The sequence below is a fragment of the Oncorhynchus nerka genome, linkage group LG6 (assembly GCF_034236695.1).
Source record: "Oncorhynchus nerka isolate Pitt River linkage group LG6, Oner_Uvic_2.0, whole genome shotgun sequence".
In the NCBI taxonomy this organism is placed as follows: domain Eukaryota; kingdom Metazoa; phylum Chordata; class Actinopteri; order Salmoniformes; family Salmonidae; genus Oncorhynchus; species Oncorhynchus nerka.
In genome coordinates this window covers 44,074,414-44,210,111 of record NC_088401.1, presented here as the reverse complement: position 1 = coordinate 44,210,111, position 135,698 = coordinate 44,074,414, and the positions used below count along the sequence as shown (strand labels likewise).

Below are 135,698 nucleotides of genomic sequence, written 5' to 3'. Positions count from 1 at the left end.
CATTTGTTTTCAATATAAAAAGTGCATCTCGTTATTGGTGGGTGGGGTTTTCCCTATACATTTCCAGTGTTTCCCAGTGGCCAGAAGATTACCATTATTTGTAAAGGTTGGCCTGCCTTGAGAGGACAAGAGAAGTGAAGGTGACTTACACCAAACTTCCAGTAATGGCAGTCTGGCAGTTGAAATGTAAGTATGACAAAAGTATTACCTCCAGCCAGGATCAGCTCTCCTTCTCCCTGGGTACGACTCCCTAAACCTTTGTATATTTTGCTGTTTCTAATTTAAAGTGAAGCTAAAAAGTATATAGTTGAAGTCGGAAGTTTACATACACTTAGGTTGGAGTCATTAAAACTAGTTTTTCAACCACTCCACAAATTGTTAACAAACTATAGTTTTGGCAAGTCAGTTAGGGTATCTACTTAGTGCATGACAAGTAATTTTTCCAACAATTATTTACAGACAGATTATTTCACTTTTCACTGTATCAGAATTCCAGTGGGTCAGAAGTTTACATTCACTAAATTGACTATGCCTTTAAAGAGCTTGGAAAATTCCAGAAAATGATGTCATGGCTTTAGAAGCTTCTGATAGGCTAATTGACATCATTTGGCGGTGTACCTGTGGATGTATTTCAAAGCCTACCTTCAAACTCATTGCCTCTGCTTGACATCATGGGGAAATCAAACGAAATCAGCCAAGACCTCAGAAATATAATTGTAGACCTCCACAAGTCTGGTTCATCCTTGGGAGCAATTTCCAAATGCCTGAAGGTGCCACGTTCATCTGTACAAACAATAGTATGCAAGTATAAACACCATGGGACCACGCAGCCGTCATACCACTCAGGATGGAGATGCGTTCTGTCTCCTAGAGATGAACGCACTTTGATGGACCTTGTGAAGATGCTGGAGGAAACAGGTACAAAAGTATCTATATCCACAGTAAAATGAGTCCTATATTGACACAACCTGAAAGGCGGCTCAGCAAGGAAGAAGCCACTGCTTCAAAACCGCCATTAAAAAGTCAGACTACGGTTTGCAACTGCACATGGGGACAAAGATTATACTTTTTGTGGAAAAGTTCTCTGGTCTGATGAAACAAAAATATAACTGTTTGGCCATAATGGCCATCGTTATCTTTGGAGAAAAAAGGGGGAAGCTTGCCAGTCAAAGAACACCATCCCAACCGTGAAGCATGGGGGTGACAGCATCATGTTGTGGGGGTGCTTTGCTGCTGGATGGACTGGTGCACTTCACAAAATAGATGGCATCATGAGGCAGAAAAATTATGTGGATATATTGAAGCAACATGTCAAGACATCAGTCAGGAAGTTAAAACTTGGTCGCAAATGGGTCTTCCAAATGGACAATGACCCCAAGCATACTTCCAAAGTTGTGGCAAAATGGCTTAAGGACAACAAAGTCAAGGTAGCTCTGTCAGGAGGAATGGGCCAGAATTCACCCAACTTATTGTTGGCATCTTGTGGAAGGCTACCCAAAACATTTGACCCAAGTTAAACAATTTAAAATGCAATGATACCAAATACTAATTGAGTGTATGTAAACTTCTGACCCACTGGGAATGTGATGAAAGAAATAAAAGCTGAAATAAATCAAATCAATTTGTCCACCCAATCCCTCTTTCCACTAACCCCTCAAAATCTACCAACCCTGTGGTCACATGTCCCTAATTCCACCTCCCTCTCACCCCCAACCACACCTTTCCTCCATTTCATACCTTAACTACAGACACAGTTAGTTCTGTAGTCGCAGCAGCCTCAGTTACCAGGGCTGAGGACCTCTTTTTCAAACCCCGTTCATGATAAAACACAAGGGTACCCCTTATGTGTTTCATGGTGCCGGAGAAGATGGCTAACGTTTTACGTGCTCCAAACTAACTGTGTTTTGTTTTTTTGCATTATTTGTAACTTGTGTTTTTACTTATTTTGTACATAATTTTGCTGCCACCTCCTCTTATGACCGAAAATATCTTCTGGGCATCAGAACAGCGATTATTCACCACGAACTGGCAGAATATTTATTTCCTTTAATGAGTCCGACGAGCCCAGGAACAGGCCCAAATCCCTGTCATTTGTGTGAAGAGAAGACGGAGAAAGAGAGGGCAGAGGTTGGGCTGCCTTCTGAGAATTCGTAGGCGATTGAATAAAACCTCACTGCCTTCCTTTCTACTAGCTCACGTGCAATCATTGGAAAATAAAATTGACGACCTACGAGGAAGATTAAACTACCAACGGGACATTAAAAACTGTAATATCTTATGCTTCACGGAGTTGTGGCTGAATGACGACATTATCAACATACAGCTGGCTGGTTATATGCTGTATAGGCAGGATAGAACAGCAAGGGGTGGCGGACTATGTATATTTGTAAACAACAGCTGGTGCACGATATCTAAGGAAGTCTTGAGGTTTTGCTCACCTGAGGTAGAGTATCTCATGATAAGCTGTAGACCACACTATCTACCTAAAGAGTTTATCTGTATTTTTCGTAGTTGTCTACATACCGCCACAGACCGATGCTGGCACTAAGACCGCATTCAATGAGCTGTATTCTGCAATATGCAAACAGGAAAACACTCATCCAGAGGTGGTGCTCCTAGTGGCTGGGAACATTAATGCAGGGAAACTTAAATCCGTTTGATCAAATTTCTATCAGCATGTTAAATGTGCAAACAGAGGGGGAAAATCTCTAGACCACCTTTACTCCACACACAGAGACGTGTACAAAGCTCTCCCTTGCCCTCCATTTGGTAAATATGACCATAATGCTATCCTCCTGATTCCTGCTTACAAGCAAAAATTAAAGCAGGAAGCAGCAGTGACTCGGTCTATAAAAAAAGTTTTCAGATGAAGCAGATGCTAAGCTACAGGACTGTTTTGCTAGCACAGACTGGAATATGTTCTGGGATTCTTCTGATGGCATTGAGGAGTACACCACATCAGTCACTGGCTTCATTAATAAGTGCATCAATGACGTCATCCCCACAGTGACCATACGTACATACCCCAACCAGAAGCCATGGATTACAGGCAACATCCGCACTGAGCTAAAGGCTAGAGCTGCCACTTTCAAGGAGAGGGACTCTAACCCGGAAGCTTATAAGAAATCCCACTATGCCCTCTGATGAACCATCAAACAGGCAAAGCGTCAATAGAGGATTAAGATCGAATCGTACTACACCAGCTTTGAAGCTCTTCGGATGTGGCAGGGCTTGGAAACCATTAGACTACAAACAACCGAGAGCTGCCCAGTGACACGAGCCTACCAGACAAGCTAAACTATTTCTATGCTCGCTTTGAGGCAAATAACACTGAAACATGAATGAGAGCACCAGCTGTTCCAGACGACTGTGTGATCACGCTCTCCGCAGCCGATGTGAGTAAGACCTTTAAACAGGTCAACATTCACAAGGCCGCAGGGCCAGATGGATTACCAGGACATGTCCTGCGAGCATGCACTGACCACGTGTCTCTAATACCAATATGTTTTAAGCAGACCACTATAGTTCCTGTGCCTAAGAACACTAAGGTAACCCGCCTAAATTACTACTGACCTGTAGCACTCACGTCTGTAGCCATGAAGGTCTTTGACAGGCTGGTCATGGCTCACATCAACACCATTATCCCAGAAACCCTAAACCCACTCCAATTTGCATACTGCCCTAATAGATCCACAGATGATGCAATCTCTATTGCACTCCACACTGCCCTTTCCCCCCTGGACAAAAGGAACACCTATGTGAGAATGCTATTCATTGACTATAGCTCAGCGCTCAACACCATAGTTCTCTCAAAGCTCATCAATAAGCTAAGGACCCTTGGACCAAACACCTCTCTCTACAACTGGATCCTGAACTTCCTGACGGGCCTCGCCCAGGTGGTAAGGGTAGGAAACAACACATCCACCACGCTGATCCTCAACACAGGGGCGCCCTCAAGAGTGCGTGCTCAGTCCCCTCCTGTACTCCCTGTTCACTCATGACTGCACGGCCAGGCATGACTCCAACACCATAATTAAGTTTGCAGATGACACAATAGTGGTAGGCCTGATCACTGACAATGATGAGACAGCCTATTGGGAGGAGGTCAGAGACCTGGCCGTGTGGTACAAGGACAACAACCTCTCCCTCAACGTGATCAAGACAAAGTAGATAATTGTGGACTACAGGAAATGGAGGGCCGAGCACGCCCCCATTCTCATCGACTGGGCTGTAGTGGAGCAGGTTGAGAGCTTCAAGTTCCTTGGTGTCCACATCACCAACAAACTAACAGGGTCCAAGGACACAACGCCAGTCGTGAAGAGGGCATGACAAAACCTATTCCCCTTCAGGAGACTGAAAAGATTTGGCATGGGTCCTCAGATCCTCAAAAGGTTCTACAGCTGCACCATCGAGAGCATGGTTGCATCACTGCTTGGTATGGCAACTGCTCGGCCTCTGACCGCAAGGCAACACAGAGGGTAGTGCGTACGGCCCAGTACATCACTGGGGCCAAGCTTCCTGCCATCTAGGACCTCTGTACCAGGCGGTGTCAGAGGAAGGCCCTAAAATTGTCAACGTCTCCAGCCACCCTAGTCATAAACCGTTACTGCACGGTAAGCGGTACCGGAGTGCCAGCTCAAGGTCCAAGAGGCTTCTAAACAGCTTCTACCCCCAAGCCATAAGACTAATGAACATCTAATCAAATGGCTACCCAGACTATTTCCATTGCCCTCCCCCCTCTTTTATGCCACTGCCACTCTCTTATCTATGCATAGTCACTTTTAATAACTCTACCTACATGTACTTATTTCCTCAATTACCTCGACTAACCACATATTGACTCTGTACCGGTACCGCCTGTATATAGTCTCGCTATTGTTATTTTACTGCTGCTCTTTAATTACTTGTTCCTTTCATTTCTTATTATTCGTATTTTTTAAACTGCATTGTTGGTTAATGGACTTGTAAGTAAGCATTTCACTGCAAGGTGAATTCCAGGGCGGCAGGGTAGCCTAGTGGTTAGAGTGGTGGACTGCCCCTGAACAAGTTCAAACCCCTGAGCTGACAAGTTACAAATCTGTTGCTCTGCCCCTGAACAGGCAGTTAACCCACTGTTCCTCATTGAAAATAAGAATTTGTTCTTAACTGACTCGGTGCATGTGATTAATACAATTTGATTTGTTAGTGAAGTGCTTATGAGGTGTCTTCCTACAAGAACAAAGATATTAAATTGTAACATGGGTGTATTTCCTAGGTAGGTTGCAAGTTCAAACCCCTGAGCTGACAAGTTACAAATCTGTTGCTCTGCCCCTGAACAGGCAGTTAACCCACTGTTCCTCATTGAAAATAAGAATTTGTTCTTAACTGACTCGGTGCATGTGATTAATACAATTTGATTTGTTAGTGAAGTGCTTATGAGGTGTCTTCCTACAACAACAAATATATTAAATTGTAACATGGGTGTATTTCCTAGTCTATGAACAAGGGCCTTTTGGTCTAAGCAAGACCCAAAGCTCTTGGTCATGGTAGTCTTTTCATTATACTGCCTACTGCAGGTTACAATATGAAGCAAATGAAAAGCACTTAAAGCAGCAATCAGCAGTAGGAACAATAAAGCATCTTCCATGTTCCTGGTTGGGAAAAAGCTATGGGACGGAGCTGGAGAAATGTTACCACTCTCAAATTCATAGCCAGAGCTATGGATGCAAGGACTGACCATCCATGCTGTAGCTTGAGGCTATACCGTGTTTGTTTACATTTAATTTGTTTACAAACATTCGAGTACAACAAGCTTTTATTTGGGGTTCTGGTGGGGTATGTTGAACTAAGCTCATAAGGCATGTATAAGTTATATCTTCAAGAATCAATGGGTATATATCATTAATTTAAAAATAACAAAGATGGATCTAGAAACTGCTTATTTCCCCTTCAAAAGCCTAATGACATGTAGCTAACAAAATATTTAACCTATTGTAGTGTTTAAATGGCTTTGAGGATAATAAAGTGCCACCGTCGCGGCCCGCTAACAAGGTCTGCCCCCCCCCCCCCCCCTCATTGAGTCCTGAGGAAAACATTTAAACATGTTAACTCTTGCAAGGCTGCTGGCCCGGACGGCTTCCTAGCCGCGTCCTCAGAGCATGCGCAGACCAGCTGGCTGGTGTGTTTACGGACATATTCAATCGCTCCCTATCCCAGTCTGTTGTCCCCACATGCTTCAAGATGGCTACCATTGTTCCTGTACTCAAGAAGGCAAAGATAACTGAACTAAATGACTACCGCCCCGTAGCACTCACTTCTGTCATCATGAAGTGCTTTGAGAGACTAGTCAAGGATCATATCACCTCCACCTTACCGGCCACCCTAGACCCACTTCAGTTTGCATACTGCCCCAACAGGTCCCTGTTCACCCACAACTGAGTGGCCATGCACGCCTCCAACTCAATCATCAACTTTGCAGATGACACAACAGTAGTGGGCTTGATTACCAACAACGACGAGACAGCCTACAGGGAGGAGGTGAGGGCACTCGGAGTGTGGTGTTAGAAAAACAACGATGTGGATAGGGAGCACCCCCCTATCCACATCGAAGGGACAGCAGTGGAAAGGTAGAAAGTTTGAAGTTCCTCAGCGTTCCTGTGTACACATCACAGACTAACTGAAATGGTACACTCACACAGACAGAGTGGTGAAGAAGGCGGAACAGCGCCTCTTCAACCTTAGGAGGACCTGACAAACTTTTACAGATGCACAATCCAGAGCATCCTGTCGGGCTGTACGGCAACTGCACTGCCCTTTAAATGATTATGTTTCAGTCAAACATATATGTTTGGGTTTCTTGCAGCCAATAGTATACAAATTATTTGTAATTATAAACTGATTGATTGGCTGACAGCTGTGGTATATCAGTCCGTATACCACGGGTATGACAAAACGTTTATTTTACTGCTCTAATTACGTTGGTAACCAGTTTATAAAAGCAATAAGGTACCTTGGGGGTTTGTGGTATAAGGCCAATACACCACGGCTAAGGACTGTATCCAGGCACTTCGCGTTGCATCATGCTAAGAACCGTGCATAAGAACAACCCTTAGCCGTGGTATATTGGCCATATACCACACCCCCTCAGGCCTTATTGCTGAATTATGTTCCAGCCCCCGACCATCCGCTCTTGTGCGATCCAGAACGGCTCATAGCAGCAGCAGGAAAATGTCTTTCACCAAGTAGTAGAAGCAGAATATTCAGTCAACTTTCATACCGGTCCTAGACTATGGAAACATCATCCACATAAGCAAGTGTGTGTGAATTATTTTGCTGTATAAAAACATTTTTGCCCATTGCAACACTGTACAACAACACCTTTTTAAGATGCGACTTTCCTAATCTAACACTTGTAAGGTCTATCCAACCGTTTCACTCCAATTGAGTGGAATGTTACCCAACATATACATTTAAGCAGTGTATTATAAGTACACTACACCACAATTTCTAATGGTAGGACATAAAGTAGGTACTCTTCCCATTTGTCCTATTGAAACACAGAAAACTATAGTATTTAGCCTAAAGCAGTATATGTAGACTATAGATGTAGGCTACTGTATAGTCAGTCACATAGCACGATGTTAAAATGTTAGAGCAGAACATTTGCCTGAACAACTTATATCCTCTTAGTATCTTAATGAGAAAAAATCATCAAAATGTATGAGAATATTGCATTTTGAAGTGCAAATACTGTTGAATCTGTAGGCAAATCATCAACAGTTGGACTTGGAATAGCACCTGTAGGGACAGCTCTCACAACAATGTGATACTCCTCAGGAGTGAATGTAACATTGTGTGTTCTCATAAATTCTGGATAATTGTATAGTTGTCCATCATTATTCAATAATTGTTTAACCCAAATAATGTTGTTGTCAAACCAGTTCTGGAAAAATGAATACTTGTTTTTGTATTTTATGTCTTTATTATTCCAGATTGTATACCTATGTGGGGAAAAATCGTGTTTGTACATGAGGTTCCAAGTTAGAAGTACTTGTTTATGAAAGTTTGCAAGCTTAATAGGGATTTTACCCATATCAAAGTTGCATTTGAGTAAGAATTCTAGACCACCAATCTGTTGGAATATATTCTAAATGTAATTCTTATTTCTTAAATAGTTTTGTATCCATCTAATCTTAAATATTATATTAGAGGTTTTAAAATCCAGAGCATTTAGGCAGGTAGGCCTAGTGGTTAGAGTGTTGGACTAGTAACCGAAAGGTTGCAAGATCAAATACCCTAGCTGACAAGGTAAAAACCCTTGACCCTCTAGCCAGAATTGTGTTTGTACATGAGGTTGCAAGTTAGAAGTAGTTGTTTATGAAAGTTTGCAAGCTTAATAGGGATTTTACCAATATCAAAGTTGCATTTGAGTAAGAATTCTAGACCACCAATCTGTTGGAATATTAAATCAGGGATGATATTCCAAATGCAATGCTTATTTCTTAAATAGTTTTGTATTTTGATAAAAGATTTTGATAAAAGTATACGTCCAAATAAAGAAAGATCTCTTAATAACCAGGAGTTAAATCTATTTCCAGTATTCAAAATACATCAACTGAACCTGAAAAATTACTCAACATCACACTCTTGTGGCGAAGAAATATTGTAATGAAACAGCAGGGTGCTGGTCTCGAACCCTCGACCTTCTAGCCGAAGTCCAGTGCGCTATCAACCGTCCCGCAAAAGCATGCACGAGCATGGGTCGTTACAATATAATACACCTAGAATGTCCCACATATTTTCCTAAACTAACAAAACCAGGCTAATACACTGCTAGCTGGCGCTTCAAAATGTATAAACATATACTTTATACAATTGTCATAAATTACCTGCAATCGTGGGGGACACACCGTATGGATGAATGATGAGTAGTCGACGGGATGTAAATAGCACTCCTAAAGAAGATGCATTTTCGAGTTAGCTCCCAACTTCAAAGAGGGAATTTTAGCTAGCATAAAATCCACATGGCAAACTGAGATTCGGCAAATAACATATAAAGTGGCTTATTTGACACCAAACCAACAACAGTAGTTATTAACAACATAAATTGCTAATGTACGATGTAAAAGGTGGATTTTATGATGTGATGCCAACTTCATACAATTCTATCCCGGGACCACAATTTTCAACTCACCAACAGCAATTCTCCATAAATTTGCTGTGGATTATCCAGAATCCCAACCTTTATCACTGTGTGTATTAGACAATGTAAACAAACTAATCCACCAGGAGGTGAGATAATATCCATTTCATGCAGGAATTTAATTACACTGTTACATAAGCAACGTCAAAAAAGGACGATAAAGACTAATTATCGGCCTATCATTCAAAACATGCAGCTGCACTACAGTATGAACCACTGGTAGTCCACTTTCCATTGCATTAGCCTACTGGAGAAACTGTAATCTACGTAAAGCCAATTTGTTAAATCGATTCGTAACAGGGAACAACAGTCTTATATGGCCGACTTTCCTTCAAATAGCCTACCGGCCTATGCGATAATAAGCACATCTTTATAGTGGGTGTTTATTATAGACGCAATGATGCGATAGGTGCGTCTATCTGCTTGGGCTCTATAGGCATTGACCTTGTCAACATTGCCTATATTAAAACCATGCAAATAAATGTATGTTCTAACATGTATGGTGTTAGGCTGCTTCCATCATATGGCGCTGCAGCATTTAAAAAAAAATATATATATTTAACTAGGCAAGTCAGTTACGAACAAATTCTTATTTACAATGATAGGCTACCGGGGAACAACCGAGGTAAAAACAGTTTCAGGATGGATATTCGACGGATATTCGCCTGTAGTTATCCTTACATCCACCAACAGCAGTTAGGGACTGTCAACATAGTGACAAATCAAATTTGTCAAATTTCAATAGCTCTTTAACCATTACTCCAAACACTTTCAAAACTGATTGCAGCCAACCCGATGGCATAGACACACATTGCACACCCTTTAGTTTGTCCATTTTCATCTCACATGATTTTACATGAAATTTTCAAAATGTAGAATTTCAATGGCTCCTTGGTCATGTGACCTGGGGACTTCAAAAACAAGGTTCAGAATGTCCACTCAGTAGACCTACACATTGCACACCCTTTAATTTGCCCATTTTCATCTCATATGGTTTTACATCAATTGTTCTAAATTTAGAATTTCAATAGCTCCTTGGTCATGTGATCTAATGACTTCAAACAAGGTTCAGAATGCCCACTGACTACCTTTCTATATTGCACACCCTTTCGTCTGTCCATTTTCATCTCACACGATGTTACATTACTTTTTCTAAATGTAAAATTTCAATAGCTCCTTGGTCATGTGACCTCATGTCCGCTGACTACCCTTGTATATTGCACACTCTTGTTTGTGTACTGTAAAATCGCACGGTGTAACGTACATTTTTCATTGTTTCAAATTTGCAATAGCTCCTTGGTCATGTCAATTACACACCTAAGAAGCATGCAGTGGATATACACCCATATTGCATAACCTCTAGTCATGTATCTTCTATATTGTTGTACATTAATATTAGTTTGACAATCCAGTGTTGTGTTTACCCTTTTCTTTAATATTTAGCTACACTAATTGGTAGTTCTAAGTACCTATTTCCCTGTTTTTTATTTTTCCACAGTACTTAACAGTGGTACACAACAGGAGAGAGACAGATAATATCTCCTTTCGTCGTTAATATCAACCATAAACAAAAAGGGCAAAGTTCTTGAGTCATGCTATTAATTGTCCAAAGCTGGTAAATACATATACTGAACATGTAACCACAGTAATGGTGGCCAGTAAATCAATGACTAAAAATGTAATATTGACAAATTAAGCAGAAATTGTAGACCTTTAATCTTTTCCAACATGTCAGACACTTAACTTCAATTAAGTATGGAACATTTCACAGTGTTAACTTTCTCTATATCCCTGGTTGATGTACATTTCATAGCCTCTTCAGTGTGGATGGGGTATAGCATACATTTTCAACAACAAAGACTGCACTTCCAGTTTGTGTTCTTTACTCTGTTGAACTCTTATGTCTTCAATCCTAGGCACAGCGCATGGAACCACTGTTGGCATGCAAAACATTAAATCAAATCAAAGCGTAACACATTATAAATAATATCAAATATCAATGTAGTATGATGAATCAGCCATCCATTGTGTTATATCATAAATCCTACACAGCTGTTTCTGTTTCAGTTAATGATTGTTTTTCAACCTACATATTGAATTGATGATCATTAGCACATGTATGGTTAAACAATTATACCAAACACCTGACTATATGCCCACAAAATCCCTGACTTTGTGAAAATGTACCTACAAGAATTGATGCTGTTTTGAAGGCAAAGGGTGGTCACACCAAATTTGGATTTGATGTAGGTTTTTCTTCTGTTCACTCACTTTGCATTTAGTTCATTGATAAATATAATCTATTAACATGTCTATTTTTGAAAGCATTCTTTACAGCATTTTTTCATACCTGCCGAAAAATTTTGCACAGTACTGTATGTGCATATATTCTCATCAGGCCACAGAGAAACCTCTGTTCTAGCACCAGACTGAAGGTTCCCTCCAGATTGGTCCTCAATCTGTTACTCTGCAGTCTGTGGAGTGGAGTCTGAAAGCGACTGCTGGTAGGGGACCATCGATGGAGGATGCTGTTTTTCCTCTCCATCGTCTTGAGTGTTATGTAATCAGAAAGGTTCTAAATACTTTGACCAGGGAGATCAATTATATTAATTGATCTAACAATTGCACTGTTAAAAACTGAGGAAGTACCCCTCGATCTGCACAAGCTGAAAAACAGCTGTTCCGTCTCCACTTTCCTGCTGTGCCCTGAAAACAATAATGCATGCCGAAAAGTAACAACTTTGTTTTGTCATTTGAAATTAATTACATACATTGCAATTGTATGTTGCTGGAGCATTGCAACATATTGCTCCTCCCAGCAAAGACCAGGTTTTTGCCTCTCAAGGGTGACACCTACATTCCTGCCCCAATCCCTAATGGTGTCCAGTGTTGTTCCTAAAACATAACAGTGACAGATGTGACAACATTTCTAATCAATACTGAAATGCTATGCTTAGATTATTGATACAATGGTTTACCTGAAAGAGACTGTGCAATTTCTGCCATTTCCCTTTCTGCCTCTGTTGCAACTTCTGTTGCTCGGGAAAACCTCTGTGGCAGAGAATCCACTAAAACAAAACAAAAACAGGAAATGTTAAGAACATCACTAGAGTCAACCAGCAACAAGTAAATTAATAAAAATTCCAAGTGTTTTTTATTTTATTTTTTATTTCACCTTTATTTAACCAGGTAGGCTAGTTGAGAACAAGTTCTCATTTGCAACTGCGACCTGGCCAAGATAAAGCATAGCAGTGTGAACAGACAACACAGAGTTACACATGGAGTAAGCAATTAACAAGTCAATAACACAGTAGAAATAAAATGGGCAGTCTATATACAATGTGTGCAAAAGGCATGAGGAGGTAGGCGAATAATACAATTTTGCAGATTAACACTGGGGTGATAAAAGATCAGATGGTCATGTACAGGTAGAGATATTGGTGTGCAAAAGAGCAGAAAAGTAAATAAATAAATAAAAAAAATAAAAAAACAGTATAAAAACAGTATGGGGATGAGGTAGGTGAAAATGGGTGGGCTATTTACCAATAGACTATGTACAGCTGCAGCGATCGGTTAGCTGCTCGGATAGCTGATGTTTGAAGTTGGTGAGGGAGATAAAAGTCTCCAACTTCAGCGATTTTGCAGTTCATTCCAGTCACAGGCAGCAGAGTACTGGAACGAAAGGCGGCCAAATGAGGTGTTGGCTTTAGGGATGATCAGTGAGATACACCTGCTGGAGCGTGTGCTACGGATGGGTGTTGCCATCGTGACCAGTGAACTGAGATAAGGCGGAGCTTTACCTAGCATGGACTTGTAGATGACCTGGAGCCAGTGGGTCTGGCGACGAATATGTAGCGAGGGCCAGCCGACTAGAGCATACAAGTCGCAGTGGTGGGTGGTATAAGGTGCTTTGGTGACAAAACGGATGGCACTATGATAGACTGCATCCAGTTTGCTGAGTAGAGTGTTGGAAGCCATTTTGTAGATGACATCGCCGAAATCGAGGATCGGTAGGATAGTCAGTTTTACTAGGGTAAGCTTGGCGGCGTGAGTGAAGGAGGCTTTGTTGCGGAATAGAAAGCCGACTCTTGATTTGATTTTCGATTGGAGATGTTTGATGTGAGTCTGGAAGGAGAGTTTGCAGTCTAGCCAGACACCTAGGTACTTATAGATGTCCACATATTCAAGGTCGGAACCATCCAGGGTGGTGATGCTAGTCGGGCATGCGGGTGCAGGCAGCGATCGGTTGAAAAGCATGCATTTGGTTTTACTCGCGTTTAAGAGCAGTTGGAGGCCACGGAAGGAGTGCTGTATGGCATTGAAGCTCGTTTGGAGGTTAGATAGCACAGTGTCCAATGACGGGCCGAAAGTATATAGAATGGTGTCGTCTGCGTAGAGGTGGATCAGGGAATCGCCCGCAGCAAGAGCAACATCATTGATATATACAGAGAAAAGAGTCGGCCCGAGAATTGAACCCTGTGGCACCCCATAGAGACTGCCAGAGGACCGGACAGCATGCCCTCCGATTTGACACACTGAACTCTGTCTGCAAAGTAATTGGTGAACCAGGCAAGGCAGTCATCCGAGAAACCGAGGCTACTGAGTCTGCCGATAAGAATATGGTGATTGACAGAGTCGAAAGCCTTGGCGAGGTCGATGAAGACGGCTGCACAGTACTGTCTTTTATCGATAGCGGTTATGATATCGTTTAGTACCTTGAGCGTGGCTGAGGTGCACCCATGACCGGCTCGGAAACCAGATTGCACAGCGGAGAAGGTACGGTGGGATTCGAGATGGTCAGTGACCTGTTTGTTGACTTGGCTTTCGAAGACCTTAGATAGGCAGGGCAGGATGGATATAGGTCTATAGCAGTTTGGGTCCAGGGTGTCTCCCCTTTGAAGAGGGGGATGACTGCGGCAGCTTTCAATCCTTGGGGATCTCAGACGATATGAAAGAGAGGTTGAACAGGCTGGTAATAGGGGTGGCGACAATGGCGGCAGATAGTTTCAGAAATAGAGGGTCCAGATTGTCAAGCCCAGCTGATTTGTACGGGTCTAGGTTTTGCAGCTCTTTCAGAACATCTGCTATCTGGATTTGGGTAAAGGAGAACCTGGAGAGGCTTGGGCGAGGAGCTGCGGGGGGCGGAGCTGTTGGCCGAGGTTGGAGTAGCCAGGCGGAAGGCATGGCCAGCCGTTGAGAAGTGCTTATTGAAGCTTTCGATAATCGTGGATTTATCGGTGGAGACCGTGTTACCTAGCCTCAGTGCAGTGGGCAGCTGGGAGGAGGTACTCTTGTTCTCCATGGACTTCACAGTGTCCCAGAACTTTTGGAGTTGGAGCTACAGGATGCAAACTTCTGCCTGAAGAAGCTGGCCTTAGCTTTCCTGACTGACTGCGTGTATTGGTTCCTGACTTCCCTGAACAGTTGCATATCACGGGGCTATTCGATGCTATTGCAGTCCGCCACAGGATGTTTTTGTGCTGGTCGAGGGCAGTCAGGTCTGGAGTGAACCAAGGGCTGTATCTGTTCTTGGTTCTGCATTTTTTGAACGGAGCATGCTTATCTAAAATGGTGAGGAAGTTACTTTTAAAGAATGACCAGGCATCCTCAACTGACGGGATGAGGTCAATGTCCTTCCAGGATACCCGGGCCAGGTCGATTAGAAAGGCCTGCTCACAGAAGTGTTTTAGGGAGCGTTTGACAGTGATGAGGGTGGTCGTTTGACTGCGGCTCCGTGGCGGATACAGGCAATGAGGCAGTGATCGCTGAGATCCTGGTTGAAGACAGCGGAGGTGTATTTGGAGGGCCAGTTGGTCAGGATGACGTCTATGAGGGTGCCCTTGTTTACAGAGTTAAGGTTGTACCTGGTGGGTTCCTTGATGATTTGAGTGAGATTGAGGGCATCTAGCTTACATTGTAGGACTGCCGGGGTGTTAAGCATATCCCAGTTTAGGTCACCTAACAGAACAAACTCTGAAGCTAGATGGGGCGATCAATTCACAAATGGTGTCCAGGGCACAGCTGGGAGCTGAGGGTGGCCGGTAGCAGGCGGCAACAGTGAGAGACTTATTTCTGGAGAGAGTAATTTTCAAAATTAGTAGTTCGAACTGTTTGGGTATGGACCTGGAAAGTATGACATTACTTTGCAGGCTATCTCTGCAGTAGACTGCAACTCCGCCCCCTTTGGTAGTTCTATCTTGACGGAAGATGTTATAGTTGGGTATGGAAATCTCTGAATTTTTGGTGGCCTTCCTGAGCCAGGATTCAGACACGGCAAGGACATCAGGGTTAGCAGAGTGTGCTAAAGCAGTGAGTAAAACAAACTTAGGGAGGAGGCTTCTGATGTTGACATGCATAAAACCAAGGCTTTTTCGATCACAGAAGTCAACAAATGAGGGTACCTGGGGACATGCAGGGCCTGGGTTTACCTCCACATCACCCGCGGAACAGAGAAGGAGTAGTATGAGGGTGCGGCTAAAGGCTATCAAAACTGGTCGCCTAGAGCGTTGGGGGCAGAGGATAAGAGGAGCAGGTTTCTGGGCATGGTAGAATATATTCAGGGCATAATGCACAGACAGGGGTATGGTGGGGTGCGGGTACAGCGGAGGTAAGCCCAGGCACTGGGTGATGATGAGACAGGTTGAATCTCTGGACATGCTGGTTGTAATGGGTGAGGTCACCGCATGTGTGGGAGGTGGGACAAAGGAGGTAACAGGGGTATGCAGAGTGGGTCTAGGGGCTCCATTGTGAACTAAAACAATTATAACTAACCTGAACAACAGTATACAAGGCATATTGACATCTGAGAGAGACATACAGCGAGGCATACAGTAATCACAGGTGTTGAATTTGGAAAGCTAGCTAAAAACAGTAGGCGAGGCTAATCCGCTAGCACAACAAACAGCAGGTAAAATGGCGTTGACTAGGCAACGGGGCCGACAGGTAAGACAAACAAGCAGAAAGGAGTACCGTGATTAATGGACAGTCCAGCGTGCGTCAGCTATGTAGCCAAGAGATCAGTGTCCAGGGGGCAGCGGTGGATGGGCAGGGGGCTGGCGAGTGTTATCCAGGTTTTTTTTTTTTTTTTTTTCACCAAGTGTACTAACGTTGCCTCTGGCATATCATTACTTCCGGCGCCGACAGAGATGGCCGCCTCGCTTCGCGTTCCTAGGAAACTATGCAGTTTTTTGTTTTTTTACGTGTTATTTCTTACATTGGTACCCCAGGTCATCTTAGGTTTCATTACATACAGTCGAGAAGAACTACTGAATATAAGAGCAGCGTCAACTCACCATCAGTACGACCAAGAATATGAAGCGGATCCTGTGTTCTGCCTTTCACCCAGGACAACGGAATGGATCCCAGCCGGCGACCCCAAAAAATGACTTCATAAAAGAGGGAAACGAAGCGGTCTTCTGGTCAGACTCACGAGACGGGCACATTGTGCACCACTCCCTAGCATTCTTCTCGCCAATGTCCAGTCTCTTGACAACAAGGTTGATGAAATCCGAGCAAGGGTAGCATTCCAGAGGGACATCAGAGACTGTAACGTTCTTTGCTTCACGGAAACATGGCTCACTGGAGAGACGCTATCGGAGTCGGTGCAGCCAGCTGGTTTCTCCACGCATCGCGCCGACAGAAACAAACATCTTTCTGGTAAGAAGAGGGGCGGGGGCGTATGCTTCATGGTTAACGAGACGTGGTGTGGTCACAACAACATACAGGAACTCAAGTCCTTCTGTTCACCTGATTTAGAATTCCTCACAATCAAATGTCGCCCGCATTATCTACCAAGGGAATTCTCTTCGATTATAATCACAGCCGTATATATTCCCACCCAAGCAGACACATCGATGGCTCTGAACGAACTTTATTAGACTCTTTGCAAACTGGAATCCATATATCCTGATGCTGCATTCATTGTAATTGGCTCTCCATCTGCTCCCCATCTGCCAGTCCAGCACTTTCGACATATCGGGTGTTGAATTTCATCTAGAAATATGAAATCATGTCATACCATGGTAAAAAAGGTTATTTGGTTAAACCTTATAAAATATGAATAAATACCTACTGAATATTAATGATCATGTTCAAGTACGTGACATGGCAAATCATGGGGCGGCAGGGTACCCTGTGGTTAGAGCGTTGGACTAGTAACCGGAAGGTTGCGAGTTCAAACCCCTGAGCTGACAAGGTACAAATCTGTTGTTCTGCCCCTGAACAGGCAGTTAACCCACTGTTCCCAGGCCGTCATTGAAAATAAGAATGTGTTCTTAACTGACTTGCCTGGTTAAATAAAGGTAACATTTTTAAAAAAATCCATAAGCATGGAAACCTGGCACAGCGAATTGGTCCCATGCTTTAGTTCAGGAAAGTTTCTCTGAAAAGTTATGGACAAAATGCATTTAAAACAATTTTTGGAGAAAAATGCTATTCAAGTGTTAAAGTCTTGATCTTGAATAAAAAAGGTTAATTACTTGCACATGTGCATACAAATGTCACACATGAAGATGAGATTTATGTTCTTGCCTCATCTCTCACAGCAGGTACACTGCATTTGATAAACTACAGAAGAGACACATAATGATTTCATCTCATACATAATTATTTGCAAACTAGGTTAATCAAACACTGAAAAAGAAAATGAAAGAAAATGAATTACTGCATCCCACCATACACCCTTTTTCATGTTCAAGAAGTGAAGTGAGTGCTCATGCTTGCAGGAAACCAAACCACGCCGGTCTCATCCAAATTTGTTGTTTTGGCTTTGGACCTGATGGTGTTGCCCTCTTCTAATCCATGGCAACCCCAAAAATAAATAAAAATAATATCAAGTACAGTACAGGTATAATGTACGGAGATGTTGCCTGAAGCAGATCACACACAGTGGTGCAGGTTCAGTGCCTAAATGGATGTTGCATGAGACAACCAGTAATATTACATTCAACATACACAATACCAACATACCGTCACCAACCATAAGACCACTAAGTCAAACAGATGAAGTGGAGGGACAACTGCATCATTTAAATATGAATTAGTGGCAAAGTTCGATGTCATGAGTTCAAGATCTTGTTCACATTCCCTTCCAGTAGTGCATAAGGTAATAATGAAATGTATCCTTAAACCTCTAGTGACTCCCCATCCCGCGTTTTGGAGCGTAATCATTGACTGACACTAATTAGCATAACGCAACGGACATAAATATTCCTAGAAAATATTCCTATTCATGAAAATCACAAGTGAAATATATTGAGACACAGCTTAGCCTTTTGTTAATCACCCTGTCATCTCAGATTTTCAAAATATGCTTTACAGCCAAAGCTAGACAAGCATTTGTGTAAGTTTATCATAGACTAGCATAGCATTTTGTCCAGCTAACAGCAGGTAACTTGGTCACGGAAATCAGAAAAGCAATCAAATTAAATCGTTTACCTTTGATGAGCTTCGGATGTTTTCACTCACGAGACTCCCAGTTAGACAGCCAATGTTCCTTTTTTCCAAAAATATTATTTTTGTAGGCGAAATAGCTCCATTTGTTCTTCACGTTTGGCTGAGAAATCGCCCAGAAATTGCAGTCACGAAAACGCCAAAAAATATTCCAAATTAGCTCCATAATATCGACAGAAACATGGCAATCGTTGTTTATAATCAATCCTCAAGGTGTTTTTCAAATATCTATTCGATAATATATCCACCGGGACAATTGGTTTTTCAGTAGGACCGATTGGAATAATGGCTACCTCTGTATTTTACGAGAGAATCTCTCTCGGAGCCATCAGGTGACCAGTTGCGCAATGTAGCCGCTTACGGGTATTCTTCAACATAAATGCGTAAAACTAGGTCACAATGCTGTAGACACGTTGGGGAATACGGAGAAAAAGTAATCTGGTTGATAGCCCATTCACTGCTCAATAGGGACGCATTGGAACGCAGCGCTTTCAAAACATGAGGCACTTCCGGATTGGATTTTTCTCAGTCTTTCGCCTGCAATATCAGTTCTGTTATACTCACAGACAATGTTTTTACAGTTTTGGAAACGTTAGAGGGTTTTCTATCCTAAGCTGTCAATTATATGCATATTCTAGCATCTTGTCCTGACAAAATATCCCGTTTACTACGGGAATGTTATTTTTCCAAAAATTAAAATACTGCCCCCTAGTCACAAAAGGTTTTAAAATGCAGTGCATATTACATTCAGGCATTACCCAAGTTGGTGATATGGGCTAACAAACGAATCGATTCACATCAGCTTGTTTTGCAAAGTACTTTTCCCCATGTTTTGGTGGCTCATAACTTGATCCAGATGACTTTTTCCTAGGCAAACCAAAAAGCCTATCCTCTGCTACCACCACTATTCCATTGTCCTGTAAAGAGATGTCAAATATAATTGGATACAACTTTATAGTTTATGGACCCCAGGAATAGTAGCTGCTCAGTTGTAAGAGATCATGGGGATCCCAATAAACAAATCAAATGAAAGACTATAAGTCTATTAGTCTGCACAATTGTTTGACAAAAATGGAACGGATGTTACTAACAGATCATTTGTGTTTATAAAAGAGGGAGACATCACAAATCCTATCTTATGCTTTGATGTGTTTTGTGGGGGTGACAAAACATTTAATAGGCCAAAAAAATACAGTTTCTGGGGCCAGGCGGCGCAACATATCGTTTCGACATAGCATGTCGGAACTCCTCCTAGGCCTCATTTGTCAGGGCAGTATACAAGTCTCTTCCCTGACATGAATGAACAGAGTCACTTAAAGGACCTCTGATTCATTACTGCATTCCATCAGAGTAGGCCATCAACACATACAGCAAATGCATCTTCACATACAAGTAGCACATGGTTTCTGTGACAGATCAGTTTATCAAAACAGGAATTTGGTTTTGAACTTTTGCAGACAAAGTAGACATAGTATAGAATCAGATTATAAAAGTGATTACTTACTGTCCTATGAGAAAAATGTTATGACAGGAATATGGCCCTCAGTGAAACACCACTCTCAAGCTGCAGGCTGGTTATCCGCTTGAGTAGTGAGCAGACCACTGCGGTCTGAGGCTGGCGGGTTGTGCAAGGTCAGAGCCTGTACCTGACACTGCTTCTGGCTCACATTGGCAGAGCGCTACTCGCACATCATGCACGCGGCCTGAATGAAGAAAACTAGTTAGTCATGAAAAGTTCCATTAAAAATATATAATTTTTTTTGCAATGCAAATATAACTTGTTTTCTTTGACATATCTGTGATGCACAATACACAGTCAGGAATTCAGTTTCACCATCATTCAGGGTCAACACCGTAGAAAACGTTGTATTTCACATAGTAAACATAACCAACAAGAGCAAGAAGTTAAGGTTTGCTGAAAAATGTATGGGCAATAACGTTGCATCTGGGTGCTTAATAATTAGCCTTGTCCCAGCCATGACAGCCGATAGGGCAGAAGCCTATCTCCTGTTTCAGTGGTGTGAGGCAACTTGATATACAAGTATACTACCCCTTGGACAGGATGCTAGTCTATCGCAATACCTTACCACAAATCCATCTGCTTAATGTGGAGTGCTAAGCAGAGCATCAGGTCACACTTTCGTATGACTGAACTGAGGATGGCACCCAACCTTCCAATCTCAGGGCCGACAATAACCCCAACCCCACTGAGTTGATTGGTGCAATCTGCTTTAAATAAACAACATCCGCTGCAGATTGTCAGCTGCTGTAACCTAAAACCTCGGTTTTGAGTTCTCCTTCAATGATTTAAGAGAAATCACTTACCGAAACTGTCTTGGTCACTTTTAATATCGGCAAAACCATGCCTTCCGAGTTGTAAAGGGGTGGCCAGCCAGTTACAAGTCTCCCATGACATCAAGAACCATCCCGTTGGCTATATCCAGAAATAGTTTCTGATTGCTCTATTTATGATATCATAACAGTTACGCTACTACAATGAAGGCACAAGCCATAATCAAGGGGTATTCCCGAGTGGCGCAGCAGTCAAAGGCACTGCATCTCAGTGCAAGAGGCATCACTACAGTACCTGGTTTGAATCCAGGCTGTATCACATTCAGGCCTAGATTCGGAGTCCCATAGGGCGGAGCACAATTGGCTCAGCGATGTCCGGGTTTGGCCGGGGTAGGCAGTCATTGTAAATAATAATTTTTCTTAAAACTGACTTGCCTAGTTAAATAAAGGTTAAATAAAAATGTAAAATAAGATTTTTAAAAATCACTAAGTAAAACAAACATTAGGAACACCTTCCTAATATTGATTTGCGCACCCCACCCCCTCAGAACAGCCTCAATTCGTCGGGGCATGGACTCTACAAGGTGTCGAAAGCGTTCCACAGGGATGCTTGATTCCAATGCTTCCCACAGTTGTGTAAAGTTGGCTGGATGTCCTTTGGGTGCTGGACAATTCTTGATACACACGGGAAACTGTTGAGCGTGAAAAACAGCGTTGCAGATCAAGACACAAACCGGTCCGCCTGGCACCTACTACCATACCCCGTTCAAAGGCATTTACATTTTTTGTCTTGCCCATTCACACTCTGATTGGCACACATACACAATCAATGTCTCAATTAACCCAAGGCTTAAAAATCCTTCTTTAACCTGTCTCCTCCCCTTCATCTACACTGATTGAAGTGGATTTAACAAGTGACATCAATAAGGGATAATATACAGTTAGAAGTTTACATACACCTTAGCCAAATACATTTAAACTCAGTTTCTCACAATTCCTGACATTTAAACCTAGTAAAAATTCCCTGTCTTAGGTCAGTTAGGAACACCACTTTATTTTAAGAATGTGAAATATCAGAATGATAGTCGAAAGAATAATTTATTTCAGCTTTAATTTCTTTCATCACATTCCATGTGGATCAGAAGTTTACATACACTCAATTAGTATTTGGTAGCATTGCCTTTAAATTGATTACCTTGGGTGAAACGTTTCGGGGTGCCTTCCACAAGCTTCCCACAATAGGTTGGGTGAATTTTGGCCCATTCCTCCTGATAGAGCTGGTGTAACTGAGTCAGGTTTGTAGGCCTGCTTGCTCGCACATGCTTTTTCAGTTCTGCCCACACATTTCTATAGGATTGAGGTCCTGGCTTTGTGATGGCCACACCAAAACCTTGACTTTGTTGTCCTTAAGCCATTTTTCCACAACTTTGGAAGTATGCGTGGGGGTCATTGTCCATTTGGAAGACCCATTTGCGACCAAACTTTAACTTCCTGACTGATGTCTTGAGTTGTTGCTTCAATATATCCACATAATTTTCCTCCCTCATGATGCCATCTTTTTGTGAATTGCACAAGTCCCTCCTGCAGCAAAGCACCCCCACAACATGATGCTTCCACCCCCGTGATTCACGGTTGGGATGGTGCTCTTCGACTTGCAAGCCTCCCCCTTTTTCCCTACAAATATAACGATAGTCATTATGGCCAAACAGTTATATTTTTGTTTCATCAGACCAGAGGACATTTCTCCAAAAAGTATGATCTTTGTCCCCATGTGCAGTTGCAAACCGTAGTCTGGCTTTTTTTATGGCGGTTTTGGAGCAGTGGCTTCTTCCTTGCTGAGCGGCCTTTCAGGTTATGTCGATAAAGAACTAATTTTACCGTGGATATTGTCATGCCCTGGCCATAGAGAGGCTTTTATTCTCTATTTTGGTTAGGCCAGGGTGTGACTAGGGTGGCCATTCTAGTTTCTTTATTTCTATGTTTTCTATTTCTTTGGTTTTTGCCAAGTGTGGTTCCCAATCAGAGGCAGGTGTTTATCATCGTTGTCTCTGATTGGGGATCACATATAAGTTGTCATTCTCCTTTTGGTGTTTGTGGGATCTTGTTTTCTGTATAGTTTATTTGCCTTACAGAACTGTTCGTTTTTTTCACATTGTTATTTTGTTCGAGTGTTTTGATAAATAAAAATCATGAACACTTACCACGTTGCGCTTTGGTCTGATCCTCATTCTGACGAGAGACGTTTCAGATATAGATACTTTTGTACCTGTACCTTATTCAAATTATGACAATTAGCCTATCAGAAGCTTCTAAAGCCATGACATCATTTTCTGGAATTTTCCAAGCTGTTTAAAGGCACAGTCAACTTAACGTATCTAAACGTCTGACCCACTATAATTGTGATACAGTGAATTATAAGTCTAATAATCTGTCAAACAATTGTTGGCAAAATTACTTGTCATGCACAAAGTAGATGTCCTAACGGACTTGCAAACACTATTGTTTGTTAACAAGAAATTTGTGGAGTTTTAATGAGTCCAACCTAAGTGTAGGTTAACTTCCGACTTCAACTGTAGGTAACCTAACGTTAGCTAGCGTGCTAGCCTAGCTGGACCCAGCTAACGTTTGAGTCCTGTATTGAACTCTGAAAGCCTTCCTGTCAAGGCAAGGGCTGATTTCAAGGTTTTACTGCTAACCTACAAAGCATTACATAGGCTTTCTCCTACCTATCTTTCCGATTTGGTCCTGCCGTACATACCTACACGTACACTACGGTCACAAGACGCAGGCCTCCTAATTGTCCCTAGAATTTCTAAGCAAACAGCTGGAGGCAGGGCTTTCTCCTATAGAGCTCCATTTTTATGAAATGGTCTGCCTACCCATGTGAGAGACGCAGACTCAGTCTCAAACTTTAAGTCTTTATTGAAGACTCATCTCTTCAGTAGGTCCTATGATTGAGTGTAGTCTGGCCCAGGAGTGTGAAGGTGAACGGTAAGACACTGGAGCAACGAACAGCCCTTGCTGTCTCTGCTGGCCGGTTCCCTTCTCTCCACTGGGATTCTCTGCCTCTAACCCTATTACAGAGACTGAGTCACTGGCTTCCTGGTCCTCTTCCATGCCGTCCCTAGGAGGGGTGCGTCACTTGAGTGGGTTGAGTCACTGATGTTGTTTTCCTGTCTGGGTTGGCGCCCCCCCCCTTGGGTTGTGCCATGGCAGAGATCTTTGTTGGTGGTTGAAGATATCCCTCTAGTGGTGTGGGGGCTGTGCTTTGGCAAAATGGGTGCGGTTATATCCTGCCTGTTTGGCCCCTGTGGATGGGGCCACAGTGTCTCCTGATCCCTCCTGTCTCAGCCTCCAGTATTTATTCTGCAGTAGTTTATGTGTCTGGGGGCTAGGGTCAGTCTGTTATATCTGGAGTATTTCTCCTGTCTTATCCAGTGTCCTGTGTGAATTTAAGTATGCTCTCTCTAATTCTCTCTTTCTTTCTCTCTCTCTCTCTCGGAGGACCTGAGCCCTAGGACCATGCCTCAGGACTACCTAGCATGATGACTCCTTGCTGTCCCCAGTCCATCTGGCCATGCTGCTGCTCCAGTTTCAACTGTTCTGCCTGCGGCTATGGAACCCTGACTTTTTCACTGTGATTACTATTATTTGACCATGCTTGTCATTTATGAACATTTGAACATCTTGGCCATGTTCTGTTATAATCTCCACCCAGCACAGCCAGAAGAGGACTGGCCACCCCTCACATCCTGGTTCTTCTCTAGGTTTCTTCCTAGGTGTTGGCCTTTCTAGGGAGTTTTTCCTAGCCACCGTGCTTCTACACCTGCATTGCTTGCTGTTTGGGGTTTTAGGCTGGGTTTCTGTACAGCACTTTGATATATCAGCTGATGTAAGAAGGGCTAAATAAATACATTTGATTTGATATGTATTCAAACCCTTTGCTCTGAGACTTGTTTACATGTATCATCCTTGAGATGTTTCTACAACTTGATTGGAGTCCACCTGGTAAATTCACAGGATTTCACAGTGCATGTCAGTGCAAAGACCAATCCATGAGGTTGTAGTAATTATCCGTAGAGCTCCGAGACAGAATTATGTCGAGGCACAGATCTGGGGAACGGTAATAAAACATGTCTACAGCATTGAAGGTCCCCAAAAACACAGTATCCTCCATCATTCTTATATGGAAGAAGTTTGGAACCACCAAGACTCTTCCTAGAGCTTGCCTCTCGGTCAAACTGAGCAATCGGGGGAGAATGGCCTTGGTCAGGGAGGTGACCAAGAAACCAATGGTCACTCTGACAGAGCTACAGAGTTCCTCTGTGGAATGGGAGAACCTTCCAGAAGTACAACCATCTCTGCAGCATTCCACCAATCAGGCCTTTATGGTAGAGTGGCCAGATGGAAGCCACTCCTCAGTAAAATGGACATGACAGCCCGCTTGGAGTTTGCCAAAAGCCACCTAAAGGACTCTCAGACCATGAGAAACACGATTCTCTGGTCTGATGAATTTAAGATGGAACTCTTTGGACTGAATGCCAAGCGCCACGTCTGGGGGAAGCCTGGCACCATCGCTATGGTGAAGCATTGTGGTTGCAGCATCATGCTGTGGGGATGTTTTCAGTGGTAGGGACTGGGAGACTAGTCAGGAATGAGGGAAAGATGAACAGAGCAAAGTACAGAGAGATCCTTGATGAAAACCAGCTCCCGAGCACTCAGGACCTTAGACTGGGGCGAAGGTTCACCTTCCAACTGAACAACGACCCTAAGCCCACAGCCAAGACAACTCAGGAGTGGCTTCGGGACAAGTCTCTGAATGTCTTTGAGTGGCCCAGGCAGAGCCCTGACTTGAACCCAATCGAGCATCTCTGGAGAGACCTGAAAATAGCTGTGCAGCGATGCTCCCCATCCAACCTGACAGAGCTTGTGAGGATCTGCAGAAAAGAATGAGAGAAACTCCTCAAATACAGGTGTGCCAAGCTTGTAACGTCACATTCAGTAATACTTGAGGCTGTAATCGCTGCCAAAGGTGCTTCAACAAATGTCATATTTATGTTTTTTTTACATTTTTAATACATTTTCCAAAAATTTTATAGACCTGTTTTTGCTTTGTCATTATTGGGTAATTGTGTGTAGATTGATGGTAGGGGGAACTATTTCATCCATTTTAGAATAAGGCTGTAACATAACAAATGTGGAAAAAGTCAAGGGGTCTGAATACTTTCTAAATGCACTGTATACACTGTCAATTAATTTGTATTTCGGTTATGCCATGGTAGTCACTGCTAGACTGGTAACTACTTATAGCAGAGCAAACATGTTTGTTTGTTCGTTGTATCTTTGACTGACTTTAGCTAAAGTAAGCTAGCTAATGTTAGCAAATAAGAGTAGCTCAATCTGGTAGCCTTCTATTCCACCCTTGTCTGGAAAACACTGTTATTATAGAATTGGCGATATAGCTAATTCACTATTTGTTTGTGTGTTGGTAACGTTAGCAATGATGAATGTGTATAAATCTTCTATGGTTGGTTAGTAGCCAGTCTCAGCTGAATAGCAATCATGACGCCAAATTTAGTGACGCTAGTTAGCTAACAGCAAGCAGACAATATTGAAATGTCCATGTTTGGTATGGTAAGCTAGCCAGTCTAATATAGATCAATACAATTAGTGGGTGAGGTGGTTAAATTGTGCATTGTTGTGTACTCTGTTGTAGGTGGTACAGAGTGTGATTCCAAGTTGAAGGTTAGTTTGGCAAAAATATTTACAAGCTGACGGCTAAGATAGCTCAATTTACAGTAAGCATGGTATTAACATGAATTGGGTAGTGTTTGTGTTATGGGGTTACAGGTGGTTACATGTAGCCTGAGGACCACAGAGTCTCTTCCAGACCATGTAATCAATTTAGTCTACCCCTCTTATTTATCTTAGTAAAACTCGTATCTAGAGTCATTTCACAGTGCACTGCTGAAAAATACCCCAAAGCATTTTGGGTACACAACTATGAGGGAGCAGACACACCTTGAGGTTATGGAGCACAACAAGATTGTGGGACAGAAACCAGCAAGGGACGCTGAAAGTTATAACATCAAGACTACAACAGTAATGACACAACCACCTCGTTATTCTCTCTGCAGATTCTCAAAACACAATACAAATCCATGTCTACAAAAAGCCCCTGCAAAAGGCTGCTATTGACAAGAAGGATCTGGCAAAGTCAATGGGCTGGGGGTGATTTACAGACAATACTTTGAGATGAGGAATGGGGTTTTGGTTGTTAAGGGTTGTGCTTAGACCAGCGTTTCCCAAACTCTGTCCTAGGGACCCCAAGGAGTGCACGTTTTGGGTTTTGCCCTAGCACTACACAGCTGATTAAATTTATAAACTCCTTATCAACATTTGGTTATTTGAATCAGCTCCTGTGTAGTCCTCCACAGTTAATGTGCCACCAACCTCCTGTGTTCAGAACGACACCTGTTGAGATATTGCAGGTGGATAGTGGGAAACTGTCACTGAGGATAAGGTGGGACAAACCTGCATTAGCATAATGGACGAGGTTGAAAGGGTGATCAGAAGGACATCCTGTGGTCACGGCAATTGGGAAATGCAGGGAGCGAGGAGTGGGAAAGCAGAGGGTGTATGGGTGGACAATTGGGCAGAAGGTGGTAGAATATGGACTGGGGGAGAGAGAGATGCATTGGGGATCTTTCCTCTGTGGCTGTTTTGTAGATGTGGACATGATTGAGGGCAGGAGATAATGGGGTGAGGACGTGAGATGGTGTTTGGAGAGATATATAGATAATTGGTTTTATTTGTTTTTAAGGATATATACAGATGGTTCAAAGGACCCAGTCAGTAGTAGGGTGGGGGCAGGGGTGTATATCCCATATTTCAATGTTAGAATATGTAAGCGGTTAACTAATTCTGCATCAGTTTATGCGGCTGAGTTGATGGCCATGATAGCTTTGAGATGGGTGGAGGAGGTGAAACCACTCAGAGTGGTGAGCTGCTTTGATTTGCCTGCAATGTTGGGTAGTGTGAAGATGGGCAGGTCAGAAAAGGGAGACTTGTTTGTGGAGATGATGGGATTGGAGAGGATGGGAGTGGTAGTAAGCTTTTACTGGGTTCCCATCGGGTTGTGGGTAATGAGAAGGCCGATGTGGTGGCTAAGAGTGCTGTGAGGAGAGAGGGGCTATTTTGCTGAGGTCCCGCTGGGCCGTAGAGAAGTCAAGTCCTTGATCCGGGCAAAAGGGTTTGGTCTTTGGCAAATGAAATGGGATGCTAGTAATAAGGGGAGACAATTTTTACGCATGTATTGGTCAGTAAAGGAAGAGGTGGGGAGTATGGGATGTAGGAGAGAGGAAGTTGTGTGGAGTAGACTACACTTTGGGCACACAGGGTTTGAATGCCACATTGTGGATGATAGGGAGACATGAAACAGGTCTGTGTGATGAGTGTTTAGTGGAGGAAAATGGTGGAACATGTGTTGATATTTTGTGAACTGTATGACATAGATAGGGAGAGATTGTGTGAAGGGGTTGGGGTTTGGGTGGTGTAGTGGTAAGTGGTGTCTAGGGCTCTATTTCACATTCTTGGAGGAACAGGACTAGTGAAGAGAATTTAATTTAGGTAGGCCGTGACTGGCCTCACACCCCAGTACAGTAGGTGGAGGTGTATGCACCTTAAAAGTTGGCTGTGATCTGCCAACCCAATCCCAAAGGACAGAAGAAGCTGTGCTTCAACAAGTGATTGAGAAGGTATGCTGCTAACTTCCCTTAGTTTTAAAACTATATTATTTATCAGTTGATACATCTATGACCAGTCCCTCAAACAAAATGTTGAATGGATGGCAGAAGTGGATGCTGAGTTCGAATCAAGCAGCGCATCAAGCAAAGTTGGTGATGACAAATGTTCAGAGCGGAAATTGATGGCGGAAGTGTATGCTGAGTTCGAATCAAGCAGCATGTCGAGCAAAGTTGGTGAAGACTAATGTTCTGAATAGACGACAGTAGTAGCGAAAACTGGAACAAAAAGGAAATTGTTTAAAATTGGAGTGGAGGATACGTGTATGAATGATAATGAATCGCTTCTTGTTGGGATGTGTTTGTTGAGTAAGGATGCATATGTGGGAAACCCGTTTGAGGTGTCAAAAATTGTGAAGTATGTGCTTGGAAATGTAGAGTCTGTCAGAGGGACCAGGAGTGGTCTTAGTTTGATTTAATTGTACATCTGAAGAACAGAGGAAGATTGCAGTGAGCCTCAAAAGAATCCGGACAACAGAAGTTTTGTGTTTTGACTTCGTAGTAGAGCACCCGTCAAAGGAGTCATCTCGGGGGTGACAATGGATGTTCAGGTTGAAAATTCCTGGTGTAGCTGGTGCCTGGCATCTGACCCACTGGGTGAATGGAGAAAGGTAAGAAAGTCTGTTGGTCAATCAAATCTCCTATGCGGAGGAAATGAAAGTGATTGAGAAAGCAAGTGATTCTAGTGAAGAGATTGTAGTAGACGTACCACAGCCTGTAGTAAATGTTTGCTGCCAGTCAAAAGATACCCTGTGTGTTAAAAAGGTGGATTGCCACCATTATAAACTGTACGGCACAAGTCTCGAAGTCTAAGAAACTGGACATGTTTGTGGCTGGGGCAGAAACGTTTTTGGGACTTAAGGATTTTACATCTGAAGACTTGCAAAGTTGTACAAGCGCCTCCCTCCCAGGTTCCCCTTGAGCCTGTGTAGGGATCAGATCTGTTTTAACAGAAAGTTGTTTGATTTAGTTTTATTAATCTATTTTGTTCCATTTTTGGGAATCCTGTTTCCATTCCCGCACAGTAGGTGACGGGATGCACATGAATGAAATTGTGCGATCTCCAATGTACCATCGAAGAGGTCAGATAAAGAAGAACATCAAGACGAAACAGGTGCTATACAAGTGGGATGCACTGTTGAGTGCTACATCCCGAGGGGTTCGTGCTGATTATACGGAGATTGTGACAGCTGGTTAAATGGCGTCCCTTGAGAAGGCAAGAACAAGATGCGTGTCAGGGGAAGTGCAGTATTATCATAAGGAGAGTTATACAGAGGAAGAATGGAGGGAAAAAGAGAGGCAGAGGAGGTCTGAGAGAGGGGGGGAGAGGGTGAGCTTGAGTCAGTTATAAATGGTGGATAAAAGGAGATGGTTTGTTAAAGAAGAATGGTAGAAAGTGTAAGCAGAAAGAGTTGAAGGAGAAATGGAAGTGAATGAGGGCGAAGTATTGGAGGTGATAGGCGTGTTGAAGTTCTCAGAGCCCGAGGTTTGCACCAAGGGTCAGGATAAAGGTGAGGAGTGAAGTTTATGGAAAAAGTGGGCCCTTGCCTTTTTGCTGAACCATTTGAGGTTTCAGGCTGGGTGAAAACAGAGTTGGGTGCTGTTGAATCAGTGAGGGTATCTAGATGTGGTATTGTGATAATTATATGTTTCTGCTGGTCAGAGCGAGCAAGCACTCCATGTTAAAAGAATGGGGGCAAGAGATGTGGATTGTTTTGCTCTCAAGAAAAGGGTGCCATTGAAAGGAGTGAATACTGGGGTAACGGTAAATGTGAAAGCTGACCAACTGAAGGGGAAGATTCCCGGTGTTTGTGATGCTCGTCGTTTGGTGTGACGCAAATAGGGTGGCGTGAGTGGAGAAACATGGTTGTTGTCTGTTTTTTAAAAGTTTTGATGTTGTCTTTGCCTGACAAAGTGAAGTTAGGATATATAAGTTATCCTGTACAAGCTTTAATGCCAACTACATTACGGTGGTACATGTGTCAAGCTTATGGGCATGTGGCAGCAGTGTGTAGGAGGGAGCCTCCTAGGTGTGCAGAAGAGCATGAGACAAAGGAATGTGTAGCATTGGGGAAAGTAGTGGTTTGTGTTAATTGTAGGGGGCTGGGGATCAGAAATGTCCTGTATGAGAGGCAGGTTGAGGTTTCCAGGGTTAGAGTAGTGCAGAAGTTGTCATATGCTGAGGCAGTGAAGAAAGTAGAGGAAGATGGGCCAAGGGGGAGGGATCCTGAGAGGAGTGGTGAGAGTAGTCGATCTGTAACAGTACATAGGGATCCACCAACAAGGTATATATGTTTCAGTAAGATTTCATTTTTGGTATTTATATTAATGGTTATCAACTGTACAGCAGGGATGGAATGTAAGTTGCAGAAAATAGAGGTTGTGGTGGCAGCTGTAGAGAGGTATTTGGGTGTGCAAGTCTTGAAATCAGAAGAGTTACAGGGTGTGTTAATGTGGTGGTGTCCCATCCTTCCAGGTTGTTGGCCTGAAGTAGGACTAAATACATTTTAATAGTGGAGTATGGTATTTATTTTTTTGTGAGTGTAATGTTAGATGGTAGGGTATTTGTTGTATTTTCTTTTTTTGTAGAAAAAAAAAATTAAGCAAAGTATAAGGAGTTATACTCCAGTCTAGTAGGTGGCAGTAATGCAACATTTATTGGATGCCAACGGCCTTTAGATCTCATCAAGAAGGACCATAGAAGAAGTGATTGAGGAGGTAGGGCTGCTGTTAACCACCCTTAGTTTTAAAACTAGATTATTTATCAGTTTATTCATCAATCACCAGTCCCTTATACAAATGTTGAATTGTGGTGTTGATGTTATGTAAAAGTAAAGCTGATCCCGTTTGTAAACCAGGAGCTAGAGCTTGTGTAGAGCGTGTTAGCATTGCTAGCTAAATTAGCTACCTTTGTTGGTTGCTAGCTAGCTAGTTCTCTTTGCTTTGTTAGCTAACTAGCTCAAATGCTAATTCTAGCTAGTTCATGTTTTGATTCGCCATTGCGTTTATTAATTGTATTGCCAGATACATTAGCTACTTGGTTAGGTACATGTCATGCTTAATACACCGTGTTAATTTCCATTTTGTCGTGATAAACCAACGCCTGATGAGCTTCCCAGCTCAGACCCAGCTAATATTAGCTAACTTACGATATTGTAGCTGACAAGCAGTTTTGTGATTACAGCAGCTAAACGTCAGCAGCTAAACGTTAGCTAAATATATTTTTTTCCCCGTTACGTTAAGCAGATGAACACAGAAAGAGAGGGGTTGAAGATTTGATCCATTTTACAAGCTAATATGTTACAAGTTGTCAACAACATTATGCTTTGACTTTGTGGTTAGGGAGTGGATCTCAGAATATTGTTAACGATAGACTATGGTTTGTGTTCTTCAGCTGCTGTGTTCTGGTCATAAAGGTTAGTTATGGCCAATGGTTTGTTGTTTATCAGATGTGCGAAAACTTTTTATGTAACTTAATTGCTTTATTTTTCTCTCACCAGATTATTGTTAAATTGGTCCAAGAACTTCGCAATCAGAGTTGGAACGGATGTAGATTTTTCAGTGTGTACTACTACTACTACTGTAACATTTTGATTTCACTCACACCTTCCCTATCGCGACATGAGCAGTACAGTAAGTACAGTAAGTCCTCACATGTGCACCCAGGGCCACGTGATAACCCTCCAACACCTTCAGTTTAATTTTCACAGACATTTAGCACAGGTGTCTGGTTTCTAAGAAGCAGTGCTTTGTTGTCACAGACACAGAGGAAAAGAAGGACTGGAGTCCCTTCAAATTCCAGACGCACGACCAAGAGTAGCAGAGTCACCACAACCAGTGTGCGACCTCGTGCTGCAGCATCAGCAGCAGTCCCAGAGACCATTGATGTGCTGGAAAGCAGCAGGACTGAGAGTGGGTAGCAATGGCTTTATGCTTTTCTCTGTCATTTTGGTTGATTATGGAAATTCTAACCAGTCTATTGGCTGTGCAGGTGAGGAGGTGGTGGACTTGACATGTGAAGGTTCTGAGTTGACTGTGGTTGACTTGACCAGCAATGATTCTGTGGTGGTGAGTTTGAGCTTTCTTTATGCAAATAATGATATATACAAATAACTGTTTTTAATGTATTTATAAGATTATGCTTTTATCACTGTTGTAAAGACTGAAATGTTGACATATTTGTTTCTTTTCCACCACTGCGTGATTGCAAATTGGGAAACCAGGTTGTCGATGAAGGTAATTCATTGCTTTTCCTCAATTGCAACAATTATATTTAGATTCAAATATGTTTTGGTCCTCTAATAAAGCAAGCATTTATTACTATGTCAAGCATGTATTTTTCTGTGAGTTTGTCTATCTGCTTGTGTCTATCTCAGGGCCTCATGGCAGACGTGAAGCTGACAGTGAGAGTTATGTACTGAGCAGTGATGAGGAGGAGGATACTAATGGAGGCCTCAGTGCCGACCTCCTGTCCTCTCTACAGGCCAGCAGTAGAGCCAGGTACTAAGCCCCACAACCCCTCTGACTATGATGATCTCTTCAGATGGCAAATCAAACTTTTTTTAAATCAATTTTATTTGAAAATTGAAGCACACAAATGCAATGTCATCCTCATCTATCCATTTATCCACTCATAATATTGGCCACGTGACCACTGAAATCAAGACCTTGAGTTAGGGTACACCCTGATGGTCTCTTGTCCTCCATAGGTCTACTCCAGGGACAGTCAGCTGCCCAGTGTGTATGGACGCCTATGCTGAGGTAAGCGAAGCATAATTCAACATGTGTGTGAAGGTGACTATGTCAAGCTGTAATTGCTGTGTAGCTACCAAGAATGTGAAGTTGTCCCTTCAACTAAGATGGAGCTCTTTCTCTTCTTCCTCTAGATCATTGAAAGTGGGAGGCTAGTAGTCTCCACAAAATGTGGTCACCTGTTCTGCAGTCACTGCCTCCGCGACTCACTGTTGAGATCCCACACTTGCCCAACCTGTAGAAAGAAACTGACCCACAAGCAATGCCACCCCATATATATCTGACATCAAACATCCATAAGACTCACCCATTGGTTTCACCCTCACCAAACCTGCAAAACCTTTAATTATACCTTCTCATATCACTGCCCCCTACTGGATTTAAGAATAATTTACACATTTACATACACATCGGACCGATTTTGTCTTCTGCAATGAAAGAAGCAGGAGCATAGGGACGCACTCTTATGCCAGCGCACATTCACTTAGATTTTTGTAATTTTCTTCCACTGATTAAGCTAAAAAAAAAGTTTTTAGCTCTTTTAAGAAGCCTGCCACTCAAGTGCAATGAGAACTCAACTCGAAAGTAGAAATGTCTGTCGATTTTTATTGCTGCTGAGTAGGTGGATGTCTGAACGTTGGGTGTTGCTTGAATCTGGTCATCACCATTGTAAATATTGTTCTATGTTTTGTATATATGGTTGAATGACAAGTTAAGGTGCGCCTAATCTGTAAGGTTCAATAAAGGAAATGTATGATTGTAAAGGTTTGTTACATGTTTTGCTCACCCAGATAGTTTATTCTCACAGCCAGCCTGTCTGTGACCGAGACTGTGAGAAGAGACAAGCCCAAACGTAGGACATTGCATTGTTGAGCCCTCATGCTGACTTGCTAAAAAGCTTCTTCTTTTTTTATTACATGTTTTCACTAACTTTTACATTGAATTTGTAAAGTTTTAATTATTTTTTTATTCTGTACTTACATGTAACTTTGCTGACTCCGTTGTGACACGCATCCCCTCAAATGTCCACTAAGGGGCAGTATCTTGCGCATGCATGGTCTGTTGTCCAATAATAATAATGATCAACGATAATGCAGTTTCCTCTCCATTCTCAGTGCAAGGGGTGTGTTACTTAATTAACATATTACCAAACACAGGATTTATTTCTTGGACCCAGAATAATCCTAGTCCAGGACTAAATTATCTATGGAGATTTTACATGGAGTGTGTTTCAGTCCAGGATTTGGCTTTAATCTGAGTTTGAACAACTGTCCCTTTCTCATATATCTAATTTTCTTCAAATGACAATTTTCTCTTATGTTGTTGACCTTATTTCCTAATGTTGGCGCAGTGTGTATTTATAACACCCAAACCATACCATTTTAATAAATGATCAGTGTCATATTACATAATGAAAATAGAAGTTCAATTTACCAATTCAGTGTTATTACTTTGGAATTACATAATGCATTCCGTACATTTAATTAGTGTTTTATTATTATTAATATATTTTGGTTTAATTATCATGACGTAGCCATGATGTTAATAGCAGAACTGCCCTAAGCGAAAGAGTTAAATTCTTGAAATGTGTTGAGTAGCTACTTGAGCTACTCTGTGATTGGGCAAAAATTCCGAGGTCGGACGGACCGCAGTTCCCACTAATGCGGTCGATTCCTTGATGGCAAGGTATGTTAGATCAATTATTGCAGTAAATTCATTAGATGTAAATGGTATTTGGGATTAAAAAAGAGACAACTGCTTCTCTTCCAAAAATGGATAATGGTAGGAGTTAACTGTAACGCGAGCACAGGGCTTTTATTTAGTTTTGACGCACGCTCGGTCCGGTGTGTTGGGTCTCGCACAAGCGTGATGTGATGACGGTCAATTGAAATAAAACTAGCCATATTTTAGCTGCATGTTTGACATTCACGTTTTCTAGTGTTATTTTTCATAGAGGGTAACAATGTATCCAGTAACTGAGCCACGGATACTTTGAGCGAGGGGTGCGTGCAGTTCAACTTTTAGTGTTAAACTTTTAGTGGACATTGATATGTTAATTATTTGGATTAAATCACCTTTATTGTAAAGAGAATGTAATCATGATAAACTTGTCATTAGTGGGAAACCGATTCAAGACAAATCATTGCTGCTGGACGTTTCAGGTAAGTCCCTAACTTGTATTAATATGAAAGTGTTATTGGCCCTGATCACAGTGTGATTATTTATAAGCCGTTGATTTTCGAAGGATGCAGGTTTGTTGTAGACCTGTAATAAAAAAATGCATACGTAGCCAATTGGAATACTTTTTAACTTTCAATTTATACTACAGATTATTACTTATGTATTACTAATAGAATAATACACAACTGTATTGCATAAATCAATATTGTGTTAATCATAATTATAGTTCTGCTATATTACCTTACAAAACTATTATTTGTAGTCCACATCTTGAGTGTAGAATATTTTAATTCCACTGATTCACCATTCATGGATCTATGTGTGTATGAGAGTGGATGGGGCTTAGGTCTTTGCTTTCTAACATGTTTAATACACAGGTAGATTAGCTGTAGCCTATACAACAGCATCTACACTATATATACAAAAGTACGTAGACATCCCGTCAAATGAGTGGATTTGGCTATTTCAGCCACACGTGTTGCTGACACGTGTATAAAACACGAGCACGCATCCATGCAATCTCCATAGACAAACATTGGCAGTAGAATGGCCTTACTGAAGAGCTGATTGACTTTCAACGTGGCACTGTCATAGGATGCCACCTTTCCAACAAGTCAAATTTCGGCCCTGCTAGAGCTGCCCCGGTCAACTGTGTTGTGCTGTTATTGTGAAGTGGAAACGTCTAGGGGCAACAACAGCTCAGCCGTGAAGTGGTAGGCCACACAAGTCAACAAAATGGAACCTCTGAGGGCTGAAGTGCGTAGCACGTACACGTACACCTACACTCACTACCGAGTTCCAAAATGCTTCTGGAAGCAACGTCAGCACAGGAACTGTTAGTTTGGGAACTTCGTGAAATTAGTTTCCATGGCCGAGCAGCCGCACACAAGCCTAAGATCACCATGCGCAATGCCATGTGTCGGCTGGAGTGGTGTAAAGCTCGCCTACAGTGGAGTTCTCTGGAGTGATGAATCACGCTTTACCATCTGGCTGTTCGACGGACAAATCTGGGTTTGGAGAACACTACTTGCCCAAATGCATAGTGCCAACTGTAAAATTTGGTGGGGAATAAATAATGTTTTTGGGCTGTTTTTCCTGATTCAGGCTCCTTAGTTGCAGTGAAGGGAAATATTAACGCTTCAGCACACAATGACATTCTAGACGATTTTGTGCTTCCAACAGTTTGGGGAAGGCCCTTTCCTTTTTTCTGCATGACCATGCCTCCGTGCACAGAGCGAGGTCCATACAGAAATGGTTTGTTGAGATCGGTGTGGAAGAACTTGACTGGCCTGCACAGAGCCCTGACCTCAACCCCATTGAAAACCTTTGGGATGAATTGGAACGCCGACTGAAAGGCAGGCCTAATCATCCAACATCATCGCCCAACATCAGTACCTGACCTCACTAATGCTCATGTGGCTGAATGGAAGCAAGACCCCTCAGCAACATTCCAACATCTAGTGGAAAGCCTCCCCAGAAGAGTGGATGCTGTTATAGCAGCAAAGGGGGGACCATGATTTTGGAATGAGATGCTCGACGAGAAGATCTCCACATACTTTTGACAATGTAGTATGTAACCCATTCTAAGACAATGAGAGGAGGATATGTGTAGTTCCCCAATAGCTGATGATTTAACAGTCAATTAAACGCTTGTTATGTAGATGTATTTGATCAAAGATTAAATGGAAAACTCTAAAGGATTTTCATTTTGGATTTCAATTTACTTGTTTGTTGTGCAAACTGGCAGAAAGAACAACTCCTCTAACCAGAAACATAGGGACATATGGACAAAATAAGAGCTCCAACTCATTTGATTGAAGTTCATGAATAAAAAGCCTATGTTGCTTTTCCGGAAACACATTTTATAGTGCTGGGGACAGACGTCTTGTGTTTTTCATCTGTTAAATAATTAACAACTTATTTTATTGTTATTAGTTTCGACTGTAATTCTGTTATATTTCCTCAATGCCTTGACAATGCCACTTCCAAAAGAAACTTCTGTGAGAAATATCATTTGGTTGTAAAGCATAATATACAGTAGCTTAAGATGTGATATGGATAATAACAATGTGTTCTTGCACCTCTCCTCACTCTGAATTTACTTTTTTTCTTTCTCTAAGATTTCAAGTGTTGAAGCCTTCCATCCTGAAAGAATGGGACTTTTATGCATTTGCCTGCTCATTTGTGAGATAATCCTGTTGTCGGACTGTGCACGGGGTGAGTAGTAACGTAGTAGTAATGAACAATAATAACTGAGTGTTTTAGTGGATCTGTAGGCAACCATCTTCAAAAAGTGCCTCACCGCAATGAATGATATCTACTACAAGCTGTACACAATTGTGGTTGTGTAACTCCAAGTTGGTGGTATTGTCCATTCAGGCCAAGGGCCTATCTTCCGTTTTCTAACGTACCTTGCCTAGATCACACAGACTTTGGGACAGTAACCTTTGGGATACCTGGTGTGCAAGTGTCAAGTGAGGCATGCTGATAGAGTGTAGTCCTGACCCTCCTGCTGCACAATCTGAGCTGTCAAACCTAGACTCAACATGCCGCTGGTCGTCTGCTCTGGCTTGCCTGTCTGGGGAAAGCAAAGGGGCATGGGGGGGACCCAAACACACGGCGCCCAGGCAGATTGGATCGGTGAGAGCCCTAGCCTGAACAATGCAGCATTCACAATCACACAGTCGAGCCGTCATGGAGACGCTTAGGCAAAAGTAAACAGAGACCCATAGAGAGCAATGTGATTAGATTAGGCAATTATGTTTGTTTGCTGTGCAATGCCACCGCGTTTCCGACCATGACCGGAGCAACACGGCAAGGAGTCCTGTGGGCTTAAAAAGTAGAAGAGACAACTTGTCTTCCTGGTGATGGTATCAGAGGGGTTTTACTCACTAGCTTAGCCTAGCTAGCGCCTTATTGTGTACACAGAGGGGGAGAGAGACTAAACGTTTCTCTATCATGATGGCATGCGGATATTTGAGCAAGGAACTTTTTACCTTTTTTAGTCTGATATGACACGTTTGATAAGACTTGTGTTGAAGGGTTGTGTTGAAAACAAAATACCTCAGAGGTACTGAGACAGAATCAGAGATTATTTTCCAATTGAATGTCAGATTCTTTGCGCTCTATTTTTCCAAACACTGTGATTTTGACGAACTGTGGTGGGTCAACAACGGCTACTCAACATACAGCAGAAAAGGTTGAGTCCACATTAACACACTTCTCCTCATGGAAAACATTTCCTGACATAAAAATCAATATTTTGTGACCTGAGTTTAATACCTTCATATGTGAACTTTAGGAGAAGAAAAGGAATGGACATTCAAAACTACAGGACAATTAATACTTTTTTTTAAGGATTTTTTTTCTAGAGAAAGAGTCCAGGTTGATTTGCTATGATATGGAACGTGGCAAAAAATGATCCCCCAACCCCATTTGAGCGCTCCCCTACTGACCAAGTTTGCTGTTCCTGGTGTGTCCTTGTTGCACGGGGAATGCAGAACATCACGTCAGATGACAAATATTTTCCGCTGCAAGCGGAAGCACAGTTTGGGCCCGGCTGCCAGAGAGACATGTGAACCGTATACGCTTATGCAATGATTCTGGGTCTGAGTCTGAGCAGCGGAAAGGTGAGGATTTTACTCTGTTTGGTGCATGCCTGAGAGAGAGTATTCATGCATAAATGTGGGCATTAATGTCTGTGCTAACTTTTAGTTATTTATTTTTATTTAACCTTTATATTTAACTAGGAAAGTCAGTTAAGAACAAATTCTTATTTACAATGACGGCCTACCCTGGCCAAACCCTAACCCGGACGACGCTGGGCCAATTGTGCACTGCCTTATGCGACTCCCAATCACAGTTTGTGATACAGCCATTAATCGAACCAGGGTCTGTAGTGGTCGCCTCTAGCACTGACATGCAGTGCCTTAGACCGCTGTTCCTCTCGGGAGCCCGACTAAATGGGGAAAACAACGAAGTCATGGGATGGTTGCCATAACACAATTTAAAAAAAATTATGATCACAAATAAAATACAACTGCATTCATTTAGGTATCACTCTTTTGACTCCTTATGACGCACATGATTAAACTAAGTACATTTAAAACTCCATCCACACTGGAGGCAAGATGTGGTGGGACCCAGCTATAAGCACAGGATCTTGGTGCAGCAATGGTAGACTAAATACTACAGCATTGCATTTAAACAAAGGCGACAGGCAGCCGTGTGGACGTGTGGGGGCTATTGGAGGTGGAACTGGTGGGTTTGTAGGGGCCTGCTGTACACTGTACAAACTAGGACCACCCTGCAGCTACATGCTGGTGTGTCAGTGAGAGGCAGCCTTCCAGGATTCATGATTGAGCATCTGGACACGTCTTCAAGAGCAGTCAACAAAATGGGCTGATGCACAAAACACATACACTGAGAAGAAGTACTGTCTGCTTGTCTAACTTTCTTGTATTCGTCTGAGCCTTTTAAAAGTCAATAGAAACTGAGATGAGGAGTAAGCAGCTCATTTTTAGAATCTGCTCTTTCTCTCCCTCAATCTCTCCCTCCTTCCATCCTTGGGCTCCCGAGTGGCACAGCAGTCTAAGGCCCTGCATCTCAGTGCAAGAGAGTGCGTCACTACAGTCCCTGGTTCGATTCCATGCTGTGTCACATCCGGCTGTGATTGGGAGTCCCATAGAGCGGCGCAAAAGATGGCCCAGCATCTTCTGGGTTTGGCCGGGGTAGGCCGTCATTGTAAATAAGAATTTGTTTAACTAACTTGCCTAGTTAAAGGTTAAAAAATACACAGAAAATCTCTCCCTCTCCTCCTCACACTGCAGCAGTTTATGGCTAGGTCTAAGCCAGAGGAAATGTGTGAAGTTAATTTAGTGTGTTGGAGAAACATAGCTGAACCATTGGGTAGCCTTTTGTCACTTCACAACCCTTCATAGCTCTGTAGTAAACTAGAGAATATCGACAGAGCCCGGGGTGTGGGTTTAAACAAACAGTAGATAAAGTTTGAATAGGGATCAATGCATATGTCTAGGTAAAAGGCAATGCTATTAACAATGATCATAAAGTGTGTATATTGAGACATGTCATAAAATGTAAATATTGCAATGTTATAATAAATTCCTATAGTAATTTACATCTAATGGTGCAAACAAAATGTAAGGCACAAAACCATCAGGCAAATCTCACACATAAACCGTTTTCCAGACGTGACAAACATAGCTGAGTGTGAGTAAGGAATGAGAGATATGCTCCAAATTCTTCTCAATGAGGAGGATTGATCCATAGAGAAAGGCTGCTGTCAGACTACAGGCCATCAAGTGGTTATTAGATTGCCAAATGGTGTTTACACAGCCACCATCTTTCTCTCACCCCTTCTCATTAGCATTGGGCTGCTAATCATATTCCTTAGTAATGAAGCTGTATTAGACAGGAGGTCGTACATTGATTTAAGACTGGGAACAGCATGTTGATGATGTGGTTATTAGTAAATACAGGCTGGCTTCAAAAATAACTGAATTGTCCCATTAAATGGGAGCTCGGATAAAGTTAGCTTAGCACCCCTGGTGTTTGGTTTTAATGTGTCCATCAAGACACCTCACGGGGTAGGTTGATGGGATAGGTGTTGTGTGTGTGAGCATGCAGAGGCGCATGGAATGTGGAGTAGTGTGCCTATATTCTGAGGAGAGCTCCCAACACACAAGCACAGAGCAAGAGAAATAAGAGGCATTTTAATGAGCAGGACAGCAGAGAGAGGGGAGGCATTTTACTGAGCCTGAAAGCAACTGAACAAAGTCTGAAGTAAGTGATCTCACCATTTCACCCCACCCAACCTTTACCATCAGCCTCCACCTGGTAATTGCTAAGGCAACATGACTTCACAGGACTGTGGCCACAAATATTAACTGTGCCGAGAGTACGATAAAAATAAGAGCGAGATGGACAAAAATTCATATTACAATTTATCACGATAATGCTAAATTGAACGATAAGTTTATAACAATGTGTACCACTTTTTAAAATGTTATATATTACCCTTAAAACTACTACTACTAATTTGAATGTTAGCTTTCAATTGTAGCTTTCAATTGTCCCATTAACAATCACCCATATTAGCGAACTTATTTTATTTAAAACTTCACATTTCTCTACTAGGGCCCTATAGGTTATATATCGTAAAGAACAATATCAGCAAAATGTCCACAATAAGTGGTCGGTTTGGCCGGTGTCAATCATTTTCGATGTATCATCCCAGCTTTAGTGTACACACACATAGCCTTTGCAGTACAGTTGAATAAAGGAAAAGAGGGAGAGTTCTCCAGCCAACAAGTCCAACTGGCCTACTATTTTCCTAAGTCCATGTAATCCTCCAGTCTTGTCTGACATGACTTCCACTTGGCTAGCCAACCTCTGGGCCAATCAATGTTGCAAAAACATCAACCACTGAAACTAATGCAGTGTTACATCTACATTTTTATTGTGGCTGTTAATTTGTGAATATATTGGAATTGTGCCACTCACTCACTCACTCACTCACTCACTCACTCACTCACTCACTCACTCACTCACTCACTCACTCACTCACTCCACTCACTTGTGCCACTCATTCTCACTCACTCACTCACTCACTCACTCACTCACTCACTCACTCACTCACTCACTCACTCACTCACTCACTCACTCACTCACTCACTCACTCACTCACTCACTCACTCACTCACTGACTGACTGACTGACTGACTCACTGACTGACTGACTGACTGTGTGTCTTTCCAGCCTGAAATAGCCACAGCATAGACAGACACACATACTTTCACGGACCGAACAATGCATTGTGTTGTGCTGGTGACATAATGGCTTATTGTTTGGGGGCCTGGAGCCTTTGTTTGGTTAGTGCTGGAGGGGTCAGAGGGCAACGGAGAGGACCAGGGAAAGGCCCCAGATCGGATCAGGGAGTGTGCATACCTGACCTCTTACCAGAGGGGCTTACAATAACACATCAGCACTGCAGGTTCTGCTTTTTTTCTCTCTGTGTTCATTCATCCCCCTATTTTTCAGATATGTATGTATAGATGTAAGCATGTACTTCCTTCCTTCCCAGCTGTTCTCCTGGTCACATTACAAATGAGATGTTGAAAAGCAGTCCCTGGACTGGAGACAGCTCTCCTTGTTTTCTTTTCTATTTTGCGTGTCAGTTTGTGTTGGGGCCTGTGCCCCTGAGCAGCTGTGTGTGTGTGTCCCATGTCAGAGAGACAGAGAGGAGAGGGCTCCCCCAGCTGAGAGAGAGAGATGCCATTCTGGGACCTAAACAAACAGAGCATTAATGTGATTGATGGATGGCAGACATATTGTGTGTCCTCTACACCAGTGGTTTTCAAACCTCTCCTCTTGGACCCCCAGATGTTTCACAATTTTGTTGGAGCCCTAAACTAGCTAACCTAATTCACTTTATCAAGGGCTTGATAATTATTTGAATCAGGTGTGCTTGCTCTGGAATAGTTCATTTACATGGAACGGCTGGCGTTCCCTGATGAGAGATTTGAAAAGGTGTCCATTGATGCATGTGTCCATTCCCTAGAATAGGGTTCTATTTGTGACACACCCATAGATTGAGTCAGTTGCTCTCACTCTTCGCTGCCTGCCGCTGGTTTGTTTGAAGTGTGGGACCGACCCAGTGCCCCCTGTGCTCTCTTCCTGAACATCCTGAACCATCAGCCTTCACAGGCATTTATTTTGGTGCTGAGGTGAAAGGTTAGCTGTGTATCCTAAAAAAGAAAAACATAACAGAGGTGATAAAGACACTAAATGACTGAGGCCATGTCTGATGTATGTCTGAATGACTTCACAGAGCCTCCCCATAAGCCCAGGTTGTTTTCTCCGGTGAAGTCCTTAAATCAGGTTGCACGTCACTCTCGTCAGAGATTGTCTTTCATTATTATTTTGTGGAGTTATGTTTGGCTTTGTGATGGTAAGCTGTTGGGCAGCACTAGAAGAGTGGACTGACAATAGTTCTGCGGTGTTTTTGCCCGTAGCCACACGGATTGCAGTTGCCCTCAGGCAGAGAAATGGAGGCATAGCACACACACACACGGCTTGTTCATTACGCCAGCTGTTGGGGTGGAATCCACACTGCAGTCGGAATGTGTAAGGATTGTGAGAGTTGTGGGGGTGGTTTAAAAGTTGTGAATTTGAAGGCTTTTGCGACCGAGGAACTTTTGCTACTAGCTGCAGTGTTGTGGCCTTTTCAATCAGGTAGTTGGGACACAGACCCAGCCAAACCCATTGGCTCCAGACAGGAATTCGGAACCACCTGACTGGTCCAGGCACAGCATTTAGTGGAGGAACTTTACGGCGTTAGGGTGTCTATCTGGAGTGTCTAGGCCTACACCTGTGGGATTCTTCATCTGTTGCTGCCTCTTAAATCTCACCCCCAGCCCCATGGTGGATCAGGTCTGATTAAATGACCATGTGATATGACCATGGCTCACTATGAAAAGGAGTGGCTGTCTTTCCCCCCCCCCCAGTTTTGGAATCCTTTGTCTACTGGAGGTGTCACCGTCTCACAGTGTTGTTCTCACAGTTGGTTTGTCTTTAAGTTTAGAACAGTGCAATCTATTGCCTCCCCCAGTCTTCCTCAATAGGATTTGAATGGGCCTGAGAAACGTGTGTTTCTCTTGAGCATGAAATGAAAGACGTAAGCAAATCCTCCACAGGGTATTCAAACTCTGCACATTTGATGTCCTCCCCATTTCCTCCATCTTCCTTTCTCTAATTTTCTCTCTTTTCAGCATTGTATTCAGTTGAAGTCCTCTATCAACAAAATAAAATCCTCATATTTTGCCATCTGCACTGTGAGTGTCTGGGGCTGCTAATTGACACCTTGTGGGCCCCAGCATTCGTGCATAGCGGTGCCAATCCACACTGGCCCGCAACACACAGTTACACTCCAAGGACAGCATCGTTGGTGCAGTGTGCGCCAAGTACTGCCGTCATCTCATATCTGGAGCTTGACCATTCAAAATGTTAATGAGATTATATTGTGTAGATCACTTCTCTGTCTTAACCCATTTTCTTTTAAATGACATGTTGTCAATGCTTTCTATGTAGATTTGAGCTGACTGCTGCACTTCATCGTTTGTATGTACACCTCATTAAGATGTCAGTGAGCACGATATGAGAAAGGGAGATGCGCCTCAGTGCTTGTCTCCGTCTGTAGACACATCATTTTTGTGTTTCCCTGAGGAACAGTTAGCCTCAGTGTGTCAGGGCCAGGTTGACCCTGCACTCAATTGACTGTGGTTTTGGATGATACCTTTTCGAACAGAGACCTGCGCAGAACAAATTGAGTTAGTCATGGCTGAGACTCGGTGTGGAATGTGGGAGAGAGGCAGGGGTACATATGGGTGTGAGGTGGGGAGATCAGAGGGTGGAGTTGCAGGGGGAAGGAATGCTTGACTCCTCCAACCAGTGGAGGAGGAGGACACGTGCATTTTAATTGAATTCATTTTTGGTGTGTGTTTTGCTTTTTTAAAAATATTTAATTTACTTTTTTGACAATACAAAAACATTCATAGATAAAAACAATAGACAACTTAACATTTACAAACATACATTTCAACGAACATTAATGGCATACATATGAAAACACAATATTCTACCTCTAATGTATAATCCATATCGCTCAAATCTATTTGGATGAAGACACCTGGTAAGATTTATGAATTTATTAATAACTCTGTTGTTTGCTCTGTTTTTATGGTGGGAAATGTATGGCTGCTCTAGTCTAATAGTCTATGCCTAAATCAATATTGACCTTTGATTGCTGGACAGGTCCATGGCAGGTGCTGGTGTAGTCTACTGGCCTATCAGGAGTGGGGGCAGAGCCGGGAGAGCCATGTGCCTCTCAGATAAGCCCCAGGGGAAGTGGGATCCAGCGGGCTCTCAACCCAAGCCACTATCAGGCCTCAGGAGGCAGATGCTGTTATACGTTAACATCCCTGATATCAAGCCTCTGTCTTTGGAGAAGGACACCCCCCGCCCCCCACCACCCACTTTCAGACACTCAATAACACTTTCATTATGGCAGGTATCTTTGTTTTTTTCACTGTTGCAGTGATTCAGTAGCATGTACAGTGCATTCGGAAAGTATTTACACCCTGTTCCCTTTTTCCACATTTTGTTACGTTACTGCCTTATTCTAAAATGGATTAAATTATATTTGTTCCTCATCAGTCTACACACAATATCTCATAAAAACAAAGTGAAAACAGGGTTTTAGTCATTTTTGCAAACGTATTAAAAATAAAAAAACAGATACCTTATTTACATAAGTATTCAGAGCCTTTGCTATGAGACTAGAAATTGAGCTCAGGTGCATCCTGTTTCCATTGATCATCCTTGAGATGTTTCTACAATTTGATTGGAGTCCACCTGTGGTAAATTCAATTGATTGGACAGGATTTGGAAAGGCGCACATCTGTCTATGTAAGGTCCCACAGTTTGACAGTGTATGTCCGAGCAAAAACCAAGACATGAGGTCGAAAAAATTGTCTGTAGACCTCCGAGACAGGATTGTGTCGAGGCACAGATCTGGGAAAGGGTACCAAAACATTTCTGCAGCATTGAAGGTCCCCAAGAACACAGTGGCCTCCATCATTCTTAAATGGAAGAAGTTTGGAACCACTAAGACTCTTCCTAGAGCTGGCAGCACAGCCAAACTGAGCAATCGGGGGAGAAGGGCTTTGGTCAGGGAGGTGACCAAGAACCCGATGGTCAATATGACAGAGCTCTAGAGTTCCTCTGTGGAGATCGGAGAACCTTCCAGAACGACAACTATCTCTGCAGCACTCCACAATCAGGCCTTTATGGTAGTGGCCAGACGGAAGCCACTCCTCAGTAAAAGACACATGACATCCCACTTAGAGTGAGTAAATATTTGTATGACCATAATAAGTTTCAACAACTGAGACATAAACTGAACAAGTTCCACAGACATGACTAACAGAAATTGAATAATGTGTCCCTGAACAAAGGTGGGGTCAAAATCAAAAGTAACTGTCAGTATCTGGTGTGGCCACCAGCTGCAGTAAATGCTGCAGTGCATCTCCTCCTCATGGACTGCACCATATTTGCCAGTTCTTGCTGTGAGATGTTACCCCACTCTTCTACCAAGGCACCTGCAAGTTCCCCGACATTTCTTGGGGGAATCGCCCTAGCCCTCACCTTCCGATCCAACAGGTCCCAGATGTAATCAATGGGATTGAGATCCGGGCTCTTCGCTGGCCATGGCAGAACACTGACATTCCTGTCTTGCAGGAAATCACGCACAGAACGAGCAGTATGGCTGGTGGCATTGTCATGCTAGAGGGTCATGTCAGGATGAGCCTGCAGGAAGGGTACCACATGAGGGAGGAGGATGTCTTCCCTGTAACGCACAGCGTTGAGATTGCCTGCAATGACAACAAGCTCAGTCCAATGATGCTGTGACACACCTCCCCAGACCATGTCGGACCCTCCACCTCCAAATCGATCCAGCTCCAGAGTACAGCCCTCGGTGTAATGCTCATTTCTTCGACAATAAACATGAATCCTACCATCATCCCTGGTGAGACAAAACCGCGACTCACTTTTTGCCGGTTCCTGTCTAGTCCAGCGACGGTGGGTTTGTGCCCATAGGCAATGTTGTTGCCGGTGATGTCTGGTGAGGACCTTCCTTTACAACAGGCCTACAAGCCCTCTGTCCAGCCTCTCTCAGCCTATTGCGGACAGTCTGAGCAATGATGGAGGAATGATGGTGAAACTCGGGTAGTTGTTGCTGCCATCCTGTACCTGTCCCGCAGGTGTGATGTTCGGATATACCAATCCTGGGCAGGTGTTGTTACATGTGGTCTGCCACTGTGAGGAAGATCAGCTGTCTTTCTTGTCTCCCTGTAGCGCTGTCTTGGGTGTCTCACAGTACGGACATTGCAATTTATTGCCTTTGCCACATCGGCAGTCCTCATAGCCTCCTTGCAGCATGCCCAAGGCACGTTCATGCAGATGAGCAGGGACACTGGGCATCTTTCTTTTGGTGTTTTTCAGAGTCAGTAGAAAGGCCTCTTTAGTGTCCTAAGTTGTCATAACTGTGATCTTAATTGCCTACCGTCTGTAAGCTGTTAGTATCTTAGTTAAAAACAAATTCTTAATTACAATGACAGCCTACCGGGGAGCAGTGGGTTAACTGCCTTGTCCAAAGGCAGAACTACAGATCTTTACCTTGTCAGCTCGGGGATTCGATCCAGCAACCTTTCGGTTAAGAACTCAGAACATGAGAAACAAGATTCTCTGGTCTGATGAAACCAAGATTGAGACTCTTGGTGGAATGGAGGAATGCTGGCACCATCACTACTATGAAGCATGGTACTGGCAGAGTCATGCCGTTGGGATGTTTTTCAGCGGCAGGGACTGGGAGACTAGTCAGGATTGAGGGAAAATGAACGCAGCAAAGTACAGAGAATCTTGAAAACCTGCTCTAGAGCGCTCAGGACCTCAGACTGGGTCGAAGGTTCACCTTCCAACAGGACAACAACCCTAAGCACACAGCCAAGACAACACAGGAATGGCTTCAGGACTTGTCTCTGAATGTCCTTGAGTGGCCCAGCCAGAGTCCGGACTGGAACCCGATCAAACATCTCTGGAGAGACTTGAAAATAGCTGTGCAGCGATGCTCCTCTCCAACCTGACAGAGCTTGAGAGGATCTGCAGAGAAGAATAGGAGACACTCCACAAATAAAGGTGTGCCAAGTTTGTAGCGTCCTACAGAATTAGACTCGAGGCTGTAATCGCTGCCAAAGGTGCTTCAAATAAGTACTGAGTAAAGGATCTGAATACTTATGTAAATGTGATATTTCATTATTTTTTTTTTTTATACATTTGCTAAAATTTCTGAACCTGTTTTTGCTTTGTCTTTATGGGGTGTTGTGTTTAGATTGATGAGGAAAAAAACTATTTAATCCATTTTAGAAAAAGGCTGTGGCATAACAAATGTGAAAAAAGTCAAGGGGTCTGAAATAGTTGTATTCTTTCCAAATACACTGTATGTAAACTTATTCTGCACAAACACCTGAAATACCAGAAATAATACTATTTATGCCATGTCATTGTGTTGAAAGCAGTACAGCCACTGATCATTTATAGCTTCCTGTTTTACATCCTTCATCATATGGGGGGAGGGAGGGGGCTGTGTTGGTGTGTGGGGAGCTCTGCTCAGAATATAGGCACACTACTACTGCTCTACATTCCATATGTTTTTGCATGCTAGGCCTAGGCTAGGGAGACATAATAATTGGGTTATTTGTAGCCTAATCACAGCAAAGTTACTCTTTGTGGCCCTGGTCCTGTGAAGTCCTGTTGCCCTATTAATTAATAGGTAGAGTCCGATGGTCAAGGTTGGTTGGGGTGGAATTAGTTTGTTCAGTTGCTTCCCAGCTCAGTAAAATTGAGAGGGGGATGGGCCGATACTCATGGAGGGTAATTTTTAGCTACCCCCTGTGAAATACTGTATAAAGCCCCTATAGTGGCAGTGTAATCGTAGTTGTGGCCTTTAACACACTCTTCCTGCCACAGCTTTCCAGCTCCTCTCCCGCCTATACCCAGGTCACAGGCCTGGGAATTATCTGCACATTTTACGTAGTTTTTTAATCACTCCTTTCCCTTCAAATACGTCTGGATAATTGTCATTCAGGCCCAAGTTTTCTTCGACTGGGTTCCAGTAAAATACTTAATAACCTTTTTTGAAGAATGCTATCCATAAACTCTACCTCAGGATATTGGCTTTTTGGTTGCTCTTTTAAAATGCTTCTGAAACTGTTAATCTTTTTTTCACTGATTTTTCAGTGCATGTTCCAGGTCTGATTGCAACATTTCTTTATTTTGCAATCTGTTTTGTTAACCCTAAAAAAGACAGGTGTGTTTGAAGATGAATAGAGATGAATAGATGTTGGACAAAACAAGTGGTAATTGTGGGGGCTGGATTACTTCCAGTTCTCCGTTAACTCACTGCCATTACTCAGAGCTAGGACAATAGAGTTGGTTTTGAGAAAGACCTCCTTGTGGTTCTTTTGACATGGCCAGGCTTTTTGTCCAATGAATCCCATGGACACATGGCGTCTTGTTTTCACAACCAGGCAGTCGGAACATTCTTACTCAGACAAATCAATAATGCATCAGTCAAACAGCGCACATCATGACAGAAAGAAAATGGTGGAGTGGAGCTTCACAGGAGCACTGATGTTTAATTTTGCCTGCCTGAAACATGGACCTCAGACCTCGCCCCTTTTCTCAAAACAGCGAGTGGAACTTTAAGGATGGAATTTGCTGACTGGTCAGTGTGGCAACATGATCCGCTCAGTGCCCAACACCACTCGGCTTTCCCAGAACCCTGTGCTAACACGGAGTCCCTCCACCAGCCTAGAGCCGCAGGGCTGCTAAAGGGGGAAGGAGACGCAGGCTGGATTCATATGTATTTTTCTCTCCCTTTCCCTCTATTCCTCTCTCTCCCTCTCTCTCACCCACCCTCTCTTCCTCTCCGCTCTCTCTTATTTCTGCCATGTAACAAATGTCAAGAGGTCAGAGAGGCACTGTAGTAACTACACCATGTGGGTTGATTGCAACTGATTATTATTCATCTATAATTCAGGAGGACCTCTGAAAAATTATTTTCAGATAAGTCACTTCAGTAAAGGTGTGAATGGTGATATTATGAGGAAAGTGTGGCTGTGATTTAAGTTCCCAGTGCTTAGTGTAAACGTATCCACCTCCCAGCCCCGGGCTAGTGTTAACTGTTATGCTTTACCAATTGGGAGCAATTGACCTATTGACAGCGGTTGAAATTACCTGTCTAAAGGAGAGACAGTGCGGTCTCTCTAAATGTGTAGTCATCACTCTGCCGGGTCACCCTAGGCTATGGGGAAGGAAGGAGTAAGAAGAGCGAGAGAATGAGGCTCTCAGTGGGTGTTTAGAAAGCTATGGGTGGAAAAAAGAGAGAATGTGTGTCTTGGTTTTCCAACCAGGTGACGATTGTGATGGGCCTTTCTGTTGGGAAACTAAATGTGCTGAAATGTATTGTCCCACCATCGTTCCCTAACCTTTATCTTTGCATTTGACCAGAGCCATGGACCCTGGCCAAAAGTAGTACACTAAATAAGGTGCTATTTGGGATGGAGCCTGCTCTGATGTGAGGGAGAGCGAGACTAAAAAAGAGTGCTCGTTGGCTGGGCGCGATGTTCTGGTCTGTCTGAGATACAGTATGTTGCTGTTGGCTCTGCAAAGCCCATGGTGGCAACATGAGAAATCCCACCAGTCCCTCATTCCTCCCCTCCCTAGGGGAAGGTAAAGGTTAGAGACCCAATCATCTTTTCCTTTCGCCCCTCTGTCGTCTTTTCTCTGCTCACTTGGACCACTTCAGCAGACAGTCACAATGAACTTGGAGCTCAAGGAAGTGATGTCAGTGAGCACTTCCCCTATATAGGGCCTTTACACCCACCTGGGATATTGATGCCTTATTAATACCTAAGGGTTGAAATGTTGTATCAATACAATCACCTGGGATCATGAACAGCAGTGTGCGGAATTGTATTTTTTATATTTCATGAGTTCACCCCTAAACCTGCAAAAAGTACCTGGATGTGTATATGTTCTTTAGCTTTTGTAGATCAAGGACTGGGCCTTAAGGGCTAAGGAGTAATTACAAAACATAATTACAAATAATTGTAGACTGCAAGGTGACTGCAAGAAGCCCAAACAGAGATAACATTTGACTAAAACATTATCATTGAGTTGCACCTCCTTTTGCCCTCAGAACAGCCTCGATTCATCGGGGCATGGACTACAAGGTGTAGAAAGCGTTCCACATGGATGATGGCCCATGTTGACTCGAATGCTTACCACAGTTGTCAAGTTGGCTGGATGTCCTTTGGGTGGTGGATCATTCGTTATACACACAGGAAACTGTTGAGCGTGAAAAACCCAGCAGCGTTTTAGTTCTTGGCAAACTGGTAAATGCCATGGGACCACGCAGCCATCATACCGCTCAGGAAGGAGACGCGTTCTGTCTCCAAGAGATGAACGTACTTTGGTGCGAAAAGTGCAAATCAATCCCAGAACAACAGCAAAGGACCTTGTGAAGATGCTGGAGGAAACAGGTACAAAAGTATCTGTATCCACAGTAAAACGATATCGATATAACCTAAAAGGCAAGGAAGAAGCCACTGCTCCAAAACCGCCATAAAAAAGCCGGACTACGGTTTGCAACTGCAAATGGGGACAAAGATCGTACTTTTTGGAGAAATGTCCTCTGGTCTGATGAAACAAAAATATAACTGTTTGGCCATAATGACCATCGTTATGTTTGGAGGAAAAAGGGGGTGGCTTGCAAACTGAAGAACACAATCCCAACCGTGAAGCATGGGGGTGGCAGCATCATGTTGTGGGGGTGCTTTGCTGCAGGAGGGACTGGTGCAGGTCACTAAATAGGTGGAATCATGAGGGAGGAAAATTATGTGGATTTTTTGAAGCAACATCTCAAGGCATCAGTCAGGAAGTTAAAAGCTTGGTTGCAAATGGGTCTTCCAAATGGACAATAACCCCAAGCATACTTCCAAAGTTGTGGCAAAATGGCTTAAGGACAACAAAGTCAAGGTATTGGAGTGGCCATCACAAAGCCCTGACCTCAATCCTATAGAAAATGTGTGGGCAGAACTGAAAAAGCATGTGCGAGCAAGGAGGCCTCCAAACCTGACTCAGTTATACCAGCTCTGTCAGGAGGAATGGGCCAAAATTCACCCAACTCATTGTAGGACGCTTGTGGAAGGCAACCCGAAACATTTGACCCAAGTTAAACAATTTAAAGGCAATGCTACCAAATTCTACTTGAGTGTATGTAAACTTCTGACCTACTGGGAATGTGATGATAGACATAAAAGCTGAAATACATCATTCTCTTTACTATTATTCTGACATTTCACATTCTTAAAATAAAGTGGTGATCCTAACTGACCTAAGACAGGGAATTGTTTCTAGGATTAAATGTCAGGAATTGTTCAAAACTGAGTTTAAATGTATTTGGCTAAGGTGTATGTAAACTTCTGACTTCAACTGTAGATTCACCTGGTCAGTCTATGTTATGGAAAGAGCAGGTGTTCCTAATGTTTTTTACACTGCTTATATACTTTGGAACAGATTTCCAAAATAAATATTACTTGGAGCTGATTTGCTGGTGTTTTTGCAATGTTTTATGTCCAATATTGAAACATTGTTTTTTGTTCTGAACACTTGGGGGGCCAAATAAAATCACCAGGGTGCAAATTTGGCCCAGTGGACCGCCAGTTGGGGAACCCTGCTTGAGAGGGAGCACAGTGTCATTGCCTAGGGAACCAGTGCTATTTTGAATCCCATGTCTATAGTCACCCAACAAAATCCAGGTTGTCAAATTGGCTATTGTAAAATTGAAAATTTCCCCTACCGCTCACTGATCTTTGAAAAGTGTGTTAATCTCATAAATGTATTGCTGTTTTCAACATTATATTTCAATCATGCAATTCATTCCAGTGTTGTGTTTTTATTAGTGATAACATATTGTAACCTATGGTAGGGGTAACTATGGTCTAGGAAGGTGTGGTAGGGATAACCTATGGTCTAGGACAGTGGTTCCCAACCTTTTTCGGTTACTGTACCACCAACTGAATTTTGCTTTACCCAGAGTACCTCTGATGTACCCCCTCATGTGCGTCTTACCAGTAACGCTATGGACTCATGCGTCTTCTCAAGTACTCCCATGGATAGGTCAAGTACCCCCAGGGTTCCTAGAACCCCTCGTTGGTAACCCCTGGTCTAGGATGATGTAGTAGGGTTGAACCTACAGTGGTAGGGTTAATCTATGGTCTAGGATGGTGTGGTAGGCCTATCGGTTATCACCAGGCTCACCCTGACCTCCTCAAAGTGAAGACTCTGGCTCAGAGAACACATTAGCTCTAAGTCCTGCTTAATAATCAAAAGCATTCCACAGATCCCAACTCCCCTTCTCCAAGCCCTGACGCATGCCAGCAACAATATTGTGCATTGGACTCAGACCAAAGGTCCCTTTTTGACTCACTGGCCAATAGACAGTGTATCTGCTGGGTAATTCTTCTTCCTCTTCCAGACTATGATCAGAGCTCAGACTCACAAGGATACAAGGACAATCAGACCTCATTGACAATGTTGACGTTGGTCAGCGGACATAGCCGAAAGGAATTATACTTTTTGTTGTCTTTCCTGTCATTAGTAGACATTCCAGACATGCGTGCCCCCTCCCTGCATACCTTAAGCCAGTATGCCATGAAAGGGAATAAAGAGAAATGGTAGTATGCAGCTTAAAGAGAGATCTATTGAGAGACAGAGGAAAACAGGAGGCTGCTGCCTCTTTAAGGTACTTTAGATCCCCAAGTGGAGCCAGCAGCAGCAGCATAGGGTAATGCATTTAGGTTGAAATGGACAAAACAGATTGTGTTTTAAAAGGTCCAGCCTGCAATTTCCTCTCCGCACAATTCCCTCTGCTCCCCCTCTTACAACTTTCTCTCACTCACTCACTCTCTATCTCTCTCACACACACACATCCTAAACTCAAAATCAAATCAAATCAAATCAAATTGTATTTGTCACATACACATGGTTAGCAGATGTTAATGCAAGTGTAGCGAAATGCTTGTGCTTCTAGTTCCGACAATGCAGTGATAACCAACAAGTAATCTAACTAACAATTCTAAAACTACTGTCTTATACACAGTGTAAGGGGATAAAGAATATGTACATAAGGATATATGAGTGAGTGATGGTACAGAGCAGCATACAGTAGATGGTATCGAGTACAGTATATACATATGAGATGAGTATGTAGACAAAGTAAACAAAGTGGCATAGTTAAAGTGGCTAGTGATACATGTATTACATAAGGATGCAGTCGATGATGTAGAGTACAGTATATACGTATGCATATGAGATGAATAATGTAGGGTAAGTAACATTATATAAGGTAGCATTGTTTAAAGTGGCTAGTGATATATTTACATCATTTCCCATCAATTCCCATTATTAAAGTGGCTGGAGTTGGGTCAGTGTCAATGACAGTGTGTTGGCAGCAGCCACTCAATGGTAGTGGTGGCTGTTTAACAGTCTGGTGGCCTTGAGATAGAAGCTGTTTTTCAGTCTCTCAGTCCCAGCTTTGATGCACCTGTACTGACCTCGCCTTCTGGATGATAGCGGGGTGAACAGGCAGTGGTTTGGGTGGTTGATGTCCTTGATGATCTTAATGGCCTTCCTGTAACATCGGGTGGTGTAGGTGTCCTGGAGGGCAGGTAGTTTGCCCCCGGTGATGCGTTGTGCAGACCTCACTACCCTCTGGAGAGCCTTACGGTTGAGGGCGGAGCAGTTGCCGTACCAGGCGGTGATACAGCCCGCCAGGATGCTCTCGATTGTGCATCTGTAGAAGTTTGTGAGTGCTTTTGGTGACAAGCCAAATTTCTTCAGCCTCCTGAGGTTGAAGAGGCGCTGCTGCGCCTTCTTCACGACGCTGTCAGTGTGAGTGGACCAATTCAGTTTGTCTGTGATGTGTATGCCGAGGAACTTAAAACTTGCTACCCTCTCCACTACTGTTCCATCGATGTGGATAGGGGTGTTCCCTCTGCTGTTTCCTGAAGTCCACAATCATCTCCTTAGTTTTGTTGACGTTGAGTGTGAGGTTATTTTCCTGACACCACACTCCGAGGGCCCTCACCTCCTCCCTGTAGGCCGTCTCGTCGTTGTTGGTAATCAAGCCTACCACTGTTGTGTCGTCCGCAAACTTGATGATTGAGTTGGAGGCGTGCGTGGCCACGCAGTCGTGGGTGAACAGGGAGTACAGGAGAGGGCTCAGAACGCACCCTTGTGGGGCCCCGTGTTGAGGATCAGCGGGGGAGGAGATGTTGTTGCCTACCCTCACCACCTGGGGGCGGCCCGTCAGGAAGTCCAGTACCCAGTTGCACAGGGCGGGGTCGAGACCCAGGGTCTCGAGCTTGATGACGAGCTTGGAGGGTACTATGGTGTTGAATGCCGAGCTGTAGTCGATGAACAGCATTCTCACATAGGTATTCCTCTTGTCCAGGTGGGTTAGGGCAGTGTGCAGTGTGGTTGAGATTGCATCGTCTGTGGACCTATTTGGGCGGTAAGCAAATTGGAGTGGGTCTAGGGTGTCAGGTAGGGTGGAGGTGATATGGTCCTTGACTAGTCTCTCAAAGCACTTCATGATGACGGAAGTGAGTGCTACGGGCGGTAGTCGTTTAGCTCAGTTACCTTAGCTTTCTTGGGAACAGGAACAATGGTGGCCCTCTTGAAGCATGTGGGAACAGCAGACTGGTATAGGGATTGATTGAATATGTCCGTAAACACACCGGCCAGCTGGTCTGCGCATGCTCTGAGGGCGCGGCTGGGGATGCCGTCTGGGCCTGCAGCCTTGCGAGGGTTAACACGTTTAAATGTCTTACTCACCTCGGCTGCAGTGAAGGAGAGACCGCATGTTTTCGTTGCAGGCCGTGTCAGTGGCACTGTATTGTCCTCAAAGCGGGCAAAAAAAGTTATTTAGTCTGCCTGGGAGCAAGACATCCTGGTCCGTGACTGGGCTGGGTTTCTTCTTGTAGTCCGTGATTGACTGTAGACCCTGCCACATGCCTCTTGTGTCTGAGCCATTGAATTGAGATTCCACTTTGTCTCTGTACTGACGCTTAGCTTGTTTAATAGCCTTGCGGAGGGAATAGCTGCATTGTTTATATTCGGACATGTTACCAGACACCTTTCCCTGATTAAAAGCAGTGGATCGCGCTTTCAGTTTCACGCGAATGCTGCCATCAATCCACGGTTTCTGGTTTGGGAATGTTTTTATCGTTGCTATGGGAACGACATCTTCGACGCACGTTCTAATGAACTCGCACACCGAATCAGCGTATTCGTCAATATTTTCATCTGACGCAATACGAAACATGTCCCAGTCCACGTGATGGAAGCAGTCTTGGAGTGTGGAGTCAGCTAGGTCTGACCAGCGTTGGACAGACCTCAGCGTGGGAGCCTCTTGTTTAAGTTTCTGCCTGTAGGCAGGGATCAACAAAATGGAGTCGTGGTCAGCTTTTCCGAAAGGGGGGCGGGGCAGGGCCTTATATGCGTCGCGGAAGTTAGAGTAACAATGATCCAAGGTTTTACCACCCCTGGTTGCGCAATCGATATGCTGATAAAATTTAGGGAGTCTTGTTTTCAGATTAGCTTTGTTAAAATCCCCAGCTACAATGAATGCAGCCTCCGGATAAATGGTTTCCAGTTTGCAAAGAGTTAAATAAAGTTCGTTCAGAGCCATCGATGTGTCTGCTTGGGGGATATATACGGCTGTGATTATAATCGAAGAGAATTCTCTTGGAAGATAATGCGGTCTACATTTGATTGTGAGGAATTCTAAATCAGGTGAACAGAAGGATTTGAGTTCCTGTATGTTTCCTTCATCACACCATGTCTCGTTAGTCATGAGGCATACGCCCCCGCCGCTCTTCTTACCAGAAAGATGTTTGTTTCTGTCGGCGCGATGCGTGGAGAAACCCGTTGGCTGCACCGCATCGGATAGCGTCTTCCCAGTAAGCCATGTTTCCGTGAAGCAGAGAACATTGCAGTCTCTGATGTCCCTCTGGAATGCTACCCTTGCTCGGATTTCATCAACCTTGTTGTCAAGAGACTGGACATTGGCAAGAAGAATGCTGGGGAGTGGTACGCAATGTGCCCTTGTCCGGAGTCTGACCAGAAGACCGCTACGTTTCCCTCTTTTTCTGAGTCGTTTTCTTGGGTCGCTGCATGCGATCCATTCCGTTGTCCTGTTTGTAAGGCAGAACACAGGATCCGCGTCGCGGAAAACATATTCTTGGTCGTACTGATGGTGAGTTGACGCTGATCTTATATTCAGTAGTTCTTCTCGACTGTATGTAATGAAACCTAAGATGACCTGGGGTACTAATGTAAGAAATAACACGTAAAAAAACAAAAAACTGCATAGTTTCCTAGGAACGCGAAGCGAGGCGGCCATCTCTGTCGGCGCCGGAAGTTGTAGAGACTCACAGACAATCTCATTGTTTTTTGGTAGTTACTGTGTCATTCCAACAGAGAGAGGTACATTTTTTTATTCCAGGGCCTCCCAAGTGGCCCAGCAGTCTAAGGCACTGCATCGCAGTGATTGAGGCTTCACTACAGCCCCGGGTTCGATCCCAGGCTGTGTCACAGCCGGCCGTGACTGGGAGACCCATGAGGCGGCGCACAATTTACCCAGCGGTTAGGGGAGTCCCTGGATTTCCTTGTCCCTATCTGCTCTAGCGACTCCTTGTGGTGGGCCGGGCGTCTGCAAGCTGACCTTCGTTCGCCAGCTGGACAGTGTCTCCTCTGACACATTCGTGCATCTGGCTTCCGTGTTAAGCGAGCAATGTGTCAAGAAGCAGTGCTGCTTGGCAGGGTCGTGTTTCGGCGGACACATGGCTCTCAACCTTCTTCTCTCCTGAGTCCGTAGGGGAGTTGCAGTGATGGGACAAGACTGTAACTACCAATTTGGATATCACGAAAAAGGGGTAAAAGTTTTTAAAAAATGTAAATGAAAAAAACAATTATCAAAAATATTCTAGAGCCAGTCCCTCCAACGTAAAGGAAAGCTCCTCAAAAATGTGTCTAATGTATGTTCAATTCGTCACTCTTGGCAAAAGAGGAGTGAAAATTAGGGTTGTGCTTCTGTGATCTCTGGGATGTGTGGTGATGTGGTATGGTTTTGTTGGGCCCCAGAGCCTTTCAGTATGAGCAACTCAATGGCTGCAATGAATTCCTGACTGTGACTAATTTATTTTCACACTTTCAAACTCCATGCGTCAAAATGGCGGTTCTCATGCTCTCCTGTGAAAACAGTGGAGCGCTATCATCTTGGCAAGACTGGTAGTGCCCCCTCTAAACATTTTCCAGAATTCTCTCTAGGATTATTCACGCATGATACCCATTTCTGTGATATGATTGTCTGAAACAGATTTGAGGATGAATGGACATTATAGGAAGGTGACAGTCAGAGCTGAACAAACATTGTATTGCTTGAGATGTTTTTTCTTTTCGCATATGTTTCTCATTAAAGGCCTCATTGGACTGCATTTCATGCCAGTCATATGAATCAAATCTGGAATTAGCTTTACGCTAATGGTCATTAGCATGACTCACAGCATGGTAGAGAGAGGGAGCTCTGGCAAGTGTTACTCTGGGGGGTTAACCCAGGAAGAATCAAATAACCACTGAGCACATTGTAGTGATACTGGCACACGTGCACACACACACACAAACACAAACAGAGTAGTAAGACCAGCACACAAACAACCCAATGAGATCCACCCAGACACAGCACGGTAGGTGAGGAGGGCGAAGTGGCCAGCTGACAAGGTACGGTGGTTACCATTTCCCCACAGACATAAACAGTGACTATATCAATTTCCTGCCTCCAGACTCCGAAGGGTGAGCCATGCAGTGTTTAGACTGGAGAAGCCATCACTGAAGCCTCTCTCCACACATCGGCACAGCTAGCTCTATGGATGGCTAACACTAACCACATTAAACACGAGTTGTCCTGTAGTCAAATACTTAGTGTTAGCATTTTTCTTAGATTTATTTCACTTTGGCTATTAAAAAGGTTGACTTTGGATGGTACGAGGGCTCAAGATGTGTGAGTTACGAGGCAGTAAAGGCGTGTTAACCTCTGGTGCCCATGGACTGAACTCTGTGTAAATGTTACTGTGTATGAGCATGATGTGATTTATGCAGAAAGATGAGCCAGGATTCAGACATGCTGCTCACATGGATCTGTTTTAGACTGCTGGGATCCATAACCAGTATCACATTTATTTAAGAGGAGAGAATGGAGATGAAAGAAGACAAATCCTTTATGTCTTTTCTTTCTGTCTGTCTGCCTTTCTCCCACTCTCCTATGCATACTCTCCCTTTTTTAAATCACCCCCTCAAATTCCCCCTCTCCTCTCCACCTTTCATTTAATCTTAACATCTCCTCACAGACACACTGTTTTTCTAATCCTCAAATCAGGACACACCAGCTTCTGTTTAAGGTTGATGTTTTCATGGCTGGAACTTGATCTCAGTTCAGATTATAGTCGTTACCAGGCTCTGCTTTGTTATGTTCTGCATGGCAGCCAATCTCTGCCTGAAGTATGACACTGTAGCTACATATTACTGATTGATTCAGTTTTCTGTAAAATACTGTATGTCCCATTGTAACACTCTTACGTCTCCCTCTCCTGTCCCAGGGCCTCCCCGCGTGGCAGAGAAGATTGCCCACCGGCAGACGGTGCGGATCGGGCGCACCATGAAGCTGCAGTGCCCAGTGGAGGGCGACCCGCCACCCCTCATCATGTGGACCAAGGATGGCCGCAACATCCACAGCGGCTGGATGCGCTTCCGGGTGCTGCAGCAGGCACTGCGCATAAAAGATGTGGAGGGCGAGGACTCAGGCACCTTCATCTGCAAGGCCACCAATGGCTTCGGCAGCGTCAACATCAACTACACCCTCATCGTCATCGGTGAGTCCCTCCCCATCCACCTAGCCTGATCTCAGATATGCTGTCTTGGGGTGTGACAATGACCATAGGAGTTGGCAAGACAGAGTGAACAGATCTAAGACCAGGCTTCCATCCACTACCACGCAGTCCAGTATCTCCTCCTCTCCCTGGATGGGAGCAAAGTGGCTCTAATATGTGTATGATTACACATGTCTGCTCTGCCATTGGTTAGTGGTTATAGTCATATCATGCTCATCAGTGGAATGGCTCCTCTTCCACATTCATGCTGTTGGAGAATCACCACCACCGTGACACCAGGCTAAGAAACGAGTGAACTTGACTTGAACAATAAGACACAGAAATACCCCTACATCTCTCCTCCTGTATTGTTCTCTGTGAACAGACAGGTCTAAAGAAACACGATAGGAAGAAAATGTAGTCTATTTTTAGAAGAGAATAGCATACTGTGGCAGCCTAGGGGAGTCAGAGGTGAAATTCACAATAAAATAAGACATGCAGAGACCGCTTTGCGGTGCTTAAACCAAAGTTACGGGGAGGGGCAGCAATCATGGCAAACTGGAGAACAAACCGTTGATAATACCCCACCAACACAAGAAAGGTTTTTACCTGCTTCCATGTGGTGGGCTAAGGCCAGGTTGAAAGAGCCTCCACCTTGGGGATGAGTACTAAGACCAGTTCTCCTGGAGTGAATTCGCTGAGACGGGGCCCCCCTGTTGTAGACCCGGGCTTGGGCCTGCTGAGCCTGGAGCATGTGTTCCCGCATCAGAGGCTAGACTCTCGCCATGTAGTGGCGCATCTCCTCTGCTTATTCAGTAACTGACTGGTGAGGGCAAAGTTGTTGCTCCAAGGCCTCTTTTGCCAGGTCCAGCATGCCCGGGCCCGTCTGCCGTATAGGAGTTCGAAGGATGAGAATCCTATGGATGCCTGTGGGACCTCTCTGATGGAAAACAGAACAAAGAGTATTAGCTGGTCCCAATGGGCTTTCCTTAACACAAGCCCATCGGTTTGGGGATGCTCCGCAGAAGTACGGATTTGGCTCACCTTTAACATCCTATGCATTTCATTTCATTACCCGGGACATGAAGCACGATCCTTTATCGTCAGGACTTCTTCTGCAATCCCCACCCGACTGAAGAGAAGGAACAGTTCCTGTGCCACGGCACGGGCGCTGGTGGCACGTAGTGGGATGGCCTCAGGATGGCGGGTGGCGTAGTCCATGATTACCAAGATGTACCTATGTCCTCGATTGGACATGGGCAGAGGTCCCACTATGTCCATGGCTATCCTCTGAAAAGGGATCTCGATCATTGGTAAAGGGATTTTGATAGGTTACCTTTTGGGGCTGTTTTCTGGCATTCGCACACTGTCGGCAGTAATCCTGGACAGCCCTCTTCACTCCGGGCCAGTAGAACCAAGCCAGAAACCGATCATAGGTTTTCTCCACTCCTAGGTGTGCTCCAAGCAAACGTGAGTGTGCTAGGTATAGGACTTTGGAGATGTAAAATTTGGGCACTACCATTTCATCTCCCACTTTCACAACCTGATCAAATAAATTATTTTTGACTGCAAAATTGGGAAAGGCACATTCACTCACCCCATCTACTGGTTTTACACCGACAACTCTCATCCTCGCCTGCTGCAGGTTGGGATTGGTGAGTTGGGTAGTGCCAAACTGTCCCGGGGAGGTTCCCTTTCCCTCCTCCGCAAAGGGAAACTCTGAAAACATTTTGCCAGGGTAGTTCTCCTCCCCGGGTTTCTCTTTATCTCGGTCGGTGCTGGGGAGAGCCGAGGTGGGATTGGCTGGGGGCTCCACAGAGTCTGAGGAGATGGGTGGGGAAGCAGCAGCACAGGCTGGTATGACGCTTCTACATCGGGGAACCATTCTCCGTTTCCCCAAGCTGTTCTCCTAGGGGCTGTAACCCCTCTGCTCCAGAATCTCTGGAAAATTGGGCCTATCTACTTGGATTTTCTTTACTACCCCAGCTACAATCACAAAGCTACCTTGAGGGGTTTGCACCTTCCTCGTGGCAGGTGGGGTAACTTTTCATACTTTTCCATGCATTCAAGCCACTGTTATGGGCAGCCCTAAGGGGTCAGCAGCAAATTGAGGCTTGATGAGAGTGGCCATACTACCTGTGTCCAACAAGGTGGCCTTATCCTGAATGCCTATTTTGACAGGGATCTGGGGGGCTGCAGTGGCTTTGTGGGCCCAGTAGATTGTGAGGTAGTCACACCTTCTGGTGGTCTTCTCTACGGGACTGGCCATGGCAGGGACTCATTGTTTTCCGGGCAGCTCCAGGCCAGGTGTCCCTCCTGGCCACAGGTGTGACACCTTTTCTGGTCCCCGCTAACTAGCGGTCGCTGCCTCGGGGTGATCTGCGTTCAGTAATAGGAGTCAGTCTTGAAGTGGGGTTCAAATAGGCGTCTCCCTCGTTGGTTCAGCCTTGACTTCAGGCCTACTGCTTCGCAACATCTCTAAAGTAACTTGGTGATTTTCGAATAAAGCGACCAGGACGACAACTCTCTGGGCAGCATGGCGTTTTGCGTCAGTGGGGAGGCCCCAGATAAGTTGGTCCATTACCAGTCAATCTATTGCTGATGGCCCATCCCCTGTGGTAAGCCAACTTTTAGTTAGTCTAACCAGCTCGGTTATTTAAGGTCTTACCGGGGCGTGGACATCATAGGCCCAGGAGTAGAAGCGATGGGCCCAGGTTGGTAGGTTGTGCCCATAATGGGCCAAGAGGGCAGTTTTTAGAGCAGCGTAGTTGTTGAAGTCCGCCAGTGCCAAGTCCCTCCAGGCCCTCTGGGCTTCTCCAGTCAGAAAGGGGCCACTTTGCCAGCCCAGTCCTCCTTGAGCCATCGCGCTCTCTCTGCATTGCACTCAACTACCAATGTCATCTTCAGCAATTAGCTTGGTGAGGATATTGCCTGGTTCCTTCATTTGGTCCGGCTGTACCACTCCTTGGCTAAGCTGTGTAACTGCCTCCTGAAGGGCTTGCTACATTTGGGCCAGCTGAGTTACAGCATCTTCCATGATGACCATCTGCTTCTTATTTTATTGGGAGTTCAGAGCATGGAGGGGTTGTGCCCACATTCTCCTCCAACTGTGGCAGCCCAGGGGAATCAGAGGTGAAATTCACAATAAAATAAGACAGCGGGAGACCTTTTTGCGGTGCTCAAATCAGAGTTGCTCTTTAATAAAGGTTGGGGGGAATAGGGAGGAGAGAAATGCAATTAAAAGGTAACGGATGGGTCACTCTGTGTCCGGCGTGGTGGCACCTTGGACCGCCTGTGTTAATGAACAAAAAAGAGAGTGAGAGCAATGAGTCCGGGGTTTCAATCATTGATATCAACTTGTGCCAACTCAGCTGGTGCAAGCCCAAAGCCTCCTGAGATTGCATCATCTGTACTTCTGTTGGGGTGGTATGCAAATTGGAGTGGGTCTAGGGTTTCTGGGATAATGGTGTTGATGTGGGTCATGCCCAAACTTTCAAATGATGCGACTCTAATGATAATTTTTTTTTAAATTGAAAGGTATGAGCTCTGCTTTGTTTTTGTGCAGGCTGTACACTCTTCCATCAGTCTCTCATTCACAATTTGACAGGCACTTGCTAATGCCTCGAATTTCCCAGCGGCATCCCCTTTGTGTGGCCGTAATGCACCCTAAAATAAATGCATGCCTTATGCGGCCAGTGGCCTATGTGCCCCTGGCCTGGAGTGCTGCGTTGTGCCCTTCTCCCTGAGTGCTTCCTGCTCCGAAGCACCTCACTCACATGGCTCAGACACATCAGGGACGCAACTCTGTGCGTCCTTATCTAATTCCAAGGTACATATTGAAGATATTGGAAGAACTGTCCACATTTACTTTTCGTCAGCCAACAAGATCAGTATGCCTAATGAACAGCAAAAGCACTAACCTATGTCAATCAACAGTTGTGGCCAAAAGTTTTGAGAATGACACAAATATACATTTTCACAAAGTCTGCTGCCTCAAATTGTATGATGGCAATTTGCATATACTCCAGAATGTTATAAAGAGTGATCAGATGAATTGCAATTAATTGCAAAGTCCCTCTTTGCCATGCAAATGAACTGAATCCCCCCCAAAACATTTCCACTGCATTTCAGCCCTGCCACAAAAGGACCCGCTGACATCATGTCAGTGATTCTGTATTGGACAAGGCTGGAGATCACTCTGTAATGCTGATTGAGTTCAGATAACAGACTGGACGCTTCAAAAGGAGGGTGGTGCTTGGAATCATTGTTCTTCCTCTGTCGACCATGGTTACCTGCAAGGAAGCACGTGCTGTCATCATTGCTTTGCACAAAAAGGGCTTCACATACAAGGATATTGCTGCCAGTAAGATTGCACCTAAATCAACCATTTATCGGATCATCAAGAACTTCAAGGAGAGCGGTTCAATTGTTGTGAAGAAGGCTTCAGGGCGCCCAAGAATGTCCAGCAAGCACCAGGACCATCTCCTATAGTTGATTCAGCTGCGGGATTGGGGCACCACCAGTACAGAGCTTGCTGAGGAATGGCAGCAGGCAGGCGTGAGTGCATCTGCATGCACAGTGAGGCGAAGACTTTTGGAGGATGGTCTGGTGTCAAGAAGGGCAGCAAAGAAGCCACTTCTCCCCAGGAAAAACATCAGGGCCAGACTGATATTCTGCAAAAGGTACAGGGATTGGACTGCTGAGGACTGGGGTAAAGTCATTTTCTCTGATGAATCCCCTTTCCGATTGTTTGGGGCATCCGGAAAAAAGCTTGTCCGGAGAAGACAAGGTGAGTGCTACCATCAGTCCTGTGTCATGCCAACAGTAAAGCATACTGAGACCATTCATGTGTGGGGTTGCTTCTCAGACAAGGGAGTGGGCTCACTCACAACTTTGCCTAAGAACACAGCCATGAATAAAGAATGGTACCAACACATCCTCTGAGAATAAGTTCTCCCAACCATCCAGGAACAGTTTGGTGACGAACAATGCCTTTTCCAGCATGATGGAGCACCTTGCCATAAGGCAAAAGCGATAACTAAGTGGCTCGGGGAACAAAACATCAATATTTTGGGTCCATGGCCAGGAAACTCCCCAGACCTTAATCCCATTGAGAATTTGTGGTCAATCCTCAAGAGGTGGGTGGACAAACAAAAAGCCACAAATTCTGACAAACTCCAAGCATTGATTATGCAGGAATGGGCTGCCATCAGTCAGGATGCGGCCCAGAAGTTAATTGACAGCATGCCAGGGCGGATTGCGGAGGTCTTGAAAAAGAAGTGTCAACACTGCAAATATTGACTCTTTGCATCAAACGTCATTTAATTGTCAATAAATAAAAGCATCTTACACTTATGAAATGCTTGTAATTATACTTCAGTATTCCATAGTAACATCTGACAAAAATATCTAAAGACACTGAAGCAGCAAACTTTGTGGAAATTAAGATTTGTGTAATTCTCAATATTTTGGCCACAACTGTACTATCCCCCATAATACAAAAGTCAAACAATTCTGTGCGAGAAATCAATATTCCAAAAATAGTCTATTATTATTATATTATTTTTACCTTTATTTAACTAGGCAAGTCAGATATATCCCAAATTAATACAACCACTAGCAACAAAAACACTTGTTTTTATGCAATGTGGCTGATGCAACAGATCAAAATGTTTAGCTCAAAATGTTGAGAAAGCTATTGGGTTTTTTCTTTACATTATAAGAGCAGCAATGTGCACACAGCAGTAAGCTATTTGCGTGAATGTTCCATTCGCGGGAAAACACCATTTATCAAAAGTGACCGCAAATGCAATTATGCATGTAATGCTTTTATTGTAAAGGTGTGTTTTTTTGGTGAAAATGATCTTCCCCAAACTTGAAACTCACGCGCTGCTTATGTATGCATTTAGGCTTATCAAAACATAGCCTAACCCATAGGTCTATATGTTATCAAAACATATAGGCCTATGGGCTAGGCTACATGAGGTGCGACTGTGATTTGAAAGTCGCAAAAAAAAGACATTGTTTCATTGCGTTACGCTTGGCATCTTTCATAAGTATAATATTTAATTCATAAGTGATAGGCTAATATTGTCACCCATCAGACTACTATTTATTTAATCTGGTCTTTACATATGCTAAATAATATATGTGTGACATTTGTTTTGATTTAGACTGAACCATTATCATGCACCTGTCTCAAAGCAGGGGTAGGGGAAAAAAATACATGTCGTCTATGCACTTAAATAACGTAAAGGAGGACGCTTCCCGTGGTTCATTTTCATGCCAGCCAGGTAGGCTATACTCCTGTTGTAAAGACAAGCAATGTGCTTAATATTAGGAAAGTTGAGAAATAAATATAGTAGGCCTAGCCTATAGAATTATTTTTAATTTAACCTTTATTTAACTAGGCAAGTCAGTTCAGAACAAATTCTTATTTACAATGACGGCCTACCCCGGCCAAACCCTAACCCGGACGATGCTGTGCCAATTGTGCGCCGCCCTATGGGACTCCCAATCACGGCTAGTTGTGATACAGCCTGGATTCTAACCAGGGTCTGTAGTGATGCCTCTAGCACCGAGATGCAGTGCCTTAGACCGCTGTCCTACTCGGGAGCCTTGATGGGACCCTCCTCTTTTTAATAGAAGTCATAACTCTGTTTTCTCGCTCAATTGCATAGCCTATAGAATTGCTGCGCAACATTAGCTCATGGGCTCTCATGAAGTGTTTGATTAGATTTTCAATTACCATTGAATGGATGTAGAGTGCTGAGTACCAGTCAGTTAGCAAGTTTGGTAGGCTAATAATGACCATCAGCAGCATCAGAGTTTGTTGAAGCCTAATTTCCGTGATCTTAACGGTCGCTTGGAATGTGACTGCCTTCATGACTCGTGACCGCCAGTTTGGAGGTAATATGGTAACTGCAACAGCCCTAGTTATAACCCATGTCTTGTCTGAGGAAAGGAGAATGAAAGTATAGGAGAGTGGGGCCTGAGTGGTCTGAGTGTCTGCCTAATGAATCAGTGCCTAATTTGGCAGGGTGTCCTGGGGAGAGACGAACGCTGGGATGGAGGGAGGGTCATTCATCCATGGCCTGGTCTTGTGATTGCCCAACCCTCATCCCATGGATGAGAATGTGCGTGTTCATGTGTGTTTGTGAGAGCGAGATCTTTTCCTATTTCGGGGGACGCATTGGTTCAATGTGTGTGATTTTATTTAACTGTGTGTGTTCGAGGCCAGTATGGAGCGTACTCATTCCTACTGTCAGGGTTTGATCTTGCAGGGTTGTTTACTTTAGCCAGTCCTCATTCACTAGTTTGACTAGTGTCCTAACAACTCAGGGAAATGTTGTAATGAACATGCTCTGACAGATGTCTGTAGACAAATAACTAATATCATAAAAAGCCAAACTGGCAAGTCCTCGATTAGTCTAAACAGTACCGATGTTACAACATCAGGAACTGGGCTTTAGCGTATGTAGCCCCTGGCTGCTGGGCCAGAATGGCTGCCACTGTTTTGTACAGTGCATAGTGCACTACTTTTCACCAGGGCCCATAGAGAAAAGGGTGCCATTCGGGACACAGACATTGGCCCTGTTCACTGCCAGGCCCAGATTAGCGTGGCTAGATTGATTGGCCTTTTATTTGTTGCCCTAATCCACTAGCTGTAATTCTAGACGAAAGGAGCAGAAGTGAGGGGCGAGCGCTTCCAAAGGCTATGAATGGGCTGTTTGTGTTGGGCCTGTGCTGTGGTCATTTGGCATTGGCCGCAGTGTGTGGATGCACATGCCTATTATGGTGCCTGAATGAAGAACATGTCCAATAAATGTTATATTTAATTGGCAAAATGGGTATTGTACTCGTAAAATGTTGGCATGAATCATGGTAAGGAAATGCAAGAGAGAGAAAGGAAGAAAACTAAGGTTTAAGGATGAGCGGGAAATGTTTGGGGAAGTTAAGCAGAGTGAAAAGAGGGCTGTGAATGGCTGAGTAGGAGAGAAAAAGGGAGAGCGAGAGAGAGTCTGAATGGAGGCCTGCAGTAGTTCTGTGATGCTGGGAGGCCGGGCCCCAGTGATGGCTGCCTGGGCCTGTGAGGTGTGGAGAGAGACAGCTGCCCAGATGACCTCATCAGCAGCTGCTCCTCCTGCCTTGTCCCCGCCCCCTCCCCCTGCCTGAGCCTGGGTGCTCTGGGTGCCAGCCCACCTTTGAAGTGCCGACACGGGCCTGGAGATGTCGTTTAGTCAGGCCTCTTGAACTCCTTGTTTTCTAATCTCATTGTTGGCTCGCTTCCTCTCATGTAACCCAAGCCCAGCCGGCATGTTGTTCATGTGGCAGGAATGAGAGGTGTTCAATTTGAGGTCCATATACAGTATATTGCAGTCAGAGAACGTACACGTTAACTAAGATGTTTGCATGTTTGGTTGTTGGAAAGGCAAAGTCTAACCCAAACCTGGACTAAAAGAGCCTGGTTGAGCCTCTGCAGTTTTTTCCCCCACCTTTTTCCCATTATGGCTCAAGTCTCTGGCTGCCCTTCCAACTCCTGCTTCACGGACCACATTTAATTGTATAAGTATTTTCACAGTTCTCCTTTTCTACTTTTTTTTGTATTTTATCACACAAATCATCTACTGTTCGACCCGGTTACAGAAGCCAGTTGGGAGAGTTATGTGACAACACTTGTTCATAATTTCTTTCTCCTTGCATATCTGTTTTTACTGAGTGCAGGATATCAGCGTGCTGGCAAATGGGACTACGGGGAGTCAAAGCCTCTCTGATTATATGCAGGCGTCAGCCACGGGACCAGCAAGGCTGATGATAGTCTGTTATGACTATAGGGCTCAAGTAACGTTTGCTCCCTATTATGGCCCAGCTTTCATTTACATGTATATTCAAAAATTATCATAAGGCGTTTATAAGAAGTGTAATAACCCAGTAACAAGACCATTTAGTAAGTACAGTGAGTATTGTGCATGTATGGATTTATTATAGACAGTGAGCTGGTTGATGGACCACAGGAGCAGGCACAGCTCTAACCCTTATTTTACCAGGTAAGTTGACTGAGAACACATTCTCATTTACAGCAACGACCTGGGGAATAGTTACAGGGGGTGTATGAGCCAGTTGGAAGCAGGCGATTGAGGAGATAGCGGGTATTACAAATACATTTTGCATGGTCACCCCACTACGCACTGGCGCCAGAGACACGTGTATTTCTCAAACCCTGTCTTTAATAAGTTTGATTTCTGACCATTTCATTTGGCCCAGTCTTTCAACCAAATGAGTGGGAGGTTTTACATATGTCTGCCTCTATAGAGTGAGTCACCCCAGCAGCATTATTTCAATGTTATGTTGAAGACTGACTGGTTGATGAGAGGAGTTTGTTGGAGCCCTGCCCTTCCTCCATCCAGCTGGTAAAGGCATCTCTGTCCATCCGTCAGTGGCAGGCCCTTCCCTGGGCTCCCTCCCCTTCCCCTCCATTGTTGGGTCACTCGCTAGTATTTCTCTTCCCTCCCTCCCTCCCGCTCCATCCCCTTCAACAGTATGTGTGTGAATGAATGTCCTACTACTACACTCTGCAGGCTGCCATGATAACAGATTTATTTTTCCTCTTGCCACCCGAGTATCCCGGTTTGTTTAGGGAGTGAATGTTATTTACAATAACAGTTGCATGGAGAAATTCATACCTCTTTGAAATGAAAATGGGTGGCCCTCCCTTCAGCAAAATATATTTGACCTAAACCCTCCCTGAACACTTGAAAAAATAATAAGCCGGTGACCCCTATACCCAAATGAATAATAAAAAAATAGTGGAGAGAACATGCCTACCATTTACCCTCGCTTCTTAGATAGACCAGAGCCTTATATATGCCTTTATAGAAACTGTTCTTTTGTCACGCCCTGACCTTAGAGAACCTTTTATTTCTCTATTTTGTTTAGGTCAGGGTGTGACTAGGGTGGGTAGTCTTGTTTTTTCTTTTCTATGTTGGCCTGGTATGGTTCCCAATCAGAGGCAGCTGTCTATTGTTGTCTCTGATTGGGGGATCATATTTAGGCAGCCTTTTCCTACCTGTTGTTTGTGGGATCTTGTTTTTGTATTGTAGCCTTTTGCGCTACAAAGCTGCACGTTTGTTTAGTTACTCTTTATTGTTTTGTTGCTGGTTCACATGAATAAATATGATGAACGCCTTACACGCTGCACCTTGGTCCAATCCTTCCAACAACGATCATCTTTGTACTGTAAGCATTACATGGCAACGCAGGAATTTTGATAGTGCATAGGGCTGCGGGCCGGATGGTTGTGGGTTCACAGACCACAGTGGACAACAGTAGGGGGTGGAAATATCTACTTTATAGTAAAAGCATTGAATCTATCATATGTGCAGGTCTGTGAGAAAATTGTCTTTTTATAAACATTTCATGCAATTCTAGGTCCTTTTACATGTTTGCAGAAACACCACAGAAATTACAGGCTAAGAATGGAGAGAGAGAGGCCTATGTTCATCTTATCATATTTATCCAATGCCAAATCAGTGTGTATTGTTTGCAAACTGTCCCCGTTTGCAAATAATAAAAAATCAGAGTCGTCACTAGAAATCTGAGCAAAAGTTAGGCCTACCTTTCCATCCCAGACAGAGTAGGGCTACCTTTCCATCCCAGACAGAGTAGGGCTACCTTTCCATCCCAGACAGAGTAGGGCTACCTTTCCACCCCAGACAGAGTAGGGCTACCTTTCCATCCCAGACAGAGTAGGGCTACCTTTCCATCCCAGACAGAGTAGGGCTACCTTTCCACCCCAGACAGAGTAGGGCTACCTTTCCATCCCAGACAGAGTAGGGCTACCTTTCCACCCCAGACAGAGTAGGGCTACCTTTCCATCCCAGACAGAGTAGGGCTACCTTTCCACCCCAGACAGAGTAGGGCTACCTTTCCACCCCAGACAGAGTAGGGCTACCTTTCCACCCCAGACAGAGTAGGGCTACCTTTCCATCCCAGACAGAGTAGGGCTACCTTTCCACCCCAGACAGCGTAGGGCTACCTTTCCATCCCAGACAGAGTAGGGCTACCTTTCCATCCCAGACAGAGTAGGGCTACCTTTCCATCCCAGACAGAGTAGGGCTACCTTTCCACCCCAGACAGCGTAGGGCTACCTTTCCATCCCAGACAGAGTAGGGCTACCTTTCCACCCCAGACAGAGTAGGGCTACCTTTCCACCCCAGACAGAGTAGGACTACCTTTCCATCCCAGACAGAGTAGGCCTACCTTTCAATCCCAGACAGAGTAGGGCTACCTTTCCATCCCAGACAGAGTAGGGCTACCTTTCCACCCCAGACAGAGTAGGCCTACCTTTCCACCCCAGACAGAGTAGGGCTACCTTTCCACCCCAGACAGAGTAGGGCTACCTTTCCACCCCAGACAGAGTAGGGCTACCTTTCCACCCCAGACAGAGTAGGGCTACCTTTCCACCCCAGGCAGAGTAGGGCTACCTTTCCACCCCAGACAGAGTAGGGCTACCTTTCCCTCCCAGACAGAGTAGGGCTACCTTTCCATCCCAGACAGAGTAAGCCTACCGATGCATAAAAATGTAAGCTTTAACTGCTTGCTACTCTTCTTCCATGGCTTACCTTAACCCGATGAGGGAAGGTCACAAGTGTTTCCCTAAACGCTGTCTGGGTTTAATCAGCTTCTATTGTACAGAAAGTGAATATCTAAATCAGTTGAAAGTTAATTAATTAGATTACTTCCAAAGCAAAATAAAAAAATCCTTGGCTGTAGAAGGTTGTAGCTCAGCCTCTGAATGTCAAAGAAACTAAATCATGATATCCCCATATGTGTCGGAGTCACGTTTTTCCTGGGTATTTTACAGCTTGTTTCTAGCATTTAGCATCACAGACCAAAATGCAACAGATCTGTTGTTTATAACAATGGATAGGCCTGTGATCTTTGCCATTTTCTTTAATGAAAGGTAGGCCTATGGCATACCCTCTCAAACATCATCAATTCGAGTCCAGGGCTTGGTTTTCCAAAAGCATCTTAAGGCTAAGTTCATTGTTAGAAACTTCGTAAGAGCACCTTTACATTTCCGAGCCGTTTCCCAGAACCGTCTTTTTTTAGTGTTGCACTTGAAGTCGCTCGTAAATCTAATGCCTGTCTCAGACCACTCTTAGAACAGCTAAGAGTGTTGTTTGCCCTCCTGCCTCACTTAACACACAGAAAATCTCAGCTAAACATAGAATGAAGATGTTTATCTGTCTCATTGTGACCTCCGAATACTTCATAGTTGAATATAAATAGCCTGAAAAGTTTGCAATGTTATAAACAAGCGAAGTGGAAATGCAATCTCTGGAGTAAATGAATCACGCTTCACCATCTGGAAGTCCAACGGACGAATCTGGGTTTGGCGAATGCCAGGAGAATGCTACCTGGCAACTTTAAAGTTTGGTGGAGGAGGAATAATGGTCTGGGGCTGTGTTTCATGGTTCGGGCTAGGCCCCTTGTTCCAGTGTAGGGAAATCTTAACGCTACAGCATACAATGACATTCCGGACAATTCTGTGCATCCAGCTTTGTGGCAACAGTTTGGGGAAGGTCCTTTCCTGTTTCAGCATGATAATGCCCTCGTGCACAAAGCGAGGTCCATACAGAAATGGTTTGTCGAGATCGGTGTGGAAGAACGTGACTGGCCTGCACAGAACCCTGACCTCAACCCCATCGAACACCTTTGGGATGAATTGGAATGCCGACTGCGAGCCAGGCCTAATCGCCCGACATCACTAATGCTCTTGTGGCTGAATGGAAGCAAGTCCCCACAGCATGTTCCAACATCTAATGGAAATCCTTCCCAGAAGAGTGAAGGCTGTTATAGCTGCAAAGGGGGGGGCCAACTCTATAATAATGTCCATGATTTTGGAATGAGATGTTTGATCAGCAGTTGTCCACATACTTTTGGTCTTGTAGTGTATTTTATATAGCGAACAAGGCAATGAGCGACTTTGGCTTTATTTATTGTTACTCGCAGTTTACACAAACTGAAGAAATGCAGAATTTACATAATCAAACATTGCATTCAAAATAGCACGAGAAAACATTGAGAATACATAACACATGGCAAACAAAACATTAGTAACATCTGCTCTTTCTATGACAGACTGACCAGGTGAAAGCTATGATCCCTTACTGATCCCTTATTGTTTCACTTCATTCAGTGTATTTGAAGGGTAGGAGACAGGTTTATGAAAGATTTTTAAGCCTCGAGACAAATGAGACATGGATTGTGTATGTGTGCCATTCAGAGGGTAAATGGGCAAGACAACATATTTAAGCTCTTTTGAAAGGGGTATGGTATCAGGTGCCACGAGCACCGGTTTGAGTGTGTCAAGAACTGCAACGCTGCTGGGTTCTTCACAATCCTCCTGAACTGCCACTGTAGGCCTACACAGCACATCATTGGTTAGGCAGCACAAAAAAAAGTTTTGGATCAGCAAGAGCAGGCTGGGGCTCAGGGTTGGATTATCCATTGTTGACCCCAGGAAGAGTAGCTGCTGCCTTGGCTAATGGGGACGCATAATAAATACAAATTGCCAAATTGCTAAAAAATGTATTTGCACCATCCCAGCAGTGCAAAATAGTCAGGAAGAAAGTACATTTTCTTAGAAATATAACTTTGCTCTGTGCATATCTGAGCATGCACTTTGATAACCATGTGTATGTGACAAATAAAATTTGATTTGATTTGAAATAAAATTTGATTTGATTTGATTGAGACAATAGTGAATAGCCTATAGGCACACTTGATATCAGTGTGAGGGGTGGCATTGTGCACACATCGATATATAGCCTATATAGAAACATTCTAAAACAATAAGACACATTAAAATGTCATACATTATAAATTACATGACCCTCCCACGGACTAGATAAACAAATATATACTAAACCCTCCCCTTGACTGAAATTAAAAAAGCATGACCCTTCCCCATTTTCCTCCAGGTACCCAATTCTGTCAATTTTGATCCATCACTTTACTAATGCCTTCCTTTGGCATCCATTTGTTTTGACTGGGGATTGTTCAGTTGGAGGATGAGGCTTACATAAAAGGAGGACATGGGCATTTGGAGTTCTACCATCAAACAGGCCTGGTTAAAGAACAAACTTGTTCCTCTAAGCTACAGTGTCAAAGAGAGATGGAGAATGGCTTAATGATGGGACCCATAACTTGTACTGTACTCAATGCTACTTCTCACATTTATGAAGTTGTATACTGCACCATCGTGAATGGCACTATTGGATTTATTGGTGTGATGTGATAACAATACAAGCGTGACTAGAACTGAGTGTTGGATAGACACGTGTGTAAGGGAGCTGGTTGGAAGTGACATTGTGATTTATGGTGATTTTTGCAGCTTGCTCTGGCGCTAGAAGCCTATACTGAGCAAACATCTGGGACTGATCCTGGACCACGAAAAAAATATAAGCAGATAGACTGTATAAAAAAATGTACGTACCTGGTTCTCTTAGCCTGTCTAAGGTATGGTTCAGTAACCAAACTTTACAATTTATGATTACGGCGCTCTGTTGATTCCATAATACAGGTTGTTTTTTGCACATGCCGCTAGTGTGATGGAGTGTAGACATATGACTACGATGAAAGTGATAACCGTTACCAGCAGCAATATTTGTTTTCCTTTTCAAATCAAATGTATTTATAAAGCCCTTCTTACATCAGCTGATGTCACAAAGTGCTTTACAGAAACCCAGCCTAATACCCCAAACAGCAAGCAATGCAGGTGTAGAAGCACGGTGGCTAGGAAAAACTCCCTAGAAAGGCCAAAACCTAGGAAGAAACCTAGAGAGGAACCAGGCTGTGAGGGGTGACCAGTCCTCTTCTGGCTGTGCCGGGTGGAGATTATAACAGAACATGGCCAAGATGTTCAAATGTTCATAAATGACGAGCATGGTCAAACAATAGTAATCACAGTGAAAAAGTCAGGGTTCCATAGCCGCAGGCAGAACAGTTGGAGAGAGAGAGAGAACCGGATAAGACAGGAGAAATACTCCAATATAACAGACCGACCCTATCCCCCCGACACAGAAACTACTGCAGCATAAATACTGGAGGCTGACAGGAGGGGTCGGGAGACTTTTCAGGAGTTGAACAAGATAAGAGTCTATGAATTCTCCAAATGTCATATTCTTAAGGTCACATTTTGTGTCCAAACAGGGATGTGCCTGACTGATATTTTTCAGATAAAATAAACACTTTTTTTCATGAGGACAGGTTAATCTGACCAGAATGTGACTGCTGCTGGTCAGAGTGCCTGACTGCCTGGCGAAATGGTTGTTTACACTGGTGATTGTCAGAGTGAGGGGTCAATGTCACTCTCTCTGCCTTCTATATGTCCATCCTCCATGTATACAACTGTGATAGACTCTGGAACGGTCTGTTATTCATTGTTAGTAAGAGTATTGCTAAAGGTCCTGGAATTTGTGGTACTAGAGCCACTCATCTTAAATACAGGATATTCATACACTATTGGTGATATGTTTTACATATGTTAAGTTGTAACAATTACTGCATATGGTAGACAACTTTCTGAAACATTTAGTGTATGATTACAAGGGTGTCCTGTCACGCAATTGTAATTCTCCGAATGTTCTTCTCAGCACAGGCAGGCGCTCTGTATCCATGTTCCACGGCACACAGACCTTGAGTCTGTACTGAAAAAACACAGAGCAATACATTTTAGTTTGAACAGGAAGGTAAATCAACTGGAAGCAAACTCTCTGGGCCTGCCTGTTCTCCTTAATCACGCTCTCTCTCCGCACCATGACACAAGTATCAAATTCCACAGCTGTCTCGGTGCAGAACCTAAGAAAAGAGATCATATTACGACCAATATCACAACCTTCATGGGTGCTCTCCACGATATTCCATTAGATGTTGAATAAATTGAAAAGAGCTCTGAGGCATCGACTCAGGTTTCTTAGTTTAATTGAGAAATCTGGTGTCTCTTTGACAGAGAGATGAAAGAGCCCAAAGTGTTGGCAGGCTGGATAATGCAGGGGCTGACCGGATCTGAAGCCCAGAGGCAGTACAAATACATAGAATTATACTGTGTGTGTGTGTGTATATATATACATGCTACCGTTCCAAAGTTTGGGGTCACTTAGAAGTGTCCTTGTTTTTGAAAGAAAAGCAACATTTTGTCCATTAAAATAGCATAAAATTGATCAGAAATACAGTGTAGACATTAACGTTGTAAATGACTATTGTAGCTGGAAATGGCAGATTTTTTTTAATGGAATATCTACATAAGTGTACAGAGGCCCATTTATTAGCAACCATCACTCCTGTGTTCCAATGGCACGTTGTGTTAGCTAATCCAAGTGTATCATTTCAAAAAGGCTAATTGATCATTAGAAAACCCTTTGGCAATTATGGCCTTTAGACTAGTTGAGTATCTGGAGCAGTAGCATTTGTGGGTTCGATTACAGGCTCAAAATGGTCAGAAACCAAGAACTTTCTTCTGAAACTCGACTGTATATTCTTGTTCTGAGAAATGAAGGCTTCACTTGTGCTCCACTGATCTACACTGGCCATGTGTCCACACTCCACATGCCTACCTGCCATGCTGGAGGGGTGGTTGGAGCAAAGGGGTGGTCAGGAACCAGGGGTTGACTGACAGCCTGTAGTAGGGAGGGATCAAGAAGGTGAACAGGGTTACAGAGTATGCATCCCAAATGGCACCTAATTCCCTATATAGTCCACTACTTTTAACCAGATCCCTATGAGCACTGGTCAAAAGTAGTGCACTATAAAGGGAATGGCGTTCCCTTTATATCACCTGTTACACAGTGAAATAACCGGAGTATCCTTACCCAACATGGAATGAACCAGCGGGAAAGTGGCCTCCATTTTCAAAGGATCACTTTTATGCTCAATGGTCACTCTAGCTCCAGAATGTAAAAAAATATAATTTATATTTTATTAAGCTAAGCTCAATTATAATCTTCTTGCTATAAAATCATATAATATAAAATAATGGTATGGGACTTGTCTGCTAAATTAACAAGCCTACAGCCTATGGCATGGCTGTGAAGTAACACAAATATAGGCACAGACACCTGCATACAACATGATAACATACACACTATACAAACATGGACTTTTCATTGTAGATATGTGGTAGTGGAGTATGAGCCTGAGGGCACACACTTAGTGTGTTGTGAATTCTGTAATGAATGTATTGTAATGTTTTTAAAATGGTATAACTGCCTTAATTTTGCCAGACCCCAGGCTCCCGAGTGGAGCAGCGGTCTAAAGCACTGCATCTCAGTGCTAGAGGCGTCACTACAGACATTCTGGTTCGAATCCAGGCTGTATCAGAACCGCCCGTGATTGGGAGTCTCATAGGGCGGCGCACAATTGGCCCAGCGTTGTCCAGGTTTGGCCGGTGTAGGCCGTCATTGTAAATAAGAATTTGTTCTTAACTGACTTGCCTAGTTAAATAAAGGTTAAATAAAAAATGTATATGGTACATAGTGATATAACATACAGTAGGCCAACTCATATTCTATTCTTCTGAAATATATTTTCTTAATATCAAAATGTTTCTTTAGACCTGCCAAAAATAAATAATGTATTTATTATGATGGAGTATATTCAATTGATTTATTAGACTTTTTTGAATGTAGATGTTCCACAGGCACACATCAGCAGCTTGTATGCGTGGAGGCCTGGAGATGCTATACGTGTTCATGTTCATCAACAGTCAATTATTGTGAGAGCGGCAGTTTTTTTTATGACAATAACCGGCAAACAACATTTCATGACTGTCACAGCCCTAGATCAGACTCCCGTGGAAACAGCACAGAGGAAATGAAGATGGCATTTGAAAACAACTCAAATGTCAACATGGCAGTCCGGAGGGGTTGCCATGCCAAAGGTGGAAGTTGGGCTTCAGGTTTCAAAGGTATTTGCAAGCAGTTATTCAAAAAAACGGAAAAGAAAACGGCAACAGACCAGTGAGGCAGGGACAGAGCCCCACTGCACCCCAGCACGGGGGCCCTGACTTCCATTTCACGCCTGTCTGTTCCTGTGGCCCGGAGAGGGAGCTGCACTGTCATGAGTCAACACGCCCCACATCGCGGTTCTGCATCATTTCACCGACCATAGAAAGACGGAAACAAGCTAGATAAATGGAGGAAAGTAGAAAGCGTCACATTCCTTTTTGTTTGTTAGAGCTGCAATGCAGGCAGACATCAGCTCTGGAAATCTGGAGATACTAGCTCAACCTCTTCAGAGCAAAGCCAATGCTGTTCACTGAATGATTTAAAAAAAAAAATGTATTATGGATCCCCATTAACTGTTTCCTGGGGTCCGGCAAAATTAAGGTCGTTATACAATTTAAAAACATTACAATACATTCATTATAGAATTCAGAACACACTATGGGTGTCCGAGCTGTGTGCTAGTATTTTTAACAGACAGCTTGGTACCTTCAGCTTGTCAACATCTCTTACAAAAACAAGTAATGAGGAAGTCACTCTCTTCCACTTTGAGCCATGAGAGATTGACATGCATGCCATTGGTGTTAGCTCTCCATGTACTTTTAAGCGCCAGTCGTGCTGCCCTGTTCTGAGTCAACTGCCATTTTCCCAAGTCCCTCTTTGTGGCACTTGACCACACGACTGAACAGTAGTCCAGGTGCGAGAAAGCCCGGGCCTTTGAAATGCTTACTGAATTTGTTTACATAAATGTTCATTAGAATAAAGAGAGTTGATGCATCTTCAAAGCTGATCTGTACTAGTTGTCCCAGCCAGGCAGTGGGCCTTCCCTGGTGGTTAATGGGCTTATTAATTTGTAATGCTTAATTGTCCCATCATTCCTGAAGTGGCAGGTCGTTTGTCTGCCCCTCGGGGGCTCCTGCAGCCCCATTGAGAGCTTAAATAGAACATGTAGTCTTGGAGCCCAAACCTTTCATTTGGGCCAGCCACAGAACAGCTCTCCCTAAGTTTATTTGCTGTCATTCTGCTTTAATGGATTCCTCATCCAGCCCTCTCCCTCGCAGACCCACCGCTCAAAGGGAAGAATTCCTCCCTGGCAGAGCGCTACATGCTTCAGCTGCAGTTGGAAGGCTCCTTTCTCTCAGGAGTTGAATTGGTTTCGGATCTTTTGTTTTCTTCTGTTTGTATCTGCTCTGTTTGAGTCTAGGGGCTGTGTTGTATGTATTAAAATGGGGGCCAGGGTAAGTCAAGCTCATACAAATGCTCCCTAATGAAACTTAAGTAGCCTATCCACAGTTTTGACTGAAATTACAGCATCAACATTTGTCATACAGATATCATATGTCTTTTTTTGTTCTCAGTAAGTCTGACCAAATGTTGAAGAAGGGTAGTTTAGTTTTAGATAGGGGCTTGCTGGAGGGAGTGAGAGTGTACATTTGTCCATCTGTAGCTCATCTCCCTCGAACCATGGCGAATATGGGCCTTCCTCGCCAATGTGATGCACTGGGAAAATCTCACATCAACAAAAGCCCGTCAACATCCAAGCAAATGCCGTCCCATCAAAAGATAGAAAGCTTCTCAATTCAAAGCATACTTCCTATGAAATGAATTAAATTCCATCCATCCATTCTAACAGATCGTCCAGCACTCAAACTTCATCAACTCCCCAAAACATTTCAAAAACAGAACGAGGAACCAGGGTTAGCGGAGAGGTGCAGGAAGGAACAAGGTTTTCAGGCCTGTGAATGGGACAGGGGCGTTTGTCTGTGATTAGAACACTAAGCACGGAGACATTTATGTGCTGAAAGGAAAACTTAGCTCATTATGTGGTGCTGAGGATTAAGATTGTCCTCTATTGTTCCCTGGGGAGGTACCAGGGGCTTGGCCCACAGAGGGAGGGACTTGTCCTCCTTTGAGCGAGCAGCCATACACCTACCCTGAGATTCCCCCTTTTGAAAAGGGCCATAATAGGTTGTCTATGGCGGCTAGGTTGTATGGTGGAGGAATCTTTTCTCATTCAATTTTTTTTTGTGTGTTTTGTGTGTGTGTCCTGCTTGTTGTCCTTTGTGATTCTGCAGAGTGAATATCAGCCCAAATTATGCAGTGGTCCAACCTGAATAGAAAAGAAACAAGCGGAGTGTGGATGGGGGGAATAGGCATAGCAATTAGTAAAGACATGTTTGAAGAGCGAGCACGGTGCACACAAAAGGTTTCTTTTGAAGTTTCAAAAACATTTGTCCTGCACCCTCCATTCTTCCATCAAAGCACAGCAATTCTGCATAATGTTCCTTTTTGGTAATTCTATGTACCTGACATGTTTGTCCCTCAATGCCCAAGAACTAGCAGTTACTTGTCTGACTTTCCTTTAGTCTTCTTTTGTTAATGTGCAGATTATCTGGCTCAACAAATCTTTTCATTATGTTTCCTTTATGAGGAAAGGTAGACGTAAAGCAACTTTAACATTCCATTAGAAGTCCAAACACACAGCACAAACTACTTTTTCTTTCCGATATCGATGTAAAGGTCTCCTTTTTAAAGTTAACATTCCATATCTGGGTGTGAGTATAGCTATGCAATTACTCATTTAATTAGTTTGTTACACAAACATAGAAATCAATCCCCGGTGCCTCAGCTATCGGACGTCAGTTTTATCAGCAGGACATTGTGTTGTAAGTAATAGCTGGAGTCAACGGGAATGAAGGCTTTTTTTTCACATTCTATCCTAAGCGCATTTCAAAACGTTCTGCTCATTCAGTATACCCACGTACAATTCACTGTAATCGTTCTTAATTCATTTCAACTGCAAATGTTTGCATTATTCTGAGATTTAAAATAGTTTATGTCAGCCTGCGTGGCAAAAACATTCTACTTGAGTGAGAGCTCTGCTTCGATGTGGTTGGTAGCTTCCACTTTCTGATTTGTTAGATCTAATTAAGTGTGACTCCTTGAGTATGTACTGTACACGTCTGGCAGAAGGAGGACAGCTGTCATATGGTGGAAAGTGAAAGAGCAAGGCTTAATAAACATGTTGTACCAAGTCAAGTACAAACCACAAAGTAGAGTTCATTCAGCCCTCATCTCCTCCTACTAGTGTCTAGCACTCAAGTAATAATGCATTGAATAGTTTAACGATGTAGAATAGTACAAATTCTGATTTAGTGTTTTGCTGTAATCACATTCATCAAAGGGACAGTAACCTCGACACAGTGAAGGATGCCAGATCTTTTAACCGAGGGCTTTATTCTTTGGCTGCCTGTTGACTTTGAAGTGTGGGTTGCATAAGCCAGTCTCACATTCCAGAACTGATTTTATAGTACAGTGTAGTACAGACTGTTTATCTATCTCTTGTCCATGCACCTAAAGTACGTGTTAACAATGTGTTCATATGTTCATATAAAATATGTGTTTGTCAGTGTGTTCAACTTTTGTTTGTTGTTTGGCAGTCTGCATCTATCAGTTTGTATCAATATGATTTGTAATAATATCCATGTCCTGCATATTACCCATTTTCTTAACTTTATGTTAGATTTAGAAGGGATGTCAATATGTACCCTGCTTCTCTGAATTGTCTTTCATTTCACAGTAACAGGAACCCCAATCCTCGAACCCTGTTCGTTTTATGGAGCCGTAATATGTTCAAATTATTTGGATGGAACTGGAGAGGGAGTTTAAAGTGCAGGGGCTGAATGTCGGTTTCAAAGTAGGTGTGGGGCGATCGATATGTGAGAAATGTTAATTTGGTAAAGTCCCGTCCTAACCTTGATGTTTGCTACAATTACACTGAAGCAGCTGGAATGATGAGCGGGAGTGTCAAAGAGAAGAGACAGGGACACACGTCGCAGGCAGCGACCACCGAATACAACTGGGAATTTCCTCATGTCACTTCCCCGCAGATATGTCTTAAAGCATCAGCATGCTTCGGTTCAGCTGCCATCTAGCCAAACTTCGATAAGTCAAGAAATCTGTAATTAATTTTGACGTTTTTGCTGAGAAATCTTAGTTGTGCAATTTTACATCTAATTAAGATGTCTGGTGCAGTGTTTCTCTAGTAAACAAATTTGCATGAAAACGACTAGTCTCTCTTTGAATGACAACAAACACTTAATTGAAGAATCCCTACTGTTGACCAATCACCGACGAAGGGACATAGCCTTCGGCTATCGTCTTCTATTTACCTCAAGAAAAATGTTGTGTGCACGAACAGCCAAAAAAAACATTGCTGAAGACCAAAACAAACAAAAACATCACAAAATGTTGTCATAATATACAGTACCAGTCAAAAGTTTGGACACACCTACTCATTCCAGGGTTTTTCTTTATTTTTACTATTTTCTACATTATAGAATAATAGTGAAATAACACATATGGAATCATGTAGTAACCGAAAAAGTTAAACAAATAAAAATATATTTTATATTTGAGATTCTTTAAAGTAGCCACCCTTTGCACTGATGACAGCTTTGCAAACTCTTGACATTCTCTCAACCAGCTCAATGAGGTATGAATGCATTTCAATTAACAGGTATACCTTGTTAAAAGTTAATATGTGGAATTTCTTTCCTTGATGCGTTTGAGACAATCAGTTGTATAAGGGGGATATACAGAAGGCCAAAACCTAGGAAGAAACCTAGAGAGGAACCAGGCTATGTGGGGTGGCCAGTCCTCTTCTGGCTGTGCCGGGTGGAGATTATAACAGAACATGGCCAAGATGTTCAAATGTTCATAAATGACCAGCATGGTCCAATAATAATAAGGCAGAACAGTTGAAACTGGAGCAGCAGCACGGCCAGATGGACTGGGGACAGCAAGGAGTCATCATGTCAGGTAGTCCTGAGGCATGGTCCTATAGGGCTCAGGTCCTCCGAGAGAGAGAAAGAGAGAATTAGAGAGAGCACACTTAAATTCACACAGGACACCGAATAGGACAGGAGAAGTACTCCAGATATAACAAACTGACCCTAGCCCCCCGACACATAAACTACTGCATCATAAATACTCGAGGCTGAGACTGGAGGGGTCAGGAGACACTGTGGCCCCATCTCGAGGACACCCCCGGACAGGGCCAAACAGGAAGGATATAACTCCACCCACTTTGCCAAAGCACAGCCCCCACACCACTAGAGGGATATCTTCAACCACCAACTTACCATCCTGAGACAAGGCCGAGTATAGCCCACAAAGATCTCCGCCACGGCACAACCCAAGGGGGGCCGCCAACCCAGACAGGAAGATCACATCAGTGACTCAACCCACTCAAGTGACGCACCCCTCCCAGGGACGGTATGAAAGAGCCCCAGTAAGCCAGTGACTCAGCCCCTGTAATAGGGTTAGAGGCAGAGAATCCCAGTGGAAAGAGGGGAACCGGCCAGGCAGAGACAGCAAGGGTGGTTCGTTGCTCCAGAGCCTTTCTGTTCACCTTTCTGTTCACCTTCCCACTCCTGGGAAGTAGGACCTACTGAAGAGATGAGTCTTCAATAAAGACTTAAAGGTTGAGACCGAGTTTGCGTCTCTTACATGGGTAGGCAGACCATTCCATAAAAATTGAGCTCTATTAGGAGAAAGCCCTGCCTCCAGCTGTTTGCTTAGAAATTCTAGGAACAATTAGGAGACCTGCGTCTTGTGACCGTAGCGTACGTGTAGGTATGTACGGTAGGACCAAATCAGAGAGATAGGTAGGAGCAAGCCCATGTAATGCTTTGTAGGTTAGCAGTAAAACCTTGAAATCAGCCCTTGCCTTGACAGGAAGTCAGTGTAGGGAGGCTAGCACTGGAGCAATATGATCAAATTATTTGGTTCTAGTCAGGATTCTAGCAGCCGTATTTAGCACTAACTGAAGTTTATTTAGTGCTTTATCCGGGTAGCCGGAAAGTAGAGCATTGCAGTAGTCTAACCTAGAAGTGACAAAAGCATGGATTAATTTTTCTGCATCATTTTTGGACAGAAAGTTTCTGATTTTTGCAATGTTACGTAGATGGAAAAAAGCTGTCCTTGAAATGGTCTTGATATGTTCTTCAAAAAAGACATCAGGGTCCAGAGTAACGCCGATAAGTAGAGAGTAGAGTAGAGACTCAGAACTACAAAATTGTATATCATACACTGCATTTGAGGAACAATGGCAAAGTAATTCTGCTTTGAAAGTTGATTAACTTGTAAACTCACTATTGAGAAAAGGGCCTTTGAAAGTTTTGGTATTTACTGGAGTGCTCTCCTTTGTCTACACCCATTCAGCATTGTTCACACCATCTTAAGCCAGCCCCAACCATCTCTTTAAGGATTCACATGTGAGGTCGTGCTAAACAGTGAGTAGTATAGTAAAGATTAAGACTAAAAGTGGTAGTAGCCTACAATAAGGAACAATTCCAGGTAAATATTGTGTCCAGATACATTTTTTAAATAAATATTAGATGACACTTACGCAGACACACTTGTCTAAATTGATGGGTAATGTGAAATGTCACATCCAGTGGTGGGAAAAGTACTAAATTGTCATACTTGAGTAAAAGTATAAAGCATTTCAATGTTGGTTGATCTTGTCAAAAATATAGTTTGTCTAGCTGTGTCCAGTCCAGGTGGAGCTTTTACAGGCAGACCATGTATGGGAGGAAGGATGTCAGCATTGCGCAGCAGCTGAAACCTGGTTTAATTGAAGCTGTAAAACGGAATAACAACAAGAAATCTGAAGACATTACAACCCTGCACAACATCAATTCACCTCCCAAGTTCAGATAAGAATAACCTCATATAATGAAAATATTTTTTTACCTGAAGTGCTGGTATTGCTTGATCTGTGGCAGCGGCCTGAAGTATGGAGTCAGGTGTTGTTGCCAGCCATTGCTTTCCACCAGCACCGTACCATCCTCCAGTCCAACCAGTTGTGGGATGTTGACCCCTGTCACAGTGCTGTCCTTCACAACACCAGCAATCTCAGACAAAGTGTTCACTCTGGCCTTTCTGAAGCGCTGCTTGATGAGGTCAAAGCACCAGTCAGGGGCAAACTTGGTGTAGCCTGTGATCAGGTAGTGAAGGTCCAGATTGTGGTGGAGCTTGTGCATGGCCCACCAGGCACAATACCAGAACACAAACTTGTTCTTGTTTTGGCCACTGCAGTTATCACAATTCAGGTCCACATGTGTTTTCCCTACTCTGTAGTTGGTGAATAAATGGTGCATGTTGTTGATGACTGCGCTGCTGCCTTTGCTTGCTTGGTCCAGCTCTCTTTTTGATGACTGTATTACTGGTGGATTAGAGTCAGGCGTGTTCTACTGATTGATGCTGATAGACAAATTACAGATACAAATATTTTAGCATTATTATACAATAGATGCAAAATGGCATTCTGAGATATCACTACACACAGTTGATACAGGTAATGTTAGCTACTATATCTAGCCAGCCATCTAACGTCAGCTGGCTAGCTAACAGCAAGCTTTAACTATCAATACAAACTGATTTTCATAGCTAGCTAAAGTTAACCAATAGGTTCAATGTTTGCTAGTTAGCTAGCTAACATTAGGCTATAACTAGCCATGCGAAATGGCATTCTGAGAAAACTACACTAACGTTACACACACTTCATACACAAGTTAATGTTAGCTAGCAAGCCAGCCACCTAACTTTAGCTGATGTTAGCTCGCTAACAACGAGCTTTATCTTGGGGTCTTTTGTTTAGACACGTCACATTAACGTTAGCTAGCTAGCTAAACTGAAATATAATCCCAATCCATAGAGTAATGTTACTAGCAATACAAACCGATTGTCATAGGAAGCTAAAGTTAACCAAATAACGTTAGGTTCATTGTTAGTTAGCCAGCCAGCCATCGAACTCCAGCTGGCTAGCTAACAGCAAGCTTTAGCTTGCAATGAAAACAACTTTCTGTCAAAATTAGAAATGTATAATTTCTGAGTCTGTCACTAGAGTCTTACCTGTAACGTAAACTTACGTAAAGTCGTACATCGCCTTGGTCCGTACAATTGCGCTTATTTTAGCGCCCCAAAAACGTGATACTTGTCAATACCATTGTAAAGCACAATTTCTCCCCTTTCCAACAGAATCAATTACATGACCTAAACGCTGCCCGTTTCTGCATAATTCAAGCAGGCAATGAGCCCCGTCTGGTCTTTTTAAAGATGGCGGGTGGGGAAGCGAAACTAATGCGTGATAGTGAGAAGGAGAGATGTTGTGTTGGAAAATTGCTTTTTTTCACTCGATCTGTCCAACTTATCACCTTATCGCCTCTAAAATGTCAATAAAACACTATAAAGAGTTTATATAATGTGTCATTACATACCTATTTGAAGGTTTGTGTCGAATTTGAATCTGGTTTTTAGGGCGGTGCTAAAGTGATCTTAGAAGTTAACAGTGGCTTTGAGAATGATGATCACATGCAATTATGACAAAAAAAATGACTAGGTATCCCCCCTTACCCCCATCACTGTCCATTTCTTGTTTTTAAAGGATTATAGAAGTGCTACACCTGGTGGAAAGAGATTGTAAGACAGAAATAGTTGCTTTATGCGTGCTGTACGTTACGACATGACACGTCAAGATGTAACAGAGCGTCCACTTTTTAAACTTTTCTCCGATACTATAGAGCCATTACCATGTCGATCAACGCTTGAATAGAAATGTAGTTCACACCCCCGATTTTGACGTCAACACAGTCGCTACAGTCCCATTAATTTTCTTTGTAGCCTCGTTTGAATGTTGCGGTTGCGCACATTTGTACGGAATGGGATGAGTTTACGTTATACGTTGATGAAAGCTTCACGGCAGACTGCAAGACATTTTGCAAGACATCCTTTGTTTCTGTTTAGTTTGCACAGCTTGTTTGGCCTATTGTGTCCCACTGATTTCAAACCGAGTTATTTTCAGAGTCAGAGAGGTAGCATTGCATGGCACGATTGTCGTTCAGAAAGTAGTCCATCACAACTTTTTCCCACAGACCTTAGGTGATAGCGCTTGATAAATTCAGGGCAGAAATTGTATTTGTTCTCCATGGCTAACGTTATATCTTTCAGAAAACAATGCTGTATAAAGGATTATCTACGCATTACGAGCAGCTCATTTTATAGACACAAGATGCAACACCGCAGACCAATCCAAACTCATCTCTCGGCATGTCCAGCCCACTCATTATCTCAGCTAATCATGGCTAGCGGGAAGGTTGCTCACTTTCTCTGTGGCTAAACAAACTAAGCTCGTAATTTATCAATGTATTTACAGTTGACATACAAGTTTGATATTAAGGCACATGAAAGTTCACCTGTTCGAGAAGGCATTTCTGTCAAACAATGCATTTGGATTAAAAACATATTTTTACATTCTAAAGGCTCTCCTGTGAAGGCTCTCTTGCGACATACGCCTAGTTTCCTGTATCGGGTCACATATGTGGGAAGTCCTTCAAGACTGTTGGAAAAGCATTCCAAAGTGAAGCTGGTTGAGAGAATGCCAAAAGTGTGCAAAGCTGTCATCAAGGCAGCCATGGCTACTTTGAAGAATCTCAAATATAAAATATATTTTGATTTGTTTAACACATATTTGGTTACTACATGATTCCATGTGTTATTTAATAGTTTTGATGTCTTCACTATTATTCTACAATGTAGAAAATAGTACAAATAAAGAAAAACCCTTGAATGAGTAGGTGTGTCCAAACTTTGACTGGTACTGTATGCATAAACTGCTCCAAACTGTTTTCAGATGGGAAGCATGCCGACGCCTTGAGAGGCTTCCGTGAGACAAACAGAGGCCTGTAAGGAGGTATTCAGTCGGTTCCCTTCTTGAAGTGAATCCATGTGGGACCTGGGTGGTTGAGTCTATCAACCTCGTGTGGGGGTTGTATCAGTCCATCATCCTAATATGGTAGAGGGTCAGAGGGCTCAGGGATCCACTGTATCTTCTCCAGCCCATCCATATACCCATTTTAGGTAAATATTTGGCTTTCATACGTGACCCTGAGTAAAATAAGTGTGAGTGTGATATGAAGCAGCCCCTGCACGCAGGCATGAGGAAAATGTGCTTTCCAAGTGAGGCAGAAACCAGGCTTGAACAGAAACCAAGGTTTGAACAGTGAACTAAAACAGGCTTTTGGCTTAATCCCAACACCCCCCTCGTTTTCCAGTGTCCCTCCGTGGGGGAGTGGCACTTGAAAATGGAGCAGCAAGTGGTAGAGAGAGCTAATTTAGGACTAGGGAATGGGACATCACTCTCACATCAAAAACCGCCCACGGATACCACTCAATTCATTTATTACGAGCGGCTCGAATCGGCTCGAATCGGTTTTATGTAGCAAAATTTGAAACAGTGTTTTTTACATGGGATAAAAGTAGAGACTCAGAGCTAGAAAATGGTATATCATACACTACAGGTGTGGAACCTCACTTTTGAGAAAATGGCCTTTGAATGTTTTGTTACCTACTGGAGAGCTCTTCTTCGTCTACACCCATTCGGCATCGTTCACACCCGCTTAGGTTTTAGCCCCACCCATCTGTTTAAGGGTTGATCCAAGCGTTTTGTCCTAAAACAACAGCAGTCAAGCACCCAAGCTAACTGGCTAATGTTGGCTAGCTTGCTAGCTACTTTCAGACACAAATGAGAGAGCAGCTCACTGACCATTTTACCCACCCTAGCAGAGATGATTGGCTGTTTTTATGTCATCCAGAGCGTTGGTGACTGCAACTGTGCTGCTGGCAACAATTTACACTTTTTTGCCAATGTTTACTGACACTGGTGCTCTGAAATCTGAGTTGATAGCCAGAACGAATTTACCAGCTCCGTCTATCAACAGTTGTTGCAGTGACATTCTATTGAAATGGTTACTTGCATAGTGGAGTCTTTTGTTAAGACCTGTAGCTAGCTAGCTAAACACTGAACCATAATCCCAACTCATGACATTACTACACTGCATGAATCTGCAGGTAGTTAACCAACCACGTTCAATGTTAGCTAGCTAACATTAGGCTATAACTAGCAAAGCAAATGGCTCTGAGATACAAATAATATTACTACACAGATCATACACGTGATGTTAGCTAGCGAGCCAGCCAGCTAACGTTAGCTAGCTAGCTAAGAGTACACTTTAACTTGAAATGAAAACGACTTTCTGACAAAATTAGAAACGTCTTCCGAGTGGCGCAGTGTTCTAAGGCACTGCATCGCAGTGCTAGCTGTGCCACTAGAGATTCTGGGTTCGAGTCCAGGCTCTGTCGTAGCCGGCCGCGACCATGGGGCGGCACACAATTGGTCCAGCTGGGTTAGGGGAGGGTTTGACCGGCAGGGATGTCCTTGTTCCATCGTACACTAGCGACTCCTGCGGTTGGCCGTGCGCAGTGCACACTAACACGGTTGCCAGGTGTTTCTTCCAACACATTGGTGCGGCTGGCTTCCGGGTTACTCCATGTGTAACTCTGTGGTGTTGTCTGTGTCACACTGCTTTGCTTTATCTTGGCCAGGTCGCAGTTGCAAATGAGAACTTGTTCTCAACTAGCCTACCTGGTTAAATAAAGATTAAATTAAAAAAGTGGGCATTGTGGCAAGAAGCGGTGCGGCTTGGTTGAGTTATGTTTTGGAGGACGCATGACTCTCGACCTTCGCCGCTCCCTAGTCCGTACGGGAGTTGCAGCGATGAGACAAGACTGTAACTACCAATTGGGGAGAAAAAGGGGTAAACAAATATATATAAAAAATAATTTAAAAATACAATTTCAAACATGTAATATCTAATTTTGCTAGCTAGACCATCTTACCTGTATACATGGACTGGAATGGATGCTTCTGCCTGTTACGGATGCCATCGTTGCCCTAACTTAGTTTGAAAATGTAATCTGGAGACAGTTGTTTTCGCCATCTCCTTAGCTATCATACTTCAATTCCACTGATTTCAAAACTCGGTCCTCCAGAAAGTGGAGAGCACATCTTATGCAGTTCTACTACGGGATATATATTTTTTAAAGAAACATTAGACAGGATTACCTACACATGCTGACCAGCTCAAATAGACAGAAGCGTGCTACACAGCAGACCAATCTGAGCTCATCTCTCGGCATGTCCAGCCCACTCATTATGTCAGCCAATCATGGCTAACGGGAATGTTGGTCTTTTACTGTGGCTAAACCAACTAGGCACGTAATTTAACAATTGTATGCATATTTACATATGACATACAAGTTTAAGGCATATGAAGTTCACATGTTCCAGAAGGTATTTGAGACAAAAAAATAATTTTGATAAACAAAAAAAGTTTACGTTCAAATGGCTGTCCTGTGAAGTAGTGATGCGCGACATATGCCTAGTTTCCTGAAACGAGTCACATATTTCTCATGCAACAAATATGTACTTCCCATATATGAACAACAATGTGCCCGTAATGTATCCACCCTCTGGATGAGAGTAGTAGAGTAGTTTGACTTGAGGCACCGGTACTGCTTGCATTGTGGAAAAAAATAGAATAATCTATGGCTTGGGTGGTTGGAATCTTTAACAATTTTATAGCTGTCCTGGATGGCAGGGAGCTCGGCCCCAGTGATATACTGGGCGGTCCGCACCACCCTCTGTAGTGCCATGTGATCGAGGGCGGTGCTATTGCCATACCAGGCAGTGATGCAGCCAGTCAAAATGCTCTCAATCCTACAGCTGTAGAACTTCTTTGAGGATTTGAGGGCCCATGCCAAACCTTTTCAACCTCCTGAGGGGGAAGAGGCGCTGTCGCATGTGTTTGGACCATTTTACTGTAATTCTTAAGTGATTTGGACACCAAGGAACTTGGACATCAGAAGCTCTCGACCTGCTCCACTGTGGCGCCATTGATGTGGATTGATTTGTGCACGCTCCCCCATTACCTGTAGTGAATTATCAGCTCCTTGGTCTTACTGATGTTCTGGCACCACACCGCCAGTTCACTGACGACCTCCCTGTAGGCTGACTCATCATCGCCGGTGGTCAGGCCTACCATCGTCGTGTCATCAGCAAACTTGATGATGGTGTTGGAGTTGTGTGTGGCCACATAGTCGTGGGTGAACAGGGAGTATAGGAGGGGACTAAGCACACATCCCTGTGTTGAGGGTCAGAGTGGTGGAGGTGATGTTGTCTACCCTCAAATTTTCGAATGAAGCCGGTGACGGAGGTGGTTAGCTCGTGTTATCGGCGGAGTCTCAAAACATATTCCAATCAGCGCTAGCAAAGCAGTCCTGTAGTATAATCTCTGATTCTGGTGACCATTTCTCAAACAGAGCAAGTCATGGGTAATTCCTGTTTGAATTTCTGCTTGTAAACAGGAAGCAGGAGTATGGAGTGATGATCTGATTTGCATTTGCAGAATGACGGACGAGGGAGAGCCCTGTATACTTGCTTGTGGGTAGAATAACAGTGGTCTACAACTATATTGTCCCTAGTGGCATTGGAGACGTGTTGATGGAAGTTGGTCATCATGTGTCTTAGTGACCCAGAATTTCTAGCAAGCAGAACAGCAGCCTCTGGATGTAGGTTTTCTTTCAGGTTTACAGCATTGTACAGTCATGGCCAAAGGTTTTGAGAATGACACAAATATTAATTTTCACAAAGTTTGCTGCTTCAGTGTCTTTAGATATTTTTGTCAGATGTTACTATGGAATACTGAAGTATAATTACAAGCGTTTCATAAGTGTCAAAGGCTTTTATTGAAAATTACATGAAGTATTTGCAGTGTTGACCCTTCTTTTTCAAGACCTCTGCAATCTGCCCTGGCATGCTGTCAGTTAACCTCTGGGCCACATCCACTGATGGCAGCCCATTCTTGCATAATCAATGCTTGGAGTTTGTCAGAATTTGTGGCTTTTTGTTTGTCCACCTGCCTCTTGAGGATTGACCACAAGTTCTCAATGGGATTAAGGTCTGGGGAGTTTCCTGGCCATGGACCCAAAATATCGATGTTTTGTTCCCCGAGCCACTTAGTTATCACTTTTGCCTTACGGCAAGGTGCTCCATCATGCTCTCGATTCTTAGGCAAAATTGTGAGTGAGCCCACTACCTTGGCTGAGAAGCAACCCCACACGTGAATGGTCTCCGGGTTCAGCACACCCACCTGGGACGTGAAATACTAGTCTGTTTGTGTTGACTTTAAACATAGAGAGCTGAACCTCTCAGTCCTTGAATGTGCTCCTGGATTGCTCTCTGTTTGCTTCTGGATTTAGAAGGTACTTATACAGTTGGCATTTGTAAGGGGTCCGACTGAGTTGTTAAAATAGCAGGTGTTTATCGTGGGGTCCCTAACAGTCTGAGTAAGGAAAAGTTGTAGCTATAGCTTAAGTTACCATCCCTGACTGAGCCACTGCCATGTTGCACTAGGCTGGCTCAGGATGTCAGCTCCAAATACAGATGTAGGTACATTGGTATCAGGCTGTTTTGATTAAATGGAACCCATCCCCTATCTGTTCAACAGATGGGGACAATGCACTTATGATCATCACAATGTTACACTATTTCTTACTAGTGCTTTAGTTGTAGTCTGGATACCAGTCTTTTTAGCTAACATTCCACTCCTGTCATTTGCCAAAGAATGTTAACAAATGTTAGCTGAAAAGGTACCCAGGCTACTTTAGCTGTTCATTTGTTAGTTTGCCCTTCCTAGCTGCTACAGGGGAGCTTCAGAGCAGCTGGGTCCAGGCTCATATAGGGCAGTGGTACAGGGCACAGAAAAGATAGCCCACAGGGGCCAAGAGTCAGCCCAGTTTTGTCCCTCTGTCTCTCCTGGTGCTGAGGTCCCAGAGAACCCTGCCCTGAGGTAGGATGTTGCGTGGTCCAAGTCGTTCCCCCCTCTGTGCCAGTAATCCCTAAAAGAGTAGAGGAAATGCTTAATCAATCCTCCGCTCGACAGAATAAGGCATCCCTAAATCTGACTTGCGCTTCCTTCCCATGGACCCATGTCAGAGAGCAAGGCACCCTGGGTAATGCACAGGGATTACCTTATGAAATGGGCTGAATACTGGAAACAGTTCACAGAATGTTTAAACGTTCATATTTCGGACCGAGATGGAACTCAGAAATTGCAATGCGTAATCACATTTAGTAAATAGTATTAGTCCTAAATTTGGTTTCCTTGGCTCAGTCTAAAATAACTTTAAAAGAAGCAAGTATCAGGTGGACAGCTTAGTGAAAAGGAATGTGTTTGATACCATTCCATTGACTCCATTCCAGCCATTATTATGAGCCGTCCTCCCCTCAGCAGCCTCCACTGTTGTGGAGGGCCTCTGCGAATTGAGTCTTTGAATGCAAGCCAAGCATACATAGTTTGGCCATTAAAAGCGATTAAAACTCACACACCTAGGAAATGTTGTGAAATGTCAACATTTAATAGCGCTGAATCAGTCATGTTTAATGAACTTTAAAAATGTTAACACTTCAAAGATGCATCTGGTGCGATTTTGACTCTTTTTATACTCAACAGGTTGTTAATCTGTCAGTCTTTCTGTGTTGTTCATTCTTTTGTATGCGTGTAGTGGGTAATGCAGTAAGGTCTGTGCTGTGACCAAGGCTCGTAAATGTCCCCCTCCGTTAAGAGCCAGCCATTAATACAGACCTGTGTAACAGCACCGAACTGTAATTTTTTCCATAAGCTAGGCTCTGGAGTTGTATAAATCAGAGTGCTGGGGGTGAAGACTGTAGCTAGTGCTGCACACTGTCAATCCTCAGGAGCTTTGAATGTGTTGAGTTGGAATAACAGTCCCTCTCGGGTTTCACTCTCTAGTTTCTGCTCAAAAGGCAGAAAAGATTACAGTAATTAGTGTGGCTTTGAGATAAAATCTTAATTAGTTTGAAGCTGGGGGGTAACCTTGGTCCTGCAGGGACTAGGTGCTATTTTGATAGTTTGGTTAAATGTCTGTGTTTAGTTGGGTGTAATGCTCTTGTCCGACCATCTTTGCATCCATGGGCTATTATCTGATATTGGGTACATCAATCTAAAACATGTTGTGGTAACACTCTGGTTCTGAGAGTTTTTAACCCTTCACCACTTAAGCCACAATTGAACTGTGAAGAGTTGACTTGGCCTGGTATTAACTGCCTGCCAGTGAATAAATGTGGGGAGTAGACGCTGACCCACCCACCCTCTTGCTACTAGACTAGACTGTCCATACTGAGAACCAGTGTATCTAAATTAAAATCCTAGAAGGACATGACCCTGTTGGAAAACAGAGCCCTACACCAACACCGGACTCAGGGATTTACATTTCTGTTGACCAAACACCTGGCCCTCTCGAGCTACCAGCCTCGTTACTTGGCAGACATGAAAGCAAATAAACTGTGGGGTTACACAAACAGTCCTGTCACAGGGCACCCAAACAGTAAATGTGTGAAATGCCGCACACTGTTGTGCCTGAAGAAAGGGGGAAATTAGTTTGTTTTATTGAGAAACCTGACATCCCTCATACTGCATGTCTTTGTTTGACTTTCCATAAATCAGGGAGAGTTTTTGATGGGCGGGCTGCCGTGGGTGAGGGGGGGTTGATTTTCTGCAGGCATGGAGTGATGTTTGGATGTATATCAAGAAATCTATTGCTATTTCATGAAGGCTATATTACTGTATGTTTTTCTAGGCAAGACATTTGGCTTTTGATTAAAGGGTAGGGATCTGATCAAACGAGGGTGCGTATTGTTATTGAGTACAGCTGAACTTGAATGAATGATTTTCAACATGTTCTCTGTGTGTGTGCTCAGATTTAAGTGCACAGTGTAATCAAAATAACCTCTCATAGTGCCTTTAGTGTTTGAATGTGCATTAGACAGACTTGAAGAAAGGGTACTGTGGAGGGAGGGAGTATAGGGGCCCACTGTAGGGGCCTAGAGTGTAAGGAGCATTACTGAGTGATAATGAAGCTGTCAGATGCCCTATCGTCAGTGGTGCTCTCCTCTCTTCTGAACATGCCGGTCATGTGGTGGAGGGAGGAGCTGGGGAGAGGGTGGTGTAACCAGAGTACCATACAGCAACTCATTTTACCACTTAGTCAGATATTACCATCCAGCACTATAAAAATACTTTATTCTTTTTTTTCTATTGGCATTTCAAATATATTCTCAGTCCAAATAGCTGAATCCAAAGATATTGTCTTCAAATCAATGCACGTGGAGCTCGCAGGTGGTCCAAGACAGTTCTCGGCTCGCTCTTTTCACAAGCATCGGTTTTTGATTGAGATCTTCAGTGCAGGCCAGCCAGTCCAATATTAGCACAGATGGCCACTGACAATAGATAAGTAATGTATCTGTTTAAACAAGTTTCCACTGGTTTACCCAGTCCCACCTGTTGTAACGTCTGATTCTTGCTTCTCCGATGAACTGCTCTGTGAGAGTATGGCCACATCTTGAAGTGGTTTTGTGGCGTGAAGTATGGCAGATCTGTTTGGCATTGACTCATCATTGTTAATCCATCTCCTGGAGTGAGATACTGGGGGTGGCAGTACAAAGCTTTGAGCAGGACGAGTCACAGAGATGAGATAGGAGATATGATCTGGGGTCTTCAGCATCGTGTCCCATGTTATTGGACACTGGATTCTGGTTCTGTCCTAATCCCACTCCTACAGCCATTAGAGCGTATTGGGTCACAGCTAGAGCTGTACAGGAGGTTACAGTGAGTTATAAAACTTTTTCTCCCACTGACCGTAATGCCCTGCTACCTTTGTCTGTCTTGTCTCTCTCTCTGTCTGTAGATGACACCAGCACTGGGAGGGATGGAGCTGGAACAGCGGGAGATGCAGAATACAGCACTGACCAGTTAGGGAAATTTGGTAAGACACTGAGCACTCTCTCTCTGACCTTTATCTCTTGTTTCATCTGACCCTAGTTCATTTAGAAACAGGGCATTCTCTTACTGCTGGGTATGTAGTGGCCCGTACTCTAGGTAGGTCTAGTTTTGCATCTGGACACACCTGGACCCACTCTGCCCTGTGTGTGCTTCTCTGACACACACACACAAATAACCCCCCACTCACCTCAACAGCAGGGTACTGTTTGCTTTGGTAATTGCCTCTGACAGGCCAGAGAGCAGGCTATTTAAGTGAAGTGTGATTGGGGAAACATTCCACCCCCCCCCCTCTCTCCGTTGGCTGCCCCTTGGACTCAGTGGCTGCAGAATGTGGCCATGTTCTACCCTGGGCTGCCATGAGTATTTTTGCACTGTGAAGTGTGGTGGTGAAGTGCTCCCACTGAGCTGTGGCACTCTCTGCTCTCAGCTCTCTAGAAGGCCAGACCAGTCTTATCAAACTGGAGTCCACTACTGTATATATTTTCTCCTATTGACTCAATCTCAGCACAGTTTATATACAACAAGCGTTGAACTGCTGAGTGAAAATTATTTTGTGAAGGTGCCCCTTGGCAGGTTACATTATGCTGAGTAGTGCTACCACACCAGAAATACTGTTGGGTGTTAGAAAAGTTGTCAAATAAACAGACCTTAATTATTTTCTAAGTCATGCAGCGTGATTCATTACAGTATTTAATAGCTGTCTGATGTGCATACCATTATAAAACTTGTAAAAACATTCCTGTGATGTTCTCCCCAACAACACCATTTCTTTGATTGTAAACGCACTTTATTGCAAACCCTTTCTTTGATCGCAGTCCGACCACGCTTCACACAGCCAGCCAAGATGAGGAAGCGCGTGATAGCCAGGCCAGTGGGCAGCTCAGTACGGCTGAAGTGCATGGCTAGCGGGAACCCTCGTCCAGATATCGTGTGGGTGAAGGACAGCAAGCCGTTGACCCCTGGGGAGGTGGGTGAGGGCCGTAAGAAGAAGTGGACTCTGAGTCTGAAGAACCTGACCCCTGAGAACAGTGGGAAGTATACCTGCCACGTTTCCAACCGGGCTGGAGAGATCAACGCCACATACAAAGTGGAAGTCATCCGTAAGTTTGGTCACTTACTTTCAGTATAGATTTATTCGTTATTGGTTGATTCATAGACTTGGGTCAATGTTGAATGGTAAGGTTGGATTAGCATTGAGCTAGGGTTGAAGTAGAGTATTGATGCAGTTGAGTTTGGAGGTTGGGCATGAACTAGTGTTCACTGGCCAAATTGGTTTATAGTTGAGTATTGAGGATGGGGTTTGTGTTTAGGTTGATTTGAGTGTTGAGCTGTGAGGTTGGGTTAGAGCTGGGCTGGCTTGGCGTGGCGAGTCTCTCTATCGACATCTGCTCCTCATTGTATCCCAGCTCTGTGCTGACTTCAAAAACACATGTTTCTACCAAACACAGAAGCGGTGAGGATGAAGTGAATGCAGCTTGTGCTTTCTCGTGTCAAATGTGGCATTTTCTCCATCAACCTCATCCTATTCTAGCTGTTAATATGAAAACTATCTCCTTTGACTTTCCATCATAGAGCGGACAAACTCCAAGCCCATCCTGACCGGCACTCATCCGGTGAACACCACAGTAGACTATGGTGGCACAACCTCGTTCCAGTGCAAGGTGCGCAGTGACGTCAAGCCGGTGATTCAGTGGCTGAAGCGGGTGGAGCCGGGGAACGAGAACAAGTACAACTCCACCATCGAGGTGGGCGACCATCGCTTCGTGGTGCTGCCCACGGGAGATGTATGGTCCAGGCCAGATGGCTCCTACCTCAACAAGCTGCTCATCACCCGTGCCAAGGATGAGGATGCTGGCATGTACATCTGCCTGGGCGCCAACACCATGGGCTACAGCTTCCGCAGTGCCTTCCTCACTGTGCTGCCAGGTGAGTGGAACACCCTGCTACACCCTTACCTTGTTACACCCTGTTTAATCATAACACTCTGTTACAACCATATAGCACCCTACTACACCCTTACTCTGTTACATTCTTAGTCTGTTACATCCTGTTTAACCATAACACCCTGCTACACACTTACCCTGTTACATTCTTACACTGTTACACCCTGTTTTACCATAGCTACACTCTTACCCTGTTGCGTTATTACTCTGGGTACACCCAGTTTAACCATAAGACCCTGCTACACCATTACCCTGTTAGATTATTACTCTGTTACAACCATGTCATATCCTGTTACATCCACAACCAAACAAAACATGGCCTCATGCATAACTGAAGTGTTTTTTTGTTGTAATGGTTTTATTTTCTACTGTATGTATTCTCCATCAAGTTTTAATAGTGACATTTGACCAAGCTTCTCATAACTCCTCAAATCTCATCTTCTCTCCCCTCCAGATCCAAAGCCTCACCACATCCCTGTCCCCACAGCCATCTCTCCTAGCCTGCCCTGGCCTGTGATCATTGGCATCCCAGCCGGCGTGGTGTTCATCCTGGGTACTGTTCTGCTGTGGTTCTGCCAGTCCAAACACCATTGCTCCTCTGGAAGGGTAGTTACCACCCACACCTCACAGCGCCCGCCCCCCCGGGTGTCAGCCTGCCCACCATCTAGCGGGGACAAAGACTGCCTGGGCTCTCTCACCTACGAGGAGTACATTACCCAGCAGCAGCAGCTCCTTCTGGCCCAGGGAGGCAATGGCCTGGAGGTCCCCAAAGTCTACCCAAAGATCTACACGGACATTCACACACACACCCACTCACACGTGGATGGCAAAGTGCACCAACACCAGCACATTCACTACCAGTGTTAGTTGCCACTGTCTCGACAGGGATGCTCATATGTACAAAAGCACTAACTAATGCAGTGTTGGGTCGGCTCCCACCACCTACACCTTCGCCTCCTCCACGTGCCCAGTCCTGCCTTGATCCTACAGACCCAGACAAACAGTCTGAGCCCGGGTGCTTCACACAAACCCCCTGACTGCTACATACTGTTCTGTACTGAACAAAGCCTAGGGGAACATGGATCCAGTCAGGATAGAACCCTCCATGAGGTACAGAACAAGGGACATGGCAATGCCGTTCAGGAATCCCACATGTAATAATGTGAGTCCAAATGGAGTAACATTTCATACAGACATTTCACATTAAACTCCACTCTGCAGAGAAATAGAAACATTTGTTTCTCTAGTCTAGAACAATATGAGCAAACTCACAGTGGCTGAAATGAGTGAATGTATACATTTAGCTATGTCTCATTTGAGAGTCTTTACTCTGTATGAAAATGGCAGCATTTCCTGCAACACCCCATCTCCTCTCCGGCCTGCTTTCATGTGCAGTGACTTTGGAAGGGGCTAAGAGGATCATGTACATTAGCTCTGGATTTTTGTCAGATGCACAACCTCAGCGAGTAACAAAAGGAGTAAGTTGCGATGTAAAGTGTTTGCAGATTTTATGGTTTGGTTATGGGTTGAATCAGAATCCTCATGTGCCATCCTGAGTACCTCAGAAGCAGATCAACCAGCAGAGACAAAGCGTGATTGAGTAAACAAAGGTCGAATGTATTCTGTTTCTCAAAATGGTTATCGTCAAGGAAAAGGACCTGCAAGGCATTACAATATATATTTGTATATTGTATGTGTACGTGAATGGAAAATTATTTATCTGTAGTAGGAAATGGTATGAAATCCTTTAAAGAAGGTTTCTTTACTGGAGGTAAAGGTCCCTAAAGCGTGAAACACACAGAGAATCTTACTACCAATAGACTGCCGATAGGTACATGTTTCGTGCCGACCCGGTAGCGTTGTTTCTACTTGTAGAATTGCAATACTGTTCAGTGGCCAACGACTTGACTTTGAGCCAATCAGAGAGCATGAACCCCCACGTGGGGAACCCAACGAGTGACAACATAAAGGAAAAAAAGAGGGCATTTTCTCTGTACATTCACGGTCATGAGTCAGTCACACTTCATATGCAACGTAGGCTATGGACTGGTAGCTAGCTAAGTGCACAGACTAGAGGTCTTCACGGGTCCAAAATGTTAGGAAATGGACCTGGGGCTTTCGCACCCTGACCCGATATAAATACATTTTTATTTAGAGACCCGAACAGACGCGACGAGATTGAGACCCGTTCCGAACAGACCTGGTCGGAGCCAAACCTGGTTAGATCCGAGTAAGGGAAGCAGCAGAAAAGTCTTTTTTTAAACTACTTTATTAACCGGAGCTAATCAAGCGTGAGGGGAGAGAGAGGTGCCGCTCTAGCAGATGGTGGAGCATGGAGGGAGAGACAGCAACCAACCAAGCCAACTCACGAGATAGTAGACTAATTGCTTCCATAGCTAGATTATTTATCATCAAATATGATCCTTGTCTTGACTGCATCAAGCCGGGAAAAGCTAGCTAACTTTACCTAGCTAGGCTAATTGAGGCTGCAGGCATGTGCTTTCTCATCCTACAGTTACAAATAACAACAACTCCATTCGGAATATTAAGTAGCAGCCTTCCCGTTGGCTCTTGGTTGTTGTAGCCTATCCTTCTTCTTTAACTGTTAATTCCGGCATTTTTATTCCATCTTCCATTAGATATCTCCTAAATGTGCCACACACTTTTGGTTCTAGGACTGAATAGCCTATTGCCGCTTTGATTGGCCAACAACAACAAGCTACATGCTCCACTCTCGTGAAAAACAGCATAAATGATCAACATTTTCTCTCTCTCTCTACAGAGTCGCATTTGGATATGTACAGGCTCTTCCGGACAAGTCAGTTAAAATTACACATACCGGCGGCCTTTGACAATCAGATCCGAACCAGACCCGTGACATTATTTAGAATTCCGGATCCGCTCGGGTCTTGGGTATTCAGGTACAGGTGGATCCTTGAAGACCTCTAGCACAGACGCATTGCACACAACACTGAATACTTCTTCCAATTTACTAACCACTGTAGCTAGTATTGACATTATAATTAAATCACAATGGATTCATTTACATGAAACAGCTGCCTGTGTTAGCTGTCGAGTTAGTGCAGTGTCCTTAGCTAGCAATGTTGTGCTAGTTTGCGAATATGCTGACTTTAGCTAGCTAGCTAAACATTTGGCTATGGGCTAGCACTGGCACTATGGGATTATGGAGAGTGAATTAAATTGGTCTGACCCGGACCTCCTGGGCACCCAATCACAAAAGAGTCATTAAATTCTTGAATGCTCGTCCCTACTTACCACAGCCACAAAGTCATACAGGCCACCTATTCTTACAATTTCTCAAATTAAAATGTGATATTAAACCTAATCCTAAATTTAACCATAAACACACTGTTAACCTTATGCCTAACCTTAAATTAAGGCCAAAAGCAAATGTTGGTTTAAATGAATTTTTACTATAGACAAGGTGACTTTGTGGCTGTGGTAACAAACCCTTTTTAATTCTCAGGTGACAATCTTTCTTTTTGTCTCTTGTCCTTTGGATGTGTGTGTATAATGTGTGCACTATATGAAAGTGTGTAATATGTATTTGACTGCTCATGTAATGGCACCCTTTTTAAGCTTTGGGAAGGGAGAAGGAAAGCTTGCCAAAAACCAAATAACAGTATGTCAAGATTGCTGCATTGTCTGTGAAAAGTGTCCTCAGCCGAATTGTTCATTTGTTTTATCCCAGTGTTTATGTGTCAAAGCTAATGGACTGCCAGATTATTAATCCATGCACTTATTCCAAGTATGTTGATAGTGTTAAAGTTAAGATATTGCCCTCAGCTTTCTTTTGAGGAATCTAGGACCATGGAATATCCCATGTCGAATTGACTTAAACATGTCAATCCTAAGTAATTGTCTAGACTAAGACAGTGTATTTAATTTATTTTCATACGCAAGATATTTTTTCTCCTACAATTGAGCATTATGTCATTTTTGTATCCCAAAAAAAGACCAACTCGTCAGTGGATTACATTTTGTCTTATAGTTACAGTGTAAGCTATATAGCAAATACGTAAGTGTAAAAAATATTTATATGTGCCGTTCAGATATATGGTAATCTTTGTATTGACAATCTTGTACAGTCTATTGTCTTTTAGGTTAAAAAATATTTTTGTCACATGGAAACATTTAATCATTTTATTATCACCATTAAAATGATAGTAAATCTTCACAATTTGTGTTTGATATTAAGTTGTTCAGTAAATAGTGCTGTGTACAATGTATTGTGAGAGTTCAGTGACCAGCCGGAGGAAGACGACACAACAGCACCCTCCTCAGAGGATTGGTAATCAGTGTAAAGCCAATTAGTACACAGCTGGGCCCACTAATTGCTGTGTGTCTTCCTCTAAATAGGTGTGACAGGAGAGGAGCTGGGGGAGGATTGGGAGTAGAGACGGGGACCTGTGAGGACATCGGTTTTTCCTACCTCAGAGAAAGTTTCTGTGACTGGGCACCTTGTCTCTCTGTTAACCTAGGCAGGCTTTAGGTAGAGAGAAGCATGCCTCCTGTTATGTGTAGACGATAGACTAAGACAGGATTAGCTGTTTGTTGTTTTGCTTTCCCTTTTTGGCCACAGCCTTTTGGTCAACGGCTTAGTTTATGTTTATTTGTTTTGTTACTCTGGTGTTTCAGTGTTGGACGTTCCCTGAGTTATTTTGGCCAGAAAAAGAAGACCCGTTTAGTAAACGTTACAAAGGAAAAGGAGTCACAACCACTGCCTCTGGTCTGTTCATTTCATGCCTCCCGCCTGTGTTAGGGTGCTTTGGACAAGCTGAGCCATTCACAACTGGTGGAGAATGCAGATACTTTGAGGCAAGACCACAACCTTTCCCGGTGGCTGTGGTTTATAATTTTTGTATTTATTATCGGAAGCCCACCTCACCCGCTGATAGGCATGAGCGAAGAATTGCTGCATCAGCTAACGGCCTGCACTTTCGCCCAACAGGACACCTTAGACCTTCTCCAGGCCGAAATAGTAGACCGCCCGTCTCCCAGGGACTGTAGGATGCCCAATGTCAACGTGCTGATTCCATGTCTGACGGAGGACGACGATGTGGAGGCCTACCTTCTGTCCTTCGAACAAATGGCGCAGAGATAGAGATGGCCTCAGGACGAATGGGCGGGCCGCCTGGCTCCCCTGCTCACAGGCAACGCCCCAGGCGTACTATGACATTGTGAGGAAGGGGCTGCCGTGGATTATTCATGTCTGAAGGCGGAGATTCAGTCCCGCTATCAGCTGAACCCTAGAGACCGGGCCCAGAGGTTAGCAGGATAGTCGACAAGGCCAGGCCAGCACCGAGCCCCATAGTCAAGAGTTTTGGTCAGGTCATGCCTCAGGGCCCAGTACAGTGTTTCAAGTGCACCACATATGGTCATATGGCTAGACACTGCCCCAGTGTAGACATCCCTATGCCCACTGAATCATCAGCCACCCCCCATGACCAGGTGGAATGTCCCGCACCACAGGTATGTTGGCATGTGGAGCTGGCCCCGACTCGGTGTGTGCCAGTGTGTGTAAGAGGGAGGACTGGGAGGCCTTCCTGGATTCGGGAAGCATGGTGTCTCTGGTACGGGAGGTCCTGGCCAACACGCCCCGTCTCGAGGCGGAAACTGCCATAGCCTGCATCCACGGGGACACCAAATGCTAACCCACAGCCCGAGTCAGCTTCCATTACCCCTGCCGAGAAGACTACCCTGATCGTATGACGGTACTGGTGCTACTGGGGAGGGACTGCCCCCTGTTCAAGCTTCTGTGGAGGAAGGCGGGGCGAGGGAGTGGCCCCGATAGATCACGCAGACAGACACAACTTTAATCGCCAAGCACTGGCTCACTCATAGCTCACCCAGAGATGCCCTTGATGGCGCACACCGCAGGGGAAGGGATGATATTAAGCTAAGGAGGCGTGGCAGGGCAACCGGAATTCCTCGGCAGACCAGGGGGAGGAAGGAGACTCCCCGATGACTGTCTGAGGCACTTGTTCCAAGAGACCGCGGAGGAAGACACATGGAGGGGATCGAGAGCAACTCTGCGGTAGCCGGTTCTAACCAGACCACCGTCCGAGGTCAAGTCAACGAACTCCAGAGGGAACAGTTACGCCAGGTGTTTCAGGAGTCAGAGGGAGAGCACCTAGAGGCGGTTTGGCATGAGTCATCCAACCAGGAGAGCCTCCCGCCCTCGCCCCAAAAGCAGAACTTCACCCTGTCGGAAGAGCTAATGGGCCACCACAGTGACACCGACCTTCACATGGTGATGCGGTAATTGAAGTGGATAGATGGGAGGAGTATTGGCTCGGAAGGTGAGGTAACCACTCCTTATTACGCCATCAAGCGGGGTCTCTTGTACTGGTTGGCCAAATGTAGAGGGGTAGAACAGGAACGTAGAGGGGGCACCTCAGGGAGAAAACCACTGAACGGTTGCTGGGGCGTTTCTATTGGCTGAGGATTACCCTCAGATGTCGCTAAGTATTGCAAACCGTGTGACATTTGCCAACGCACTGCTGCCAAGCGAACATACCATAACCCTCTTATGAATGGCCCTCCCAATTATTAAGACCCTGTTTGAGCACATAGCCATGAACCTGGCGCGACCCCTTCCGCGTTCTGCTTGCGGACATGAGTATATCTTGGTGGTGGTGGACTATGCAACGAAGTTCCCAGAAGCTATTCCCCTGAGGTTGATGGAAACGAAAGCCATAGCAAAGGAACTGTATCTAATGTTCTCCCGAGTGAGCCTCCCGGCCACCATTCTGACCAATCAGGGCACGCCATTCATATCCAGACTGATGAAGGATCTGTGTCAAAACAAATAAGGACCGATGTGTGCCACCCTGAGAAGGACAGGCTTTGTGAACGGCTGAATAAACCCATAATAAGCGTGCTATGCCAGGTGGTGAACATGGACAGGAAGACATGGGATATGTTGCTGCCCCACCTCATGTTTGCGCTCCCAGTGGTCTCCCAGGCATCCACAGGCTTCTCGCCTTTCAAGCTGCTCTATGGGAGGCCCTGAGGGACAGGAAGAATTGGGATATGTTGTTGCCCCACCTCATTTTCATTTAAGTCATTTAGCAGACGCTCTTATCCAGAGCGACTTACAAATTGGTGCGTTCACCTTAAGACATCCAGTGGAACAGCCACTTTACAATAGTGCATCTAAATCTTTTAAGGGGGGTGAGAAGGATTACTTTATCCTATCCTAGGTATTCCTGAAAGAGGTGGGGTTTCAGGTGTCTCCGGAAGGTGGTGATTGACTCCGCTGTCCTGGCGTCGTGAGGGAGTTTGTTCCACCATTGGGGGGCCAGAGCAGCGAACAGTTTTGACTGGGCTGCACGGGAACTGTACTTCCTCAGTGGTAGGGAGGCGAGCAGGCCAGAGGTGGATGAACGCAGTGCCCTTGTTTGGGTGTAGGGCCTGATCAGAGCCTGGAGGTACTGAGGTGCCGTTCCCCTCACAGCTCCGTAGGCAAGCACCATGGTCTTGTAGCGGATGCGAGCTTCAACTGGAAGCCAGTGGAGAGAGCGGAGGAGCGGGGTGACGTGAGAGAACTTGGGAAGGTTGAACACCAGACGGGCTGCGGCGTATTTTCACGCTCCAGGAGTTCCCCATGCTTCCACAGGCTTCTCGCCTTTCAAGCTGCTCTATGGGAGGCCCTGTCGCGGCATCCTTGACTTATCCAAGGAGGCCTGGGAGAATCAACCCTGCCTGTACCATTTCCTCATCGAACACGTCACCTTCGTGAAGGACTGAATGGCAGCGAAATGGTTGGTGGTGAGGGAACACATGGCCAAAACAGAGGAAATTCAAGCCCCGGCGTACAATAGAACGGCCCAGCCACGACAGTTCTGCCCAGGAGATAAGAAACTCCTCCTCATCCCCACGCCGGAACACAGGCTCCTGGCTCAGTGGCAGGGCCCATATATGGTGACAGAGCAAGTGTCCCCGGTCAACTACAGGGTGAGTCAGCCCGGAAAACGGTGCAGATATACCACATCAACCTGTTGAAAGCCTATGTGGATGAGAGGCACAGGTGCTTATGGGACAAGTCAGACGGAGAGGAATGTCCTCCAGAAAAGGTGCCTTTTGGCACCACTCTTACGGCTCAGCAGACGCGAGATCTTGAAAAGGTTGTCCACCATAAACAACGGATCTTGGTTAACCACCTTGCTCTGCCGTCGCATAGCCACTGAGCCAAGGAAGGTCCATCTCTAACCCTACAGGGTACCAGCGTCACGCCGGGAGATGGTACGGAAAGAGAGGAGGGAAATGTTGAAGATGACTGTCATCGAGCCGTCCACCAGCAAATCATCCAGCCATATCGAGCTGGTGCCAAAACCCGATGGGTCTATTCGCTTCTGCAATGATTTCAGAGCCCTCAATGCCATCTCCAGGTTTGACGCCTACCCCATCCTGAAGGTCAATGAGCTGATCAAGCGGCTTGGGAAGCCAGCTGTATGTCGACCCTTGACCTCATAAAGGGGTACTGGCAGGTGCCTCTGGCCCCCGAAGACCGCCACAAAACCTTCTTTGCCATCCCGGATGGACTATTTCAGTACGTTCGCCTCCCCTTCGGCTTGCACGGAGCGACTGCCACCTTCCAGAGGCTTATGGACACGCGGTTACATCCTGTGTATTACCATTGACGACGTGGTAATACACAGTCAGGACTGGGAGGACCACCTCCGCAAGCTGCACTCTGTGCTGGCCAGCTTGGAGGTGGCCAGCCTGACAGCCAACCCAAAGAAGTGCCACATGGGACTGAACGAGGCTGAATACCTTGGCTACACCATCGGAAGCAGTCTGATCAAACCTCAGTGCAACAGGTTACTACAGGCGGTTCATCCCAAGTTATGCCACCATCGCCACCCCACTGACCAACATGACTAAGAAGAGGAACCCGGTGAGGGTGGTATGGACATCAGAAGCCGAGGGGGCGTTCCTCCACCTCAAAGACACGCTGTGCTTGGAGCTGGTGATGAGAGCCACAGATTTCCAGCAGCCCTTCACTGTCCACACCGATGCCCCAGCACCAGCTTGAGGGCTGTTCTGTCCCAAGGGGACGGGTGGAGGAACATCCCGTCCTATACATAAGCCGCAAGCTGTCCCGACAGGGTTGCGACGATAGAGAGGGAGGCACTGGCAATTAAGTGGGCACTGGAATACCTGAGGTACTATCTCCTGGGTAGGCGATTCCGGCTGGTCACGGATCATGCGCCCCTCCAGTGGATGGTGGTCAAGCAAGACACGAACAGCCGAATAACAAGATGGTTCCTGTCGCTTCAACCCTTTAATTTCCAGGTGGTTCACCGATCGGGGAGATCCCACAGCAATGCAGATGCGCTATCCCATCGAGACCCGGAAGTCTCGTCTGGAGGAAGACGACACGACAGCACCCTCCTCAGGGGATAGATACTCAGTGTAAAGCCAATTAGTACAGAGCTGGGCCCATTAATTGCTTTGTGTCTTCCTCTATGGCAAGAAAAAGTATGTGAACCCTTTGGAATTACCTGGATTTCTGCATAAATTCATCAAATTTGATAGGAACTTCATCTAAGTCACAACAATAGACGAACATAGTGTGCTTAAACTAATAACACACAAATTATTGTATTTTTCTTGTCTATATAGAAAAAAGACACAGCACACCAACACAAAATCTCATCTCAACTGTAAAGTATGGTGAAGGGAGCATCATGGTTTGGGGCTGCTTTGCTATCTCAGGGCCTGGACTGCTTGCTATCATTGACGGGAAAATGAATTCCCAAGTTTATCAAGACATTTTACAGGAGAATGTTAGGCTATCTGTCCGCCAATTGAAGCTCAACAGAGGTTGAGTGATGCAACAGGACAATGACCCAAAACACATAAGTTCATCAACAACAGAATGGCTTCAACAGAAGAAAATAAGCCTTCTGGAGTGGCCCAGTCAGAGTCCAGACCTCAACCCGATTGAGATGCTGTGTCATGACCTCAAGAGAGCAGTTCACACCAGAAATCCAAAGAATATTGCTGAACTGAAACAGTTTTGTAAAGAGGAATGGTCCACAATTCCTCCTGACCGTTGTGCAGGTCTGATCCGCACCTTCAGAAAACGTTTAGTTGAGGTTATTGCTGCCAAAGCAGGGTCAACCAGTTATTAAATCCAAGGGTTCACATACTTTTCCCACCCTGCACTGTGAATGTTTACATGGTGTGTTCAATAAAGACATGAAACCGTATAATTGTTTGTGTGTTATTCGTTTAAGCAGACTGTTTGTCTATTGTTGTGACCTAGATGAAGATCAGATCAAATGTTATGACCCATTTATGCTGAAATTCAGGTATTTCCAAAGGGTTCACATACTTTTTCTTGCCACTGTAGATGAGCCAGGAGAGGAGCTGGGGGAGGATTGGGAGTAGAGATGGGGACCTGTGAAGACGTCGGTTTTTCCTACCTCAGAGAAAGCTTCTGTGACTGGGCATCTTGTCTCTCTGTTAACCTAGGCAGGCTTTAGGTAGAGAGAAGCGTTCCTCCTGTAACAGTTATGTGTAGACGATAGTCTAAGACAGGAGTAGGCGTTTGTTGTTTTGCTTTCCCTTTTTGGCCACAACCTTTTGGTCAACGGCTTAGTTTGTTTATTTATTTTGTTATAAAATCCTATAAATGCAAATTAATTACTTAAACTCATATGGCGTGATTTTCTGGATTTTTGTTTTAGATTCCCGTCTCTCACAGTTGAAGTGTAACTATGATAAAAAAATTACAGACCTCTACATGCTTTGTAAGTAGGAAAACCTGCAAAATCGGCAGTGTATCAAATACTTGTTCTCCCCACTGTACATGTGATAAGCAGATGTTTAGTGCGGGTGTAGTAGCAAAATGCTTGTGCTTCTAGCTCCATCAGTGCAGTAATATCTAACAAGTAATATCTAACAAATTACACACAAATCTAAGTAGAGATGAATTAAGACTATATACATATGGACGAGCGATGTCAGAACGGAACGGACAAAGACACAGTAGAATAGTATAGAAAATAATATATACATATGAGATGAGTAATGCAAGACATGTAAACATTAAGTGAAGGAGATACCGTAGAATAGTATAGAAAACTATATGCATATGAGATGAGTAATGCCAGATATGTGAACATTAAGTGACTAAGATACAGTGAATAGTACAGAATACAGTATATACATATGAAATGAGTAATGCAAGATATGTAAACATTGACTAAGATACCATAGAATAGTATAGAATACAGTATATACATATGAGATGAGTAATACCGGATATGTAAACATTATTAAAGTGACTAGTGTTCCATTCCTTAAAGTGGCCAGTGATTTCTAGTCTATGCCTATAGGCAGCAGCCTCTAATGTGCTAGTGATCGCTGTTTAACAGTCTGATGGCCTTGATGATCTTTTGGCCTTCCTGTGACATCCAGTGATGTAGGTGTCCTGGAGGGTGGGTAGTTTGCCCCCGGTAATGCGTTGGGCAGACCGCACCACCTCTGGAGAGCCTTGCGGTTGTGGGCGGTGCAGTTGCCGTACCAGGTGGTTATACAGTCTGACAGGATGCTTTCAATTGTGCATCTGTAAAAGTTTGTGAAGGTTTTAGGTGACAAGCATAATTTCTTTAGCCTCCTGAGGTTGAAGAGGCTCTGTTGCGCCTTCTTCACCACACTGTCTGTGTGGGTGGTCCATTTCAGTTTGTCAGTGATGTGTACGCCAAAGAACTTGAAACTTTCCACCTTCTCCACTGCGGCCCCGTAGATGTAGATAGGGGGGTGCACCCTCTGCTGTTTCCTGAAGTCCTCGATCATCTCCTTTGTTTTGTTGACGTTGAGTGAAAGGTTGTTATCCAGGCACCACACTACCAGAGCCCTCACCTCCTCCCTGTAGGCTGTCTCGTCATCGTTGGTAATCAAGCCTACTACTGTTGTGTCGTGTGCAAACTTGATGATTGAGTTGGAGGTGTGCTTGGCCACGCAGTCATGGGTGAACAGGGATAACAGGAGGGGGCTGAGCACGCACCCTTGTGGGGCCCTAGTGTTGAGGATCAGTGGAGTGGAGGTGAGGTTCAGACCCAGGGCCTCAAGCTGAATGATGAGCTTGGAGGGTAGTATGGTGTTTAATGCTGAGCTATAGTCAATAAACAGCATTCTTAAATAGATATTTATCTTGTCCAGATGGGATAGGGCAGTGTGCAGTGTGTTGGCGATTGCATTGTCTGTGGATCTATTGGATCCTTGACTAGTCTCTCAAAGCACTTCATGATGACAGAAGTGATTGCTACGGGGTGATAGTCATTAAGTTCAGTTACCTTTACCTTCTTGGCTACAGGAACAATGGTGGCCATCTTGAAGCATGTGGGGACAGCAGACTGAGAAAGGAAGAGATTGAATATGCCCATAAACACCAGTCAGCCAGCTGGTCTGCGCATGCTCTGAGGACGTGGCTAGGGATGCCGTCTGGGCCGGCAGCCTTGCGAGGGTTCACACGTTTAAATGTTTTTTCTCATGTCGGCCACAGAGAAGGAGAGCCCACAGTCCTTAGTAGCGGGCCTCGTTGGTGGCACTGTGTTATCTTCAAAGCGTGCCTGTCTCATGTCTGAGCCGTTGAATTGCGACTCCACTTTATCTCTATACTAATGTTTAGCTTGTTTAATTGCCTTGTGGAGTGAATAAGTACACTGTTTATGTTTTGCCATATTACCTGTCGCCTTGCCATGGTTAAATGCGGTGGTTCGCTCTTTCAGTTTCGTGCGAATGCTACCATCTATCCACGGTTTCTGGTTAGGGTAGGTTTTAATAGTCACAGTGGGTACTACATCTCCTATACACTTCCTTATAAACTCTGTCACTGTATCCGTGTATGCGTCTAGATTATTTTCGCAAGCTACCCGGAACATATCCCAGCCCACGTGATCAAAACAATCCTGAAGTGTGGATTCCGATTGGTCAGACCAGTGTTGAATAGTACGAAGCACGGGTACTTCCTGTTTGAGTTTCTGCCTATAGGACGGGAGAAGTCAGATTTGCCGAAAGGAGGGTGGGGGAGGGCCTTGTAAGCATTCCGGAAGTTTGAATAGCAAATGTCGAGAGTCTTAGTAGCGCGAGTAGGACAGTATGTTATGTTGATAGAACTTCGGCAGCCTAGTCCTCAGATTTGCTTTGTTAAAACCCCAGCTACAATAAATGCAGCCTCAGGATATGTGGTTTCCAGTTTGCATAAAGTCCAGTGAAGTTCTTTGAGGGCCATCGAGGTTTTGGCTTGAGGTGAGATGTAAACGGCCGTGGCGATGACGGAGGAGAATTCTCTTGGGAGATAATATGGTCAGCATTTAATTGTGAGGTATTCTAGGTCGCGTGAACAAAAGGACTTGAGTTCCTGTATATTCCTATAATTACACCATCAGTCGTTAATCATGAAACACAGCCCTCCGCCCTTATGCTTCCCGGAGAGATATTTATTCCTGTCTGCGCGATGTACTGAGAATTCTGCTGGCTTTACCGTCTCTGACAGAATATCCAGAGAGAGCCATGTTTCCGTGAAACAAAGTACATTACAGGCCTCAATGTCTCCCTGGAAAGAAATCCTTGCTCTAAGCTCATCAACGTTGTTTCCCAAAGACTGAACATTAGCAAGCAATATACTTGGAAGTGGTGGGTGGTGTGTGTGCCTCTTAAGTCGAACCAGCATCCCGCCTCGAGTGCCTCTCCTCTGCCGGTGATGTTTTGGATTGGCCTCTGGAATAAGTTAAATTGCTCTGGGGAGAGTGAACAAAGGATCTGCTCCAGGGAAGTCGTATTCCTTGGTTGTAATGCTGGTAGTTCTGGTGAGTTACCGCCGCTCTAATATCCAATAGTTCTTCCCGGGTGTCTGTAATGACACAAAACATTTCCTGAGCTAATAATGTAAAAAAATAGTACTTAAAAAAACGAAATACTGCAAAGTTTCCTAAGACCTATTCAAACACAATTTTTTCCAAAAGTTTGCTGAGCACTTGTAACAGGCTGATTGGTCTGCTATTCCTGGGTAGCAGAATGACCTTTGCCTCCTTCCCTGTCTGAGGGCATACACCATCTTCTAGGCTTAAATTGAAGACGTGGCAAACAGGAGTCACAATGCATTCTGTTACCAACCTCAGCAATTTACCATCCAGGTTGTCAGTACCAGGTGGTATGTCCTTATTTACAACACTTTTTTCACCTCTTCCATGAGGGAAATGTCACAGAGCCATAGAAATGAGGGGACAAAACACATTAAGAGATTAGAAACACACCGGTGGAAAGAGTTCTGACATATCCTACTAAAGTAGAAGAACTGTTACTTCAATTACATTTCACTCAAGTAGAAGTAAAATTACTGGTGAAAAAAAACAATAATTTAAAAAGTACTTGGGGTAAAAGTAATTGATTATCTTTTAAAATAAAAACATTGACCTTGATAATTAGCTAATTTCACTAAGGTTACTTGAACGTTGTTAGACATGATCTTCTCCATGCATTACATCGAAAAAGGAAGAGATGAAATGAATGAACAGTAGGAACTAAGTTCATTTATTTTATGAGTTGCAACAAGGCACATGTGTATGTAGAAAACATTAAGGATATATATAAAAATGTACTATTAACATTTGAAAATAAATTAAATATTCAAAGCAATTAAAATCAGGGGTGGAAAGATTACTGAGTACTACTCAAGTACACCCACACTAGTAGAAATCCACTTTTTTCAAGCTGAAAGACGATGGCCAAAGCTTACCCATGATGTTGCTTCATTAAAAGGACTCGCAAAACACCGGTCTCAACGTCAACAGTGAAGAGGCGACTCCAGGATGCTGGCCTTCTAAGCAGAGGTGCAAAGAAAAAGCCATATCCCAGACTGGCCAATAAAAAGAAAAGATTAAGATAGGCAAAAGAACAGACACTGGACAGAGGAAATTTGCCTAGAAAGCAAGCATCCTGGAGTCGCCTCTTCACTGTTGACGTTGAGACTGGTGTTTTGCGGGTACTATTTAATGAAGCTGCCAGTTGAGGACTTGTGAGGCGTCTGTTTCTCAAACTAGACACTAATGTACTTGTCCTCTTGCTCAGTTGTGCTCCGGGGCCTCCCACTCCTCTTTCTATTCTGGATAGAGACAGTTTGCGCTGTTCTGTGAAGGGAGTAGTACACAGTATTGTACGAGATCTTCAGTTTCTTGGCAATTTCTCGCATGCAAAAGCCTTCATTTTTCAGAACAAGAATAGACTGACGATTTTCAGAAGAAAGTGCTTTGTTTCTGGCCATTTTGAGCCTGTAATTGAACCCACAAATGCTGATGCTCCAGATACTCAACTAGTCTAAAGAAGGCCAGTTTTATTGCTTCTTTAATCAGGACAACAGTTTTCAGCTGTGCTAATATAATTGCAAAAGGGTTTTCTAATGATTAATTAGCCTTTTAAAATTATGAACTTGGATTAGCTAACACAACTTGACATTGCAACATAGGAGTGAGGGTTGCTGATAATGGGCCTCTCTACGTCTACGTAGGTATTCCATAAAATACAATAGTTACAATAGTCATTTACGACATTAACAATGTCTACACTGTATTTCTGATCAATTTGATGTTATTTTAAATGGACAATTTTTTGTTCTTCTTACAAAAACAAGGACATTTCTAAGTGACCCCAAACTTTTGAATGGTAGTGTATATACAGTACTTTATTTGTACTATTTTCGACATTGTAGAATAATAGTGTAGACATCAAAACTATGAAATAACACACATGGAATCATGTTGTAATCAAAAAATTGTTCAAAAAAATCAAAATATATTTTAAATTTGAGATTCTTCAAAGTAGCCACCCCTTGCCTTGAAGCAGCTTCAGAAACAGCCATAGAGCCAGCTGGCTAATCTTTTGAATAAGAAAAAAAAGCAGCAACAACATAACATTAGCTAACTTCCGGCGCTGACAGAGATGGCCGCCTCGCTTCGCGTTCCTAGGAAACTATGCAGTTTTTTGTATTTTTACGTGTTATTTCTTACATTAGTACCCCAGGTCATCTTAGGTTTCATTACATACAGTCGAGAACAACTACTGAATATAAGATCAGCGTCAACTCACCATCAGTACGACCAAGGATCCTGTGTTCTGCCTTTCAACCAGGACAACGGAATGGATCCCATGCGGCGACCCAAAAAATGACTCCGTAAAAGAGGGAAACGAGGCGGTCTTCTGGTCAGACTCCGGAGACAGGCACATCGTGCACCACTCCCTAGCATTCTTCTCGCCAATGTCCAGTCTCTTGACAACAAGGTTGATGAAATCCGAGCAAGGGTAGCATTCCAGAGGGACATCAGAGACTGTAACGTTCTTTGCTTCACGGAAACATGGCTCACTGGAGAGACGCTATCGGAGGCGGTGCAGCCAGCGGGTTTCTCCACACATCGCACCGACAGAAACAAACATCTTTCTGGTAAGAAGAGGGGCGGGGGCGTATGCCTTATGGCTAACGAGATGTGGTGTGATCAAAGAAACATACAGGAGCTAAAATCCTTCTGTTCACCTGATTTAGAATTCCTCACAATCAAATGTTGACCGCATTATCTACCAAGAGAATTCTCTTCGATTATAATCACAGCCGTATATATTCCCCCCCAAGCAGACACATCGATGGCTCTGAACAAACTTTATTTGACTCTGTGCAAACTGGAATCCATACATCCTGATGCTGCATTCATTGTAGCTGGGGATTTTAACAAGGCTAATCTGAAAACAAGACTCCCTAAATTGTATCAGCATATCGATTGCGCAACCAGGGCCGGAAAAACCTTGGATCATTGTTACTCTAACTTCCGCGACGCATATAAGGCCCTGCCCCGCCCTCCTTTCGGAAAAGCTGACCACGACTCCATTTTGTTGATCCCTGCCTACAGACAGAAACTAAAACGGGAGGCTCCCACGCTGAGGTCTGTCCAACGCTGGTCCGAACAAGCTGATTCCACACTCCAAGACTGCTTCCATCACGTGGACTGGGATATGTGTTTCGTATTGCGTCAGATAACAACATTGACGAATACGCTGATTCGGTGTGCGAGTTCATTAGAACGTGCGTTGAAGATGTCGTTCCCATAGCAACGATTACAACATTCCCTAACCAGAAACCGTGGATTGATGGCAGCATTCGCGTGAAACTGAAAGCGCGAACCACTGCTTTTAATCAGGGCAAGGTGACTGGTAACATGACCGAATACAAACAGTGCAGCTATTCCCTCCGCAAGGCTATCAAACAAGCTAAGAGTCAGTATAGAGACAAAGTAGAATCTCAATTCAACGGCTCAGACACAAGAGGTATCTGGCAGGGTCTACAGTCAATCACGGACTACAAGAAGAAAACCAGCCCAGTCACGGACCAGGATGTCTTGCTCCCAGGCAGACTAAATAACTTTTTTGCCCGCTTTGAGGACAATACAGTGCCACTGACACGGCCTGCAACGAAAACATGCGGTCTCTCCTTCACTGCAGCCGAGGTTAGTAAAACATTTAAACGTGTTAACCCTCGCAAGGCTGCAGGCCCAGACGGCAACCCAGCCGCGCCCTCAGAGCATGCGCAGACCAGCTGGCCGGTGTGTTTACGGACATATTCAATCAATCCCTATACCAGTCTGCTGTTCCCACATGCTTCAAGAGGGCCACCATTGTTCCTGTTCCCAAGAAAGCTAAGGTAACTGAGCTAAACGACTACCGCCCCGTAGCACTCACTTCCGTCATCATGAAGTGCTTTGAGAGACTAGTCAAGGACCATATCACCTCCACCCTACCTGACACCCTAGACCCACTCCAATAAGCTTACCGCCCAAATAGGTCCACAGACGATGCAATCTCAACCACACTGCACACTGCCCTAACCCATCTGGACAAGAGGAATACCTATGTGAGAATGCTGTTCATCGACTACAGCTCGGCATTCAACACCATAGTACCCTCCAAGCTCGTCATCAAGCTCGAGACCCTGGGTCTCGACCCCGCCCTGTGCAACTGGGTACTGGACTTCCTGACGGGCCGCCCCCAGGTGGTGAGGGTAGGCAACAACATCTCCACCCCGCTGATCCTAAACACTGGGGCCCCACAAGGATGCGTTCTGAGCCCTCTCCTGTACTCCCTGTTCACCCACGACTGCGTGGCCACGCACGCCTCCAACTCAATCATCAAGTTTGCGGACGACACAACAGTGGTAGGCTTGATTACCAACAACGACGAGACGGCCTACAGGGAGGAGGTGAGGGCCCTCGTAGTGTGGTGTCAGGAAAATAACCTCACACTCAACGTCAACAAAACTAAGGAGATGATTGTGGACTTCAGGAAACAGCAGAGGGAACACCCCCCCTATCCGCATCGATGGAACAGTAGTGGAGAGGGTAGTAAGTTTTAAGTTCCTCGGCATACACATCACAGACAAACTGAATTGGTCCACTCACACAGACAGCATTGTGAAGAAGGCGCAGCAGCGCCTCTTCAACCTCAGGAGGCTGAAGAAATTCGAATTGTCACCAAAAGCACTCACAAACTTCTACAGATGCACAATCGAGAGCATCCTGGCGGGCTGTATCACCGCCTGGTACGGCAACTGCTCCGCCCACAACCGTAAGGCTCTCCAGAGGGTAGTGAGGTCTGCACAACGCATCACCGGGGGCAAACTACCTGCCCTCCAGGACACCTACACCACCCGATGTTACAGGAAGGCCATAAAGATCATCAAGGACAACAACCACCCGAGCCACTGCCTGTTCACCCCGCTATCATCCAGAAGGCGAGGTCAGTACAGGTGCATCAAAGCTGGGACCGAGAGACTGAAAAACAGCTTCTATCTCAAGGCCATCAGACTGTTAAACAGCCACCACTAACATTGAGTGGCTGCTGCCAACACACTGACACTGACTCAACTCCAGCCACTTTAATAATGGGAATTGATGGGAAATGATGTAAAATATATCACTAGCCACTTTAAACAATGCTACCTAATATAATGTTTACATACCCTACATTATTCATCTCATATGCATACGTATATACTGTACTCTATATCATCTACTGCATCCTTATGTAATACATGTATCACTAGCCACTTTAACTATGCCACTTTGTTTACATACTCATCTCATATGTATATACTGTACTCGATACCATCTACTGTATCTTGCCTATGCTGCTCTGTACCATCACTCATTCATATATCTTTATGTACATATTCTTTATCCCCTTACACTGTGTATAAGACAGTAGTTTTGGAATTGTTAGTTAGATTACTTGTTGGTTATTACGTCAATGTCGGAACTAGAAGCACAAGCATTTCGCTACACTCGCATTAACATCTGCTAACCATGTGTATGTGACAAATCAAATTTGATTTGTTTTGATTTTAACTAGATAAGGTTAGCAAGATAGCTAGCTAGCTAGATAAGGTTATGCTCGCTATACTGGAAGCTGTCAGTGCCCTATTTGTTTATGTTTATCATGTGGAAATTTACTGGAAGCTGTCAGTGCCCTATTTGTTTATGTTTATCATGTGGAAATTTGTGAATATGTATAAGTAGCCTTCGTCACTCTTCGGAGGTGGAACCTAAACGTGTATTTCCTCTCTAGTACATGAAATTACGTTGTAATAGTGGCGGCAACTTTCTCTTGGGGGACCTTTAAATACTGCCATTTTAAATAATTTTTCCTCAAGTAGAAGTACAATTACTGACTTTGAAAAATACTCTGAAAAGCTACTCAATTACAGGAACAAGAGCAGTTCTAATTCGTTACTTCAAACTTCTGAAAATAAATAAGTATATATACTAATATATTTTGATACTGATGGTGGACATGCATTGATTAAAATGTTTAACAATCAAATGTGCTGAAGAAAGTGTGTGAACCCATGTACCAGATTCCTGTGCACTTGTGCAAATACCAATTGTATTGTGGTGATGAAAAAGTGTCCAGAGGTCTTTACTGGTCCTCACTGAAAGGAAGCATCAGGTGAATCAGGTGAAGGACACACCTGTGAATACCTGGCAGAGAATAAACCCCTCTGTTTGCATACCTCCTTCTTTTCACAATGACATTCAGAATGGCCTACACATCAACAAAGCTATCATTTAAAACCGGGAAAATAAAAAAAACACAAAAAAGCTAGAGGTCGTGGTTTACCCAAATGTTTACCTTGCTGGTGAAAAGAGAGGGATGCAGAGTGAGAAAAGAAATCCGTGTGATGGGAAAGTAGCCAAAAGGCCTTTAAAGTCTGCCACGGAGCCGTGACAAAAGCGGCCTAATCTCGGTGTTGTCTTTCGGCCTTTCTTCAAACATCCTGCCAAGCTGTCTGACAGGAAAGGAATCTTTCCACAGCCCCGCTGACATCACTCAAGCATGGGATGGAGTCAGGGCCTTCAAAGGCCCTTCACATGCGGGACATCTGTGTGAGTGTGTGACTAACAGAACATGAGTGGGCCCGCCACAACCACCCCACCCTTTACCTGCTCCTCTTTTTACTCATAGACCACCCTAGAGGCAATATATATTCTTCCAAATACAACAAATCCACAATGTAGATCCTTATCCCCAAAAGTTGTATTCAAATTCTCCCCTAAAGAAAAGTGTTGAAATCAGAGGCTGAGTCCATGGTATCATAGTGGATTATAGTGTCACCCACTGGCCACTGGTTCACATCACAGGTAGCTGGTGTCAGTAAGGCAACTGAGCCTGAACAGTAGTGTAGGGTAAACACATTTTACCCCATATTTTTTTTTGCTTGCCAGTTTACCTACCTTTTGTGGACAAATGCATTGAAAGTATAGGGAGCATAACTTTTTGTCAGCTAATTATACTGCAAATCACAACCTCTAAACATGCCAATTAGATGAGTAGTTTGTTAATGATTGATGACTCAGGGGTACAGTAGTTACAGTACAGATTTTGTGATTTCAGTGTCTTACTGGCCAATTCATTACTGAGAGATCCATTTGATTGTTTTGTTTTAAAAAATGTATTTGTTATTGTGACAAACTTCATTGAACCAATGAAATAATACTGTATGTAGCCATTAAAATGACAATGTACACGCAACAGTACAAACACACCCAACAGCTTCAAACCTCTTCTTAACCCTGTGTAGTGGATTCAATTTCAGACCAATACTTCCTATTCCACAGCTCATCTCTCCACAGTGAAGAGTTCAACCATTACCAATTGACTTGATACTATAGCTAAGTCACTCGTGCAGAGCATTGAAGTGGATCAGAGATGTCTCCATGTGCCATCATGATGGCTGGCGCTTGGCGGTGTTATGGTGGAGGGCAGGTGGCCCCCAGAGAGGACATGGACAGGGAGGACATGAAGGGGTGTCCGTAGGCCGACGGGGGCTTGAACATGGGCGTCTCCCACCCTGTGTCCCTACGATAAGGCAGGTTAGGGGTCATTTGCATCTCTGCCAGATGGCTGGGAGGAAAGAATTCAAGGTATCAAAGTTATTTTATTGTGTCAAGGCACACTGGTGTATAAATCCTAAGGTTATGATAATGATCTGATTATAACAAGTGATACCTGACAGTGACCGAGCTGAGTGGTTGACCAGGGTGTTCTGATTGGTCGATCGATCTAAGACGGTACCTAAAGATACAATATTTAGAATGTATACACCACAAGTTCAGCAACACCCTAAATATCGAATGCTAAAACTCACATATAGTGCTTACAGTCAGACTCATAGAAGAGTCTACTAACCACAAACGGAAACATACAGAAGTTGAATCCATTGACGCGATGTGCTCTTATGTTAGCAGTGAACAGCTCCACGGGTATCTATCTGTCTGACTGTCTATGAGTAGAGTACACACTTAGAAAAGAGGTTTCCTCTAGGGTTCTTTGGTAAGGGTGATCCATAATGACTTAAAAAACTCTTTGAACCATTCATTGATTTTTTTGCAGTTCAGAAAAGGGTTCTTTAACCTTTTAGCGATAATTAAAATGTAGGGGCGGTAGCTCATTAGAATATTTTGGGACGTGATTTGCTCACAGCTCTTTTGTGCAACCGTGAGTGAGAGCGTCATTCCAGTTGATCTAATCTGTTGTGTTATGTTATTGCAAGGCCTTATGTCAATTGAGAACAGTTGACTAAATCAGTGGTTCTCAATTCTCTCTTCGGGGATCCACAGCAGTTCCAGAGCTAGCCTACCTGATTCAACTTGTGAATTAATACAATAATAACACCCTATGGATATATAATATGGCTAACCAGATTTTTTTTTAACTTTATAGTTCTTCAAAAGGTTCTTAGATTTTTCCCGTATTAAAAAGTTATTTATAGCACCACAGAAGTTCCATTTAGAACTTTCAAAAAAGGGAACAGCAACAAAAATGGATCCACTATAGTTACAAACCAAAGAACCATTCTTTGGCACTATATAGAACAATTATTTGTGTGTGTACAGTGGTATAGCAGATGTACCCATCCAACCTGTAACTTCTGCTTCCAACTCACACCCTCAAACACGTAGATCCCCTGAACACAGCTCACTTTCCAGCCCACTTTCCAGCTCACACTCTCAAACACCTAGATCCCCTGAACGCAGCTCACTCTCCAGATCCCAATCACCTGAATTCTAATCACCTGTTCACACACCTGTATGTCATGACCACACACCATTTAGTTCAGTTCTTTGCACCCCATCACTGTGAGGCATTGTTTATTTTGTGAAACACATCTTTCAGAGCGCTGGGTTTCCTGTGATTTACACATCCTGTGTATGATAGTTTTTGCCTGCCTCACTAACGACGCCTTTTGTCTATTCCCTGCCTTTACTTTAGCTTATTGGATTTCCTGTTATCTACCTAGTGCCTGATCTGCTTGACTATGTTACTAGCCTTTTCCCTGCCTGTACTGTTGCCATTTTGGACCCCCTGTGTATGACCACCTGTCTGCCCCTGGACCCAGCTACCTGCCTCCTCCTGTAGTCCTTTGCAATAAACACCTGCTGCGCCCTGTGCTTGAAACCAACTCTCTGTCTCCCTTCATGTTTATTACACAGCCATCCTGTGGAGGACTGATGAAGGCCAGCCTTTGGACACTTCCAGAGATCTCCGGCTGTTCAATGGAGAGGAAGACTTCAGTTTGTACAAACATACGTTTCTATCATTAAAACCAATGACCGTTTCAGTATGCTGTAGCCTTCATCACTGGCACAAACATCAAATAACGATTTGGATTCAGGGTAAACATCTAATTTAATATTAAACAAAGTAAGCATTTGTAGTGCAATAATTCAACGTCAAAATGAACCATATTTGAATTGAAAAGGTTCACATACTTTCCTAAACAGACCCCTGCCATCCACTTCAATATTTTTTGCACTGAGGGGAAATCACATAACATGGCATGTCACATTTAATTCTCATAGAACCCAGGAAGAAAGATTATGGAAATGCTCACTCAGACATAATGTTCATAAGCCTCCCCGGCTTATTCAGGTGAGACGAGTGTGCTACTGCAGGGCAAAACCAAACAGCAGCTAAAGCTAATATGAGCTAGGCCAGTGGTCACCAAACTTTTCAAGATACATTTTTTAAGTTGTGTTTAAAAATGTACATTAACCTAATAAAAATGAGGTTTGTGCAGTAGGCCTAATACAGTATCACAGCATATTGGTTATATGCCTGGCCTGCCAATATTGTTATTCTCAGACCATATTATATTTCAAAACTCCAGCTTTGATAACAAAATAAATCAATTGGTGTAGCACTTGCGAGGCACAGCTGAGCATAAATGTAAATAATTTGCTTTATTTTTTTACTGGATTGATGCTACCTGCATCTGATGGTCATTGTGCTTTCAAGACAACTGGGGGAATAAACAAGGCCAAATCATGACGTCAGTGATCTTCTGGTCGTTAAGTCGGAGCTCTAGAAAGATGACAGAGTTTCCAACTTGGAATTCTGAATTGGGTGACAGTTCAAAATTATTTTTCCCAGTCGGATATCGTTTTTTTCTCATTTCCCAGTTGTCTTGAACGCACTGAAGTCGGAAGTCAGAGATTTCCGAGTTCCCAGTTGTTTTGAACACGACATTAGTGTCAGCGGAGGGAGGGAGAGAGCAGCAGAGAGTCACAAGGTGCCATTAATACTAACGGGTTAATCTGAATAAACAATATGTTGATAACAAATTAGTCCCCTCCATGGTCTCATGTTTGAGAAACAAAGCTGACAATAGTGACACCGTGTGAGTAGAAAGCAGTAACACCTATAAAGATAAATACCTTTGATGCTGAAGAGTGTTCTCCAGCTTGGCAATATATGCATTCTGCGCTGTAATTTTTCTGGAAAATAAAAGTTATTTAAATTGTACTAAGCAGTCGTATATACAGTACAGTTTCAGAAAGTATTAATACCCCTCAACATATTCCACATTTTGTTGTGTTACAGCCTGAATTTTTTTCTCATCCTTTTACCCATCCTTTCAATAGCATACACGCAATACCCCATAATGACAAAGTGACAATGTGTTTGTACATTTATTGAAAATGAAATATCAAATTTACTTCAGTATTCACACCCCTGAGTTAATACTTTGTAGAAGCACCGTTGGCAGCGATTACAGCTGTGAGTCTTTCTGGGTAAGTCTCTAAGATCTTTCCACATGTGGATCTGCACATTATACTTAAAAAAAAATATTCAAGCTCTGTAAAATTGGTTGTTGATCATTGCTGGGCAACCATTTTCAGGTCTTGCCATAGATTTCCAGCCACTCACTAACATTCACTGTCTTTTTGGGAAAATCATGTAGATTTGGCTTTGTGATTTAGGTTATTGTCCTTCTGAAAGGTGAATGTATCTCCCAGTGTCTGGTGTAAAGCAGACTGAACCAGGTTTTCTTCTAGGATTGTGCCTGTGCTTAGCTCCATTCCGTTTCTGTCACACCCTGGCCTTAGCTATCTTTGTTTTCTTTATTATTTTGGTTTAGGCCAGGGTGTGACATGGGTGATGTATTGTGTTCGTCTTGTCTATGGGTTTATTAGATTAATGGGGTTGTGTTCAGCTTAGTTGTCTAGGTAAGTCTATGGTTGCCTAGAGTGGTTCTCAATCAGAGGCAGGTGTTTATCGTTGTCTCTGATTGCGAACCATATTTAGGCAGCCATATTCATATTTGGTGGGTGATTGTTTCCTGTCTTTGTGTTTTATGCACCAGTTAGGACTGTTACGGTTTTCACGTTTATTGTTTTGTAGTTTGTTCATGTTTGAGTTTTCTGATTAAAGAACCATGAACTATAACCATGCTGCGTTTTGGTCCGCCTCTCCTTCCCAGGAAGAAAGCCGTGACAGCTTCTTTGTATTCCTGAAACTCCCCAGTCCTCAACGATTACAAGCATACCCATAACATGATGCAGCCACCACTATGCTTGAAAAAATAGAGACTGATACTCAGTAATATGTTTGGGTCAATTCAAATACAACACATCACTTTGTATTCAGGAATAAAAGTGAATTGCTTTGACACATTTTTTTGCAGTATTAGTTAGCCTGTTGGAAACAGGATGCATGTTTTGGAATATTTTTAGTTTCCTTAATTTCACTCTGTCAATTAGGTTAGTATTGTCGTAACTAAAATGTTGTTGATCCATCCTTATAATTCTCCCGTCACAGCCATTAAACTCTAACTGTTGCCCATGGTGAAATCCCTGAGTGGTTTCCTTCCTCTCCAGCAACTGAGTTAGGAAGGACACCTGTATCTTTGTAGTAACCGGGCGTATAGATGCACCACCCATAACGTAATTAATAACATCACCATGCTCAATGTCTGCTTTGTGGTTGAATCTATGTTTTAAATGCACTGCTTGATTAAGGAACCTTACAGATAATTGTATGTGTGGGGTAAAGAGATGAGGTAGTCATTCATCAATAATGTTAAACACTATTATTGCACACAGAGTGAGTCCATGCAACTTATTATGGGACTTGTTGAGCACATTTCTACTCCTGAACTTATTTAGGCTTGCCATAACAAAGGGGTACTTATTGACTAAAGACATTTCAGCTTTAATAAATGCTTTAACATTTCGAAAAACATAATTCCACTTTGACATTATGGGGTATTGTGTTTATGCTATTGACAAAAAATTAGGGATGCATGATATATTGGTGAACATATCGGAATCGGACGACATTAGCTAAAAATGCCAACATCGGTATCAGCCCAATGTCTAGTTTAACGCCAATGTGCAAATCCGATATAACAGAGATAGATGAGAACTTGTTTGTATATAACGTAGGTTCATGATGTAATGACGCCACGTAAAATTTTGCGCTACACGTGCAACACAGCATTCTTAATCTAGCCCACAATGTCTGCCGTGTGGATCGATCAGTCAACAAGTCGAGTAGTCATTTAGGACATTTAACCGAGACAACTCAAAGGTGAAATACATTAACGCCAAGATAATGGAATTCATTGCACTTGACAATCAACCGTTCTCTGTCGTGGGTGATGTTGGCTTTCGCCGACTGGTCGAGCACCGGTACAAATATTTTTTGGTTGTACTATTTTTCAGATGCTGCCCTACCAGAGTTACACAGCAATAACGTCACTGCTTTTAGCTTCACAACTGACATTTGGACCAGTGATATCAGCTCCATGAGCATGTTGAGTCTGACAGCACAGTGGGTCGTCGAGGATTTCGTACTGAGGAAAGTCGTATTGCATGCTCATGAATATGCTGGTTGTCATACCACTGCTGCCATTTCAATGGCATTTGTGAACATGTTTGAAACTTGGAAACATGAACACACTAGCTAGCTCCATTCGAACAACTGACTCGAGAAATAAGCTAATCAACGGTGCCTGCATCAGACGTGATACCCTCTGTCATTGGCATTGAAACGCCTGCTCAACAAAACTGGCAGGGATGTAAACAAATGTGCACAAAATTTGAGATATGCTTTATGTGCATATGGAAAGTTTCGGGAACTTTCTTTTCAGCTCTTGAAACATGGGACAAACACTTTACATGTTGCCTTTCTATTATTGTTCAGTGTAGTATTCGTATTCTAATTCCTAATTCTAACGCCACCGATTCTGTCACATAACAGTGGAGTGAACATGCCCATTCTGACTTTGTCAATGCTAAGCTAACCAGTTAGCTAGCAGCTAGTGTGTGATATTAAGTGCTGACTAGTTTCTAAGGAGTGAAGACGGCCCCTTTTCCCGACGAGATGGATGTTTTTACTGGCCCACATTGGTAAATGAAACAGTTGCCCTTGACAACAGTTTGCCCCGGCAACAAAACTGCCCACACAGGCTGTGAACAAGCGATTTGGTGACATTCTCTCTTTACTGTGTCGCCACCATGCTCAATGCTAGGACCGTTACTTTGATGCAGAAAAGAAACAGGGTTTACGTGAAATGTTACATACACAGCTGGACAAGATGGAAACGGTGCGGTGACAGTGCGCACAGAGGAAGAAGCCACAGACAGACAGAGCTGAAACTTCACTTCTTGACATGTATGATGCAATCCTGGTTGAGAATGAAAAGACTGAACAAATGAACAACGAAACAGCACAGCAAGTAAGTGAAAGAAATGTTTTACTGGTAATGGGGACATACTTAAATGCCAACAAAATGTGTGTGTGTGTGTGTAACCTTTATTTAACTAGGCAAGTCAGTTAAGAACAAATTCTTATTTACAATGAGCCAAACCTGGACAATGCTGGGCCAATTGTGTGCTGCCCTATGAGACTCCCAATTACAAACGGATGTGATACAGCCTGGATTCAAACCAGGTACTGTAGTGACGCCTCTTGCACTGAGATGCAGTGCCTTAGACCACTGTGTCCATGTGTGTGTGTTAACTATTTAACTATACTAGAATGCTTAAAAGGCCTCTAAAATTATAAACATTGGTTATCGGTATCGTTTTTTTATGTCAAAGAATATATCGGATATCGATATCGGCCAAAAATGTAGTATCAGTGCATCACTACAAAAAAGCTCAATTGAATACATTTTAAATTCAGGCTGTAACACTGTCACGTTCTGACCTTTATTTCCTTTGTTTTGTATTTATTTTAGTATGGTCAGGGCGTGAGTTGGGTGGGCAGTCTATGTTTGTTTTTCTATGTTTTGGGGTATTTCTATGTTTCGGCCTAGTATGGTTCTCAATCAGAGGCAGGTGTCATTAGTTGTCTCTGATTGAGAATCATACTTAGGTAGCCTGGGTTTCACTGTGTGTTTGTGGGTGATTGTTCCTGTCTCTGTGTTTTGCACCAGATAGGGCTGTTTTTGGTTTTCCACGTTTATTGTTTTGTAGTGTTCGTGTTTATCTTTTTTTATTAAACATGAATCAATATAACCACGCTGCGTTTTGGTCCGCCTCTACTTCACCACAGGAATACCGTTACAAATACAACAAAATGTGGTAAAAAAGGCACTGTATGTGGTACTGAATTATGCTAATGATTTGCATTCTTACTTGGACATTTGCTGAATTTCTTGCTTCATCTTGAGTAAAACGTCTTCTAACTTTTCATTCTAAATGGGTTGTGAAAAAAATTGCACAGATGTTTGAGATTGTAACACCACAAGATATAGGCTACCATTAAACTATTATTGGTTTAATAATAATAATAATAAGAGGTAGGACTAAATGTTCCTCTTACCCTCTTCTGGTAATGCACCAACAGCCTCTTTTGGTGCCTTGCCTGGAATAGTAACACCTACAGTAATAGGGTAGATATATATGTTATTTTTAAACATGCAGTACAGCCTTTCTGTGTTTGAAAATGATTGCTATCAATAAATACTTATTTGCCTATGAGCATCAAGAGCAATACCTTGCTTATCTCTGTGAAGTGTTTGGTTGCAACAGAATTGATGTCAGAGAAGAGGGCCTTCACTTCTGCACTACTCTGTGAAAGTCAAGATTGTAAAGTTATGGCTACCATCAAATAGACTTATGTATGCCATCAAATTGATTTGTTTATGAGCCTGACAGATATATAAGATATCGTAGCTTACTTTGTCTGAGAGAGGAGTAACTTGACATTTTGCTTTACATATCATGCATTCCCCTTGTTTGCCTGAAAGAAAAATGAAAATGTGTTTATTGGAACAATACCATATACAATAGAATAGTATTACACTACTAGGAGGCCCTCAAACTGCATGGAGCATTTTTTCTTTTGGCCAAACTGTTTCTGTAACATCAGACAAAGACCAGCAGAGGACAGTGTTTTCAAGTTTAGCCTGTAACTGTTTTGAAAAAGACAGAACTGGAGCAAACTGACAAAGTAATATATTTTTCGTTCATATGACGTTAGGCCTATATCATCAGTAGTTAGGCAATGATATGTTGAACTTAATTTCACAAGAGACATAACAGGGTGCATTAGCACAATCAAATAGAGACTGAACTTGCTACCTTTCTGAAAACACACGTTGCAGATGAGATGACCACAGCTGGCAACAGCTAGTTGGCAGTCAGGACCAGGGATGTTGAAGCAGGAGTTGCAGCAGATCCAGTAAGGCATTTTCTACAGCTAGCTAAGATATTAGCAAAATGTTCAAAGTAACGGATATTTTATTGAAGACGGATCAACATCTGACTTACATAACGGGTTCTCTGTTGAATTAGAAAGCTTTCAAAATACTTTCAGTGTCGTTTTACTGGCTTTAGCTAGCTATTAGCTAGCTTCAGATTTTCGGTTTGTTTTGATTTTGGATCGCTTTCTGATTGGCTGGCTACGTCATCATTGACGTTTTGGATAAAAATATGGAGATAGATTTCTATCAAAATGTTTAAAATATATGAGTAGTGATTCACAAACAAAAAATGTTGTGCAAATATAGAATGCAACTTTTAAATCAAATTCAGTCAGTAAATATGCCATATAGTTAAACAAACATATGTCAATATCCAAAAGCAAATTAGGCATCATTAACAAAAACAAATTCAACACAACAGTGGTCAAATATGTTTTTGTGAAAAAGACAAGATTTGTGACTCCACAGATAACATTTGTGACCTACATTTTACATATTCGTGACTTGCATTACATTTGTGAGTTGACTCCCATTTGTGAGTTGCATCACATATTTGTGAAATTTTACAGATCAGTTTATGCAGATAAAGATACGGAATCCAGAGTAGGACATCCTCAGTTCTAATAAAAATGCATATATCACAATTACCATTTCCTCCTTTCCTATATTAATTTCCCCCTTTCCTAGCTTGCTTACATTGATCCATTTCCTTCCGTTCCTCCAATCCTTTGCTTTCCTAGCTTTCTTTCCTCCTATCCTTTCTAACTTTTTTCTTTCCTCTGACCTTAGCTTCCTTTCCTCCATTTCTTTCTCCCTTTCCTTCCCTAACTTCCATTTCTCTCCTCCTTTCCTTGCTCTCTTTCCTTCCCTGGCATATTCTCCTCATTTCCTAGTTCCCTTTCCTTTCCTCCTTTGCTTTCTCACAACTCACAAATGTAATGCAAGTAAGTTACAAATAAGTAAGATGCGGGTCACAAATTAAATCTGTGGAGTCACAAATGTTGACATTCATAACAACATATTTTTGACCCCTGTTGTGTTTGCAAATTAAGAAATATGTTTCTAAATTATGTTGTGTTAACCAGAAGAAAATGTATTTGCATTTACTTGCTAATCATAATTTATTTTTGTTAATGATGACTCATTTGCTTTTGGATCATTACATACACTACCGTTCAAAAGTTTGGGGTCACTTAGAAATGTCCTTGTTTTTCCATTAAAATCACATCAAATTGATCACAAAAACAGTGTAGACATTGTTCATGTTGTGAATGACTAATGCAGCTGGAAATGGCTGATTTTCAATGGAAAATCTACGTAGGCGTACAGAGGCCCATTATCAGCAACCATCACTCCTGTGTTCCAATGGCACATTGTGTTTGCTAAGCCAAGTTTATTATTTTAAAAAGCTAATTGATCATTAGAAAAGCCTTTTGCAATTATGTTACCACAGCTGGAAACTGTTGTTCTGATTAAATATGCAATAAAACTGTCCTTCTTTAGACTAGTTGAGTATCTGGAGCATCAGCATTTGTGGGTTCAATTACAGGCTCAAAATGGCTAGAAACAAAGAACTTTCACTGAAAGTCATCAGTCTATTCTTGCTCTGAGAAATGAAGGCTATTCCATGCGAGAAATTGCCAAGAAACTGAAGATCTCGTACAATGCTGTGGGTACTACTCCCTTCTCAGAACAGCGCAAACTGGCTCTAACCAAAATAGAAAGAGGAGTGGAAGGCCCCGGTACACAACTGAGCAAGAGGACAAGTACTTTAGTGTCTAGTTTGTGTCTAGTTTAATGTCTAGTTTGAGAAACAGACGCCTCACAAGTCCTCAACTGGCAGCTTCATTAAATAGTACCCGCAAAACATCCGTCTCAACGTCAACAGTGAAGAGGTGACTCCGGGATGCTGGCCTTCTAGGCAGAGTTGCAAAGAAAATTCAATTTCTCAGACTGGCCAATAAAAATGAAAGATTAAGATGGGCAAAATAGCACAGACACTGGACAGAGGAACATTGCCTAGAAGGCCAGCATCCCAGGGTCGCCTCTTCACTGTTGACGTGGAGACTGTTTGCACAGTTGCAAATGGGTTTTCTAATGATTAATTAGACTTTTAAAATGATAAACTTGGATTAGCTAACACAACATGCCATTGGAACACAGGAGTGATGGTTGCTGATAATGGGCCTCTGTACGCCTATGTAGATATTCCATTAAAAAAATCAGCTACAATAGTAATTTACAACATTAACAATGTCTACCCTGTATTTCTGATCAATTTGATGATATTTTAATGGACAAAAAAATGTTTTATTTTTTTTAAAGAAGGACATTTCTAAATGACTGCAAACTTTTGAATGGTAGTGTAAGTTTGTGAAATTATATGGGCGTAATTACATTTACATTACATTTAAGTCATTTAGCAGACGCTCTTATCCAGAGCGACTTACAAATTGGTGCATTCACCTTATGACATCCAGTGGAACAGTAGTGCATCTAAATCTTTTAAGGGGGAGGGGGGGTGAGAGGGATTACTTTATCCTATCCTAGGTATTCCTTAAAGAGGTGGGGTTTCAGGTGTAATTACAGACTGATTTGTATTTGAAAGTTTAATTCTGTATTTGCACAACATCTCTTTTGTTTGTGACTCACAACTTATATATTCACAAAATGTTGATATAAATCTACATCCATAAAAAATAATGTGGATTATAATTCATAGAAATTACAGTCAAGTAATAATAATACAAAATTGCATAGGTGTGTAAGATTAAACAAAGCACATTTTTATTAATCCATACATTGTCTCAAGAAGAATGTACAGTAACATAGATGCATCAGCACTGATGTAAGTCTAGTTTTGGAATAGCCGTTGACTCTAGTAGCCACTTTGCATTGTACTGCAAGATATAAATCCAGCCCCAAAGCCAAGCATATCAAACCAACTTCTTTGCAATCAAGAAGTCTTTCAGTCTTTTGATTTGCCAAAATCCAACTGATAGTAGAACGGAAGTCTGCACAACAGCCCACCACAAAACTTTCCCATTGGTTTCTTCACTGATCTGACGGAAAGTCTCCTCTCTTTCCTGTGAATTAAAAAAGGAGTTCATTTTGGACCGTTCTTAGTTGAATAGGGCAGGCATAGTAGCTCAATGCAATATGTGTTGTCTTCATCAAACAATGCATCTGTAGTTCTGATCAAAATACTAGTCTGCTTTGTTCAGAATTTTTGAAAATGACTCCTTCATAAAGTGTTTGTTTGTGATTATTTCCTATGTGTGTGATACTTTGCATTCTTGACAAGTCTGTAGGGTTTACCCTCTGGAAGTCTTGCTGCCTGGTGATGTATAGGATCTGGTCCCTCAGGTGCTCCAGGCTGTACTCCATGGTCTGGACTGTGTCTTTGTGTCTCTCAACACTGGGGTCAATGGAGTGCTCTCCCATCTGAACATCAAAATGAATCCTCTGCGATGGAGATATCAGAACACTGTTCAGTAATGGTTGACTGAGAGAAATTGATGATAAAATTAAGTCTTGTTAGACTTCAGTGCAGCTTTTGACATTATCGATCATAGTCTGCTGCTGGAAAAACGTATGTTATGGCTTTACACCCCCTGCTATAATGTGGATAACGAGTTACTTGTCTAACAGAACACAGAGGGTGTTCTTTAATGGAAGCCTCTCAAACATAATCCAGGTAGAATCAGGAATTCCCCAGGGTAGCTGTATAGGCCCCTTGCTTTTTTTCAATCTTTACTAACGATATGCCACTGACTTTGAGTAAAACCAGAGTGTCTATTGAGCAAGTTGAGATGACAACACTGCTTGGAGTAACCCTGGATTGTAAACTGTCATGGTCAAAGCATATTGATAAAACAATAGCTAAGATGGTGAAAAGTCTGTCCATAATAAAGTGCTGCTCTGCCTTCTTAACAACACAATCAACAAGGCAGGTCCTATAGGCCCTAGTTTTGTCGCACCTTGACTACTGTTCAGTCATGTGATCAGGTGCCACAAAAATGACTTAGGAAAATTGAAATTGGCTCAGAACAGGGCAGCACGTCTGGCCCTTCGATGTACACAGGGAGCTTATATTAATAATATGCATATCAATCTCTCCTGGCTCAAAGTGGAGGAGAGATTGACTTCATCACTACTTGTATTTATGAAAGGTATTGACATGTTGAATGCACCGAGCTGTCTGTTTGAACTACTGGCACACAGCTCGGACACCCATGCATACCCTACAAGATATGCCACAAGAGGTCTCTTCACAGTCCCCAAGTCCAGAACAGACTATGGGAGGCACACTGTACTACATAGAGCTATGACTACATGGAACTCTATTCCACATCAAGTAACTGATGCAAGCAGTAAAATTTGATTTAAAAAACAGATAAAAACCACCTTATGGAACAGCTGGGACTGTGAAGCAAAAAAATATATAGGCACAGACACATGCATACACACACACACGATAACATACGCACTATACACACACACACACACACACACACACGGATTTAGAACTGTAGATATGTGGTGGAGTAGGGGCCTGAGGGCACACTGTGTGTTCTAAAATCTGTGAATGTATTGTAATGTTTTTAAAATGGTAGGAACTGCCTTAATTCTGCCTTGGCAGCAGTTAATGGGTTCCGTAATAAATACAAACACAGTCCAGCAGACTCAGTGCATTCAAAGTATAAGTGTGGATGAACTCACCAGCCTTTCACCGGCAAAAACTGAAAACCTTGTTGAGTTGGACTGCATGCACAACCAATGTGGGCCAGAAGTGTGGGATGTGAATGTGAATTTTCCAAATCTGCCATATCTTTTTTTCATCAGTATCTGGAACCAAAGAGGAGAAAAATATGAAGAGTATGCTCTCTTTGTTTAAGGAATGGTTTTATGTAATCAGGACAAGCAAACATATGTTTTTGTTTAGGGAGTGGGCTGGGTCGTAAACTGCTCTGTAAACCTACGTACGTCATGGTTTGGATCTCGCACAGTGATAGTGAGGCCAAGATGAGGGGAGTTAAGGTTATTTTTTGCATCCCAATTCTCCAAAAGAAAATAACCTGCGAAAAACACAACACAGACAGTATGAGGCAATATTCTAAGTGTTTTATTACTTCTCAGTGTGCTTTAGATTGCTTGGTGTTGAACCATTATTACATAAACAGTAGAGGATTTTGCAAATTAAGCCTGTCCCTCTCCAGATGTAAATACTATTAGAATATCAAATTTCATATGCCTCCTGGATGACATCATCATGATCTCTGCTAATCCATTTAACTTTTTTTTGTGTTTTTCTGATAGGTGGCTGAGATACAGCACAGTGAAATTCAACCATGCAGAACAGTGTCCTCTTTTCCAACTGCCCACAGAACTCACCTGTGACCAGCATGTCGCCTGGAATCTCCTCAATGAGGCATTTCTCCTCCTGCTCACCCAGATCAAAGTACATAGCAGCCGTCAGCACTAGGCAACACAGCATCCACAGCCCAATGCCCCTCACATTCATTTGGACTTACAAGATGTGACTAACTTAAATTAATATAATGAGCCTTATGGTTGCTCGTGTGCAGGTGACTCTGGTGTGAAAACTTACACCTGCTGTTGCTGCGACTGACCACCCAAACTGTGAGTTTGAGGGTGTACCCAAGGACAACAGAGAAACTGATAGGCCTGGCCAGTAGTAGAAGCCTACATGTATTGATAAAGAAACATGAAATAGTTCACTTATTAACTCATGTTCACTGTACTATCATGAAACCTACTCGCAAAGACTGTCATTCATCAAAAGCCAAGAACCTGTCTTTCTCTTTTTCCTGTTACTTTTCCCAGTAATTTTCCATCAGTTGTCAATGGTTTGAATTAAGACCAACCTGAGAAACAACCAGGAATATATATGAAGCGAAAGCCACCAATGGCCAAGATGTAGGTTATGATTGCTATTGCTTACAATTTCTGGAGTCAGTTTATTTCTCTGGTTTTCTGTAGCTTAGGGGTTTTCTAGGAAATAGCTCATTTGTGCTACATTGTGATTGACACTTTGTCATTATCTTATCATGGGACATGTCTTGACATACAGTATGTCAGGTATGACTTATGAAAGCTTTGGCATATATAGCAAATGACGTCAATGAGTAACAAAGCTTTTGATGAAAGGGACACTCTTGAGATCGGTGTGTTTCATAGCCCTATTTTATGCTGTGGTGTATGATGTAGTTTGTTAATTGTATGTTATATTTTAGCTTTAAATCAATCAAAAATAAAATTACAATCGGCTTACATGTATGTACAGGTTTTTTTGGACTTACATACAGACACAAATTAATTTGGCAATTTCTCTCCGATTACCTCAATGGCACGATCGAGTATGTTATTTCTACTGCTTGATACTGTACAGGTCAAAATTCTGTAAATAAATATACTCTCTGTAGTAGAGATCATCATGGAAAACAATGCTTTATTTGTAAACACTTCAATGCACACTGCACAATGTTTAAGACAGTAGTTGTAATTGAACTGCATCTTACAATGCAATTCTGAACTCCAATCTGGTCTATTGCAAGTACTGGATCCATTGACGCACCATGATTTCCCTGTTCTCTGAGGTTTTGGCAACTATTAGGCCAATGACGTAGGGGAACATCAATCACAAGGAGAAACTAGGCCCTATGGGGAATGTTTCAAGACAACCTCTTAATTTCTCTGGCTTCCCAATAATTGCCTGTCTGTGACCCATTTATAAATCTTTCCCAGTGGCTTTCCCATCTTTCCCAATTTAAAGTGGCTAGTGCCACTTGAAATTGAAGGACATGCTCATAGTAATGCCTGGAATGGAGTTAATGGAACGGCATCAAAAACATGGTGTCCAAGTGCTTGATACCGTTCCATTTATTCCATTCCAGCCATTACTATGAGCATTCCTCCCTTCACCACCCTCCGCTGTTCCCAGCGAATACACTAGGCGGCCCAGAGAGAAAAGGGTCTATCTTTACAGCTTGGGCTTCTCCAGTGGAGATGACGGACGTATCTTTCGTCGTCTTTGTCGTCTTGCATGGCCTCTTTTCTGTTTCTGACTCCTGCCGGCCAGACATAAGCAGTTGTTAGAGATGTATTTCATCTCCTCTTCCAGTGGGGGGCAGACTACCCAATTGTTAGCTGGTTGTAGGTGGATGTAGCGTGTTCTGTTGCGCACACTTGAGTCTCCGCATTTGCCTTTGCACAGGCCCCAGGGTGACCATACAGACACCTCGCAGTCCAGAGGGGTGAAATCTAGTGGGAAGGACACCAGAGACTCTGTTAGCAATATCCATGAAGACATTATTTTAGCAAACACTTGAATTGCAAGAGCCCAGATACAAGAGACCTGGAACACTTGAGCATGCAGCAAGCAGTAAGGGGTGATATGAATTCAGTGAGTCTTCTTCCAGCCAAGCTCTAGGGCCCCTCTGTGTGTGTGTGGGTCTGTTAGAGTTATAGCATGCCACACACGGATATGCCCTCAGGCATAGGTTAAAAGGACTGATTCAGCTAAGCCACCCAACACCATTTCATATAAAAGGGGAAGACTTGATTTATTGGCTGGTACTAAACTTTAAGTAAATTTTCTGAAAAATAGATCAAATATTTACATCATATTTCCAAGTGCTATGTAAAATATAGCTGTAATACTGGCTAAAACATGACATGTTTGGTATACATTAGGAACTCCTGTTTGGTATACTCAGTGTATGCTTTTGTGTATCGAAAGCTCTTATGTGGCTGTACATTCCTGGCTAATGTGGCTATACTGCAGTTTAAGTCTGGATGGACTTTTATTGAATAATTCAATTAGAATAACTTTACTTTGTTTTTTTAAATCATGTGATTTGCCAAGCCCCCACCTACAAAGTTATGACCTTGTAAAATGTTGATATTTTTCATAGATTGAGGCTTTTTGGATAATTAGAAAAGCAGAAGGATGGAACATGGAAATAAAAGCAAGGCTCGAGTTGACATCTTATTTTGGTTCCATTACAAACACGACATTCCAATGCCTTTGGCCTCATTGAAAAATGAGCTCCTGTATATATTGAGATTTAAATGGTTTTTTAGAGTGAAGTACATCGAAAAAATCA

General features: G+C 43.5%; 4 protein-coding genes and 1 pseudogene across 7 annotated transcripts; 2 read left to right on the top strand and 3 right to left on the bottom strand.

Annotated features, from left to right (window-relative positions):
- The first annotated feature begins 31,356 nt into the window (after positions 1–31,356).
- LOC115130472 (E3 ubiquitin-protein ligase RNF4-like) lies at positions 31,357–34,241 on the top strand. 3 transcript variants are annotated; one of them, XM_029661652.2, is made up of 8 exons: positions 31,357–31,443; positions 32,226–32,358; positions 32,487–32,637; positions 32,717–32,793; positions 32,949–32,961; positions 33,102–33,225; positions 33,435–33,486; positions 33,612–34,241. In XM_029661652.2, exons 2-8 carry the CDS (start codon positions 32,347–32,349, stop codon positions 33,759–33,761), a joined length of 579 nt encoding a protein of 192 aa, XP_029517512.1. In that variant the 5' UTR covers positions 31,357–31,443; positions 32,226–32,346; the 3' UTR covers positions 33,762–34,241. The 3 variants fall into 3 exon arrangements, with proteins under 3 accessions (XP_029517512.1, XP_029517509.1, XP_029517511.1); XM_029661649.2 differs by having other exon boundaries at positions 32,226–32,367; XM_029661651.2 differs by lacking the exon at positions 31,357–31,443 and adding an exon at positions 31,452–32,141 and having other exon boundaries at positions 32,226–32,367.
- A 102-nt stretch (positions 34,242–34,343) lies between these two features.
- Positions 34,344–102,195, top strand: fgfrl1a (fibroblast growth factor receptor like 1a). 2 transcript variants are annotated; one of them, XM_029661647.2, is made up of 8 exons: positions 34,344–35,163; positions 35,596–35,639; positions 37,779–37,875; positions 60,018–60,290; positions 95,963–96,040; positions 96,873–97,157; positions 97,630–97,983; positions 98,455–102,195. In XM_029661647.2, the coding sequence occupies exons 3-8, from the start codon at positions 37,812–37,814 to the stop codon at positions 98,865–98,867; spliced, it is 1,467 nt and encodes a 488-aa protein (XP_029517507.1). In that variant the 5' UTR covers positions 34,344–35,163; positions 35,596–35,639; positions 37,779–37,811; the 3' UTR covers positions 98,868–102,195. The 2 variants fall into 2 exon arrangements, with proteins under 2 accessions (XP_029517507.1, XP_029517508.1); XM_029661648.2 differs by lacking the exon at positions 35,596–35,639.
- A 16,828-nt stretch (positions 102,196–119,023) lies between these two features.
- LOC115130470 (probable E3 SUMO-protein ligase RNF212) lies at positions 119,024–127,741 on the bottom strand. The gene is made up of 8 exons (XM_029661646.2): positions 127,448–127,741; positions 127,045–127,106; positions 126,861–126,935; positions 126,687–126,743; positions 126,500–126,558; positions 122,291–122,350; positions 119,583–119,648; positions 119,024–119,477 (listed from the first exon to the last, which is right to left on the bottom strand). The coding sequence occupies exons 1-8, from the start codon at positions 127,554–127,556 to the stop codon at positions 119,324–119,326; spliced, it is 642 nt and encodes a 213-aa protein (XP_029517506.1). The 5' UTR covers positions 127,557–127,741; the 3' UTR covers positions 119,024–119,323.
- Positions 127,742–130,334: 2,593 nt separating this feature from the next.
- si:ch211-255i20.3 (transmembrane emp24 domain-containing protein 11) lies at positions 130,335–133,093 on the bottom strand. Its single transcript, XM_029661645.2, has 5 exons — positions 132,964–133,093; positions 132,556–132,647; positions 132,292–132,417; positions 130,888–131,034; positions 130,335–130,655 (listed from the first exon to the last, which is right to left on the bottom strand). The coding sequence occupies exons 1-5, from the start codon at positions 133,091–133,093 to the stop codon at positions 130,506–130,508; spliced, it is 645 nt and encodes a 214-aa protein (XP_029517505.1). The 3' UTR covers positions 130,335–130,505.
- A 931-nt stretch (positions 133,094–134,024) lies between these two features.
- Positions 134,025–135,698, bottom strand: part of LOC115131073 (spondin-2-like) — a 17,832-nt pseudogene continuing 16,158 nt past the window's right edge.

Excerpts from the sequence above, each read along its gene's own strand:
- LOC115130472 (XM_029661649.2), top strand. The coding sequence starts at position 32,347 with ATGAGCAGTACAGTAAGTACA. Across the intron at positions 32,368-32,486 it reads TGAGCAGTACAGTAAGTACA|ACACAGAGGAAAAGAAGGAC; the intron begins GTAAGTCCTCAC and ends TTGTTGTCACAG. Across the intron at positions 33,226-33,434 it reads CAGGCCAGCAGTAGAGCCAG|GTCTACTCCAGGGACAGTCA; the intron begins GTACTAAGCCCC and ends TGTCCTCCATAG.
- fgfrl1a (XM_029661648.2), top strand. The coding sequence starts at position 37,812 with ATGGGACTTTTATGCATTTGCCTGCTCATTTGTGAGATAATCCTGTTG. Across the intron at positions 60,291-95,962 it reads CTACACCCTCATCGTCATCG|ATGACACCAGCACTGGGAGG; the intron begins GTGAGTCCCTCC and ends CTCTGTCTGTAG. Across the intron at positions 96,041-96,872 it reads TGACCAGTTAGGGAAATTTG|TCCGACCACGCTTCACACAG; the intron begins GTAAGACACTGA and ends CTTTGATCGCAG.
- LOC115130470 (XM_029661646.2), bottom strand. The coding sequence starts at position 127,556 with ATGCCTTACTGGATCTGCTGCAACTCCTGCTTCAACATCCCTGGTCCT. Across the intron at positions 127,107-127,447 it reads CAACGTGTGTTTTCAGAAAG|GCAAACAAGGGGAATGCATG; the intron begins GTAGCAAGTTCA and ends TTTTTCTTTCAG. Across the intron at positions 126,744-126,860 it reads ACTTCACAGAGATAAGCAAG|GTGTTACTATTCCAGGCAAG; the intron begins GTATTGCTCTTG and ends CTATTACTGTAG.
- si:ch211-255i20.3 (XM_029661645.2), bottom strand. The coding sequence starts at position 133,093 with ATGAATGTGAGGGGCATTGGGCTGTGGATGCTGTGTTGCCTAGTGCTG. Across the intron at positions 131,035-132,291 it reads TTTTTGCCGGTGAAAGGCTG|AGGATTCATTTTGATGTTCA; the intron begins GTGAGTTCATCC and ends TCTCCATCGCAG. Across the intron at positions 130,656-130,887 it reads GGCAGCAAGACTTCCAGAGG|GAAAGAGAGGAGACTTTCCG; the intron begins GTAAACCCTACA and ends TTTAATTCACAG.